Here is a 140,162-nt window from a genome sequence, read left to right as displayed (position 1 = left end):
CAACCCCATTCATATGTGAAGCCCTAATTCCCAGTATCTAAGAATGTTGACTCTTGGGGGTAAGATTTATACAAAGAGGTAATTGAATCAAAAATGCGGTCATTAAGATAGGCCCTAATCCAAGGTGAGTGGTGTCCTTGAAGGAGAGATCAGGACACAGACAACACATAGGGACCACCATGTGAGGACACAGTGAGAAGGCAGTCATCTGCAAGCCAAGGAGACAGGTCTCAGAAGAAACCAAATCTGCTGACGTCTTGTTCTCAGGTTTTTAGCCTCTTGATCTATGAAGAAATAAAGCTAGTTGTTTAAGTCACCCAGTCTGTTATTTTGTTATGGCTGCCATAGGAAGCTAATACAGACCCAGGGTCTCATTCCCCACTCAGACCAACAATACAAGATGGAATCCTCAGGATCTGTATTCTGTGAGATACAAGCAGAAGCAGCAATGACTCAGGGCTATGCGGGGATGGTACCTTTGCACAGAACATCTCATTTACTGAAGTTTGTTTTCAAAGGTTCGGCCTGAAGTTCTCAGAGAGTGAGTGAATTTCTACCATGTCTGAGCCATTGGTGGCTAGGCAGACCCTAAGCATATAGATTTCCACATCAGGGCCCTTCCTCCCCAGGATCACACTCCCTGAAGTGATACTACATCAAATTTAAAAGCGAGATATCCAAGATCTCCCTGTGGCCTTGAAATATGGGGTCAGCCAGGGCATCTTTCATGGCTAAGGCAGTTCAGGGGTCCCTAGCTTAGCAGGAATGTCTATATCCTGTCTTTACCCTTCTACCACTTTTCGACCCATCTCTTTTCCTCCTGCCACAACAGCAGAGTGCTCATTCACCAAAATCAAAGCTTACAGCGTGTGGAAGGAGACTGGTGAAAGAAAGCAAAGAGTCACTGGTTTCTTGCTGGTGGGACAGGGAGGCCCTCTCTGGTTGGTCTTTCCTGGTTTCCTGCCAAAGATGAGCCCCTTAAGGGCAGGGCCTTGTCTGCTTCACTGATCTGTCTCACTTGGCTGCTACACAACAGGGCTCAGGGACTCAACCATGGAAGGGCTCTCAACTCAGCCGACAGACCTCCCTGCCCTCAGATAGAGCCAAGAAACAACAGGCAGTACAAACAAGTGTGTGCACACTCACATTCGGAGAAAGTGGGGCTTATCTGACCCAATCCCTCTCACCCAGCTGAGGGGCAAGCCTTGGCAGGACACTGCTGCTTTACCAATCAGTATAGCCATTTTGGGGATTTGCCCCATGAAGTTACAACAGAATCTGATTCTCACCATGATCTTGCTCCAGGAGGAGTAAAGAATTCTCCAGTGCCTTCAGGGCTTCCACAACTGCCGCAGGCATTTTAGTGACAGCTTTGACACCTTTTGGGTAATAGGACAAAGTTGATATTTCTGCCACTATGTTGTGAAGACCAAACTTCCTAGGTCTAATAGGAAACTTTTGGAATGTCTTCATTGGTTTGAAAAACTAGGATAAAGTAGTTCCCAATTTTTTTTGTCAATATCGAATTTTAATTGTTTCAGGTGCTTAATTTCCTACTTTCAGATTAGTCCTAAGGAAAAGAAAATCAAGGAGTTCCCGTCGTGGTGCAGTGGTTAACAAATCCAACTAGGAACCATGAGGTTGCAGGTTCGATCCCTGGCCTTGCTCAGTGGGTTAAGGATCCAGCATTGCCGTGAACTGTGGTGTTGGGCGCAGATGTGGCTCAGATCCCACATTGCTGTGACTGGTGTAGGCCATGAACTGTGGTGTTGGGCGCAGATGTGGCTCGGATTCCACATTGCTGTGACTGGTGTAGGCCGGCAGCTACAGCTCTCATTCGATCCCTAGCCTGGGAACCTCCTCATTTAATCCCTAGCCTGGGAACCTCCATATGCCGCAGGTGTGGCTCAAGAAAAGGTGAAAAAAAAAAAAAAAAAAAAAAAGAAGAAGAAGAAAATCAAGCAACAAGCAATTCACATTCTCTTAAAAAGTTTCATCATGTCCAGACTGTTTCCAGGAAAAGTCAACCATGGAACTGGATTGTTCATTGGACTTTGGGTCCTTTAATCAGAACTGATGGTGGCCTCAGCTAAGGCAGTGGCTAGGAGTTCCACAGAGATAAATTAATGGATTTGAGGAAATTATAGAAAGTAAATTTGATAATATTTGGTGATTTAGGCATTTGGAGAATGCAAGAAAGGAAAGAGACTCTCCTTGGCTTGAGAAGCTAGGAGATGATGGTAGATTTCATGAAAGTGGAGAATTTAGGGAGAAGAAATTGCCTTTGAAACTAAGAAGCTGAATAAAGTCCCTTCCAACACTGAAGCTGAGATTCCTGTTATCCATCTAGGACAAATTCACAGGAATTAGGAATATTCATCTACTAAGCAAAGGGGCTCAACTGGAGCTACTTTGGGGGAGATCCTTGGCAGATAAATAAGGATAATAAAAGGCAGGAAATTAGATGAGATCGTCCCAGGGGTCAAGGAGAAGAGAAGAGGACTGAGGCAGGCACCCTGGGCGAGCAGGAACAGTGCTGGGGCTGGTAGATGAAGAGAACACCAAGAAACAGCAGGATTGCTGGAGAGAGAAGAGGACCACCAGGAGAGAGTGTCCCAAAGAGGCAAAGGTGGTCATCAACAGGGACATACTGTGCGCTGAAATTCGGAAAGAACCACCGCTTATGCTTAAGCTCAGTCATTTCTGACTATGCTTTATAGTTCATATCTCTTTTATTTTTTATTTATTTATTTATTTTTGTCTTTTCTAGGGCCACACCCGCGGAATATAGAGGTTCCCAGGCTAGGGGTCTAATTAGAGCTGTAGCCGCCAGCCTACACCACAGCCACAGCAACGTGGGATCTGAGCCACGTCTGGGACCTACACCACAGCTCACGGCAACGCCAGATCCTTAACCCACTGAGCAAGGCCAGGGATTGAACCCACAACCTCATTGTTCCTAGTCAGATTCGTTAACCACTGAGCCACGACGGGAACTCCTCATATCTCTTTTAATCACCATGACAACTCTGTGAGGAAAGTAGATGTTTTATCATCCTCATTTTACAGACTAGGAAGCTTTGGGTAGGTTGCCCATGTTCCCACAGCTAGTGAGTGCCAGGGCCAGAGATTCTGAACAAAGTGCTAGGGCTCCAAAGTTCATATTAAGCAGAAAACATCAAGTAAAGGGCACATACTGGAAGCTGGGAGGGGAAATAACAGGAGGTGCATGACTGAACACAGGGTTGAGGGCCTCACTGTTTCAATGGACTCTACCTACTTACACATTCACCACCTGTCTCCACATCATGTGAAAACCTTCATCCTATGCCGGAGTTAAGTTTGTCACTCCTGTGTTTTACAGTCTTTCCGTGCCCTCCACCCCATTACCTTCAGAATGAAACCCACACTCACTCATCAGTACAGAGAGGCAGAGGCTAAGCGCAAGGCCACAGACTTGAGTTTGAGCCTTGGCTCTGCATTTTTCTACCTCCATGACTTTGGAAGATGCTTAATCTCTCCAGATCCCAGTTCCTCATCTGTAAAATGGGACTGATGGTACCTGCTTGGTAGTGGTATTTAGGGACATTTAAAGAAACAATTCCCATAAATTGGCAAACAGTGTTTGACCCAAAATAAAAGAAAAAAATTGAAATTGTTATTAGGCATTTAGAAAAATTAAAACAAAATTATGAAAATAAACCTCCTTATACTTCCTAAATGTTATATCTTCCCTAGATTTTAATTAGATATTCACTAGTTATTTCTCTAGAGAAAATGAGCAGGACTCTAAGGGCCTTCCCAAGGACAGACCACTCCCTGCAAGTCCCTTGCCTCTTGTTTGTAAAAAAAGCTTTAGCCTCCTAGGCTTTCTCTGAGTTCTGAAGAGTAAATTTAATCAGAGAAATTAGAAAATGCAACAACAAAGGAGAACTGTCAAGCAAGACAAAATAATAGTAGTTTAGCCATAAAACAAGGTCAAGAACCTTTAGTTCCTCCTCAAGGGCCATAGAGAATATCATGAGCCATGTCCTTGAGTTGTTTTGCAGATACTAAAACTCCCACCAGATTGAAAAAGCTAACTCCGTGTTGATCATGAGCACATAGCCCCCAGACTGGCTAGAGCCTGAGGATTAATAATGCTGACTCCGGTGACTTCATGGGGTTATCTCACCACCCACCAATCAGAGAACTGACCATGAGCTGATCACACATCCATGACCCTCATCACTATTGTTGCCTTTCAAAACTCTTCCCTAAAAGCCAAAGAGGAGTTTGAGTCTTTTGAGCATGAGCTGCCTGTCCTCCTTGCTTGGCCCTGCTTTAAACACTGTACTTTCACCTCATCCTGGTAGATTAGCTTTGCTGTGCATCAGGCAAACAGATACATGTTTGGTTCTGTAACAGGAGTTGCACAAGTTTGTTCTGGCCCTGCCCCACGTCCCCAATTCCCAGCTACTCCCATGACTTAGCAAAACCCTTTCTTCCACCCAGATATGTTCCCCTCCTTTGTAGGCCTACTGTTTAGGTGGTCAACTTCAACCCTCTGAAGCTTTTCTCCTGTAGCCCAATGCCACCCCATCCCCAACCACTGCCACTAATTCTCAGGCTAAAAAGCAGCATTCTCCTTGGGTTCTAACAAGCATACAGACTCCTCTGTTATAGCAGCTCCTCCAGGATTATTTTATCATTCTAGTTTCCCAAAAGATTCTGAATTCCTTTAGGGTGAGCATTTTGTCCTTTTCATCTCTGTAAGTTAGCATCGTGACAGTGCCTACATGGTCAAGGAATACTTCATAAGGGACCTAAAAACCCTGGCCTCTGAATCCTCACTCAAGAGGACACAGTATCCAGGCCCCTTCCAGCTCTCTGGGAACTCTCAGGAATTTGCAGGCCAACAGCAGATCTAGCCTGGGCCCTGCAAGGAATCTCCTTCAGGGAAGGAAAGATGAAGAAGGTAGATGCCCTGGGCTGTAAGCCTGGCCCACAAGTGGCTAAAGCCTGCCATTATCTTGCTTCTGTTCTACCTTAGTAGAGGGCAGAGTTCAGCTACCAACTTTATGCAATCAGTGCTTGAGGGAGATGCTTTAGGGAGGGATCCAGATGTGTGGTAGACTGAATAATAGCTTTCCATTAGGATGCCTGCATCTTAATCCCTGGAATGGCTGAATGTATTACCTTATTTGGCAAAAGGAACTTTCTTAATGTGATTAAATTAAGGACCTTGAGGCAGGGAGATTATCTTGAATTATCTGGGTGGGCCCTAAATGTAATTACAACAGACTTTAGAGGGAGGCTAGAGGCTTAGTGGGGAGAAGGTGATGTAATGACAGAGGCAGAGAGGGAGTGATGAGGCCAGGAGCCAAGAAATGCCAGCAGCCGCTAGAAGCTAGAAGAGACAAGGAATGGATTCTCCTCACAGAGTCTCCAGAAGGAATCGGTCTTTCTAACACTTGATTTTAATCCCTTAAAACTCATTTTGGTGAGTTCCCGTTGTGGTTCAGTGAGTTAAGAACCCTACTAGTATTCATTCGTGGGTTCAATCCCTGGCCTTGCCTGATAGGTTAAGGATTCAGCGTTGCTGAGAGTTGCAGCAGGTCTCAGATGTAGCTTGGATCTGGCATTGCTGTGGCATAGGCCGGCAGCTGCAGCTCTGATTTAATTCCTATCCCAGGAAGTTCCATATGCCGCAAGTGCAACCCTAAAAAGAAAAATAAAGACTCATTTTGGGCTTCTGATCTCTAGAAGTATAAGAGAATAAATGTGTGTTGTTCAAATCACTAAATTTGTGGTAATTTGTTAAAGCAGGAATAGGAAACTAACATAACAGCCTGTCACTCATGAGAGACACCAGGTTCTTTTTTTTTTTTTTTTTTTTTTTGTAGGAGGGTAATTTGAGTGTGATTAGGAGCAGAATATGAAGTATACTTGGAGGAGTGGGGGGGGGGCGGGGAGTGGCAGAGGAGAAAAAAGGGGTCAGGAACGGGAGACTTGATGCTCCACAGTGAACAGACTGGCTCCTTCATGGGCCTGACCAGCCCCTTGACCTGTTTAACCCAGAGATGGGCTTCTCCATCTTCGAAAGTGGCGCTGAGTGTCCCTAGATAGTGGTTGACCTCTCCCAGCCCTGGATGACATCTGTAGGGCTTCCTGAGACTCTGCCAGGGCAGGAGGAGCCCAGACTCCACTGTGGCCTGCATCAATGACAAGCTCTTCTCATGCTTGAGGAGAGCTCACACCCAAACTGTTACCAGGATGCTGTATACCTTTCCTAGGGCTGCTAACAGCAAATTACCACAAACTTGGTAGCATAAAACAACAGAAATTTATTCCCTCATAGTTGTGGAGACCAGTAGTCCAAAATCAGCTAGGCCACAAGCTCCACAGAGCTTCTAGGGGAGAAGCCTTCCTTGTTTATTTCAGCTTCCAGTAGCTCCTGGCAAATGTAACTGAAGTCTCCAGTGAAGTTGACTAATCAAAAAAAGAACTTCGAAAAATACTTCCTTTAAAGTAAATGTTCATAATTTAAAATTATTTTTTTTCACAGGGTTGGGGCTAACGTTTAAGTTAGATCATTAAAGTTTTTTTTTGCACCTGTATGTGGAAGTTCCCAGGCTAGGGGTTGAATCGAAGCTACAGCTGCCAGCCTACACCACAGCCACAGCAATATCAGATCTGAGCCATGTCTACGACTTACAGCACAGCTCACGGTATCACCAGATCCTTAATCCACTGAGCAGGGCCAGGGATTGAACCTGCATCCTCATGAATACTATTCCAGTTTGTTACCACTGAGCTGCGATGGGAACTCCAGATTATTGAAGATTTTTAAAACTATTTTTCAGGGAGTTGCCGGCATGGCACAGCAGAAACGAATCCAACTAGGAACCATGAGGTTGTGGGTTCGATCCCTGGCCTCACTCAGTGGGTGTTGACATGAGGTGTGGCGTAGGTCACGGACATGACTTGGATCTGGCGTTGCTGCAGCTGTGGTGTAGTGCGGCGGCTACAGCTTCAATTTGACCCCTAGCCTGGGAGCCTCCATGTGCTGCGGGTGCAGCCCTAAAAAGAAAAAAAAAAAAAAACCAAAAAACCTGTTTTTCAGAATGAACTAAACTGAGTTAAGGGTCTACTATGTGCCAGGCATGATATTTTCACCAAGAATATTCTCATATTACTGGGGCTTTATTTTTTTCTTACTTTCCTTTATGGCCACACCCATAGCATATGGGAGGCCCTGGGCCAGGGACTGAATTCCAGCCAGAGCTGCAACCTTCACTGCAGCTGCAGCAATGCCAGATCCTTAACCCACTGGCCAGGCCTGGGAACCCCAGACCCTCCACAGAGACAAACCGGATCATTAACTTACGGCGCCACAGCGGGAACTCCACTAGGACTTTTAATGGCCAATAATCCCACATTTGCCCAAATAAAAATTCTGCTGACAATGTTTTTAAGTGTACATTGATCAAAATCTCAAATGAGGTAGTTCCCATGGTGGCGCAGCAGAAACGAATCCAACCAGAAACCAAGAGGTTGTAGGTTCGATCCCTGTCCCTGCTCAGTGGTTAAGGATCCGGCATTGCCGGGAGCTGTGGTGTAGGTTGCAGACACGGCTCAGATCTGGCGTGGCTGTGGCTGTGGCGTGAGCCGGCAGCTACAGCTCCAATTGGACCCCTAGCCTGGGAAACTCCATGTGCCGTGGGTGCAGCCCTAAGAAGACAAAAAAAAAAAAAAAAAAAAAAAAAACTCAAATGATATTGAAAAATACAAAGGAAATAGTAAAAGCCTTCTTCTGGCCTAACCAAATTCTTCTCCTAATGAGTAGTCACTACAATTAGTTTTATTATGTGAAATTCCAGAAAAAATGTTTTACTTATATACCAGTGCAGACACATCAATTCACACATATCCTTTTTTTTTTGCCTATACCAAAAGGGATCCTACCACTTTCTTATCATTTGCTATTAGATATTTAAGTAGTTTCTGCATGTTTACTTTTAAAAATAATAGTGTCTTCTCTTAATTCCAGGTAATAAATTAAGGAGGAGTGCTAGAATATAATTTTGCAGCCCCTAATGATTTAAAGGATCTAAGCATAAACGTCAATAGGTGTTGTTAGCACAAAAAGAGAAGCAATTAGCCATTATGTCTTCTGATGGGGGGAAAAAAGGAAAAAGCACTATCTATGAAATAGACTTGCCAGGGAGTGAAAAAGTGACTCTAAATCTAATCAAGTCCTGATCCAACCACTAATTTAGAGGAAATTCAAGGGACAGAGGTTCATGATAAAGTACAACACCAGGAAGCAATCAGCAAAAACTGGATTGGGAAACTCTACAAGAAAAACAACACAGTTTCTTCAACAAAGAAATTATGAGGGAAAAAAAAAGAAATAGGTGGGAAATTTATATTAGAATTAAAAGACATGTCAACCAACCACTTTATGTAAATTTATTTGGATTCAGGTTCAAATAAAGTACTTATAAAAGATACGACATGTAGATTAAAATTAAAAATGTGAACAATAACTTGATATTTGATGAATTAAGGAAATATGAATTATTTTAAATGTGATTCGGTATTACAGTCCTCTTTTTTTTTTTTTTTTTTTTTTTTTGCCTTTTAGGGCTGCACTCGCAGCATATGGAGGTTCCTAGGCTAGGGATCCAAACGGAGCTATAGCCACTGGCCTATGCCACAGCCACAGCAACTCCGGATCTGAGCCGCATCTGTGACCTACACTACTGCTCATGGCAACAACAGATCCTTGACCCACTGAGCAAGACCAGGGATTGAACCCGCAATCTCATGGGTCCTGGTCGGATTTATTTCCACTGAGCCATGATGAGAACTCCAACAGTCCTTATCTTTTAGAGACACATAATGAAATATTTATGGATTAAGTAACATAGTGTCTGGGATCTGCTTCAAGATGATGCAGGATGGATTGCCTTGAGTTGACAATTGGTTTGAGCTGATAATTTACATTGAATGGATAATTTGTTGAAGTTGGATAATGTTGGCTGTCTGTGTAGATGTTTTCATTTCTCAATTATCAAGAATTATAAATACATTTTTAGGCGTTCCCATTGTGGCTCCCATTGTTGTCTCTGTGGGGATGCAGACTGGATCCCTGGCCTCCCTCAGTGGGTTAAGGATACTGAGTTGCCACAGCTGAAGTTTGTGGATGCAGCTCAGATCCAGTGTTGCCATGGCTGTGGCATAGGCCTGCAGCTGCAGCTCTGATTTAACCCTCTAGCCCGGGAACTTCCATATTCCATGGGTGAGGCCATTAAAAATAAATAAATAAATGCATTTTTAGAATTCCATGGGTGAGGCCATTAAAAATAAATAAATAAATGCATTTTTAGAAGTTCTTGCTGTGGTGCAGTGGGTTAAGATCCAGCATTGTCAGTGCTGTGGCTCAGGTCACTGCCGTGGAGCAGATTCAGTCCCTGGGCCCTGAACTTCCACACCCAAAAAAATTAAAAATGCTGCACCCAAGACATATGGAAGTTCCTGGACCAGGGACTGCATCCAAGCTGCAGCTTTTGCAACACTGGCTCTTAACCCACCAGAGATTGAACCCATGCCTTCACAGCAACCCCAGCTGCTACAGTCTGATTCTTAACCCACCTTGCCACAGCAGGAACTTCAAAAACATATATATATATATTTTTTTGTCTTTTGTTGTTGTTGTTATTGTTGTTGTTGCTATTTCTTGGGCCGCTCCCGCGGCATATGGAGGTTCCCAGGCTAGGGGTTGAATCGGAGCTGTAGCCACCGGCCTACGCCAGAGCCACAGCAACGCGGGATCCGAGCCGCGTCTGCAACCTACACCACAGCTTACAGCATCGCCGGATCGTTAACCCACTGAGCAAGGGCAGGGACCGAACCCGCAACCTCATGGTTCCTAGTCGGATTCGTTAACCGCTGCGCCACGACGGGAACTCCATCAAAAACACATTTTTTAAAACTGCTATTTACCATCCCTGTACAAATTTCTTAACATGTTTTGCTAGGGTGTTTTGTTTTGTATTTGTACATGCAAAAAGAATTTTGACAGTTATTGTGAAATCACCCACTAAAAAGTTTGCATCAAATTCTTCTGTCACTATATTGCATAAGAATACCTCATTTCTCTGGCCCAACCAGCACTGGGTATTGGCAAACCTTTGCATGTGGCCAATAATGAATTTCACAGTCCCCGTCAGAACTACATGGCCCCCACAGAGCACTATGGTGGCTAGTGTCAGCATGGATGGTCTGTTGCAGCCATTTCCACCTTAAGGGAAGCTACTGAAATCAGTGGACACTTTTCCACAGGTCAGGGCCTCATCTGCAACAGAGGTTGCTTGAAGGGACACGGACCTGTTCCTCCAGACAACGTTAGCCCAGAAGCTAATCGGGTTCTTTAAACTCCATTTCCATTTGTCTGAGCTAATCCCGAAAAGTTCTGGCTCTGCCTACCAGTGTGGCTTCCTGTTTTTGCACCTTACCTCCTCATCCTCTAAATGCTAACTATACTAGACTTCTTGCAGTTCTTCCCATCTCCCTGAGCTTACTATATTTCACTCTCCTCCAAGCCTCTGCCATACCACTGCCTGGAACACTCCTCCTTCCCAGGCTTTTCAGGTCTTATCCTAAAAATCCTTTCTCAGAGAGGCCTTCCTTAGCTTCCCTCCATTACACTCTCTATATCTGTACTTCTCTCATCTTAACACTTGGCACACTTTATTATAGTCACTAGTATAATATCTATCTTCCCTTCTAGCCACTAAAAGTCCAGGAAGGCAGAAGCCACTCTATTCTGTTTAAGCTTATATCCTCCTTGCCCAGGAAGTTGCCTGGTATCTAATAGATAACAGATCATTGAATGAAAGAATGAATGAATTATATCATACCTAACAAAACTTAGGAGTCAGAGAAGAGTGGTCCTAGAGAGACTTTCTTACAGAAATTAATAATATTAATAGATACTTAATAGAATTCTTATTTCTGTTAGAATAAACAGAATACAATTAGTAAATACAGATTTTTAATTACCCAAATTAAATGAACGATTATACCTAGTTTCCCTAGTCACAGGGACAGACTTTCAGGTAAGAGGCAGTTTCTGAAACCTGAACAGAGCTGCCCCTCAGGCTTACTCCTGTGCCACAGTTACTGAATAGTCATATTATATTGTGAGCTATGTTAGCCTCCCTCTTAAAGGAGCAGGGCTCCCCAGACTATGAAACCAAATATGGTATAAGAATTGTTGATAAAATTTTATATTTTTTACTTTTGTTTTTTTCTTTTGAGGGTCAAACTGAGGCAGTAAGGCAGGTCCCTGGAGGTTTGTGAGCAGGTGGCTGATGAGCTCTGATCTGTGCTTTGGAAGACTACTCTGGCTACAGGACATAGAATGAATTAGAGAGGTTTTAAAGCCTAGGAGGACAGAGGCGAAACCCTAATACTTTCTCCCACTTGAAAAGAATAAATATTTGTATATATGCCTCATCCTCCATCTGCATTCTTTTCCAATTGAAGGCAGAAAGTTTACTGTGTTCATCTGTGGAACCATCATGATACAAAGCTGGATTGCATTCAAAAGTAGAGGAAAGGGAGTTCCCATTGTGGCTCAGAGGGTAATAAACCCAACCAGTATCCATGAGGATGTGGGTTCAATCCCTGGCCTCGCTCAGCAGGTTAAAGATCCACTGTTGTCTCTGTGGCAGTGTGGGTTCAATCCCTGGCCTAGCGCAGTGGGTTAAGAATCTGGCATTGCCACAGCTGTTATAACTGCAGCTTAGATTTGATGTCTGGCCTGGGAACTTCCATTTGCCCACAGGTGTGGCCATTATAAAAAGGGCGGGGGGGGGGGCAGGAAGTACTGCAAACTGCCCAACTATACATCCACAAGTGACAGAACTAACAATTTTAGCGATACAATGGAATACTATTCAGCAACACAAAAGAATGAACTACTCATACGTGCACCTAAATTTGAATCTCAAAATAATTATGCTGAGTGAAAGAACTCAGACACAGATAATACACAATATGTGATACAAACTATCTATAATGTCAAAAAGCAAACCAGCAGTTGTCTGAGGGCAGGGATGAGGGTAAAGAAGGACATTGGCAAAGGGGGCCGGAAGGAAGAATTATAAAGGGGCACTAGGACACTCTTGGGGTGGGTGGCGTGGATATATCTGTTATTTTGATTGTAGTGATGTTTTCTTAGGCATATATGTATGTCTAAACTTAGACAATTGTACTTTAAATATGTACAGTTTATAGTATGCCAATTATACCTCAGTAAAGTTTTGGGGTTTTGTTTTTGTTCTTTTTAAACAGAGGTGAGAATAGTAGAGAAATTAGGTGACAGGTGTCCTTTGAAGTGGAAGATTATGGTCTTGGCTTTAAAGAAAGCTCCGGCCAAGCCAGAAAGAACAGGCAGTCTCGTCTAGCCCTGAGAAAGAGCAAATGGGTTTAGAGGAAAGTGACTAGACTGTTTTAACTAGAGCAGAAAACCTGTATAGTAGTTGGAGTTAGAGCCATGAAAGAAGGCAGAGGCAGATTATGCAGGGCATGGAATATCAAGCTTTTCTTTTTTTGTCTTTTTAGGGCGGCACCCACGGCATATGGAGGTTCCCAGGCTACGGGTCCAATCCGAGCTATAGCCACCTGCTTACACCACAGCCACAGCAACACCAGATCCGAGCCACATCTGCGACCTACACCTCAGCTCACGGCAACGCCAGATCATTGACCCAATGAGCAAGGCCAGGGACTGAACATGAAACCTCATGATTACTAGTTGGATTCGTTTCCACTGCACCATGACGGGGAATATCAAGCTTTTTAAAAGTGTGCATTGGGTTGCAGTTCTACCACATACTTCCTAAACAACCCTGGATGAGTTATTTAACTTTTCTGAGATTCAGTTTCCTTTGCCTATAAAATAAGCACGGAACTTATCTTAAATAGTGGCTGTGAAGATTCAGTGAGGCAATGTGTATAAACCACATAGCAGAGGACAAGGTCAATAGTCAAGTGACTGATAAGTAGAAGCAATTATTATTATAACAATTATGTTTCTCTTTCTTTTTTTTAGGGCCGCACCCACGGGATAAGGGTTTCCAACCTAGAGATCAAATTGGAGCTGTAGCCACCAGTCTACGCCACAGCCACAGCAATGCCAGATCCGAGCTGAGTCTGCAATCTACACCACAGTTCACTCATGGCAACACTGGATCCTTAACCCACTGAGCAAGGCCAAGGATCGAACCTGCATCCTCAAGGATACTAGTCAGATTCGTTTCCACTGAGCCACTCTGGGAACTCCTATAACAATTATTGTTATTAACTCCAACTTAAGCAATGTACATAGATGTTAGAGAAGGAGAAAAAAGAGATCAAAGAGGTTCTTCGGGAAGATAAATCTCACCATCACTAATTACCTCCCCTTCACAGTTAAAATATCAAACTCTAAGACCTCTTCCCCTTCCTCACTCTATAACTTCCTTCCTAGTAAGCACTATGCTGACGAGGAGCCCACAACCGGTAACCAAAGTAAACTGAGATGAGCTATGGCCTCTGGAATGGAGAATGAGAGCTGCTTCCTCCTTCAACCAAGGATTTCAGCCACCACCACCACTACCATAAATTTATACCCAAGGTGCATCCCGAAAATAAAATAGGTGATATTTCTTTTAACTTTTTTTTTCTTTTTTTAATGGCCACACCCTCGGCACATGGAAGTTCCCAGGCCAGGGACTAAATCCCAGCCATAGCTGTGACCTTTAGCCCACTGCACTGGCCAGGGATGGAACCCATACCTCCGCAGCAACCCAAGTCACTGCAGACAGATTCTTAATCCACTGCACCACAGTAGGAACTCCCCTTTTAATCTTAAATTTTTTTCTTTTTAGGGCCCCACCTGTGGCATATGTAAGTTCCCAGGCTAGAAGTTGAATTGCCAATGCCACACAGTAATGCCAGATCCAAGCCACACCTGTGACCTGTGCTGCACCTGCAATCCATGCCACACCTTGCAGCAATACCCCATCCTTAACCCACTGAGCGAGGCCAGGGATTGAACCTGAATCCTCATGGATACTAGTTGGGTTTTTAACCCACTGAATCACAATGGGAACTCCCTTAATTTTACCGTCTTTTCTTTTTTTTCCCCAAACTCCCTTAATTTTAATTTTAAAGCACAGATATTCCTCCACAACCCCAAATCCAGTTTTTTAAAGAAGGAACTTACTTTCTCAAGTCCCTTAATCACCGAACTAAGAGTTTATTCTCTGTAGAGTTTCTGAGGAGAAGCCTCTCTGAGCCTCAGTTTCTTCACCTGTAAAATGGGAAATAATAACTAACTAATTCATGAGGTTCTTGTGAGGATTAAATGAGTCAATATGTATAAAGGGCCTAGAACATTGTCTGGCACATAGTAAGTACTCCACAGGTGTTAGCTTAACTTTACTAAGGACTTTATTTTTTTTGTCTTGTTCATAATGCTTCTTGTTTGCAGTCATGTTTATTTGCTGCTATTTGTTTTTGTGGTCATGCATTTTTCAATTACTAAGCGTTGACAGTATCCTCAGAACAGGCTCTTTCAGCTCCAGCGTTACCTCTGAAGTAGAAGTTTGGTTGATGGTTTATATTCATCTTCCAAGTCAGAGGCACGCAGCTTCTCCACAGACCCAGTAGTCATTGTATCTATTTATTTTGTTAGAAAATATATTGCAGGCAAAAGAATCCAGCCAAACCTTTAAATTAATTGGTAACTTTATTAATAACAACAGCATCTACACACATCTGAAAAGACACATCCAGGAAGCATAAGATCTGTTCAGTCTCTGATTATGTCTGGAGTCCGTTTGAATTCATGAAACCCCTGCAATCACCTCCAGGACCCCTTATTCAAAAGCAGAGCTGAATAACCGATCACATCATCAATGTCTTTATCAGCAAAATCAATGCGTGGACTGAGAGACTGAGCATTCTGTAATTACAGGAAATAAAACTAAAATGCAATTGTCCTCAAATCTGAGGATACAAAAGAGGAAAATGTTAGCTGCATGACCAGTGGTCCACTTTGCTTCTCTCAACCCCATTTTTAAAGGGATATTAACCTTGTCTATTTTATGGGGTCTCCTAAAAAGCAAATGAGACGGTGAGTGTAAATTAAAAGGCATCTCAGTGGGGAACAAAGGGTCAGGATGGAAGGAAAAGTGCCATAAAGAAAAAGGAAAAGGATCTTTCCAGTGGCCAATGCTCTGAATTTAAGAAAATTCAAGCAATTAGGCCAAACTGAGAAGCAAAATTGATTTAAAATTGCCACTCCCCGTTGCACACACACACACACACAAATTTTAATACAGGCCTCCTCCCAGCTGTTGCTCTGAGGTGACCACAGACAGACTTTGGGAAGGAGCTCCAAAAACATTTCCATCTTCATCATGTCTTCACAGACATCTAACCATACTCATCCACCTATGGAAGCAATTACGGAGGTGAGACAGAAAAAGTGATACAATATTAAGGTTTTAAGTGTCCACCAAGCACTGGATGGCATTGACCATATAGAGGAAAACCAGACCAGCAAAGTTTCTGTTAAGGGCTTGAGAAGACAGACCGTAAATAAAAAAAATAAAGACAATTTCTGACAGCTGCTAGGAGGAAGATAAAACAGAGTAAGGGACCAGCACAGGCAGGAACAAGAGACGCAAATTCCTGAGTGGATGACTTGGGAAGGTCTCCAAGGGGTGACTTTTGAGCCCAGACTAAAACGACCAGCGCATTGCAGTGACCCGAGGCCGGAGCGTTCCAAGAAAAGAGAACTGAATGCAAAAATGATCCACAAACCGAGAAATAGGGATTTCAAAGGGCCCAAGAGAGCGCCGGCGGGAGATTTTGAATATTCATGTCGTCCAATCAGGAAAAGGCTGAGACAAGGCAGCGCGGGCTCCGCACGAAGTACCCTAGCAGCGGGTATCCACAGGAGGCTACATCTCAGGGCATAACTGGCGACCGGGCACTCAAGCAGCTGCCAGTTTCTCTGGACAATTCTTCAGGGCTGTGACGCAGTGCTCGCAGGACCTGGGCTTAGTTATGTTCTGGGGTCCTTTCTTAAATGAGAATAGCCCGAAATCAGTTTTGGAACACCAACGAGACGTATCCAACAGAGCCATCAGGATACAACAGTCTAGGATCAGACGATTGGGAGGAGCAGTCTCAATATCCTAATTTAGAACTGACTCATAGTAAAGCTAAGCAGCCCAGTAAGGGAGTTAAGACGCGCCCTACATTCAAAAGCAAAGCCAATCACGCACCAGAAACCTCAAGTCGGAAGAGCTTAAAAAGGTACGAACGCCTTCTTCCAAGACCTTTTTATCCAACTAGAACTTACTTTGTGAGAAAGAACTAAAAGGGAAAACAAGTGAACAAAGCTCTTTTCTGGTGACTAGGTGGGTGGCTCTGAAAAGAGCCTTTTGGAGTCAAGCGGCACGGCGACTCGTGCGAGCGCCACGTCCCGGCAGGGACTCACTTGGAGCTGGTGTACTTGGTGACCGCCTTGGTGCCCTCGGACACGGCGTGCTTGGCCAGCTCGCCGGGCAGCAGCAGGCGCACGGCCGTCTGGATCTCCCGGGACGTGATGGTCGAGCGCTTGTTGTAGTGAGCCAGGCGGGACGCTTCGCCCGCGATGCGCTCGAAGATGTCGTTGACGAAGGAGTTCATGATGCCCATGGCCTTGGACGAGATGCCCGTGTCCGGGTGCACCTGCTTCAGCACCTTGTACACGTAGATGGAATAGCTCTCCTTGCGGCTGCGCTTGCGCTTCTTGCCGTCCTTCTTCTGGGCTTTGGTAACGGCTTTCTTCGAGCCCTTTTTGGGCGCGGGAGCAGATTTTGCTGGCTCAGGCATTGTGGAACACAACACCGTTTAGCAAAGAAAAGAAGTATGAGAATGGGCGGGCCTGATCCTTTTATAACCACCGTATGCAAATTAAGGCTCCAAAAGTCTTCGGTTTCCATTGGACCGTGTAGAGACCTTGCGTTATCAGTAATGTCTACGTAACAACACCGACGCTTGACTTTATTGGCCACTTCTGGAGCCAATTTAGGACCAATGAAAAACTCGTTCCTGACCCCACCCCTAGGAAAGCTTATAAAGGCTTTCCAGTTGCTGATCTTTCAATCCTGTTTATTGCGAGAATCTCGTTTTAGGCTTCCAAACCTTTTCAGTCATGTCTGGTCGTGGCAAGCAGGGAGGTAAGGCTCGCGCAAAAGCCAAGTCACGCTCGTCCCGCGCAGGCCTGCAGTTCCCGGTGGGGCGAGTACACCGCCTGCTGCGCAAAGGCAACTACGCCGAGCGGGTGGGGGCCGGCGCGCCCGTCTACATGGCGGCGGTGCTGGAGTACCTGACCGCAGAAATCCTGGAGCTGGCGGGCAACGCGGCGCGAGACAACAAGAAGACGCGTATCATCCCCCGTCACCTGCAGCTGGCCATCCGAAACGACGAAGAACTGAACAAGCTGTTGGGCAAAGTCACCATCGCCCAGGGCGGCGTCTTGCCCAACATCCAAGCTGTCCTATTACCAAAGAAAACCGAAAGCCACAAAGCCAAAAGCAAATAAATCCTGACACAGTAAACCAAAGACCAAAGGCTCTTTTTAGAGCCACCCAAGTTTTCAAAAAAAGAGCTAACGCGCTATTCCGTGATCAGCCCTTCATTTGACACTTTGGTGGCTCTTAAAAGAGCCTTTGGGGTGAAAGGGGATGGTGTCAGGCCTGATTACTTATTCTTGCCAGGCTTGTGACTCTCCGTTTTCTTGGGCAACAAGACTGCCTGGATATTGGGCAAGACGCCGCCCTGGGCAATAGTGACACCCCCCAGTAACTTGTTGAGCTCTTCGTCATTCCTCACGGCTAGTTGCAAATGGCGAGGGATGATACGCGTCTTCTTGTTGTCTCGCGCCGCGTTGCCCGCCAGCTCCAGGATTTCCGCGGTCAGGTACTCCAGCACCGCCGCCAGGTACACCGGCGCGCCGGCCCCCACCCGCTCGGCGTAGTTGCCTTTGCGCAGCAGGCGGTGTACTCGCCCCACCGGGAACTGCAGGCCTGCCCGGGAGGAGCGCGACTTGGCCTTGGCCCGAGCTTTGCCTCCCTGCTTTCCGCGTCCTGACATTACGGCTAAAAATGCAGTTACAGCTTCTTTTTCAAGGAGAAGGATGTGGAGAGGATAACCAATTTGATGTAATTTATAAGAGCTACCGGGAGGGGTGAAGGGAGGTGGTTTGATTGGCTAAAAGCGGAGTATGATCAAACAGCCAATAGGAAAGCGGAAAACAGACTCTTCGTTTGCATCTCTTACTGTGAGGAAATGACGGATCTTGTACGTACCTACCAATCGCTGTGAGCCACATTAAAGCCCCATATTTGCATGCCAGGATTTTTAAAGAGGAGGCTTTCAAGCAGGACACTGTTGCTGTTTTGTTTTTTTCAGTGGCAGTTTTTTGTTTTGTTTTGTTTTTTCCCCCCAGCGTACCGTGGTAGGATTTCTTTCCACTTTACGGCAAGGGAAATCAAAAGGACTGCAGAGAGCCTCCAGGAGATACGGTTTACTTCCATCCACGGGTACCGGACTCTGCAGCTGATTAGACCCTTCTGCCCTAAATTACCCTTCAAGTCCCTCCCCTTCGGTCTCGTCAAAGCCAAGTTCCCTTAAAGAATATAGTACCGCGAAGGCCGCCTCCTTTCTTTCAATTTAGTCGTTGGCTGCGGTGTGGCTTCGCGGGATCCCCACCTGCCTGGGCTCCAGCTGCACGAAGGGCTAAAATAGATTTTTGTCATCCTTTTGACCTCTAGGAGGCGTCCAATACCGCCTCGAAACTTGCTCCCTTGGCCTTCAAAATGTCGCCATCCTTCTTTCCTCATTTTGCTTCTACTCCTCTGCCCTCAATAAATCCCGGTGTCCAGCTGGGCTCTGCCTTCCTACTCGCCCCTCCCCCACACTCCCATTCTTACTCTCCCCGACGTCTTACTCCTTGCATGCTTTCAACCAACATCCACATTTGTTTCAGAAGCTCAGACTCATACCTAACTGCTTATTGGATACTTTAGCCTGTTTGTCCCAACAATTCTATCCAAAATCGAACTCATCCAAACAACTCCCACTCGTCTGTCTTTGCTCTCTTTCCCTGAATTTCACCAACAGTCCTCCAGGTACCTAGGCCAGAATCTACTGTTCCCTGAATATCCAGTGTCACTTCTTTAACTTCAGCCTTTTCCTCCATGATCCTCTTGTACGCTTCATCATTGCTCTCTTCAGTAGCAGCCCCTAGAAACTCCCGTGTATAATCCTGCACACTTTCCATAGCAATCCTTCCTGAAAGTTCTATTTCTTCCTCCACAGCTTCCCATCCCTGAGAGTTCTACATCCCCACACCATTGTCACACTTTCCTGAGTATCCCATAATGACCTAAGTATCCTATAATAATAGAAGGTAGAATGCTACAGAGAAAACAGACTTAAATTCTATTCCTTGAGCCTTTTTCTAGTGCTCCTCATTTATCCTCACCTCTGTCCAACTGACATTTGTGGAGTAATGCTACCTATCCGGCAATGGGTATACAGATAATTGAGACTATACAAAGTGGTCTGTAATAAGCTGCCTCTAGAAAATGGAGAAAATCTACTGAACTATGGAAGTTAAAATGGTTAATATCGGGAGTTGAGTGGAAACAAATCTGACTAGCATCCATGAGGGTGCAGGTTCTATCCCTGGTCTCACTTAGTGGGTTAAGGATCCGGTGTTGCCAGTGAGCTGTGGTGTAGGTCGCAGAGACAGCTTGGCTCTGACTTTGTTAAGGCTGTGGCTTAGGCCAGCAGCTACAGCTCAGATTTGACCCCTAGCCTGGGAACCTCAATATGCCGTGGGTGCGGTCCTAAAAAGATAAATAAAATAAAACAAAATAAAATAATAAAATAAAATGGTTAATATCAGCTACCTCTAGAGATTACCGCTAGCAAGAATGCTGGTATAGATTTGTGAAACACCCAAGTACAAAATAATAAGAGTGTTTCCTCAACAGTAGGATGTAACTGAAGATAATTCTAATCCAACTGATTATAGCATTTCAGAAGATGAACATGTTAATAGAAAGATATGGTCCACATACTGTCTAAATGGGGCAATTACAGTAGGAATGTGTTATGTTTAACACTAAGAGTGTTTGCTATACAGAAAGGTTTAGACTATTATAGAAGGTTCCTTGGTTGTAAAAGTATCAATTTGTTCTCATAGCCTGGGTGAAATATTTCTGAAGACTATCCGACTCTCTTAGCTCAGATTCTGTGCTCAATTAACAACTTTCAAATTCTATTTCAAGATAAAAGTATGAGACTGAGAAGGGGAGAACTGGTATGGGAAGATATAGCTATCACTAGAAGTTAATGAAATTTCATTTTGAACTATTCATCAACTTCTTCTGCTAGTGCGACTCTCCCAAAGAAGCGAATCAACTCTGGAAGTTCCAATAGTGTCAACTTTTCAGCCCTACAGGACATAGAACAAAATACAGATAGTGGTGACCCCATGACAACTCCGGTACCCTTCAAGGCCCTACTCATCTCTCAGTCTCTCTGATCTCTGATCTTTTTTTTACTTCTATCACAGTGACCCTGTGCTGTTAGGGAGGGTGAAGGGAAAAGAGAGTATATTGAGATAAGCCCTATGCTAGGTGAGCTCCCAAAGTAGATACACAGTTGTACCTCAGTACCAATGAGGACCCCCAGTGGATACTAAAATTGGAAGATGTTCAAGCCCTGTATATAAAATGGTATAGTGTTTGCATGTAACATAAGCAAACCCTCCCAGATAAATTACCTCTAATACCTAATACAATGTAAATGTTGTGTCAAGAGTTATAAATACAATGTAAATACTATGTAAATATTATGCCAGTGAAGGGCAAATTCAAGTTTTGCTTTTTGGAACTTCCTGGATTTTTTTTCCTAATATTTTCCGTCCGTGGTTGATTGACTCCTAAAATACAGAACCAGTGGATACAGAAGGCCAACTGTAATTGTTTGTATCACAGATAAGGAAACCGAGACTCAGAGGAGTTAAAGCACTTGCTGAAGGTCACAGAGCCACTTATAAGGACATGAGTAGAACCAAGGTTTTCCTGACTCAGTCTGTTCTTCATCACTCTCCCATTGCTTAGCTAACTAGCCTATGGACTTCATGAAGTCACTTAGCTTACCCAGCCAAGGTTTCTCCCTCTGTTACAGAGAGGGAGAGGGAGAGATCGTGAGAGAGGGACAGAATTAGATTTAATAGTTTAGACTCCATCCAGCTATAAAATCTTCTTAGATAAGTCCAGATAGGCCAATATCCTATACAGGTTATATCAGGCTCAATTACTATCTATTGCTCCCCAGAGCTCCTTTCCCAGCATTCTTACTAGAGCTATTAAAACATAAAACGGAGCCAGCCATTTGTAAAAGTAGTACACCATCACAGACAAACAGGCTGGATCTTAGCTCCTTTAACACCTCTGGGGTTTTTAACCAAAGGCAACTGAGTTCCTTCCTAGGTCCTTCCTGCCTAGTTAATCAAACATTTAGTTTGCATTCTAGTTCCATTCTATATTCCAACCATACTCCTCTCCCTTCCCCTTTTCTTCCCATCTCTCCTCAACTCCACCCCCAGTCCCCTCTGTACTGAGCTGCTCATCATTCATGAGATGAGCAAGGCCTTTCCAGAGCTCCCTGCCATTGCACATATAGCTAGAATGCTTCAGCCTCCTCTTGACCTGCAGAATCCTCTGCATCCTTCCAGCTTCCAGCCAGTTATTACTTCTTCTTTCATGAAGCTTCCCTATTCCCACACACAGCCTCAGTGCACCTACATCTCTTTGTTCATATCCTGGAGATAGCATTTAAGTACTCCGTCCTTTACTTTGACCTTGGTCTCATATCCTTTCTGTGAACACTTCAAAGGAGAGACCATGTCGTCTTTACCTTTATCCCTTCTACCTGGCTCCTGATAGGGTAATTAAGTGGTTTTTGCATAAATAAATAAAACTGTACCTTTTTTTCACCTGCAGCATATGGAAGTTACCAGGGTCGGGGTCGAATCAGAGCTGCAGCTACTGGCCTTTGCCACAGCCATAGCAATGCTGAGTCCAAGCCACATCTGCAATCTACTGAGTGAGGCCAGGGATCGAACCTGCAGCCTCACAGATGCTAAGTTGGGTTCTTAACCCACTGAGCCACAATGGGAACTCCAAAACTATATTTATAGAATTAGGATCTTTTTTCTAAAATATTTCTCTTTAGTCAACAAACCACTCTCCAAATGCCATCTATAAACAGTAGACTGTGGTCTTTTATATTATAAAAGCTATAATAGGCATTCCCACTGTAGCACAGAGGGTTGAGAATCTGACTGCAGTGGCTCTGGTTGCTGTGGAGGTTCTGGTTCCATCCCTGGCCTGGTGCAGTGGATTAAAGGATCCGGCACTGCCACAGCTGCGGCATAGGTCACAGCTGCCCCTCAAACTCAACCCCTGGCCTGGGAACTTCCACATGCCATGGTGCCCATTAAAAAAAAAAAATAGAAGTTTGACAATTAAATAAAAATACACGCTACCATAATAGAGTTGTGACAACAAATGAGAATAAATGTACAGAGCCTGGAACCTGAGAGGTCCAAATCCTGGATTAGGAGGCAGAATAGCTTAACGTTAAGAGTCCAAATTCTGCAGCCTGACTCTATGGGTTTTTTTGTTGTTGTTTGTTTGTTTGTTTGTTTTACCAGATCTGTGACCATGAGCAAACTGCCTAACCTCTAAGGGTCTCTGCTTCCTCAGTGATAAATCAAGAGTAATAACAATAGCTACTTCCTGGACTTGCTGCAAGAATTTTAAAAGTTTAGAAATGTAAACCCTTTAGAATAGTACCTGGCACCAACAAAGCAGGGATATCTCAAAAATTCTTCAAATGAATTTGCCATTTCAGAAGTAAACACTGTGTTTATCCTATGACCTAGCAATTCCACTCCTGGATAAACACCAGACAAAATCAATGTTTACATCCAAAAAGCATGTACAAGAATGTAGTATATTCCTATACTGCAATACCCCACAGCAATAAAAATTAACAAATTACTGCCACACACATGGATGAATCTCATAGACAATGCTGAGCAAAGACAAACACAAATGTATTCATACTATGTGATTCTATTTATAAGAAGTTCAAAAAACAGGTAACACTAATCTATGGTGCTAAAGGTTAGAATGATTACCTGTAGCAGGCTGGTAATGACTCCTCTGGGTGCTAGAAATTTTCTGTGTCTTGATATGGGTGTACTCGCATGTAAATGTAAGCTGTACATTTAAGAATTGTATATTTCTTGTGTGTAAAGTATACATCAATAAGCACAAATTAATTTTTTAATGAATAAATACTGAGGTAATCATCATAGGAAAAAGGATGAATACTTTTTTGGGCATCCTTTTTTTGTTTTTGTTTTTTTGACCATGCCCACAGCATACAGAAGTTCCCAGGCCAGAGGTCAAACCCACACCACAGCAGCGACCCCCAGCCACTTCGGTGACTGTGCCAGATCCTTAACCTGATGCACCACAAGAGGACACTTTGTTGGGTATCTTAATCCTCACATTACAGATTAGTGTTTATTGTTTTTTAATTACACCATAATCTCTAAGTGCTTAAAGCCTCTAAGAGTCTCAATCTGTCCATGAGAAACCTTCACTAAATAGTAGCTATTGTTATGACAATGTTTTTTTAGAAACAAAGACACTGAGTTTGCCCTATGGAACTTGCGGTTTACAAAGCTTTCATTTATTTTTGCAGCAGCAATAATAATAGTGGGAATAATAATGATGTTGGCCGTCTCTATTCATACTCTAGTTCACTTATCCATCCAATACTTTTTTTTTTTTAGGGACACACCCACGGCACATGGAGGTTCCCAGCTAGGGTTCCAATCGGAGCTGCAGTTTACAGCTGCTGGCCTACACCACAGCTGCAGCAACATCATATTGGAGCCGCGTCTGTGACCTACACCACAGCTCATGGCAACTCCAGATCCTTGACCCACTGAGTGAGGCCAGGGATCGAACCTGCAACCTCATGGTTCCTAGTCAGATTCATTTCTGCTGCGCCATGACGGGAACTCCATCCAATACATTTTTATTGAACACCCAAGTATGCCAACAATGGGCTTGGCATAACACATCTGGAATGTAGTAAACACATTTCCACTGGCCACATCTCTCTTTCCATATGGTTAGTTCTCGCTAGTCATTCATATCTCAGTTTAAATGTCGCCTCCACAGCAAGACCTTCTCTACTACAGCCTCCTACCATCACCACCACTGTCACTGGATTAGCAAATTACAAGGCCCTAACCAAAAACAAGTCCTATAGATTCCATCTCCTTAACAGCATGCTAATCCATTTACTTCTCTCTAGCCCATCTCCTGCCTTCACTCAGATTACCGGTCACCAGACTACTGCCAAAGGCTTTTCTACTCTTCTCCCTACTTCCACTCCCCCACTCCCCTGATATATTCTTCACACACTAGCCAGTGATTTTCTAATAGAAAATCTGATTCTTTTTTCACTATATACCTTTTCCCAGATGATTTCACTCCCCTCACCCACTTCCCCATATATCCCCTTCTCATTTCATCTTCAGCAACTCTTGCTTCAGATATACTTCTCAGATGCTAAAATTAGTAGACAAAAGCTTAAGGAGAAACAGAACATTACAAAGACTAAAAGTATCTCCTAAACCACAAATGGAAAAAGAATAATCTTACAATGGAGGAACCAGAGAGATACCATCTTAATCAATTTTTCAGAATTATCACTAACAATAGGATAAATCTAAGTATATGCCACTATATGGTTCAGTGAGAAGGACTCAATATCGCTTCTGCAGTATTCCTGCCAATGTATATCCTAAATCTGAATCAGAGGGAAACATTAAATAAACCCAAATTGAGGGATAGTCAACAAATTAAATGGTCTGTACTCCTCAAATATGTCAAAGTCATGAAAGACAAAGAGTAAGAAAGGATTTCAAATTAATGAAAACCAAAAATACATAACAATTGAATATAGCATATGAACCTAGATTTGATGCTGACCCAGAATTTTTTTTTTCATTTTATACAAAGGACATTTACTAGGACAATTCACAAGTTTTGAGTAAGATCTGTAGATTATAGTACTGTATTGGTGTTAATTCCCAGAATTTGACAATTATGTTGTGGTTATGTGACAGAATGTCCTTTTTTGTTTTGGGTTTTTTTTTATTATTCATATATGTTAGCAAATATATGTTTACTAAATATATGTTAGAGTTCTTCAGAGAAACAGAACAATAGGATATATATGGAGAGAGCAAGAAAGAGCAAACGAGAGAGAGGGAGAAAGAATAAGGAATTGGCTCACCGTGATAATGGAGGCTGACAGGTCCTGAGATCTGCAGATTGAGTCTGCAAGCTGGAGAGCTGATGGTCGTTTCAGTTCAAGTTTGAAGGCTTGAGAACCAAGAGAATGAATGCTGTAGTTCCAGCCAAAGGCTGGCAGGCTGGAGACCCAGGAAGAGCCAGTGTTTCAGTTCGATCCTGAAGGCAGGAAAAAAGCCAATGTCCCAGTTCAAGTCAGGCAAGAAAGAACTCCCTCTTTCAGGGAGGGTTAGCCTTTTTGTTCTATTCAGGTCTTAAATTGATTGGATGAGACCCTGCCACAATAGGGAAGGCAATCTGCTTTGTTCAGTTTATGTATTTATTTATTTATTTTTATGGCTGCACATGGGACATAGGACAGTTCCTCCATCAGGGAATTGAATCCAAGCCGCATCTGAGATCTACACTGCTGCCGCTGCAGGTCCTTTAACGCAGTGCACCAGGCAGAAGATCTAACCACAGCAACCCGAGCCACTGCAGTTGGATTCTTCACCCACTGTGCCATAGCACAAACTCCAGTCTATCCAAAAACACCATCACAGAATCACCCAGAATAATGTTTGACCAGATATCTGGGCACACTGTGGCCCAGTCACACTGACAAATAAAATTAACCATCATAGGTAGTTAGAGGTAAATGGGCTTTATCTCTGAAACTTAAACAGTTCAAGAAAAAATTACATAGATAGATATATAAAAAGAAATAAAGCCAACATGATAAAATGTTAATATTTGGATAATCTGGATGTCAAGGTGAGGGATACACAAGATTCATTTGTGCTATTTTTGTAATTTCTATAACTCTGAAAGCACTTAAGATAAAGTTAAACACTAAAAACACACACACATAGACTCATGTATCCAACATGCCGTCTCTTCTTGGATGTCAGAAAGACACTTCCAACTCAAGTCCAAAACAGAAGTGGGCACCTAATCTTCCCTTTCCCACCCTTCCAAACCTGATCTTCTTTCAAAATTCTATATCTTAGAGAAGAAATGCCATCTATCCAGCTGCACAAACCTGATAGTTATCGTTCACAGTTTCCCTCCCATATCTAACTTGTTACCATATCCTGTGGGTTTTACCCTCCTAATATATATTTGTAGCCACAATTTCTTTCCATCTCCACCACTGCCACCACCACCTGGGTCCAAGTCATCATCATCTCCCACCTAGACTGCTACACTAACCTCCCAATTGTCTCCCTGCTTGCACTCTTATCTCCTCTACAATTCTCCACACTGCAGCCAGAGATTGTTGCAAAGAACATATTTATTTTATTTTTGTCTTTTTAGGGCCACACCCGCAGCATATGGAAGTTCCCAAGCTAGGAGTTGAATCAGAGTTGTAGCTGCCAGCCTACACCACAGCCACAGCAACGCTGGATCCAAGCCACGTCTGCAACCCACACCACAGTTCATGGCAACGCTGGATCCTTAACCCACTGAGCAAGGTCATGGAGCGAACCTGTGTCCTCATGGATATTAGTCAGGTTCATTACTGCTGAGCCATAACAGGAACTCCCAAAATACATATTTAAAGATGACTAAGTGCAATGCATGATCCTTGATTGGCTTTTGAAAAAATAGTTACAAAATACACTAATGAGACAACTGGGGATATTTGTATATTAGATAATTAGATAATAGATAATACAATAATTAGATAATAATTAGATAAAACTGTATTATTAGATAATTGTATATTAGATAATAAAATTGTAAAAATAGTAAATGTCTTAGGTGTGGTAATGGTATTGTGGGTATGTAGGAAAATATCCTTGTCTTAGGCAATATATGCTAAAGTATATAGCAATGAAATGTAAAGAGTTTTGCAACTCTCAAATGGTTCAGCAAAAATGATAACAATTTTTATTTTTATTATATACACACAAAGAGAGATCGAAAAGCAAGTCTGGCAAAACATTGTCAGTAAATCTAAGCAAAGGATAAATGGGGTGCATATTGTACAACCTTGCAGTTGACATTATGTTAAAATTTTTAAGTGTGATAAGGGTATTGTGTTTATATTGATATACAGAAGAATATCCTTGTTCTTAGGAGATATGTATTGGAGTACCTGGAGGTGAAATGTCATGCCATCTGCAACTTATTTTCAAATAAAGTATATAAACACATTTTTAAGTATATAGATACACATAAATAACTTAGGAGTTCTCTTATGGTACAGCAGGTTAAGGATCTGGCATCATTGCAGCCACCATTCGAGTGGCTACTGTGGCATGGATTGGATAACTGGCCCAGGAACTTCCAGGTGCCAAGGGTGTAGCAAAAAACAAAAACAAAAACAAAACCCTTAAATATAAATGTATATATGTACAAGCATATAATATATACACATGTAAAAAATGGTGAAAGGTAGAGGATATTTCTTTATACTATTCAACTTTTCTGCAGGTTTGAAATTTTTCAAAATTAGAAGTTGGAGGAATTCCCTAGCGGCACAGTGGGTTAAGGATCCAGCATTGTCGCTACTGTGGCTCTAGTAGCTGCTGTGGGGCAGGTTCCATCTCTAGTCTGGGAATTTCTGATGCAGTCCAAAAAAAAAAAAAGTATGGAGAAATCTAAAATACAGACTGAATTGACAAATTACATGTCATCTGGGAAAAATCTTATCCTGTTAGTATCCCTGTTTTTATTGTATTTATTTATTTTTTGTCTTTTGTCTTTTTAGGGCTGCACCTGCGGCATATGGAGGTTCCCAGTCTAGGGATCTAATCGGAGCTGTAGCCGCCGGCCTACACCCCAGCCACAGCAACGCTAGATCTTTAACCCACTGAGTGAGGCTAAGGATCGAACCCGAAACCTCATGGTTCCTAGTCGGTTAGTTTCCGCTGCGCCACGTCAGGAGCTCCCCTGTTTAAAGCCTTCCCTGGCTTCCACAGCTCCTAGGATAAAGGCAAAACTACCTCAGGAAGCCTACAAGGCTCAGCATGATTTCCTGCCTCTTCCCCCCACAGGCCTACACACTCCCTCAGCTTCCCATCACCATCATCTTGGCCCCGTGGGGTCCAACCATACCTAACTACACCCAAAGGAACACCTCCACCCCCACCCCCACCCCCATCCCACCAAAGTTCTTTCTCCTCTAGGCCTTTGCGCGTGCAGCTACCACCCTATGAAGAATTGAGAAAGGGGTTTTGTGTCTCTTCTAAACTCTTCCTCTAAGTTTCCTCTGCTCCCCCAAGCCTCGACAATATGCCGCTCTAGCATCCTGTTCTTGGCCTTATTACAGCCCTTGGCACATGGCATTACAACTGTCCGCTAACTTGTCCATCTTCTCCAGTGTTTCATCAACTGCCCGAGGACAGACAGGGCCTGTCTTACCTCTCCACCCTCCGGGACTGGTCCGATGCAAAATAATTATGTATTCAATAAATGAAATAGACTTCCACAATATATGGAAAATAAAGATGTTGGGCTAGCTGTCTACAAGACCTATTGGAAATAAAATGAATCGAAAAATCTCAATCCCAATTGCTCAGGAATTTCCGTTTTCTTTGCAATTCCTCGGGTTCACAACCTTTGACGACCTCACAAATCCGGCGAAGTAGAGACTACAGTTCCCAGAAGCCCTCGGGGCATCGAAGAGCACCTGCCGGGTATCGCGTAGCGGAGACTGCATTTCCCAGCGTGCCTCAGGACGCGAGATTTGCTTTTGGCTCTGACCCTCAGCCGTTCCTTCCGGGAGTCGGAACTGCGGTAGTCAAGCCTGAGTGCAAGGTAGAAAGGGCCCAGCCTGGGGTTCAGAGGGGACACAGAGACACTGCTCAACCAAAAGCCCAGAGTTGCACATACCCTACTCTTGCAACCTCCATCTTATTCTTTGCGAATCACCTTAGTAAAGAACGTGCCTCACTTCTGGCCCTGTGTACTCTACAGTCGCCCATTCGCTGCCCAAGGCGGGAGGCCAGATTTCCCCCACGTCACACTGAGGAAAGGGGCGGTGGCTCCCGTTTCACTGTCCGGCGGGGCGGCGGGCTCCCGGCGGGATAGTTGAGAGACTGATCTCTCACCAAGCGAGAGGCCCTGATCCCTCATTGCTCCTGTCCTTGTCTCTGCTTTAGCCGATGCTGAGTGGGCAGCTGGTCGGACGCCTGTTCTCCATGGCCGGGCGCGTCTGTCTGTCCCGGAGCAGCACGGGAGCAGGGACCATCGGTCCCGTCGAGGCCGCCATTCGCATGAAGCTGGAACAGGCCCTGAACCCCGAGGTGCTGGAGCTGCGTAATGAGAGCGGTGGCCACGCAGTCCCACCAGGCAGTGAGACGCATTTCCGCGTGGCTGTGGTGAGCTCTCGCTTCGAGGGATTGAGCCCCCTACAACGGCATCGGCTGGTCCACACGGCGCTGTCCGAAGAGCTGGCTGGGCCGGTCCATGCCCTGGCCATACAGGCGCGGACCCCTGCCCAGTGGAGAGAGAACCCTCAACTGGACACGAGCCCCCCTTGCCTGGGCGGGAGCAAGAAAACTCGAGGAACTCCCTGAGTCTTGAGAGAGGGAGGACGAGGAGCCAAATGGGTTGGGTGAGAATAAACTATTGGGGCCTTCTTCCCTTCAATATCTGTAAGAGATGAGGACCCTGGGCCCCATTCAACTGGCATATACTTATTCTCTGGAGACAGCAATTCATTTCACATCAAGGCTAACCCAAGGAAAGAGTAGAATCTCTCGCTACAGCTCTTGGCCTGGACCATTCAGGAAAATGTTTTGTGCTAAATTGTGACTAAGGAACCACCAGACCTTATGAGTTGCAGATAATTCTGTACATTAAAAGAGAAATTATCATATGAAGTGAATTGCTGTGTTATTAATGGCCTTTTGAGTCAGTGCTACAGATGTTCTTGGGAGGAGAAAGATACTTGAGGCCTAGGGTAGTCAGGAAGGGATTCATTAAACCAGAAAGGAGAGGACAGTTGTTGCAGGTAGGGGGAAGAGCCCAAGCAAAAGCATAGAAGCTGGACTGGACAGAGAGTGACAAGACAGCAGCTATAGATACATTTGAACTTCAGACTTGGGGAATGTTTGGCTTTCTAACAACCTATTCTTTTCCAAAAGGATTACATTTCTTTGTGGAAAAAAATTTTTTTTTTTAAATATCACTAAAGCAGTGAAAAGATGATAACCTAGGAAATGAGTATAGAAGATGGAAAAAACTTTATGTGGCCTTTTTTCATATGAGCCTTCCAAATGTCTTATTTCTGAAGAGAACTCAAGTAATGTCTAGATATGCAACTTTGTAATGATCTCATGTGGAGATGAAAAGTACTAGAGAAAAAGCTTGATTAAGGTGTATGGACTGTTTCTGGCTGGAATTTAGGATGCATCTGGTTGGACAGTAGGGAGTCATTGCAGAGTTTTAAGGAAAGGCATGCTAAACAGCATTTGGGAGCAGATTGATCTGACAGTGATATATAAGTGAGTTGGCATAGGAGATTGGAGGCACAGAAATCAACCAGTGGTGAAGATGGAACCCTGACCTAGTGGTCAGCTGTGGAAGTGGAAAGGAAGGAGTTAATTTGAGAGTTCCCATTAACAAAAGAAAAGAAAAAAATGGAAAATGGATTTCCCACTGTGGCTCAGCACATTAAGGACCTGATGAAGTCTCTCAGGATGCGGGTTCAATCCCTGGCCTCACTCAGTGGGTTAAGGATCCAGCGTTGCAGCAAGCTGCAGCATAGGTCAAAGATGTAGCTTGGATTTGGCGTTGCTGTGGCTGTGGAGAAGGCCAGCAGCTGCAGCTCCAATTTGGCCCCTGGCCTGGGAACTTCCATATGCCACAGGAAAAGAAAAATAAGCAAAAGACTTGATTAGACTAGAAATGGACTAGAGCGAGAGGAGGGCCAGTTGTATCCCCCCAGGCAGTGGTTTTCAGTTGCCTCACAGATATGAATTCCCAAGGGAGCTTGTTTAAAATGTGGATTCTAGGTCATCTCTCTTCCAAAAAAGGATTCAGATTCCACCAAGTTGAGAATGGAATCTAGAATCTATATTTTTAAATGACACAAGATAATTTGAGGAAAGTTGGTTCTATTCTCAAAAATATTATTCTAAGTTTTTGTTCTCATATCTGGAGTTTTTAGATTTCTTAAAATTTATTTTTAAAAATATTTGGAGTTCCCATCGTGGCTCACTGGGTTAAGAACCTGACATAGTATCCAAGAGGATGAGGGTTTGATTCCTAGCCTGGCTCAGTTAAGGGTCTGGCGTTGCTGAAAGCTGTGGCGTAGGTCACAGGTCACAGATGCGGCTTGGATCTGGCATTGCTGTGGCATAGACCAGCAGCTGCAGCTCCAATTCAACCCCTAGCCCAGGAATATGCATATGCCTTGGGTGTGGACCTTATAAAAAAACCATTATTGTGGCAAAAACTCTTAATGTGAAATCCACCTTCCTAACAAAACTGTAAGTGTACAATGATATTATCATTGACTATAAGAACGAGGTCATATAGCAATCTCTAGAGCTTACTTATCTTGCTTAATTGAAATTTCCTGTCTTTGACTGGTAATTCTCTATTTTCTTCTCCCCCTACCCCTGTCAACCAACATTCTACTCTGATTGTATGAATTTGACTATTTTAGATAACTCATATGAGAGGAGTCATGCAGCAGTTATTTGTCTTTCTGTGACTGGCTTATTTCACTTTAGTGTAATATTGTCATGGCTTATCCATGTTGTCAGATATTGGAGAATTTCCTTCTTTTTCAAGGCTGACCAGTATTTCTTCGTATGTATATACTATATTTTCTTTATTCATTTGTCACTGGACATTTAGGGTATTTCCACATCCTGGCTACTGTGAATAATGCTGTAGTGAACACGACAGTGCTAATACCTCTCCAAGATCCTGATTTCAATTATTTTGGATAAATCCCCAGAAGTAGGATTGTTAAATCATGGTAGTTTTAGTTTTAGTTTGGGGGGTTTGTTTTTTTGGGAGGGGGGGTTGGCGGAGGTTTTTTTGGTTTTTTTTTTTTTTTTTTTTCCTGGCTGCACCTGAGGCACACAAAATTTCCTGGGCCAGGGATCAAACTCACGCCACAGCAGCAACCCAAGCTGCGGCAGTGACAATGCTAGATCCTTAACCTACTGTGCCACAAGGGAACTTCTCTAGTTTTAATTTTTTGAGGAACCTTTACATTCTTTACCAGGGTAGCTGCACCATTTTGCATTCCCAGCATCAATGTACAAGGGTTACAATTTCTCCGTATCTTTGCCAACACTTTTTTTTTTGCTATTTCTTTGGGCCGCTCCCACGGCATATGGAGGTTCCCAGGCTAGGGGTCGAATCGGAGCTGTAGCCACCGGCCTACGCCAGAGCCACAGCAACGCTGGATCCGAGCCGCGTCTGCAACCTACACCACAGCTCAGGGCAACGCCAGATCGTTAACCCACTGAGCAAGGGCAGGGACCGAACCCGCAACCTCATGGTTCCTAATCGGATTCGTTAACCACTGCGCCACGACGGGAACTCCCTGCCAACACTTTTTGTTCGTTTTTGTTTCTTTGATAATAGCTATCCTGACAGGCGTGAAGGGATATCTCACTGTGGTTTTCATTTGCACTTCCCTGATGATTAGTAACATTGAGCATTTTTTCAGAAGTACCTATCGGCCACTGTATGTCTTCTTTGGAAAAAAGTCTGTACAAGTCCTTAGCCCATCTTTTAATCAGGTTATTAGTTTTGGGTATTTTTTTTCTTTTTGCTTTTGAGTTATAGGTTACCACAAGTTTTCGATTCTGAGAGACTAAGGGGACACCCAATCTGTAGAAGCAGAAAGGTCAGAATAGAAAGGCCAACCTAGGAAGTAAATATGATGCATCATGTTATTCTGGCCTTCAGTTTGGAGGGAGAGGAGTTGTTTTTCCATCTCACCGTCTTCCCCTCCCAGGACCATCTCATGATGCAGAACAGAGTTGGATAGAGATGGAGGCAAAGAAGCAAACATAGATATTTTGGATTTTAAGGATTTGTTTCCTTTTTATTTTTCATCAATATCTTCATTTTGTTTTTCACATCAACAGAGTTGGGTGTAGGGTTCCCCAGGAGGGTAAGGGAGATGGGTGGGCCCCTCCAGGGGGGTGCAGGGGAGAGAGCTGCGTCCAGTAAGTGAAGGGTGAGGAAAGAGGGCACACACTCGTACACTGGGCACTGGAGGAGAAGGCAGTCCTTTGAGCACAGACACCAAACAGTTAAACAGTCACCACCTGGTTCAGTGTTACAAAATGGGAGTGACCACAGGGTGGGGACACCAGACGCAGCATGAGGAGGGGGAATTTGGATTTTCTTTTGTTGTTGTTGTTTTCACTTTTTTCCTTTTAACTTTTTTTTTTAAACATTTACAAATAGCTAAAAACTACAACACATCACAGCTACAGTGGGGGGAAAGGGGCACCAAAGAAAGCAGCCACATGGAGTAGGGTGGGGCAGGGGCAGCTTAACCTTCAGGGGCTTATCCTGTGGAAAGGGTGAAATGGAGAAACTGAGGCTTCTGGTCCCTGCATTAGGGGTCCCTGGCTTACTGCCTAACCTCTTCCCACTTTAGAGGAGTTGCTGGGAAGGCCCCCGGTTCCTGCCCCTGCCCCAGCTCCTTGTGCTTTTTGATCTGCTGGTTTGACCCTATGCCTGGTCCCTTTCCCTCCCCTGCTTCCCCACCTGTGAGGGACAGGTTGGGGGTGGGAGGGCTGCTATGCTGATCCTGCCTGTGCTATAGTGGGTAGAGCCTCTCACTCAAGAGGAGGCCTGTGCTTCTTGAGAGAAGGGGAAGAGGTGGACCTGGTCAGGTGACCTCCATCTCCCTAGACTGTGGGACTCTCATCCCAGCCCGGCCTAGGGCTCCTCCCATCCAGGCCCGGCACAGAAACAAGATTAGGGGAGGTACTATGGGAGGCAGGGTTGCGTGTGAGTCCACTGAAATGACTCGTGGCTTGTATTTTGGGACAGTATTTTAGGTTTGTATATAATGACACCCCTACCCCACGGCACATACACACACACACCTAAGTGTACACACATTCGCACACACACTCCTGCTGAGCTGCCTCAGAATATATAAATAAATAAGAATTAGAAAGCTAATATCATAGAATTCAGGCTTCTTACTTGTACCCTAGACTGAAGGGGAAGTGGAGGCCAGGGGGCTGAGGTTTATTGCTACTCCCCCAGCATCCAACAGGTGTGAGAGGGCACCGTAGGCCCTTCCAACCGTAAGAAGTTCTTTTGGTCCATGGTCTACACCAAGCCCCAGCTCCCAACATAACCACGTGCCTATAGTTTCACTAGGACCCAGGCAGAAGGAATGAGGGGGGAGGCAGGAAGCCTGTTCTAGAGCCCCAGAAGCCAGGAAGAGCCAGGGCCACTCACTAACACTGGAGGAGAAGGTGGGGCCAAGCCTTCTCTTGTGCAAAGTCGAGGGAAGTAGGAGGAGGGGAGTAGAGCTGGACCCCAAAACTAGAATGGAGGAGCCTTCCCTGGAGTCCCTGCCCATGGGGCACACATATGCATACACACACATACACACGCGCGTGTGCACGCGCACACACACACACACGCATGGCTGAGACACCAGACATGGGGGGTGGGGGCAGGGGGGGTGAGAGCTTTGGGGGCCAGAATGGCAGGGCAGGGAAGGGGAGGAAGGGGTTGTCGGTATCACAGTGTGCCTGCCACCCCTGAAGCCCCAGAGACTCCCTCACTGCAGCACCTGCCCCCGGGTCTCAGGCAGCTTCAAGGCCAGAGAACTACCAAGGGCAAGGGCAGCTGAGGCAAAGAGGATGGGGGCAGCCTTGGTGATTCCCACAAAGGATGTGAAGATGCTGATCCCCAGCACAGCTGCCAGCTTACACAGGGCATTCAGGAAGCCGAAGGCGGTGGTCCTGCTCAGGAGTTCCCCAGCACAGCACGCAGCACAGAGGGGCCCAGCCCAGGAGGGAGACAAAGAAGAGGCAGGGGAGGGTTTAAAGGGGAAGAGTGGGGAGGTGGGAAAGTGGAGAGACAGCAGGCAGTGTCCATGAGGGAGAGGAAGGACGGAAAGATCAGAGAGATGAGGGGTGCACATCAGGGAATGTGGACAAGTTGGGAGGCGAGGGGGAAGAGATACCAAAGCATTAGGTTCGCAGTTAAGACTTCAAGGGGTAAATACATAAGCTACCAGCTTCTAGAGGAGAAACTTAAGGGGAATGTGTACCCTCTTACCCCTGAAGATGCCGTTCCCAATCAGCCCCCTTCCTCCGCCTTTTTTTGCCCTGCCCCCACCACACGCCAACTACCTCTTGTCGGAGGGGTAGAGTTCAACAGTCAACACGTCCAGCGCGTTCCAGGATGCAATGCTGACCCCCCCAAAAAGGCAGAGCAGAGCAATCATGGCTGACTCGCTGTTTCCAAAAGACAGGAAGAAGCAGGAGACGCAGGACATCACACTGGAGCCAGCTGGAGCAAGGGAAGGAGAAAGCAGTGTGAACCTGGCCACGACAAAAACCACCAGCACTGAGGGGAGCCCAGGATGACTCTTTTGCCAAGGTACCCCAAAGGAAAGCTTTTCACTCATCCCCAACCTCCCTCATGATTGTCTTTTTATTAACATCAGTACCAACCACTTCTTCAGTAGCAGCCGTGGACCAAGCAACTTGATGGTTTAAACTCACTGCTAATCTGTCAGCCTCATGAGACAGGTGCTAGCATCACCCTCATGTTGCAGACAGCTGGGCTCAGAGAGGTACAGTAACTTGCCTAAGGTAGGTGGTAGAGCTGAGACTCCAAACCCATGACCTCAAAGCCTGTGCCCCTAACTTGCTATTCTGCCTCCTTCCGGCCCCCAGAGGAACTTCCCTGCCAGGCACCACCCCATCCTGCAGCCACCCCTAAGCTGAAGACATGAGAGACAGAACCTTCTCTGGCTAAAAGCTCTTCCACAGGCTACGGTGAGAAGCCAGTTGGCAGCCTTCCCCTCCCTGCCACCCCCAATCAGTTCTTACACATCACCCCCCAGCCTCTCCCTCTTACCAAGCATTCGGAGCCTGCCAATCTTGTCCATGAGCAGGGCAGACACGATGTTCCCAGGAAGCACAGCCAGCGTCCCCAGGAAGCTGACGAAATAGACCATGTAGGCGCCTTCACCTGTCCCAGTCACGTCCAGTGGGCAGCCCTCCTTGTTGTGCAGGAATGTGCTGTTCACCAGACGGCTGTTCACAAACTTGTACTCAAACAGGTCTGGGGGGAAGGCCAAGGTGACAGTCATGGCAGATGTGAGAGGGAGGCTGCCACTGCTTATGCTCAGGTCTCTGCCTTTGTGGGCTTTAGCAGGGACGGCTCAAAGCCATTCAGGGCACTCATGGCAAAGCATCAAATAACATCACAATAGGAACCAGGACTCTTTACAGCACAGAGTGACCATAGGGCTGTGGTCAAGTGAAACACTGTGACAGGCTGTTCCTAAGTTTTCTCGATAACAGTGTCTGCTTCTTTCTTGTTCATTCCTTTTGTCTGCTCTAGCTGCCTGCCTATAAGCAGTAACAGTGCCACGAGTTTAGGAAAAATTACTGAGCAAAATATTAAAAACCATTAAAGTCCTATCCATTATTTTTTCCTGAAGGGTGGGAAAGCTCACCCACTACTCCACTGAGAAGTGGGGAACCTCAGTCTAGCTCACAAAACCAGCATCTCATGTGCATATAGTTTGAGAATCACTGTTGAAAAAATGGATTAAGGCACTGGCTCCCTTTTTCTCCACAAAATATCCCTTTTGTTGTTTTTCTTTTTCCCAAGGGCTCTGTTTTGAATGATTTTTGCTCTCCTCAAAAGTGCATTAATATTACCACACTGCGTTGTTTCAATTCCAGCCAAAGGCAAAGAAACTTGATGTTTTTGTCAGATGTTTTGTCAGATGTCAGGTGGTAGCTAAGAGGGCCCATATCACCTCCAAGGCCCCAGAGAGCTCAGCTTGAGACCCTGAACTAGGGAATGAAGAAGGTTCCATCTCCCTTCAGACCAAGGCCCACCCAACCCTTTGGTCTGACAGCCACTGGCCGCTCCGGTGTTATAGAACGCTTACCAGTGTTATAAAACACGGTGTTGATGAAGGTGCAGTTGCGGAAGAAAGTGTTGCTGGATGTGACATCCTCAAAATAACACTCCTCAAACAGGGAGTCCTCAAAGGACACTGACTTCAGACGCAGCCCGATGAACCTGTGAGGCCAGGATGCTGTGAGCACTTCCCCTTCATCCCTATGCCCTCCTCCACACCCACTCCCTTAGGGAAGTAATGGGAAGCTGCAGCAGTATGGAGAACCACCAGACTTTGCCCCCAAACACCTTATCTCAGAACCCCCAGGCCCACAAAAGAGGCAAGGGCTAGAAGGGACAGAAAGAGTGAAGTGTAAAGGTCCTACTTGTCATTGAAGTACTGTCCCCCTCGGTGGATCTGGTTCTCCAGGGTGAAGTTAAAAGTCACATGCTCTACACGCTCCCCAGGGAACACTTTAGTGCGGGCTGCGTAGTCTACCGCTTGGAGATGGCGGATCATGTCGGGAAACCAGACAGTCAGGCCATAGTAGCTGACGAGTCAAGGGCAAGGGCATCAGACAGAGTTCAAGGATTAGAACCACACAAGCCAGAAGCAGAGGGGAATAGAGGAGTCAGCCCATGAACCAGGCTCGCCTCCCCAGCCTCATCTCTCATCTCATCTCATCTTTCACCAACTGCTATGGTTCTGGGGGACTTTAGCTGCTTCCAACCCTCTCACTACACTCTTTTTTTTTTTTTAATTTATTTTATTTTTTGTCTTTTTAGGGCCGCACCCGTGGCATTTGGAGGTTCCCAGGCTAGGGGTCTAATCGGAGCTGTTGCCGCCGGCCGGCGCCACAGCCACAGCAATGCCAGATCCGAGCCTTGTCTGCAACCTACACCACAGCTCAGGGCAATGCCAGATCCCTAACCCACTGAGCGAGGCCAGGGATTGAACCCACAACCTCGTGGTTCCTAGTCAGATTCGTTTCTGCTGCGCCACGACGGGAACTCCTCACCACACTCTTTATTGCCTGCCAGGCATTTGCTCTTCCCTCTGTTTAAAACAGTCTCCCCATCCCACCCGCAGCCTGTCTAATACCTGTTCATCCTTCAGCACTTAGATCTGGGCTGGGAAGCCCACTCATGGGCTCCTGGAGCACTTCCCCCACCCTGGCACTCATCACACAACTTTAGAGCTAGTTTTGTCTCTAGCTCTCTGACCAAAATGTAAACTCTGTGAAGCCTGGGACCACATCTGTTGCATCCCGGCCAAGTATCCAGCACAGAATAGAAACTTAATACTGTTCAGTCTGTAATATAAGTTTGTTGGATTGATCAGTGAAGCAGAGGAGCCAGGTGGAGGGTCAGGGATCTAGACAGCACCTTCCCTCATTATTCAATCCCTTCATTTCCACTTTCTTCATCTCTCTCTCAACCCACAAACCATCACATCCAGCACAGACCACCTGCCCCCCACACCTCCTCACCTGAACGACATGGTGAACCACACACCCATCATCATCAGAGTAATACGTCGATATTCTGGACCAAAACAGGAGAGAAAATTCCCCCAAACCTAGGTGGGGGAGAGCAAAGTCAGACAGTGGCTGCTAGAAGTAGTTTTAGCACCTACAGATCCCTGTTTTCTGCCCTATCACCTCCCTTCAGTTCATGCATCACACCCACACCCAGGCTCAAGCCCCACTTTCTTCTCCATCTCTCCCACTCCCTTCTCTCTCTCCACCATCCCCCATTACCTGCCCTCCCAGGCTCAAGGCCCGGACCCCCCATCGCTGATACCAGGTCCCTGTGTCTGATTGGATCTCAATCAACTCATCTTCTTGATGAATTGTCTTAATGTGGGTTACCTGGGATCAAGAGAAGGAATGAGCAGTCACACAGCCTGTATTTTCCACCCCTCTCAGGTACCTCAGTTTCTCCTACAGCAGCCAGATAGGAGGCAGGGGCACAGATGATACCCCAAGAGATCTCACTGAGGGAGAATGTGGCTGGAGTTGCCTAGGAAGGTGGAGGATTGGCCGGGGGGAGGAGTGTCCAGAGAGGGGCTACGTGGGGGCTTGGGCTGCAGGGGCTTGGAGGGTCAAGGGGGAGGACTGTGACTTACCGAGAAGACTCGCTCAGGATGCCCCTTGGCTCGCATGTTGGTATCATGAACCTGCTTCAGCACCATCCAGGCTTCATCATGCTTCCCATTCTAGAGCCACAGACAAAACCCCCACATCCAGGTTAGCCCCTCCCGACCCAAGGTTAGAGACCCCCTCCCTCCAAGGTGCCTTCTGGAATCACAGGACACAAAAAGGCTCCTACCACCAACCCCTGACCTATGGGCACATCCATCATCCACTCTGAAAGAGCCAGAGCAGGAGTATAGCAAGATATCATCAGATATGGGCAGGAATGTGGGGCGAGGAGGGGGTTTAGGGTCCTAACACAGGTCCTAGGGATCCCCTGGTACAATGGAAGAGAAAACAGAAAACAAGGGAAATGATGATGGAATGGGGGGAGTCAAGAGTGTAGTCACAGAAGGGGCAGCATCCTAACCCTGCTGGACCAAGATAGAGTTGGAAGCGGGAGGAGGAGGCAGCAGGATCTTCTCTTGAACTGTAAAGTCAGGACCAGGGCCAAGACCGCTGCCTACAAAACGGTAAGCCACCTGTGGTTGAGCAGGTCCCCTGGTTTCTCCACCCACGGAAATCCTCTGAAGAGACATTCCAAGACAAAGGAAGCAAGATAGAGTCCCCCAGAGCCTGGACCCTGAGAGTAAGGAAGGCAGCCACATGGGACCAAGCCAATCTCAGCGGGTGTCTGAACACAGGAGCCCCTGCTGCCCTACCCCCAGCCCAGTCGCAGCCCAACCCTAACCCCATTCACCTCCAGGAAGAAACGGGGGCTCTCAGGCTGTGTGGTCAGAGCCCCAATGGCAAAGACAGAAGGAAAGGCGCAGACGAGGACAAAGACCCTCCAGCTGTGGAACTGGTAAGCGGACCCCATCTGAAAGCTCCACCCTGGCAGGGACAGAGTCACAGAATCAGCAGAGAGGCCAGAGGCTGGAGGGTCCCACCACAGGGAGCACAGGAGAGGGGGGAGAGTGTGGGTTGCACTCCCTGGGGGCTGCTCACCATAGTGGGGGATGATGGCCCAGGCCATAGCAGCTGCGTACACGCCACCAATCATCCAAAACATGCAGAGCCAGCTCAAATGCTCCCCGCGTTTCTCCTGCGCCAGAAACTCCGAGAAATAGGAGAAGACGATAGGGATGGAGCCTCCAATCCTGGAGGGCAGTGCAAGAATTCGGCATCGGAAAATGGCCATATTCCCCATCCCCTGCCCCAGTGCTCTGGATCCCCACGTCCCTCTCATCTTTCGGACTTTTTAAGGAGACTCCCTCACCACCAGCCATCAAGCACCCATCCTTGGAATTCAGGGAAACAGGCAGGCAGCGCTTAGGGAATGGGAAGGAAAAAACACTGAACCTTGAAAATGACTACAGAGTTGGAAGGGAGGGAAGATAATTATGGAAAAGAGGGGAAATCCCCAAAAGAAAAAAGCAAAGAGGAGTCTGAGGGCACATATAAGGGAGCAGGCCTGAAAAGAGCTTGGAGTTAAGGCAGAGAGTGCATGCAAGCAGCTGAGGAAGTGGAGGAGTTGGGCGGGTCCAGGCTTTAGCGTTCTGGCATATGTGGGTATTAGCAAGGTCTGTTGTTGAATGCAGGAAATCTGTAAACTCTAGGAAGGGGGTAACTCAAGGGTCTACAGGTGCCCAGGGATGAGGCTGAGACCCACTAGGCCTCTTTCACGGAGCCAGGCTCAGAATGGAATTAGGGGATAGGGTAGAGTACTCAGGAGTGAACCAGACGGACTGGCATGCTGGACAGGCAGTAGACAGGAATTCATTCATTCAACTCACACATATGTGACGTGCATCTGATGTGTCTGGCACTATGCTGGGCCCTAGAGATATAACAGTGACCGAGGCACAATCCTGCCCTCCAGGGGCTTAGGAGGTGGACACTCACCCAACCCCAGAGAGGAGGCGGCAGAAGAGGAAAGTGCCATAACCCTGGACGAAAGATGAGAAAAAGGCGAAGACGCTGTTGACTGAGAGTGAGATGAGCAGACACTGTCTTCGACCCAGACGATCAGCCAGACCTCCCCAGAGGAAGGCTCCCACCATCATGCCCAGGTAGACAATGAGGCCTAGAAGGAGGGAAACAGAGGCAGAAGGGGTATTAGCAGACACTTCAGTTCTACTACTTGCTGAGCATTAAATGACCTGAAACTGCTGCAGAACGTCTGGAGGATCCAAAGGACTTTTGGAGATGAGAGCAAGTGAGAGAAGATGAATTGAGTGAGCAACGACAGAAGGCCATCTCTGCAGGCCAGGGGTTCAAAGGCAGGGCTGCAGGCATGGGAGAGCCATGGAATTCTCCCTTCTTTCCCTCCCATTCCTTCTTGCTCACTCTCACTTCTGTCTTACTCACAAAAACGACACCCCCATCTCTGGCTTGCTTGCAATGAGGAATGGATCTGCCTAGATTCCCAGATCCTTCCCTCCTCTATCCTCTCTGTCTTGATACCTTCAAAGCAGCAGGATGAGAAAGAGGCTCTATTCCTTCAATCTTCCCAGGAAATCCCACACACCAAATCCATCCTTTAGGCCTTCCAGCTCCAAACCTTCTGGTCCTAAAACTACCTTGTTTCTTAGTTCCTTCATAAAATCAGAGTTGAAATTGATCTTAAAAGTCATCTACTCCAAACCCTGTGTTTTACCCATGCCCAGACCAAGCCACAGGGAGAAGGGAACTGCCCAAGATCTCATGGCAACTTGGTGGCAGAGCAAGATCTGATCATTTCTGAGTGAATCCAATGGATTTCCTCCCTCTGGGTCCCCATCAGGAAGGACCATTAGAGACCACTCACTAGCCCCTGAATACTCCCAAGGTTAACCAAGAGCAAGTGTGACCAGTTTTTCTGGCTGAAGGCCCAGGATTCTTTCCCTCTCCCCACCACCCCACACTGACTCTCCTCATTTAAACTAAGGAGTTTGGATCCTGACTTCTTATTTCCCTCTAAAGGGAAAAGGATCAGGATAACAAGAGGGAAGCCTCTGAAAAAACATTAAATGGGGACCCATCCCACCATGGCCGCCACCTGCAGAACTAAGCAGACCACCACCCAACCACTTGCCCAAGCCCGTCTTGCACAAGCACCCTCATCATGACCAACCCCCAGAGGAGGGTGTGTTTGGGGAGACAGTGTATAGAGGAACCCTGAGCCCTCTGGGGGCATCTTGGGAGCAGGGTCCTCAGGATTCCAGTGGTGAGGACAGGAGCAATTCTTGGGAACAGGAACATCTCCAGAATTTGGGGCAGGATGGGGCTGGAGTGCCCCTCAATGTGTCTTACCCAGCATGCCTTTGTTGGAGTCAGACAGGCACATGTCCTTCTCAGCACTGGGCAGCACGAAACCCACCACAAAGACCTCGACACCATCAGCCATCAGCGCCAGACCAAGCACGAAATAGAGTGTCCACTGGAAGCGGCCATGGCCACACTCCCGTAGGATAGCTTCATACTGCTGAGCTAGTTCTTCCCGTTCTTTCCGCCGCTGTGCCTCTCCCCGCCCCCCAGGGGGGCCCTCTCCATCACCCAAGCCTCCCCTCACTCCAGCCAGGGGTGCCCCATCTGCCATCCGCTCGCCTTTGCCCCCAGACTCTGCTCGGGGGATGCCCTGATATTCCCCCTCATAGATCTCATCATCCTCATCATGGCCCTCAGTGGCATCACTAGAAGCGCCACCTTCCTCTTCATCCTGGGCCCCTTCCCCTCGGTAATAGCCATCAGCAGGGGCAGGGAAGTCATCATCATCCTCCTCCTCCTCAAAGCGGGAGTAGGATCTCCGGGAATATTCATCCTGGACTCTGTCCAGGCCCTTCACCACCTTCTTGGCTGCATGCTTCTTAACTTCCTTGGCAATGTCCTTGGCCCCACGGATGAAAGCTGCCCGGTCTCTGAAGCCCTCTTCCATGATGGGGCTTTGGGAATGTTTCACCGGATCTCCTCCACTCCTTATTCAGATTTTGCTCAGTGACTCGTGGAGTTGGAAAGACCCCTTCCCCAAGTTACTTAGATGAAGTGTGTTCAAGTATCTTTGTGCACAGAATAGGGGAAAATAGGACCTGGCCAGTGAGTGTTTAGGAGGGGAAGGGAGGCAGAGGATCTCTGGCCCACACCCAGTTCAGTTGGGTGCATTGGGAAGGGAGAGGGAGAGCAGGGGCACAGGAAGGGGAGGGGGAGCCAGGTGCAGGGGAGGGGGAGGCAAGCTGGGGATCCAGAATAACTCAGAAGAGGCTGCTACTTCTCTTCCAGGAGCCTCTGGAGATCTAGAAAAAATAAAGAAAAAAGGTTGTGAGGTCTAAGACATTGAAGAAGACCAATATAGAGCTCCTGCCAACCCAGAGCCCCACCTGGGCCATGTGGTGCAGAGGTGGTCTCCTGGCCTCAAGCCCCACTCAGGAAAAAGGGATTATTATCTGGGCCTACTGTGGTCCATTCAGTAAAAGCCCCCTGACTTTGACCTTGGAGACTAGACCCATGGGCTTCGTTCCAAAGTCACAGTCACCTACCCAGAGCCCTTCTCCTGATCCCTTGCCCCACCTCAAGATCAGATCAGATTTCCCACCAATCTGCCAAGTACAAAGAGGAAATGGAGAAACCAGAACTCCCTACTCTAGTCTTGTCTGGCTTTCTTACTGGGGGCAGAGCTTGGATAGAATGTGCAAAAGGAACACTGAGTCCTCCAACCTGTTGTGTTTAGCCCACTGATGGCATCTGAAGATGGGGCTTCCACAGCGCTGCCCTCAGCTTCCATGTTTATGGGCTTCACAAGGAGGGGCCTTCTCCTGACATAGCTCCGTGGGTGAAAGCCCAGCTTCCAGAGTCAGTCTTGGATTTGACTTCCTTCTTTAGCACTTCCTTGCTAAGTGGCCATGGGCATGTCTCTGAGCCTCCAAGCCTTAGCTTCTTCTTATTTAAGAAGGGGAAGGTAAGGATTAAATGATATAATTTGTATAAGCTTTTTACCATAGTATCTGGCACATAAAAATGGATGAATAAATATTAGTTATTACTCTTTGTGGTGATAATAATGTAGTGAGATGCCCTCTACTCCCTCACAAGACCCCAGAACAAAAGCCACCTGTGGATGCTCTTTAGGGTAAGCAGCAGCAAGGGACACTGGCAAGGAGAAAGCTGGTTTGATTCAGAACACATGATGGTTGGAGTTCCTGTCGTGACGCAGCAGAAACAAATCTGACTAGGAACCATGAGTTCGTGGGTTCGATCCCTGGCCTCATTCAATGGGTTAAGGATCAGGTGTTGCTGTGAACTGTGGCGTAGGCCGGCAGCTATAGCTCCGATTAGACCCCTAGCCTGGGAACCTCCATATGCCGTGGGTGCGGCCCTAAAAAAGACAAAAAACAAACAAACAAACAAACAAGACACCTGATGTTTATATGACCTAAATTGAAGTCCCAGCTCTGCCATTTATTTACTAACTGATCTTGGGCAGGTTACTTAAATTCTCTAAGCTTCAGGATCTTTATAGGTATTTATTTATTATTTTATTTCATTTTATTTTATTTTATTTTTTATTTTTTTGCTTTTAAGGGCCGCACCTGCAGCATATGGAGGTTCCCAGGCTAGGGGTCCAATCGGAGCTGCAGCCACTGGCCTATTCCACAGCCACAGCGATATGGGATCTAAGCCACGTCTGCAACATACACCAGAACTCACAGCAATACCATATACTTAACCCACTGAGCAAGGCCAGGGATTGAACCCGCATCATGGATCCTAGTCGGGTTCATTACTGCTGAGCCACAATGGGAATTCCAGAGTCCTCATATTTAAATTGAGGATAGTAATCTCTATTTCTCTGAGTTGATGTGAGAATTTTAATCTCACAATAGATATTCTATTAGTTGCCTTCCTTCCTATTAAATTGAAAAATGAAAGAAGTGGCAAGGGCAAAGCAAGGAGTTACACTTGGATGCTGTTTTACCCTCCCAAAACAGAGTCCCAAGACCCCTCTGTCTGTGTTCAAGCTGATTCTAGCAGCTGGACCCAGAGTGTCCTCCAAACAAATGGTGGAAGACTCATAAAAAGGGACACCCAGAACCCGAGGTCATGGAGAAAAGGGCAGATCAAAATCTAAGAAAGAGGTCAACTGGCTGTTGCCACCTTCCTTCAGGATGTCATACATGGTCTCCTTTTCACTGGTGGGGGTGGGAATGGAAATGACTGACCAAACATATACCTTTCCAACATGGGGGTCTAAGGTCTCTAGTTGCACCTCATTCCTCCATGGCCTCCCTTCCTAATCCCCCTTAATCCTCTCTGCTCCTCCTCCAGGAGTCAAAGAAAAGGGAGTCCATAAATACTGCATTGCGTAGGAGGCTGATGTAGAATGAAGGGGCCTTGGGCTTCCCCTCCACAAAAGACATCCTCCAGAGGGAGGCCAATGAGAACCCCCTCTTCCTTCATAGAAGCAGAGGAAGCAGGACTAGATTCTGATCAGAGATCGTTCCCCTAAAAATATCCTGCCTCCTTCTGCTCCCACCCATCCAGGGCCTTCATTAAAGGCCACACACACACACACACACACACACACACACACACACACACACACAGTATCCCTGGCAGAAGGGGGTAAGTAAATGCTATGTGGTTCAGAAAGAAGCACTGGCAAGCAGAGCCCTATCCCCTTAGGTCAGATGTGAGCAGTGGACCAGGATGACCAGAACCAGTGACCCTTACATCACCTTCTTTTCTTTGTGGTTCAGGGCCCAAACCATCCCCTGTGAAAGAGAGGGAACTGTGGAAGTCCCTTACTGCATGCAATTTGCTTTTCTCTCCTTTCTTTCCCAACTAAGATCTCCCCCCAAACCTCGAAGGAGGCAGATGGACCCACCAGGAGTCCTGCCCTGTGTCAGTTAACACTGTGCACCCCTGAGAGTCTGGGAAGGGTAGAGAAGGCCCCCAGAGCCACAGTAGGTTATGATGGCTCAACAGCCAGCTTCCCCAGGGCCAACAAGCCCAGGAGGTCAGGAGGGAGAGAAAGAAGACAAATTCTTTGGGCTGGTGAGGAAGTGGTGCTATTTTTAGCCCCAAAAGCAGCACAGGGTGGCTAAGCCTGTGGGAGGGAGTCAGGACTTGAAGAGGTAGAGGTTAAAGAAGACAAGATTCAGGGTTACAGGGCCCTTTAAGGTTGGCTGGCTTCACCTGACAGAGAAAACATGCCCAGGAGAGTTTCTGCAGAGGATGAGGGGAGGGGGGGAGACTCTGAGCAAATGCTTACCTTCAGGACAATTCACTCAGCCCTGGATAAGGGGGGATGGGGGGTAGTTCCCGAAGCCCCCCATCAAAGCCCCTGATTTTGAGGGCCACCCAGATTCCCCAACCCGCCCTAGCCTAGGTGACAAGGTCGTTAAGAAGCAGTCATTCATAAAAACATCCAGGAGGGGGAGGCGCTGGAGCACCCCTCCCCATTACAGCTGGGTGATTGAGCCTCAGACCTCGCCCCAGGCCAGCCAAGGCTGTACCTCCCCTCCCTATATGCTACCCTAGGTTAGGAAGATGGAGCATCCACAGTTTTGAGGAGAAAAGATCAAGGTGCCAGCTGAGAAGAGAGGCAGGGACGCAGGGAGAGACCTCCACACGCACAGGAACAGAGACCGCCCCTGTCAGCATTTGCGGCGACCCTCCCCATCCCGCCCCGCTCTGGTGTAAGAGACCCTAGAACTGACTGAACCGATTCTCTGCGCGCCTCTCCTCACCCTGGATTCTGCTGCTGGACAAGTGCCCACCATCACTCAACACCCCTTCCCCCCACCCCGGCGCAACTGCCAGCAGCACCCCCGCCATCCATGCCCCCGAGCCTGGTCGTTTACCACCTCTATCCACTTGGCATTTCCGTCCTTCATTCCCTTCCTTCCCTCCTTCACCTGCCCTTCCTCCACTGCCAGCTCCCCCACCCAACCCAGCCCAAGTCCAGGCGCACAGACCGAGGCAGCATCCTTTCTCTGGCCCCAACCAAGGTCATTTATCATTCATGGGGCGCGGGGCGGGGGGGGGGGGGGCTGGTGTTGTTTGAGTTGGGGACTGGAGTTTGAGGAAACCCTATCCCACCTTGCAACCCCCCCACCCCGTTAACATCTGAGGAGGGTAGGAGGGACTTGGTTAAGGTAGAGAAAAACACCCCTCCTCCATATATAGGTGTATATATATGTATATACATATATATGCACATAAACATTTAATGTTTACACAATGCACACATAAACATAATAAACATATATAATGTTTATGAGGGAATATATATATATATATATATATACATATATATATATTTTTTTTTCCCCCTGATCAGCACAGCAAATGAAAGAAATGTTCATTCAAACCACCACCAATCCCCTCACCCCTAAAGAGGGGACGGTCACCCTCCCCACAAGCAAAGCATCGGAGCATAAAATGGCTGCAGGGCAAGGCAAGGATGCTTCTGCCTGGGGTGGGGTGGAGCTGAGAGCCAGAGAGAGGGGGGTCTCACCTGGGCTGGGTCCCCGGGGCAGGGGAGTCCCGAACGAGGGCGGGGGTCCCCGGCCGTGAGGTTGGCGGCAGCGGCGACTGCTCCGGGTACCAGAACAAGCGGCAATGCAGACCTGCCCCCCCCTCCACGCTCGGGCCCCGCCTCCGCCCTCCCCCCACCCCCCCATCACCACTGAGCAACGGGAGAGACCATTGTTGGGGGGGGGGGTCGGCAGAAGAAAAGAGGATGGGGAGGGACTCAGGGCTGCAGGGAGAAGTGGTGAAGAGACTAGGAGGTTGTCACAGTGACAGCTGGAGATGACACACAGCCCCTTCCCAGCCCCTTCTAGTTAAAGATGAAAGGATCTAAGGAAGAAATATTGATGTCAAGAAAGCAAGTGGGAAGACAAAAAGGGGGTGGTGAATGAAGCAGCCCCTTCCTCAGCACCCCAGTCCCAGAATGGCAGGACAGATGAATTACAAATCACCTCCCTTCCCCTTCCTCACTGTTCCCAGGCAAACTCCTTTGCACAACCCTCTCCCACATCAGGGATGCTCACACTCCAACTTTACCTGGTTATTGTAAAGGAAGCGAAAATAACAAGGTGTGGTTTCTATCCTGAACTGACAGAGGCAGAAACTCCTGGGTCCCTGCCATCTCTTTCCAGAAACAGTCCAGATTATTTATTTCCATGGCAGACCTCCTCATCCTCCATTACGTTTGCCACAGCAGAGGTTGGAGAAGCTGAGGGATTTAATAGGCCTGACCAAGTGGATGTTATCTCCTTCCACTCATTTGCTCCAGTGACTCAAAAAAAGGACTCCCTTAGTACTCTTCCCCACTGTCTCTTACCACACACACACACACTTCTGCTTCCGGAAGGAATGAATTGGTTTCAGTTCTTCACTTTATCTTCTCTTTGCCCCTATGTCAATAACCTGGGTTTAGAGGTCCAAGACATAACATTTGGTGAAAACATTTCTGCTTCAGAGATGAGGGGAGCAAGATGCTTTGGGGATGTTCATACTGTGTCTACCTATTCTGGGTAAGGCCTTAGGATATCTGGATAGAGCACTGACCAGGGGCTCTGACTTGGGTTCTCACTTCCAACAAGCTGTAAGCTCTTGGACAAGTTCTCTGCATCTCTGAACCTCAGTTTTCTCATCTGGAAAATGGGGGCTTGGACTAGATGCTGTATTGGATCCCTTTTAGATCTAATGGTGTGATTCTGTTCTCCTAAACATGGAGGTTTCAAAATGCTGGAGTATGTTACATGGGGAGGGCTGGCGGGCTGTGTCCCAAGCAATCTCACAGGTAGCATTTGCGGAGTTGAATTTACTACTGACATGGATGTGGGCCTGAGTTTCACAGACTCCAAAGCTACATCTTGGAAATACTCTTGTGCCAACAAAGTTTGCAGTTTACTGAAATATAAAGCCATAGCATGTAAGCATTAATTTATAGTGAGAAATTTAATTGTCACTCAGATTGAAGGAAAACTCAAGTCTGCATGTCCAGCACATTCTCTCCCTTAAACCAAAGCAGAATAATCATGTCAACATGTAAATGCACAATGACGTAACTGAACAGGAGGAGTAGTTGTATCTTTAATGGCATCTGGCCATCCCCAGTAAGGAGTCGTGCCAGTAGGTTCAGAAAACTCTTCTTGGCCACAATTCTCCACCCCCATCTCCACACTATGGGCAGCCTTGCCAATGCTCCTGGACTACTCCAACTCTGATGGTTAGAGCACTCTTTCCAGGATGGCTCTTGGAAAGGCTGCACCCATGTGGGCCTCAGAGACTCTCCCTTTACTAGGCTTTCTTTGCTGACCTCTCTTCAAGTTGGCATATTCTTTATTTAAATATGTTAATATTTTCAGTTAGGTTATAGCCAAGTCCTGCTGGTAGGGAGCCATTTCTTCTGTTTAAGGTGAATTTGCATACTCTCTACATATCCATTACGTGCTAAAATAGAAGTTTTGTACTCTTGGAGAGAAAAGTTGTATATATTTTTCACCTTCTGAGGAAAGACTTCATCATTTTTCCCAGGAACCAAGGACCCATGCACCTCACCAGCCACTTCTTCACAGGCCCCTTTTCTGGGTCCATTAACGTTAGAGTTCCTAGGGGCTCAGTCCTGGGCCCTTTCCTGCTTCCACCTACTCTCTTCCCCTTGGTCACCTCAGGTAATCCCATGACCTTAATGCTGTCCATATGCTATTGATTTCAACAATTACATCTCCAGTCCAGAACTTTCCACCAAGCCCCAAATCAAAACCACCATCTGTCAATTCATCATCTCATAAGTATCTCAAACTGAACAGATCTGTAAACAAACTTCTGAACTACTTCTTCCTCATCTCTTCACCCAGGTGTTCAGGCCAAAAAACTCACAATTATCCTTGTTTCCTTTCTTTCTTTTATTCCTATATCAGCAAGTCTTGTCAGCCCTACCTTCAAAATTCTGAATCTAGCACCTCTCCCTCACTGCCCCCTGGTCTGAGCTACCATCATCTCTTTCCTTGGCTACTGCAAAGCCCTCCTAATTGGTTTCTCTACTTCTAATCTTGAGTCCTTAAAACCCATTGTTGTCAGCAGTAAGGGTGATCCTTTAAAAACAAAACAAATATGATCAGATACTCTCCCAAGAGAAATGAATGCATATGTCCCACAAAAAAAAAAAAAAAAAAGAGAATTACACTGCAGTTCCCTGGTGGCTCAGGGGATTAAGGAACCTGAGTTGTCACTGCTGTGGCTGGGGTTTGATCCCTGGCCCCCAGAACTTCCACATGCCATGGGCGTGGCCCCAAAAAGGCAAATACAAGTATTTTCATTGCAGCTCTATTCATAATAGTCAAAAACTTCAAATATCTATCAGCCAAAGAATGGTTAAACTTGGATAAACAAATTTCAGTGTATTCATATAGAGAATAGTATGCAATAAAACTTGAAAAGAATGAACTACTATAAAACAACTACATGAAATGATCTCACAAAATATTGAACAAAAGAAGCCAGACCAAAAAAAAGAGTACATATAGGATTATAATATAAAGTTATACATAAAGTTCAAGAAGAAGCAAATTAAGACTTCCTGTCGTGGTGGAGCAGAAATGAATCCGACTAGGAACCATGAGGGTGAGAGTTGGATCCCTGGCCTCGCTCAGTGGGTTAAGAATCCAGCATTGCCATGAACTGTGGTGTAGGCTGCAGATGTGGCTCAGATCCCACATTGCCGTGGCTGTTTCGTAGGCCAGCAGCCATAGCTCTGATTAGACCCCTAGCAAGAAAAACTCCATGCGTGGTGGGTGCAGCCCTAAAAAGCAAAAAAAAAAATCTGCAGTGAGAGAAAATAGTGATTACCTGATGAGAATATGCTACATTTTTATCTAAATGGTAACTAAAACTGTACATACATATATAAAAATACACTTAAGATCTGTGTGTTTTTCTGAATGTATTTTATACCACAATTAAATAAAAAGGTTGTTTTTTTTGTCTTTTTTATTTATTTATTTTTTAGGGCCACACCTGTGGCATATGGAGGTTCCAAGGCTAGAGGCCCAATTGGAGCCTAATAGCTGCCACAGCAACGCCGACCCACACCACAGCTCACAGCAATGCCAGAACCTCAACCCACTGAGCAAGGCCAGGGATCCAGCCTGCAACCTCATGGTTCCTAGTTGGAGTCGTTTTCTCTGCGCCAGGACGGAAACTCCTTTTTTATTTTTCAATTGAAGTATATTTGATTTACAATATTGTATTCATTTCTGGTGTATAGCAAAGTGATTCAGTTATGTGTATATTCTTTTTCATATTCTTCTCCATTATAGTTTATCATAGAATATTGAATATAGTTTCCTGTGCTATACAGTAGGACTTTGTTGTTTATCTACATATATTTATAATAATTTGTATCTGCTAATCCCATACTTCTAATTTATCCACCCACCCCCACTTTGGTAACCATAAGTTTGTTTTTGAAGTCTGTGAAGCTTATAAATAAGGCTGTTTGTATATTTTAGATTCTAAATAAGGCTATTTGTATATTTTAGATTCTACATACAAGTGATATCACATGATACTTGCATTTCTCTTTCTGACTTACTTCACTTAGTATGATAATCTGTAGGTCCATCCATGTTGCTGCAAATGGCATTATTTCATTATTTTTATGGCTGAGTAACATTCCATTGTATATGTACTACATCTTCTTTATCCATTCGTCTGTTGATGGACATTTAGGTTGTTTTCATGTATTGGCTATTGTAATGCTGCTATGAATATTGGGGTGCACATATCTTTTTGAATTAGAGTTTTCTCCAGATATTTGCCCAGGTGAGACTGCTAGATCATATGGTAACTCTATTTTTAGTTTTTTAAAGGAACTTCTGTACTGTTTTCCATAGATACTGCACCAATTTACAGTCCCACCAACAGTGTAGGAGGGTTCCCTTTTCTCCACGTAGGATCCACTGTTTTTATCGTATTCTCAAGGGACTGCCTATGGCCTACAAAACATTAAGGACTCATGATCTGGAGCATGCATTCTCAATGGGAGTGGTATTGCGACCCCACCCGCCCCACCCCTAGAGGTCAGAAATTGGTTTGGGGTTGGGAATCTTAGATATTACAATGTTTATGCCTTTCCAAAGGGCCACAGTACATATACAGATACACAACGTTTTGGTGATATTGAATTTTCATGCATGATGAGAGGGCAATGAGGAAAAACTATCAAGGGGTGAGCAAAAACTTTAAAAGTTGAGAAGCCCTAGCTTAGTGAATAACAAACAGCTATGTGAACTGAAGTACAAGTATGAACTTTCACCTAAGTAGTACTAGTAATGCTAGCTCTGTTCAGAGAATTGCTGAGGACCAGAGTCTGAAAAAACTAGAGGGTGGAGAGAGAAAGGAAAGTTTAAGAGAGTCAAACTTAATAACTAGAGGAGGCACTCAAAAGTTGTTGACTGAGGAGTTCCCATCGTGGCTCAGGGGAAACAAACCCTACTTGTATCCATGAGGACAAGGGGGAGTTCCTGTCGTGGCTCAGTGGTTAGCGAATCTGACTAGGGACCGTGAGGTTGAAGGTTCGATCCCTGGCCTTGCTCAGTGGGTTAAGGATCCAGTGTTTCCGTGAGCTGTGATGTAGGTTGCAGTCGCAGCTCAGATCCCGCGTTGCAGTGGCTCTGGCATAGGCCAGTGGCTACAGCTCCAATTAGACCCCTAGCCTGGGAACCTCCATATGCCATGGGCGCAGCCCAAGAAATGGCAAAAAAAGAAAAAGACAAGAGGACAAGGGTTCGATCCCTGCCCTTGATCAGTGAGTAAAAGATGCGGCATTGCCATGAGCTCTGGTGTAGCTCACAGATGCAGCTTGGATCCCACATTGCTATGGTTGTTGGCATAGGCGGCAGCTACAGCTCCAATTCGACCCCGAGCCCAGGAACTTCCACATGCCACAGGTGCAGCCCTAAAAAGAGATTCCCCCCCGCCAAAAAAAAAAAAAAAATTTGATTGAATAAAAGCTCAGAGATTCTGAGAATAATGCCTAAGAATATAGTGGTTCTAAAGAGAGAAGTAGGGAATTCAGCAAATGCATCATTTTACTCTATGATATCAGAAAACAGCCAAAAATACCACACAGGAGCTCATGTGAAAAAACAAGCTAGAAATTTGAGAATCATCAGCATAAGGGTAAGAATCATTGACGTCCTCATCAAGGCTCAGTTAGAAGAATCAATTCATTTGATAGACGACCTAGAGGCAGAAAGGATAGAGACTGGGACAAAGCTTCCCATTGCGTGGGATTGCTCCAGTGCTGGCCCTCAGGGCCAGGATCCAGCTGCTATCTGTGTCAGGTTCCAAGTGCTCCTGGGACCTCAGCTTATGATCACATCAAAGCAAATTTATAGCAGAACTCTGTTTGAAATCAAGAAGTTAGTTCATCCCATTATGACTTAAAAGCCTGACGTCCCTAGCCATTCATGATGTGAACCATCATGTCTGATCTCCCCTCAAGCGTTTGGCATATATAACCAGACATCCACTCGATGACCCAACCTGCACATCTCACAACTCACCGTAAAGTCAACATATCCAAAACTAGCCATCATTTTTATCCTACCCCCCAATTCTTCCTGCTGCATACTCTCATCCTTGATTCCACCTTTCCCTTCATTCACTGTATCCAATCTAATACCAAGTCCTAATTTGCTTTTTAAATATCTCCCCACTGCACCTCTCCACCTTCTTCCTTGCTTCCATCACAGCCCTCATTTAGAACTTCTATCACCTGAACTGTTGCCAGAAGCATAGCTTGTTACCTTGCCCCTCATCTTCATCTCCCTTAGATCTCCTCTCTATAGTGCAACCATGGTTCTAAAACACCAATTTGTCACTCCCTTGCTTAAATCCTTACTGTGGCTTCCCATTATGGATAGCAGCTTCCCAACTAATATGCCTTTGACAATGGCCCTTGGCACTTTGTACTACTAGGCAGAGCCTGGGACAGGTAGAATTCTTAAGCCAATAGCCTCGAGCTTAATTCAGCCTCCTCTCTTTACCTCAGTGTGCTGTTTCAAATGGTTCTGTGCCATGATGTGAAAAGGCGCTGAGAAGCACCTATCTGTGTGAGCTCCCTAACTGGCTCTGACCTCATCCTGCCTCCAACACTGAACAGTTTTAGCTTTAGCAATTATATAATCATGATATTTATCAATCTATGCTTCTGCTCAGAAACATCCCATCCACCTGGAATGAGCTTCTCTTCTTTGTCTGAGAAGCTTCTAACCTTCAAGATTATATTCAAGTATCACTTTTTTCCAAGAAGTTTTCTTGAACTTTTATGCCAGGTTAGATACACTTCCTCGTGTTCTCAAAATATTTTTTCATAATAATCTCTTATCTGTCAGTCTACCACCTTGGTAATGATCAGACAGCAGAACTACCTTCTCCTCTTTCTGTCTTCAGCTGCTGCCTGCACAGAGCCCCTGTACATACCATATTACATGAATGAGAATAATGCAAGAGGAGGGACGTTCCCATCATGGGTCAGTAGTAACAAACCCAACTAGTATCTATGAGGACAGGGTTCAAGCCCTGGCCTCGCTCAGTGGGTTAAGGATCTGACATTGCTGTGAGCTTTGGTGTAGGCAGGCAGCCGTGGCTCCATTTTGCCCCCTAGCCTGGGAACTTCATATGCCATGGATGCAGCCCTAAAAAAAGACCAAAAAAAAAAAAGAAAGAAAAGGAGGGCTAGGCTCTCTTTTTCTTGCCTAGAGTTTAGGAAAGTTTGTGGCTACATAAGCTTTAAAAGAGCTTTAGAAAAGGGGGTGATATAACAGAATTAAATGTGGCAAAAAAAAAAAAAAAGAGAGAGACAGAGAGAATAGGCCATTGGATTTGGTCTAGTTAGTGCTCTAGTTACTGAAAGTCTTGAGCACAGATTTAAATATGATGGAAATTAGATTTGGAAGGACTGAGAACGAGAAGAAAAAAGAAAAAAAGAAAAAATGAAACAATAAGGTACAAATCCCTTACCTAAGATATCTGTTGGTAAAGAATGAAAGAAAATAGGTGCAATTCTCTGAGCTCGCCTGTGTACTCTTCCACACATACGCACATACTTTGTTTCTAATAAACGCTTTTAATAAATACACACAAATGAAAGAAAATGTTAACTGAGTTCCTGTCCCAATTTTAACTCCTTTGCAATCATTTATATGGTTCCAAAGAAAACCACATTAACACAGCATGCTCAGTGAAGTCCAGGTTCCCTCTATATCTCTTTCCTCCCCTCACCATTAGTTTTTGGCCTATCCTTCCATTTTAAAAATACAGACAAAAGAGTTCCTGTTGTGGCTCAACGGTAACGAATCCGACTACCATCCATGGGGATGCGGGTTCCATTCCTGGCCATGCTCAGTGGGTTAAGCATCCAGGGTTGTCATGGGCTGCGGCATAGGTCGCAGATTTGGCTCGGATCCTGCATTGTGGCTGTGGCGTAGGCTGGCAGCTACAGCTCCAATTCGACCCCTAGACTGGGAGCTTTCACATGGGGCAGGTTCAGCCCTAAAATGTAAAGAAAATAGAATAAAAATATAGACAAGCGTGTATATTACATGCCAACCCTTAGATAAGGAAGCACACTATACATTCTGTTCTGCATGTTACTTTCTTCATTTACTATATCCTGGAGATCTCTCCAAAACAGCTAGGTAGAATTTCCCTCATTTCTATTAACTGCTTCTCAGTACTCCATTATATAGATTTACCGATTTATTCAACCAGATCCTTACTGATGGATAAGTGGGTTGTTTTCAAGCTACTATTACAAAGAGTGCTGCAATGAATAGCTTTGTGCATGTTACTTCGTATTTTTGCCAGCATTACCTCAGGAACTTTAATTCTGTTCTCACTTAATAGTCACAATAATCACAATAATCCTTTATCACAGATATTGGGTCTTCATCTTATGTGTAAGTTTAATGTAAAGAAATAACTGCTGTAGTGCACAGCAGTGCAGCAACCACCACAGCACATTACAGAATAAGCCTGTATTTATTTACTTATTTATTTAATTTTATTTTTACAGCTATACCTGCGGCATGCGGAAGTTCCCAGGCCAGGGGTCGAATTAGAGCTGCAGCTGGGGTTTACGTCATAGCCATGACATCACCAGATCTGAGCCACCTCTGCGACCTTCGCCACAGCTTAGTAATGCTGGATCCTTAACCCACTGAGTGAGGCCAGGGATAGACCCCACATCCTCACAGAGACAATGTCAGATCCTTAACCTGCTGAGCCACAATGGGAACTCCCAGAATAAGCCTTTAAACCATGGAATAAACACCCTTATTCTGACCTTACCATTCTTTTCCTATTATACTGACACCTCTTATTAGAGAAAAAGAAGTTGTTTTGCCAAGGAAAACACCACAAAGAATAAACAAGGAGTTAAGTTTTATTTTCTCTGTGCATTTGCAAAGCACTTTGGACCAACATAGAGGGGGGAAAAAAACCTCCTGTGGAAAAAAAATTACACTTACAAAAAAGGCCTGAGAGGGCCTAGCCCCTGCGAGCTACAGCAACTCTGATTGGTCCAAGGAAGTGAAAAGATATTGGGAGGATATAACAGGAGCAAAGACAGTGAGAAATCACTGAGGAAGAGGGCCTCGAAGTGGGCCTCGAGGCGGAACTGGAGGCCGGGGAGTGGGTCTGGGTGGAGGGAGGGGTCCTCGCTGGTAGCCATATGGTGGAGGTCGTGGAGGGCCAGTGTATCCATGAGGGGGCATCAGTGGGGGAGGTCCGCGCATACCATGTGGTGGCATAGGACCAGGGTGACCTGCAGGAAGAGAACGAACTTAGTAAAAACAATTAGGAGATAATTGGGACAAATAGGACAAAACATTGGGACAGTGAAGGAAGAGGAGAGACAAGCAAACAGTGAAAAGAAATACAAGAATGAAAAGAAAGAACACACAGGGGATAAGAGGTGTGACTAAAGAAGCTGCAAGAATATGACACATGAGGACAAGAGAGGTGGCCAGAACCTACTCACCCATGGGCGATCCAAATGGAGGCCCTCGAGGGGGCATGCCCATTGGAGGAGGTCCAGGATGAGGCATTCCAGGTGGTGGTCGAGGTGGTGGCTGCCCTCCAGAGCCAGGGGGCCCAGCATGGGGGTGTCCTAAGCCATGAGGGCCGTGGTGGGCCAGCTGCATCTGAGACATCCCTATGAGAACAAAATAGACACAAACACAAAGGAGACAAAAGAAAATCAGACAAGAGGGCAAAGAAAATGAGGAAGAAAAGAGTAAGGAAAATGAGGCTGGTAAAAAGTGCCCTTATCCTTGACTCCAAACAAGAGAACCAACCAACCTATGATCCAATCAATTCCCAACCACCCAGCTTGCTCCTTCCATGATTTAGGCACTGTACAAGTACTGCAGAAGTATGTAACAAATGGAACGATTATGCTATTGAATAGGATTTGAGAAGGTAACAGAGATACTGCCTGAACCAAGATCCAATTCTGAAAGATAAAGAGGAATTTTTCAGGGGGACAACAAGTGGGAACAGAACATTCTAGGCAAAATGATTAGCACGTGCAAAGCACAAGTACGTCCAAAAGCACAGTATGTTATAGGAAAACCAGTAAGTCGGTAATCAGGAGAATGCAGTTGTGGGAACAATGAGGAGCCAGATCATGAAAAACCTAGAACTGCTATGCTAACAAGTTTGGCCTTTACTCGATAGGTAAAAGGGAGCAAAAGAAGAATTTTGAGCAAGGGTGTGTGAACATCTATATTTTAGAAAAATTACTCACTGAAAGTCGATCGAAGGTAGAGATAATTAGAGTCAAAGTGTCAGAAAATTACTACAATAAATTAGGTGTGGAATAATGAGGATATGAGAGCCTGACAGTGAGGGCTGATGGCAGAGGTATTAATAAGACTTGGTATTAAGAGTGGGGTGTAGTTCCTGTCATGGTGCATAAGGTTGTGCATTTGATCCTTGGCCTTGCTCAGTGGGTTAAGGATCCGGTGGTGCCATGAGCTGTGGTGTAGGTCACAGATGCGGCTCAGATCTGGTGTTGCTGCAGCTGTGGCGTACGTAGGCTGGCAGCTACAACTCCAATTAGACCCCTAGCCTGGGAACTTCCATATGCCGCAGGTGCGGCCCTAAAAAGACAGAAGACAAAAAAAAAAGAGTGGGGTAACAGGGAAGAGTCAAACATAGCTCCCAGATTTCTGAATCAAGCACCTGAAAACTAAGACTACTAGAGAAAGAATAAGGTTGAAGGGCAGGGGTATAAAAGTAGTCATCCATTAAACAGTAAGATTAAGGGTATGGAATGTTAATACCCATGGAACAGCCACCCATCTAGGTGGCATCAGTGTACAAACAATGGGACTGTGCAAAAAAGAGAGCCAGACACAAAAACCTCAGCTGAGAAAAAGAGCCTATTAAGGTGGCTGAGATTGAGGATTCAGAGAGAAAGAGAATCCATAAAAACCAAAAAAGACAAGATTTTCAAACAGGAGGACATGGCCAGTTTCAAGAATAGCAAAGATCAAACAAGATAAGGAGCAGCCTAGACTTGGCATGTAGGTGACTGCTTTGGGGTGGAAGTCAGAGGAAAGAATGGAAGTAAAGGTTAAGAAAACAAAACCCAGCAAGTATAGTTATACTCTTCAGTAAAACTTTAAGAAATGAAAACAGGCTGATAGTTGTTAAAGTAAACAGGCTAAAGTATTTTGTGTTTGTTTCTATAAAAGAATGTCTAGAAGAAAGGAATGTCTAAAGAAAGGGACTCTCTATTATTGTTGAAGGACAGAGAGCAGCAGCATAACTGGTGAAAGAATCCCTTTCCTTCCCAGCAAAGAAAACCCACCTGGATGGGGCATCCCACCCGGTGGGAATGGGTGAGGATGTGAGTGTCCATGTGCAGGATGTCCAGCCCCTGGGGTTCCTGCTGATGGAGGGCCATGTCCTCCAGCCCCAGGAGGCATAGGTGGTGGGGGCATGGCTGGGGGTATCCCAGGTGGAAGGGCTCCAGGAGGCGGTACTGGGGGTGGGAAAGAGCCAGGAGGAGGCATGCCTGTAGAGAAAATAGAAAAAGAGTTATTGATAGTGAGAAGAGAGTACCTTTAGGGGGGCTGTTCCAATCTGGCCTCTAGGCAAGATGAGTTCTTTTCCCCTCCTTCCAGCTCTCTAAAGTCAGAAGCAACTTAGACAACTTCAAAATTCTAGAACAGGAGTTCCTGTCATGGTGCAGTGGTTAACAAATCTGACTAGGAACCATGAGCTTTCGGGTTCGGTCCCTGCCCTTGCTCAGTGGGTTAACGATCCGGCGTTGCCGTGAGCTGTGGTGTAGGTCGAAGACGTGGCTCAGATCCCACGTTGCTGTGGCTCTGGTGTAGGCCGGTGGCTACAGCTCCGATTAGACCCCTAGCCTGGGAACCACCACATGCCATGGGAGTGGCTCTAGAAAAGGCAAAAAGACAAAAACAAAAAAAAATTCTGGAACAATTCAACAATGTTCTTCTCACTGCATCCATTACCTCTCAACCCCTTTCTCATCACCTACTGACTCAATGTCCCCTCCTTTCCAGGTTCTTTTTCCTTCTTCCTGCCCCCCCCCCCCCATTTAAGACAAACATATTCTGAATAGAAAGCTTTACCTGGTGGAGGAAGCCCAGAACCCAGTGATGATACCACAGGATTTGGAGCAGACGGTGGAGGGGGGGCATCTGCAAAGAGCTGATGAGGGCGGTCAGCCTGGGAGAGTGGGTTCTGTGCAGCCAGAAGTCGTTCAGCTGCTGAGCCATGGCGCTCACCCTTGGAGTCCTTCTTGAAGGCATAGGACACAGTGATTGGGCGGTTACAAAGGTACTGCCCATTCATGGCCTCAATTGCTGCATCCGAAGCATCAAATGAAGCAAAATTAATAAAGGCATAACCTTTGGAGTTGCCTGTGTCAGGGTCCCGCATTATCTTGGGGGTTTGTAAGATGACCCCAAAGGCGCTAAAAGTATCATAAAGCAACTTCTCATCAATTTCTGGGTCCAGGTTTCCAATGAAAATGTTGGCTCCCACATCCAGGTTTTTGTTGTGAGCTGATGCCTTGTTCACCCGTATCGGCTTCCCATAGAGTTTGATCATGTTCATGATCTTAATGGCATAGTCAGCATCTTCCTCACTTAAGAACTCCACGAAACCATAGCCTAGGGAAATGGAAAAGAAGAGTTAACTTAAGTGAAGCGATTCAAAATGAGGTACAACTCACCTTCTAAAGTACAAAGAACAAGAAAAAACAATCCTACTTCAACTGAGAATGGTTCCAGAAACAAACTGAGTGCTAAACTTAAGAGAAAGAAAACTTTAGCTTGCTTATTCCAAACAGTTGTGAATACTGCCGGGACCTTCCAGGAGCAGTTTGTTTCCTCAAAACATAACTGCACTTCTTGTGAGTTCCTGTCGTGGCTCAGTGGTTAGCGAATCCGACTAGGAACCATGAGGTTGGAGTTTGATCCCTGCCCTTGCTCAGTGGGTTAAGGATCCGGCGTTGCCAGTGAGCTGTGGTGTAGGTTGCAGACGCCGCTCGGATCCCGCCTTGCTGTGGCTCTGGTGTAGGCCGGTGGCTACAGCTCCGATTCCACCCCTAACCTGGGAACCTCCATATGCCACGGGAGCGGCCCTAGAAATGGCAAAAAGACCAAAAAATAAGTTAAATGAAAAATAACTGCACTTCTTGCCATGTACTCACCTTGATGCTGACCAGTGACTCTATCCTTTGGCATGTGGGTGTTGACTACTGGCCCTGCCTGGAGAAACAGTTCCCACAGCAGTGGTTCGCTAACCTTCTCATCGAGGCCCCCCACGTACACAGTGGCATCTGGAGGACAGGGTTAGGAGGTTAGGACAGAGATGAGAGAAAATAAGGAGGTGACGGGAACATGAAGTCGCAGGCGGTGGAGTTGGGGGTGGAGATGGGGTATTGGAGCAAAGAGAAAAAGAAAAGGAAAAAAAAAAAAGACGTTAGATTATACCTCTATACCGCCCTCCATTCCAGGTAATACAAAATCTTCTTAAATATAATTTAAAGTTCTGGCGCACATTCTCTTTGTAATTTTTTGTGTGCGTGAGTGGGAAGGCAGCAAGGGATGGGACATAGACAACATCACACCTACAGGCCTCAGCCTCTGGGCACCCGTCCATCGCGCCCCAGCAGGCATCAGGCCGGTCTAGCGCCTTTTGGGATGCTCCAATCTCCCGCCCTGGCGGAAACACTGCTGGCTGTAACCTGAGATCCCCCAAACTCCCCTGGGCCCATCCCGGACTTGTCCCCTCCACTCACCCTGGTTCCGTTCGGAGATCGGCCCAGCCGCCATGGCGAAAGACCTCCCGCCGTCTCCAGGCAGCGATACCGCCTCCTGACCGCAGTACTACTTCCACTTCCGGGGCGAAGGCGGACGTAGAGGCGGTGGGCGGGGCCGATGCAGGGGAGGAGCCGGAAGCGGCCGCGGCCATTTTAGGAGCCGCTGAGACTTGAGTGGTTGGTGTTACCGTGTTCCGCGGTCCTTGGTTTTGTGCTGAAGTGCCGCTCTGACAGGTTAGGGCGGGGAACGCGGATCGGAATCTCTCAAACGCCCTAAGGCAGTGCTTCAAGTTAAAGGATCACGCTGCTCCCAAAAATGTCAATTCAGGAGCTAAGAGAACAATATTTTTCGTATATTTTGTGGCCTCTTTTGATTCCCAGAGAAGGGTCTGCTGCCCAAGGCGTGGAGGCAGCTGTCCACCCCGGCCCGCAGCCTTTGGACAGATGGGGCCCCATAGTCCTGGCCTGGGCTTGAGGTATTTCATTTTTCCTCAGGGAGGGGATTGCGGAATGTCTGAGCTGGAGTGACGTTGAGCTTGCCTAGTCGGTATTGCATTGGGGGTGACGGGAACCAGAGGCTCAGAGATGGGAGTGTGTGTGACCAGCGCTGAAGGGTGGTTAACACTGAAGCCCAGAGGCTTTGGTCTCAACCCCCAGAGCACACCGCAGCCCCAACAACAACGTCTGGGTCTGTGTTTGCCACATCAGCACCACAGGGAGAACCCAAACTATGAATTCTGCAGAGCTTCACCTGAACCATCCCCTTATTTCCTTAGCAGTAATTCGGTCTGTATCTTCCTCTCTTGAGTCACACCATCACTATCTTACCTAGGTTCCTTTATTCAGACACAAGAAACAATGCCAGCAGTGTGTATAAATACTGTGATTTAATGAACTCCTTAAATAGAAATGCCATTACAAAAATATACAATTGGAAAAGACTGGGTGTCTCCCATAGCCACACCACACCGAGAGAAAACTTTAAGGGAAGAAATAGAAATTGGAATCAAAGGAGCAGCAGGGGGAGGTGAGAAAGAGGTCTGTAGGCCATCTTGTTGGCACTGACAAATGGTTTCTCTGACCTCACAATTTACCAGCTCAGTATCCAAAATTTCCATCCAAAAGGGTTGGAATGCATGAAAAAAGGGCAATCATATTCCGGATTGGTTTTGTTGGTTTTATTTCTTTAATTCTTCAGGTCACAAGAAACTATTTAAACCAAGAAGGATAGGGTAAGAGTTGGATAAGGTTAGCCACCTATCAGCTATGGAAACTCAAGTCAGTGAGCTTGTTTAAAGGCTGGCATATGAAAGCTGAGGGAGTAAAACCAGATAAGATTTGAAGGATTAGACAATTCTCCCTCACCCCAGACCACTCTCTGCTCCGCCCATGAGAGAGCCAGCAATTTCACTGGGATTGGGAGAGAATGGTATTTGGATCTCTTTTCTTGGAGTGATCCTCAGGAGATATTCTTGGTGTCCATTTCCTTAATAACTCCTGAAGATGGGATAGCTCATCCTGGAGGCCAGCGATTGTGGGAGCTGAGAGGCCCATCTGGGGAGGGGGTGAAGAGAGGCAGAGAGGACTATTACTGCAGCTCTAGCTCTGCTTCTAAGTTCTGTCTGCTACTTCTGGCATCCTTAATTCTTTCCTACTCCAACTATGCCTTAGGTTCCACTTGATATAAGCCACAAGCATTTTCCCTACACTCCCATACCTCTCCACTTTGATCCCAACAGGAATGGTACCTCACTTCCCAATCCCCAGCCCACTGCCTTTCCAACTTCTGGAAACATCTGGTTTCTTCTAGGACATTTGGGTCAGCAGTCAAGCCCCTTCTCCCACTCCCAGTCACTGTCTTGCCTTCTTACCTGGACCTCAGGCCTTCCCCTCAGGTAGCAGCGTCTCCAGAGCCTGATCTGGGGTCCCAGATATCCAGGCAGCAGTAGTCCTGAGGGTAAAGGGCAAGCTCCCCAATGTGAGGGGAGTCCCCACTCCTGATCAGCCAGGCTTTCAGAGGAGCTAGCCGGTCGAGGGAGCCAGCGGGAAGAGACTGCCAGTAGAGAGGGACTGTCCCGCCAAGGACACAGCTGATTCAGGGGGGTCAAAGCCCCTCTAGAGAAGAGCCACACAGAAGTAGGGGGTCCAGGAACCATGAAGCTTGGCTAAGGAGGAAAGGAAAATCAACTGGCAACCTAGAAACTTGATGACCCCAGTTTCCCCAAACTGGGTCAGGAAGGAATGTCCATCTGCCATCCACTCAACACTGCATGAGTGAGCAAACCATAAGCCTCCCCCGAGAACTCTTTATCCAGTCTCATTAGGCTACAAACTCGGCCTCAGGATTGATGAAAGCTGATTTAGGGAGACATAAAAATGTGTGCGTGAGATAGGAAGAGTAATAAAGATGAGAAGGATAGAAAAGATGCCTTTCGTGAAGGATTTCTGTCTTCCTAAGGACAGTCAGGGACTGTATGTGACAGTTACAGAAAAATAGTGAGGAACTCACTGTCTTTCCATTTCTCCCCGTTAGTAGGATGAGCCTGTGAGAAAGTCGAAGGAATTTAGGAACTTTAGACACTTTACCTGCTGTCTAGGGAGCCAAGAATCTGGGCAGTGTTCCGGGTCATAGCCAGGATTATGGAATTGTAGTATCTGTTCATTGCTATAGCGTAAATCCCAGTCCCAGACAGACAGCTGCGGGTTTATAGAGTTCCCAGCGGGGGGCTGGGAGTAGCCTGCAGTATAGACTTGTGTATAGGTGTTGATCTAGATAGAAGAAACAAGAAAAAGGATGGTTAAACAAAATATACCATTTTTCTCCCAGGTGTAGAGAGAAACCATGAAACTCTCATCTCTTCTCTAAGAATCAGGGTGAAAGTCTAGGCCTGGAAATGAGCAACAGCCTCCCCACTTTCCCCACCACAGACCGCACTTTGCATAATAAACACTAAACTTCAGAGAGTATGTGTTAATGGGGAAAAAGAAACAGGTCAAAAAAGGATGTCACTGACCTGTCCGCTTTGCTTTCCACGTTCCCAGGGACTGTCTCTCAAGAATGTTAGGGTGTCAGGAACCCTGACACTGTCATGAAGAGCAAGCAGGAAGAACTCAGAGAATTCAAACTCAGCTGGAAATTGCTGGAGGAGCTGCCAGATGCAATCAAGGAAGAGGAGAAACACTGGGGCCTGAGAAGAGGGAAATTAAGAGGTTGGAAGGGATTATGGAGACCTAAAGGGGGAAGATGGCAAAATGACAGGGCAACAAGGGGACACTAAGGAGGTCGGAGAATGAAAATCTCAGTTCAGGTAAGGGGGTTGTGGTCCCTCACTCATCTGGGTCTCTCTTCAAGCTCAGCCCAGCCTTAGAACCCTTTGGACCTAATTCACCTCCAATGAGCTACACTATAGAATTTTCTCATCTCCTTACTTCTTTTTTTTTTTTTCCCCCATCTCCTTACTTCTTTAGTATACTCTCCCCAAATGTTCTCACCTCTTCACTGGCCCCAGTTCCCCCAAGTCGGGTCAGGAAGGGATGTCCAGCCGCCACCCACTCTCGCTGCACTAGTGATTGGAAGCCAAGCAGTGTTCGGGCTTCAGGGGATGAAAGCAGCTGGACGAGTGAAGAGAGGAGGCCATTGAAATCACGATCACCGCGCTCTGGGTGATAGAGGGAGAGGGACAAAGAAGGAAGGGCCAAGAAACTAGGGCAGAAGAGAGTGAGAAAAGGAAACATGGCAAGAAGAAGTGAGAGGCACAGAGGGGAAAAGTTTGGTGTAGGTAGGATTGAGAGGGCACACAGAAGTGAAGAGAAAACAAAGACCTTGAATGATTCACTTCATACACTCTGCCTGGATAGAAATACCCAGCTCCACAACTAGGAAGCAGAACCATAAATGTCAAACCAGCTTCCACAATATCCTTCCCACCCCAACCTCAAGCCCCATCCACTGGTGGAAGGATGGGAACAGAGGGCTGAGAACCCTCCTGTTAGGGACGACAAGCTTAGTGGGGAGGCAGAGGTAGCACTGAAGGATGAGCTAGAGTGGATGGGTAGTTCAAAAGGAGGTGGATGCTAGCATTGGAAGGGGACAAGGAAGCTTTACAAGTCTCCCTGAGCAGAATCCAGTCAGGTGGGAAAAGAAAACAGCAAGGAAAGGAGTGGGCTGGCCCAAGAAACTCACCTTGAAGTACTACAGAGCGAACCCTGGATGTCACTAAGACTGAGATATCACTGGCTTTTCGAAGACAAGACCTGGGGGCCAGGTGAGGAGGGAAAAACAATAAGCCTGGGGGAATGATGGGTCATGGGATGCAATAGAAGCAGACTCCCAAATCCTGCCCCTTCTCCGTATAAGAGCAACAAAGAACAGTCTGAGAAACCAAGGAAAAAAGTTAATGGAAGAACATTTAGGCATCCAAGTTAACAGAAGAAGATTGGGGAGGGCTAAATTATAAATCATGGCTAGAAAAAAAGGAGTACCTGACATAGTCCAACCATCGTGTTCCTTCCAGAGCTGAAAGCCATTTATCCTCAGCTACAGATGAATCTGAGAGAGAGAGTAAAGGAGTCAGAAGGGCAAAGAGATCAGGAGAACTGGGGATTCAGGATCAGGGATTAAGGAGGGTCAATAGTAAGTTGGGCGGTGTTTGCTTAAGTCTGGGGATAGGAATGAGAACCTAAATGGCTAAATACAATAAAATGTATTGACTCAAACCCTTAAGATGGGTGAAGGGCAAATTTTATGGTATGTAAATTATATTTCAGTAAAGCTGTTAAAGAATTCATTGGGGTCAGGAATACAGGAAATCAGTGAGTCTGTGGGAGATGGGAGTTGAGTATAAAACTAAGAATCATTGGGCTGAAGGGGTATTCATCTATAATAGGCAAAAGGGTAAACCAGGTTAGAGTCAGCAGACCTAGGGGTGAGAACAAGAGGTCAAAGTTTATCTCACCAGGCAGACAGAGGGCTCTCAGCCTCAGATGGGCAAGTTGGACATCTGCAAGACTAGGCAGCTCATCCAGAGTGTCTACTAGGACAACGTCTGAATGCCCGGCCTGGAGCATCGTTTCCACTGCCCTGGAAGTGGGGTGTCAGAAAGTAAGGGGAGGTGTCTGCCCTGAACATCTGACCCTCGATTCTTCTCATCAGACCTTCCCTCACCTGATATCCTCCTTGTTAGGGTCACTGGCTGTATAGAAGCCACCGCAGCGGAGAAGATCACTGCCTCCAGGGTGATGCCAGGTCAGGCGCTTCACATGGATGAGAGAAGGATCACTGAGGGAGAAACACCTAGCTCCACCCTACACTGACCTCGCAGACATCCCCTCCCTCCACAATGACCTCTGACCCCCCATGACCCTCTAATCCCCAACCATTACCCTGACCCTCACACTGACCGGTCCACGGCCCTGATGGAAGTGGCCAAATGCTCTCCTGACCTCACTGTCCAGAGTTCGGTTAGGGACCCAGAAGTAACGGGGGAGGCTGTGAAGTTGAGAGTTATGTCACTGAGCCAAGCAATTATAATGCAAAGCTATTACAAGGAAGCTGCTTAGGAGGAGATCATTCCAAGGGATCTCAACCTTTGAGATCTAGGAGGTAAGGGAGAGATGGCTTTGTGGATGTGCTAGAAGGCTGGGGTTAGTGTAAACTCCAATAATAAAGGTAAGTCCTAGCTTTCGAGGATCAGAGAACTGTGGGGAAATGGGGAGGGCAGCAGGGGTTGGGGGGAGTGGGAATCACCTGGTGGCTATGTCGAACCTCTCATTGACAGTGCTGACCCTCCAGCCTCTGGCCCTCTGCTTTCTCCTCTCAGTCTCCCAGTCTTCTGATATCTCCAAGAGGGGAATAGGTGGTTTTCTGGAGCCAGCACTCTGGCCTAGGGCAGGAGGGAAGCACAGCGGCGGAAGAAGAGGAACCAGAGACAGCTTCTTAGCTCTTTTGTCTTTAGTCACCTTCTGCGTTGTCAGACCCTACCCTTTCCCTACCCTAAAACACCCTCACTCACCAGCCTTGCTCAGGGTTAGCCCTGCATACTTTTGGCCTTGACTGCTCTGAGCTCTGGCTTGGACAATGGCCATGGTCACCTGCAGAAAAAAGGACATCCCATCCTTTGGCTCAGACTGAAGAAGTGAAAGGAAGGAAATAGGGCCCATGTGTTGCTCCACTGTCTCTGCCATCAATAGAGAAGAACACCGAAGACAGTCCCTAATGAGGGAAGTTTCCAAAGGTCGTGGGGACTAGGGTCAGGAGGACACATCTCGAACCACAGAATCACAAAATGATAATTCTGGGAATCCTAGGAATAATCTTATCCAAAATACCCTGTTTTTCAAAGGAAGACACTTGCCCGCATTTAAGCTGCTGATAATTGGTTGGCAGAGCTGGACTAGAGTTCAGGCCTTTACTCTCATTAATACTCTCTCTGGCCATTCCCTCAGCATGCAGACGTTCCCTGGGCAGGGATCAAACCCATGCCTCAGCTGTAACCAGAGCCATAGAAGTGACAATGCCAGATCCTTAATCCACTAGGCTGCCAGGGAACTTGTCATTATACTAACATTTTAGCCTCTCCTTGAGGGAGAAGCAGAGAGAATGGTGAGAGGGGCTATTGGGAATTGCCAAGGAAGGATCTCAAGGCTCTAAGGGGAAGTGGGGTCCTTGGGTTGGAGGCCTCTTACCTGAAAGGCCTGAGGCTCTAGTCCTCCAGCCTCGAAACCAATTCTGAGGAGCCGGAAGTCTCGGCCATGAATCAGAATCTCCTCAGGGACAAATTTAAGCAGGGACCCTGGACGGAGGAGCTGGACTCGGGACAGGCCATTCACTGAAGTCAAGAGTTAGAGAGTGGAGTAGCTCTGGATCAGAGTCCCTCTAGGAGGAACTTCCAGTGCATCCCACTCCATCCACTCAGGCTGTCCTCTGAGAACAGAGGAAGGATGAGGAGGGGTCCCAATACCCCAGTGAGCCCCTTCACCAAACCCCCACACTTACCAGCCTCTAATCGTCCAATGTTGGCCAGGGAAAAATCATACTCACTGCTCAGGGGAGTCTCCTAGAGGAAGCACATGACTGATGCTGAAGTGGTCTGGAGTCTCGTTCATATCCTACCTTGGCAGCTCTAGCCTCCCTGGAGAGCGTCCCCATGGACTATCCCTGATACTCTCAGAAGACAGCCCTTAAGCATAACTTATTATCACACTTCCTGTAATGTTTGTCGAAATCTTCTAGACTTCCTTACCCACTTCCTGCAAGTTGTCCTTTCTACTGCCCTAACCATCTCACCTGACTCCGCTGCCATCCATAGGGCTGGAAGGTGACCCTCAAGTTGCTGCAAATCAGGGTTCCTGGCAATTCAGGTTCCAGCCCCTTCCTCACCCCTGGGGCCCATGCTAGGATCTGCTCCCCTGCAGGGCAAGAATGGAAGCGAGGTTATGACTGTTCCCTGCGTTGTCCACACTTGCATACACCCACTCCTCTCAGACAGGAGAATCTAAAGAGGGAAGATTAAGATCCTCCCCTCACCCCATGAGAATGAAAGTTTAGGAGGAGAGAATTTACATTCATTTACTCTAGAGTCTAGACAGCGCCTCACACATAGTAGTCACTCCAATATTTATGGAATAAGTAAATGAGAAAAGGAGTAACAGGGTCAAGAAAACAAGACGAGCCATCAAGGTCCAAGCTCGTAGCCGGCCCTGGACAGAGAGGAGAGCAAGCCTCAGGCAGAAGCACTTTGAGCCAGGAGAGGAATACAGAGGTATCTTGGTGGTGAGATTTGAAACAAGGTTTGAGGAGGACGAAATATGGAGGAGTCTTTGGAGATCAGAAGTATTGGAAGGGCATTATTACCTGGGAGGCATCCAGAGGCCAGGCAACTGCCAAGCTGACGACTTCTGGGCTCTGGCATTGCACGCCCCTGGACAGACTTTGGTCCCGAGAGCTGGGAAGAGTGTAGGGTTAATCCCCAGGCCTCTCCAATCCTGGGGTCTAGGGTTACTTCAGCAGCCACCTTTGGCGGCCTAACTCAGTCTCAGGGGAAACTGAGCTCAGGACTGGGGTTGGTAGATAGTGAAGGGAGGGGCTGGTTAATGGATAATGAGACAATGAACTTGAGACTGAAAAATACCAAGCTCCATCAACCGAGGTTGATGTGAGACACACCCTCCTCCTCCTCAAGATCCTTTTCCTCCCTCTTTCTCCACATCACCCCTATTTACACCCTCTTGCCAATGCCCCCCTTCCCCAAGTCCAAGTTTCCACTCCTTACCCCCATCTCTGGCTCCTCCTTCTGGGGGGCGATGTTGAAACTCTGGCCCCGGCCCCCCCACCACATTTCTCTGGCTCCATCCGGGGATGGAGCACTCGAGGGGCGAGGATGCTCAAGCCCTTTGGGGAGAGGCTGAATCTGATAGTTGAGAGAAGGAAAGCTGAGAGGGGCAGGGGGAGGATTCAAGGGAAAGGAGCATCTGTGGTGCACGGAGCACGATTTGGGGTCTTTGAAAGGTGTGTCCAGTGCAGCCAGAGAAGGCTCCTCGGAAACTTCGGTGTCGACTCTAAAGAGGGCGGGAGAGATGCCCAGCCCCTTAAAGGGGAATACACACAATTTTGGAAGGGTGGAGAGGAAGTGGAGGAGCCTAAGAAAGGTGCGGAAAAAATGAGGAACTGAGAAAAATACCCAGATTCCCTTCTTTACCCTAATCCCAGATCCTATTAGCTTCCTGTTAATGAGCTTGGAGACTGAGGGGAGCAGTAATTCCAGTATTAAACTGAAATCATGTGGGCCACTTCCTGGGACTCACAGTGATGGCTTCCCTGGGAAACTGGTTTTCTCATGCTTTCCTAAAAAGGGGGAGGGGGAGGGGTGGGAGGGAAATAAAAGTAAAGTTCTCCTTACTGCCTCCCCTGACAGACCTAACAAAAGCTGTTGAGAAGAAATAAATGGAAATTGGCCTTCAGGAGATTGTTGCCTAGGGAGGCCCAAGAATTGGGGAGGAAAGTGAGTTAAAGTGTTTTTGTATATCCTCCAGAGAGCATGAAGCATACTTCCTAAGGGTACAATGGAAAAGTAGGGAGAGAAATTGAAATATCTGCAGGATGCAGACATAAGTACAGGTATGTTTACTTGCAAGTTTTGGGGGTGGGGATGGGCGGCCCAAGGAAAAGATCTTACCACTTAATCCATCAAACACACACACACCAAGGAAAAGATCTTACCACTTAATCCATCACACACACACACACCCCCCCCCCCCCACACACACACACCCCTATTGGAAACTAGAGCCGCTTCTGGTACAAGAGCCCTCCTTCCAGCCCAGACACCAGATCTCCAAATTAAAGATTCATGTAAGGACTTTGAAAGCTGAGGGCTGGAAACTGTTCAGTGCAACAATCCCATCCCTGCAACTCAAGAAGCAAAGATGGGTGGGGAGGGCACTGGGAGGAAAGTAAAGGAACTGTAGCTGACAGTGACTGGGAGTAGGACTGCAAAAATCTACATCTAGATTTGAAAAAGGAAATAAAATACAAAGTAAGAGTTAATGAGCTGCTGTTTTATTGATTTAGAGACCGTACAGAGGCAGCAATTCTTAGGTGGGGGCCCAAGATTTCCAAAGTTTCTGAACTCTCTCCTCCTCCCAGCACACACACCCTTCCGGCTTTAAAAGTTCCCTGTCTTGGCTGGAGCTGTGGAAATAGTGAATCTACTGTGTGAAAGGAGTTGATCTGAAACAGAGAGGCCTACACCTGCTAGAAAGGTGACCCAGAAGCCTGATTCTAGAAGTCCTAAATGCTACCAAGCACCTCCTCCCCCACCTGCATTCCATGGGCCTTTCTTGGAAGAAGAAAATACTTCTCAAGGTCTGTGGCAATAGGAAGAGGTATGTACCACAAATTAAAAATCCATTATTCACTTTCCTTCTCCTACAACCCTTCATTCAAGAGCCTTGTTCTATTCTTCAATACTTGGGGTATAGGAACAGCAGAGTAATACAGAAAAAAACCATCAAGGGAGGGAGTTCTCTTGTGATGCAGTGGGTTAAGGATCTGGTGGTGTCACTGCAGTAACTCGGGTCACTGCTGTGTGCAGGTTCAATCCCTGGCCTGGGAACTTCCACATGCTGCAGGTGTGGCAAAAAATAAAATAAAATCAGGGCAATGAGGGAAAAGTCAGAGGCAGAAAAGAAGATGGGTGACTCAGGAGTTCCCGTCGTGGCACAGTGGTTAGCAAATCCGACTAGGAACCATGAGGTTGCGTGTTCGATCCCTGGCCTTGCTCAGTGGGTTAAGGATCCGGCGTTGCCGTGAGCTGTGGTGCAGGTTGCAGATGCGGCTCGGATCCTGCATTGCTGTGGCTCTGGCGTAGGCCAGCGGCTACAGCTTCAATTTGACCCCTAGCCTGGGAACCTCCATATGTTATGAAAGCAGCCCTAGAAAAGGCAAAAAGACCAAAAAAAAAAAAAGAAAGAAATGGGTGACTTGGATCTGTACCTCATCAGGGATGCAAGGGCGGCAACGGCTGAGGGTTAAGTAACAGGAGGACCACTTCTTATCACCCCACTCACACCCAGTGGAAGTTTAGGGGATGAAAGGAAGGGTGGAGAGGCAAGGGGCTGTATCAAAGTTTTCCATTTTCAGAATCCTGGTATGGTTACAGTTTTCTGCCGGGAGTTAAGGCTGCTGGGAGGGGCAGCCAGAGGAAGGAGGTGGAGCTGACTGACTCACAGGATGAGTCACAGATCCAGTTTTAAGCACAGAAAGAGGCCAAGGTCCTCCCCACCCCCGCACCTCTCTGCACAACCATCAGCCAGCTTCCCTGCCTCTTTTCCATGGCCCCTTACCCATGTGGCCAGTGAAGGGAGGTGACATGAAGAATGTCTCTGGGGGAAGTCATAATAAATATTTTGTTAATCAACTTAGATGCGGGGGACATAACACCCTTTGATTTGCAGACCAAGTATCTAAAGTGAAAGAACAGACTGCTTGTATGAGTCACTGAATCTGTAGTTGAAGAGCCTGGAGGGAAAAGGAATTTAGAAAAATCTGGGGTGCAGGTGATTCCCACCAGGGAAGGGGCTTCTTATTCTGTCTTCTCACCTTTGGTTGTTGTGTCTGGGGCACTGACTCCTTGGAAAAAGAAAAGGACACAGAGTCCAGAGGTGTCTGAGTAACTCAGGGACAATCATCTTTGAATGTCTTTATTGGGAAAGACAAAATGTGACTGGAACCTTGGACGTGTGGCTGTTTAGAAAGTAGTAAAAATAGCAAAAGCTAGGTTCTCAAAAGTCATTCAGAACCAGCTCCATTCTTTCCAGCTCAGTACCACTCCCAAGTATACAGTGTGAAGTCAGTGCTAATTTTTGTTTTATTGATCTGTGAGCTTTAGTTTCACTCGAGAAAGAACTGAGCCAATGGGAGAGGGAGGGGTATCTTCCAGGCCCTGTACAGCTCTGACTTTAACACCATGAAGAGATTAAATCTTTTTTAAAAAGCCTTTTAATATAATTTTATTTTGTTGATAGAATCCAGTATGAGGGAAAAACGTTTGGTTAAATCTGATAGCTCTCAGTAAAACCAATTATAGATCAAGGGAGGAACTTGGAGGCCTATTCTATAGTATACTTGCCCCATCAGGGCTGGGGTGGAGAATGTAGGGTGGGGGGGGTAGCACTGTCTTAAATCAAAAAGGGAAAAATAAGAGCCCTGAAAAATCTCCCCTCTCCAATGAAAAGTAGGTACCCTGATACTCTGGATTAAAGGAACTAAGTGCACTTATTAAAGCCTGAGAGATGATACCATCCCTCAACTAGGGTTACGGGGTCTGCTTACCCCCGTCACCCACATTCTCTTTAATTTAGCCTTGCCTCATTTTGAGTGCATGTCACATACCCATCTCCTCCCTTCTCCCCAACAAGGAATTGCTTGAGCTTACCTCTTCCACCCCCTCATCCTCCCCAAATACCACAAACTAACCCGAGTCTTTTAATTTTCCAGGCATTATTTTTTTCACCACCCTCCCATCCTACAACCCTCTCAAAGAATAAAGTAAAACAAACTTTATTCATCCCTTTGGAAAAACATCCGTTGATTCAGGGTCCCTTGTCTTTAGAATGAAGAGGTTTTTTAAATGCTTCAATAAGGTTACCTTTCCAAATTAAAAAATTTCTTAATAAAAAAGCTATAGGGCCTAAATAAAGTCCTATTTTCCCACAGTCACTCCTAGGCCATCCCCCGGAATTCCCACCTTTATTTGAAAAGGCAGAAGGAATTGAGATTGGTTAATTTATAAGTCATGACAAAAACAAAAACAAACACGACACAGGTTTCTGTTTTTTGTTCATTTGTCCTCAGTTTTTAAAAACAAAAGTATTAACTAGAATCTAGTAACAGATCAAATCCAAACACAGCAGTCCAGTGGAGAATCAAAACTTTCCTGGTTTTATTCCCTGGGAGTACCCCTGGTCAATTTCCATTCCTATTGGTTCAGGCCAAAATCCTATGGTATAGATGGATGCCTATAGGAAAGCTAGGTGAGCTGTGCAAATTCTAGGTGTGAGTTTGAGCCACCTGTTGTTTGGGTGCATATTAGGGGACAGAAGTTCATAAGATGGTGGTCCCACCAGTGTTGTTCTAACCCTAGAAACAGGATGAGGAGGGCAAGGCACTCACTTTGGGCACAAAATTTAAGGGATGCCCCCAAACCCAGTAAGCAAGATGCTATTTTAATGCAGTATTTTTTGAAAATCAAAACTAATCCACAATGAACAAAGCATCAAAATTTTAAATAAAGACAGGATTCAATCCTGTACTTATTCAATTCAGATTTTCTCTCCTCACCCTAATCCCAGTCCTGTTGGAGCCTATCTTTTTAAGATTGTGATATTTTGCTTGTCATGGATTTTTTGCATTAATTTTAAAAAATACTACGTTAAAACAGTATCTTTTTTTTTTTTTTTTTGAGGGCCGCACCCAAGTCATATGGAAGTTCCCAGGCTAGGGGTTGAATCTGAGCTATAGCTGCCAGCCTATCCCATAGCCACAGCAACTCAGGATCCGAACTGCATCTGTGACCTACACCACAGCTCGGGGCAGGGCCAGATCCTTAACCCACTGAGCGAGGCCAGGGATCAAACCTGCATCCTCATGGATACTAGTTGGGTTCATTACCACTGAGCCACGATGGGAACTCCAAAACAGTACTTATCTTGATTACTGTTTTTCGTCATTTCCTTAAATTTTGAACCTGAGAGGAGTGCTCAACTCATACTAGCCCTGGCCCTGCCCAGAAATATATACATACATACGCTCCTTTGGAACCTGTCTCCTTTGACCTCATTGCTTCCTTAACACCAGTCTATTTTCAAATAAAAGTCTAAGAATTAATAGCCATAGGAAATTATTAAATCATCAGATAATCGGATTTAGAAAATAAGTGACTTTCAAGTTTGTTGAGGACAAAGCAAATTTTCTAAACTGTGGGCAGTTCCAATGAAGAGGACAATCTTGGCTGGCTTTGTTACCAAGGGGGTGATGGGATGACAACGTTCCTGATTAGGCAGAAGCAACATATGGCAAACATGAGTTCCCCCAACACACACATTCAGCCCATGTCTGCCCTGGATCAAATGTGGGGATTATATTCCACAGGATGGTTTATGAGTACATACCTCAAAAGAGAAATCCAAATACAGAAACATAGCCCCAGTTAACACTCTGGACACTTAAGTACACTTATTCCCCTTCTTCATATGCACCCAGTAGTGTATACAATTGCATAGTTGATTTTCCCCCCCCCAGGGAAAAAAAAAAAAAAAACTGAAAGAAAAGGGAAAACTGGCCCAGGATAGGTCCTCCAGTTTAAAGCTCTTAGAAATGGTGCTGGCCAGAGTACAGACTGTCCAGACTTGTGCTTTGTGCAAAATGCAAAGGAGCTTCCCTGTACTGTGTCCACAGGCCCACTCCCACCCCCTGGGGAAAAAGGATGGGTCAGGGAAAAGGGGAAATCCAAAGACAGATCAGCTCATTGGAGTAATCTGTGATCTGTGGTTATAGTTCACTAAAATATATTTCTCTAACTACCTTTTTATAAATTGCCCCAACCCCTACCCCAAGTTTCAACATCAGTCCTATTATCAAAAATATCTCTTCTTACAAAGTATTTTTTATTATTTTAATAAACTATCCACAGATTAAGGTCAGCTATGGCTTAACAAAAGAAGCCAGGATGTTAAGTTCATTCTCCAAAAGTAGGAAGGAGAAAGAATCACTTAAACAGGAGGGAAAAAATCATTTTTTAAAATGTTTTTTGCTTATTACTGGAGTCTTTTTGTTTCATTTCTTTAAAAAAAAAATCTAAAAAATAAGTGGCTTTCTACAGAAACACAGCAGCAGAAGATGGTAGTGCTCTATTTAGGTTTTTGGTTTTGTTTGAAACAGTCTGGCCAAAAGTCTGTCCTCCTTCCACCCATCCCAAGGTGCACTCAAACCCCAATGTGTGGTTATTGCTAAGCAGTTAAAAAAAGATCACCTCTGCACCAGTTCACGTGGAGAAAATTCAATACACACAGCTGCTCTTCTCATCACTCTCTTCCCTTCCCCAGAGGGAACTTTTTTTTTTTTTTTTTTTAATAAAATTAGTCTTAAAAAAAAAAAAAAATCACAACCTTCTTAACTTAGCTGAGCTCAGCCCTCAAAAAGGATGGGAAAAGATAGGGGCAATCAGCAATCTCCTCTCAAACTAGAAGGATGACAGATGGCTATTTAGAAGGAAATAAAACTCAAGAGGAAAAAAGATTCCCCTTTTAAGTTCTTCCCTTTTCCATCTCACTAAACTGATTTAAGCAATCCCCCTCCTTCCTAATAAACACCCATGAGCACACATTATTGCCTTGTCTTTCCAGATCCTTCGGGAGGAAGAATTTATCCAACCCTAAATTTTTACCTCAGTTCATGTCAACAGCAAATCTAATTTCCCAGTTTCCCTCCACACTCCCAACTCTACCATCATGTGCTTTTTCCAACCTAAAAAAACTTTGGTCTGTTTTTTTCATTTATTGACCGAGAACCTCCTTTGCCTGTTCCTCCCCCAGACTTCTGCCCATCTCCCCACCCTACACACCAAATCTTCCCTTACTACTTCCCCTCAGGTCCCGGGCTGGACCCAAGGGGTCATGACACAGAATTACCATCTTTCCCCCTTGTACCCTTTCAGTCCCGTCAGGTCAAGATCGGCAAAGGACCAGTACAGCCCTCAAGGCACCATCCAGCCCTGACCTGCTCTTGCCAGCCTGGCAGCTCTCCAGAGCACACACACATTTAAAAGTTTTTAGCCGGGCTCCCACAAACATTACTGCATTTGCCCCATCAACGTGGGGGCTGGGTCTTAAAAGCCAATTAGTTGAGCTTAACTTTGTTTAGCCCCCTTGCCACTGAGGTTTCCCCATTCAGAACCTGTGCACCAGCAGCTCCCCACCCGGTTCACGTTCCCTTCTCCTTAGTTCTTCCCTGTAACAGCAGGAGCAGAAGTTGTTTGTCTCAGGGTGTCCATAGAAGCTGCAGTTTGGCTGTTTGCATTTGGTCTGGGTTGAAGGAAGGCCCCGGGGACCTCCAGCCCATCCATCTGGCTCAGGGGGCTCTCTGTAGCCGTTGCTATAGGAATCAGCCACGCGGAAGTGAGGGGGTAGCAATGCAGCCCTGTGAACTCCATCCTTGGAGTGACTGCCTGGCTCCAGAGAAGGGATGTTGTCCTGATGGGAGTAGGGTCGCCCAGGCGGGCATTGTCTGGGGAAGGTGGCATACGGTGGTAGGCCCCCCACACACGGCCCCCCTGCCAACTGCCTCCGGGGTTCCTGGCAGTGGACTCCACCCACAGAAGGCCGAGGGATGGTAAAGCCACCAGGGTAGCCAGTAGAGAATGCCATTGCCTTGGATTCTGCTGGAGGGGCAGTCAGCAGCTCCTCCCCGCCATCTGGCTCTGGCTTCTTGGCTGGAGGAGGCCCACTCCCTACCCCTCCATTCATGATCTTCCTCTCTGCCTCCTTCTGCTTCTGCTCTGCCAGGAATCTCTCCTCGGCATCAGAAAGGTAGCGCTGGATCATCTCCTCCTGATATTGGTGACGGTGACCCATCTTCAGAGTTCCAACAAAAATAAACTTCCCCTCCCCTTGCATTGCAATCCGCATAATGCTCAGGCTGTGCATCACCTCCTGGCTATACTTGCTCCCTCCATTACCAGCGGACTCAGATGTGGGCTTCTCAGATACAGGCCCGTCCCCAGCTGCCTCCTCCTTGCCACCCTTCCAGCTCTTCAATGAGTTTTTCTTCTTCTTCTCCAGTGTCTCAGTGCCGCTGCTTCCCCCTGACCCCGTTCCTGTCCCTCCAGGCTTAGAGCCCTTGCTGTGCATCAGGCCTCCCATGTTCTTCTTGAGTTTGCTACCCAAGGTTTTGCCAAAACTGCCCAGTTTATTAGCCACAGAATCTGCTCTCTTCTTGTCCTTGTCCCGATCTCGCTTTGACTTCTCTTTCCGCTTGCTGCCCTCATTGCTGGCAGAACTGCTGCCAACTGACTCTTTGTCTGATTCCCCAGACTCGGGGGTAGACCGGGGCTCATCTCCAGCTGAGGCTGTGGGGGACTCAGGCTGGGCCAGGGGAGCCTGGAAGAGACAAGAACATGGTGGACAGTAATCCCATTGGTCTGGTTGAGGGAAACCCCCAGGAACCTCTGGCCCATCCATCCGGCTCACGGGGCTCTCTGCAGCTGATGCTATAGGAATTACCATGTGGGAGAGGGGTGGTAACATCTCTATGAACTCCTTCCTCGGAGTAACTGCCTAGTTCCAGAGAAGGGCTGCCGTCATGATGAGGGAAGGGTCACCCAGGAGGGCAGTGTCCTTCCCCAGCTCGTCAGCCCTCCCATGAACTGGGGGAAGATGCATCTAATATCTAACTTTTATCTCCCCCACACTCTGCAGTTTGACTCCCTTCTGTAATAAGGAAACATCAAAATGAAGCCTGATTGCTCTTTTAGAACAATGAGCAGCTGTACAAATACATGGCCTTTGGATGAGAAGAGAGAATATTCTATAGATGCTATAAATATCCTTTATAAGTTTTTCTATGCTAAATTCTGCCCAAAATTAAACTCAAGGAAGTCTTGAATAACCATCCCAAGTCTAACCATTCTATATCCCCTCGACTTTTAGACATTCAGCCCTGGAGTCCATCAATTTTCCTTTGCTTCTTTGTTCTATTCTATGGAAAATAATGGTATCCTCAGAACCTACTGGATCAGGAGCTATTCTATCTCCCCTAGTGCCCAACACAAAGCTCTATGTATGGAGGGCTTGGAACAAATAACAATCTCAAGTTCACCAAAAAGTCAAGAAAACATCTTTTCTTGTGGCTTAGTATCAGAAAGCAGAGGTTGGTGGGTGAGAAGCTGTAGAAGACAAAGCGCACTAACAGGTAGAAAGGCAGGAAAATGTCTTTTGGAATTTATCTGATATTTTCCAGTTATTCCGAACCTTCAATCTAAGCCACCACTTAAGAGACTCAGAAGGAGGCCCCCACCAGATGCCCTTGTTGTCCCTGACACCGAAAATGAGGACATGTAAGGGTGGGGTGGGAAGCCCTCACCTGCGCATCAGAGGACACTGGGATCCACTTCACATTCATGTAGCCATGCAGCAGATGCAATTTGACCTCCAGGGACAGGATTACACTGTGAAAAGGAGGAAAAAAAATTAAAACCATACTGTGACCTTTAAAAGGCAAAGCAATGTGATCCAGTTGGGTGGGAGGTAGGCTGGAAGAGGGCTACACATGGCTGGGAACTCAGACAGAGCTGGGTCTGAATTATAGCTCCACCAATTACTAAGCTTTATGGCCTTGGGCAAGTCACTTCAACCTTCCCGAAACTCAGTTGGGGTTGATAATGGGTAGAGATTATAACATCTATCCCTTAGGGTTGTTATGAAGATTTAAATAGCATTTGGGAAGGGCCCAGCACAGTATCTGGAAAATAGGAAATACTAACTAAAAGGTAGCCATTATATTATTACTGGTGCAAATTATTACTTAGAAGGCGCTTTTGACAATTAGGCGAGAACTTATTTAAAAAGCCACAAACTCTGGTTTTTAAAGCAGACCCTTTTAGTTGGGTCCAGTTTCAGGAGCGCAAAGAAGAAGCACTGGGTAACAGGTAAGGGAGGAGCTTTAACATGCACAAGCTCTTCCTAGGAAGCTGTGGAGACAGGAAGAGGAAACCAACTTCTGGGGTGGGGGTGGAGAGAACGTATTTTTCTTGCTGTTTTGATTCCAGAAAAGCAAAAGTCCACAGCAAACTATTTTGGTCAACTATTTAAAAACCCTCTCATTTGGGCTGGGAGAAGTGTAATTTCATTATCTTGATCTTCTGATCGCTGTTTTGTGGATTCTGCAAGAACATTCCTCAGACTGTAAGGAAACCTAAGGATTTCCTTCTCTTTCACAGGGAAAGAGAGCAGCTGCACGCTGCAAAGAGTCCTGGTGCCTGATATGTCTCCCACCTTTCCATCTTCTCAAAGACACCAGAACTAGGATGTAACTGTCTTTGCCTCTGAGCTGAGGAAAAGTCCCTGGGAGATGGATGCTGTAGGTGGAAGAGATCACAGCCTCACTGCAGGCAGAAAGGCTAGGCCTGCCTCACCTGGCCAGTCGGACATTGTCATTGTCATCTTTGCCCCACTCCCAGCCCTTTCCAGGGTCCACGGCAAAGTGCAAGGGCAGCAGCTTATGCTCTGAATCTGTAAGTGGGATCACAGCTGGGGAGGCAAAAGACATATGATCAAGGAGTCTCCATGAGGAGAGAGGAAGGCAAATGAACACAGACTGACTTCAGTAAAAAGGCTGAATCATACCAAAAGTCCCTCCCTAACTGGAGTCACTTCTCAGTTTACATGTGAATTACCTTAGCATTAAAAACTAACAGGCAGATTTTCCCTAACTATCCAGCATACAATTTAGGCCATTAATTGCCACAGCTTCCCACCAGCTGGTCAGCTAGCACCCATGATGTTCTTGCTAGTTAACATAGATTCAGGGAATTCAAAGTCACTATTAAGGCAAATAGAGTAAAGCATCATTTGGAAGCTTCCATGACCTTAATATATCAGAGCAGGGAATATAGGCTGTGTTTTTCCCCAAACCTTTTTTTTTTTCCTTTAAATTTTAAAACCCCAGTATATCTCATAGCTTAGTAAAAAATTATCAGTGTGCTCTGTCTGGACTCTTTCCTCATACATTCTCTCTCATTTCAGTTTTTTCAAGTGAAAAGCAGACCAAAAGACACCGGAGACACAGACATTGCATTCCACACCTTGTTCCTTGCCATTCTCCTTCTGCTCCATGGACACGAGTGCAGAAAAGTGGGCCTGATCATAGGCGAGCACCAGAGGGGAGCGGTGACACTGGCTGGCTGGAACCTCCAAGGGCAGATAGATTCCCCCAAAGGGAATAGGGGCGAACGCTGCAGAATACCATGAAGATTATTATGAAGGCTATATTCCTGCCTAGTGGGAAATGCCTCCCCACCACTCTGCCAATTGAGCCCCTCTTTCATTCCAACTCATGTTTAATAATTCTTTCCTAAGAAGCCTCAGCAATTTACTCTGAATCTCCTGAGAATCCTGCATTGTTCTAATTTATACCTTGTTTTTCCCAAAGGGTCTACATAGCCCTTTTCCTGTCCTCCTCGCAGTGCTCAGCCTGAGGCTCTGCAAATAGGGCTGCTCAGGGTAGAGTGAGGATCCACTGACTCACCTTCCCCACCAGAGTCCCTCAGCATGGTGTCCGCCACCACGACTATGGGCCTCCTAAGCACGTGGGCAAGGACGAAGACGTGGAATTCTTCCAGGCTCTCATACACAGGCTCTTCTGAACTCTCCACCCTAGAGTCGCAGGAGGGGAGACAGTGGAAGGGGTGCAGTGGAAGGGAGAGGGAAGAAAACAAAACAAGAGACCCCTGAAGACCAGTTCTGCAAAGAGGAAAAGGAGAAAGGCTCCTTTCCTGGTTTTCCACTCTTAAGGATACCATAGACATAGTTGATTGCTTCATGCTACCTACCATGGCTGTTTCTACTTTTGTTTCACATATGGGGGAATGCAAGAAAAGAAATGTGGAGGTTCAAGGGTTAAAGCAGTGTTAGAAATCAGAAGGCAGGCCCTCTCTTAATACTCATCTTATTCAACGACCTACCCCAATTCTCTATATCCAGTAGCTCAATACACAACTGTGTAGCCTCACCCTGCTTATATTACCCACCACAACAACCCACACATCACACTCACCATGTCCTACCAAAACAAAAACCCAAACAAAAATCCCTCCTTCCATGTTCCCATACTTGAAGAACAGCCTCACCCATGTTCTTAGTAGCCAATCAGAAATCTATGAAATATTGACTGTTCTTTGTATCTAATTTTTAATTAATCACCTGGCTTGACTGGTTCCTTACCTTATGTGTCTCTTGGATCTGTCTCCTGTGGCCTACTGCAACCCACCACCCTTGCTCACACTCACGGCCCCCTCTTTCCTGGATTACTACTACTCTTCTCCACTTTATCATCTGTTCTGCTGTCAGTGTGTTCAAATTCATGAGTTTGCTCCCATCACTTGCATACTCACAATTCAGCAGTTTCTTGCCCCCCAAAGCAATGTTATTTAACAAGGGGTGGTTACTACATATGCAGATTTCTGGGCCTTACCTCAGTCCAACTTGATTGGACTTCCCTTGGGTGGAAGTCCAAAAATCTGCATTTTAAACAATCTTTCCAGATTATTATTATTCTCATATATAATAAAGTTTGGGGAGGTTATAATTTTTAACTTTTTACTACAGAACATTTTAAAATTTTAAACATATTCAAAACTAGAAAGAATATCATAACAAATTCTCGTGTATCCATCAGCCAGCCTCAACAATTATAAACTCATGGTCAGTTTTGTTTTACCTAGACCTTGATATATTTCTGTAAGAATTGGCCCCTACCTCCAACCTACCCAACAGATTATTCTGAAGCAAATCCTAGACATCATATCATTTCATCCAAGCATATTTCAGTTTCTATCTCTAAAAAATGATTTCTTTTAATAATGACAATATTATCAATATGACAGTTTAAAAACTACCACAATACCATCAATATTACACCTTAAAAACTCAATAATGTACACATTATTCACATTTCCCTAACTGTCTTATAACATCTATACATTCCAACTTGTTGATGTGCCTCTTAAGTATCTTTAAATTTGGGTTCCTTCTCCCTTTTATTTCTTTGCCTTTATTTTTTGAGGAAAGCAGGCCATTTGTCCCGCAGTTTCCCAAAGTCTGGATAGAATAGACAAAAATCTAGACTGCCTGGAGTTCCCGTCGTGGCACAGTGGTTAACGAATCCGACTAGCAACCATGAGGTTGCGGGTTCGGTCCCTGCCCTTGCTCAGTGGGTTAACGATCCGGCATTGCCGTGAGCTGTGGTGTAGGTTGCAGACGCGGCTCGGATCCTGCGTTGCTGTGGCTCTGGCGTAGGCCGGTGGCTACAGCTCCGATTAGACCCCTAGCCTGGGAACCTCCATATGCCGCGGGAGCGGCCCAAAGAAATAGCAAAAAGACCAAAAAAAAAAAAAAAAAATCTAGACTGCCTAGCTTCATCTATCATTCCGCACTATGTACTCTATATGCTGGTAACAGTGAACCACCCATAGGTCCTAGAAGGTACCATGCCGTTACACCCTCTGTGCCCTTGCCATGGCTTCTCCCCTCTCTTTCTAACATCCTCTTAGCACAGAGCTCTTTGGACACTGAGAACTCAGCAGAGATTACTTCCTGCTCCCCTACTTAGACATACTTACCCACCACAGTTGGCTCCATTGGTACCTAGATGCATGCGGGGTTCACTTGAGGCAAGCTTGATCAGCTCATTCCATTCCTTTTGCCATTCATCCTCTGTGTACACCAGTCCTGACTATGAAAGACAGGCAGGGATATCAAGCAATGAGAAGTCAGGTTCAAGAGGCAGCAGCCATTCCAACTCACTTGTGTTATTCTACTCCCTATTCTCTTAGCACTTGGCTTGTACAACAATAGTACAATAATTTGTACTACAAATACTCAAGACTCATGAAGGAATCGTGTGTGCCACTCTCAGACTTCTTCCATTCTTTTCTGACCCATTACAGTCTAGCTTCTGCTTCTGCCCTCTAGCCTATGCCCTTTACCCCCTACTTTACCTGACTCTAGCAAAAGACTATAGCCTTCTATTTTTTTGGCCACGCCCATGGCATGTGGAAGTTCCCAGGCCAGGGAATGAACCTATGCCACGGCAGTGGCAATGACAGATTAAGGTTCCTTAACACACTGAGCCACCAGGGAACTCTGACAATGACCACCTAATTGCCAAATTCAGTGGACTCTTCACTTCTCATCTTTCTTAGCCTTTGTGTGCCATCTGATCACCTCCTTAAACTTCCTTTTCCTTTAGCTCGCACGACACTACTTTCTCCCACCTCTCTGAACTATCTACCTCAGAAATACTGATGTTGTCTCAATGATTGAGTCCTTCTGGGTTGTCTCTTCTACTACTATAATCTCATCTACTGCTATCTATATGCTCGGGACTCTAAAAATCTTCCTCTCTAGCCCAGACCTGCCATGACCCCCTCAAACTCTATTCAGTTAAAACTGAACTTCTACATTTTCTAAAACCCACTTTTCCTATATACCTACCTTTGTGAACAACACTATCACTCAAATACCCAACTAGAAGCCAAGGAGTTATTTAAGACTCCTCTCCTTTCACCCACCCTTCACTTGGATCACTTAGTCAACAATTATTAAGCATGAACTACTGCAATGGATCCTTTACTGGTTTTACTGCTTCCAGTCCTACATTCTTAAGATCCATTTTCTACAATGCTACCAGAAAGATTTTTCTAGGAAACAACCCAAATGTCCATTGACAGATGATTGAATTAGGAAGGTGTGGTATATATACACAATGGAATACTACTTGGCCATAAAAAAGAATGAAATAATGCCATTTGCAGCAACATGGATGGAACTAAGTGAAGTAAGTCAGAAAGAGAGAGACAAATACCACATGGTATCACTTATATCTTGAATCTAATATACGGCACAAATGAACCTTTCCACAGAAAAGAATATCATGGACTTAGAGAACAGACTTGTGGTTGCCAAGGGGGAGGGGGGAAGGAGTGGGATGGATTGGGAACTTGGGGTTAATAGATGCAAACTATTGCCTTTGGAATGGATTAGCAATGAGATCCTGCTGTGTAGCACTGGGAACTATGTCTAGCACTTATGATGGAGCATGATAATGTGAGAAAAAAGAATGTATACATGTATGTGTAACTGGGTCACCATGCTGTACATTAGAAAAAAAATTGTATTGGGGAAATAAATCAAATAAATAAAAGAAAGATTTTTCTAAAATTAAATTTTCTTTTTCTTTTTTTTGTCTTTTTGCTATTTCTTTGGGCTGCTCCCTCGGCATATGGAGGTTCCCAGGCTAGGGGTCGAATCGGAGCCGTAGCCACCGGCCTATGCCAGAGCCACAGCAACACGGGATCCGAGCCGCGTCTGCAACCTACACCACAGCTCACGGCAGCGCCGGATCGTTAACCCACTGAGCAAGGCCAGGGACCGAACCCGCAACCTCATGGTTCCTAGTCGGATTCGTTAACCACTGCGCTACGACGGGAACTCCAAAACTAAAATTTGATACTGTTTTCTTCCTGTAACAAATCCTTTTAAGAATTGGCATTACCTATTAGATACAGTTCAGACTCCTTAAGCATAGCCTACATTGTCCACTTCCTGGCTCCCCAAACCCACCTCTCTAATATTTATCATTTAATTAGCTGCAGCTCCTTGAATGCATGTTGTTTTATATTTCTGAGCTTTTGTCTAGGTTTTTCCTCCTGCCTGGACTAGCAAACTACATATCCACCTGGTGAATAATTTCTCAACTGTCAGGAAAAAAACTAAAGCGTCACTCCTCTATGAAGCCTTTCCTCAGTCTCTGCAGTATATCAACCACTCTGTCCTTGCTTTGTGCCCTCCCTCCTCAACCAGCTGTACAGACTCCTATCATAGGAGTCATAACCTGTGACTTTGTTGCACTTATGTATTTACATGTCCATCTCCTGCTACTATTCTTAAAAGAGCCAGGACCATGTTTTATACAATATGCCTAGTGCCTACTATGTAATTATAGTTTAAACACAAACGGACAGAGTAGAAAGAATCACACTGGAAACATGAGAGGTATTAGGAACAAATTTAACAGGAACTAGGCTATTGTGAGCACATTTTACTTTAAAAATTTAAACAATGACAAAGTTATTTTCTTTCTTTTTTTTTTTTTTTTGCTTTTTAAGGCCGCACCCACAGTAGATGGAGGTTCCCAGGCTCAGGGTCCAATCTCAGCTACAGCTGCTGGCCTACACCACAGCCATAGCAACACAGGATCTGAGCCACCTCTGCAACCTACACCACAGCTCATGGCAACGCCAGATCCTTAACCCACTGAGCGAGGCTGGGGATCAAACCCACAACCTCATAGTTCCTAATTGGATTCATTTCCACTGTACCACAACAGGAACTCTGATGAAGATAGTTTCAGATTGTAAAATGCTTCCACAAAGTTTTTCAACTAAATATAAAAAGAACACACAGGTTATATATCGGGCGCTCTGGTCACTCAGATAAATGATCACTGATACATTTGTGAGGATCTGTCTCACTCTTTCACGCTCCTGATCTTTCTTCCTGTTTTTATACACACGGCCACTAGGTGGTGCACTGTTCTAGGCTGAAAATGTTCTTACTGCGTTTTACCACCATTTCCAACAACAAAACAAGGAGGCAGAGGTTGTTTGGTGTTCTGTGCTGGCTAAAAAAGTAGCTCCCCAGCCCACCACCCCCACAGGGATATATGCTATGCATGTTCTGAGCTAAAACAATTATCTAGTTTCCACACATAACTTTCATTGTGCTGAGCAAAAGAAGTAAAAAGATTGCTCCTCCATTAGCTGCTATTCTTTATGCATGTATTTCCATTTGGGGACTTTGAGAGTTCTGGGTCTCCTGGCTAAATATCATCATAATCTAACCCAACCTTTAAAATAATAACTATAATAGCTTAATAGCTGGAGTTGAGCCCACCTATTCTCTGACTATTGCTGTCACATTTACTTAATAGCTGGCATGATCTGGTTTGGCCTTTTCCTGTGTCTGAAGTGGTCAAATCTAAGGATCAGCTATAGTGTGAATTCAGCAGTTGAAGAGGGAAAGCTCTAGACTGGCTCAAGCTCAGTCAAAAAAAGCTCTCTACACAGTCCAGCTCAGCTCACCAAGAAGCCAGGGGGTTGGTGTCAATAAAGAATGCTATTTACTTGGCCTTGCTGCTGTGCATTTATTTCCCTCAGGAATCTTCTGGGGCAGACTGGCTGATCAAAGACAGGATTCTGATTTAATATCATCCTATTTTAACAACTGAGCTCTTTGTTTCTGAGAAAGAAACAACACATTTTATTTCCATATTTTAAATCTTCAGAACATAAAATTCTAATAACTAAAACAAACAAAAAACTCTTACTTCTATATTATGGCCTGTTATGATGGGGGGGGGGGAATAAAAGGGAAAGTTTCTTAAGAGATATTCCCATACTAATGCCAGAAACACCCAGCTATATACATGGCAAACAAACAAACAAACAAACAAAAAGATATACACAAAGAGCAGGCAACAAACACAAAAGACAGAGAACCAGGGCAAAAGGAAATAGGGAGACTCATTATCTTTATGTAACTGTATAATGTCATTACTAAAGGGAAAGGAATCAGCAAACTTTATTCTATAAAAGGCTAGACAGTAACTCTTTTAGGCTTTGCAGGCCACATACAACTTCTCTATTCTGCTGCTGTAGCAGTAGGAGGAAAGCACTTACATAAATATACACATATAAATGAACGGGGGAAGGAGAGGCTATTCCAATACATTTTTTTTTTTTTTACAAAAAATATTTGGTTGCAAAGTTCCCACTGTGGTGCAATGTTAAGAATCTGACTGCTGCAGCTTGGGTTGCTGCAGAGGTGTGTGTTTGATCCCCAGGCCGGCACAGTGAGTTAAAGATCTGGCGTTGTCACAGCTGCAGCTCAGTTCGCAGCTGTGGCTGGGATTTAATCCCTGGCCCGGGAACTTCCATTTGCCTTGGGTGCAGCCATTAAAAAAAAAAGGGGGTTGGTGGGATTTGACCCATAGGCCATATTTTGCCCAGGCCCTGTTATAGGGATAGAAAGTAAAAACAGTCCATTGTCACTTTCTTTTACAAAAGCAGCCTCAACATTTGCTAAACCCCCATTTAAACTCATGCTCTCAAAATTTTTTAACAAACTGAACATATGGAAAAAAAATGGTATATATGGCCAAAACCTGTTTTACACATTTACATTTCTATAGGATTTCTATTGCAATCCTAATAAGTCTTTAAAAATTGGTCTAGTCTAATTACAAGCACAAAAACCAAAACAATACAAAAATCCCATGAGCTTGTCTTGTTTCATTTTGCAAAAGATTGCCACTAAAGGCTTCCTGGTGGAGAAGCACGATGTTAGGTAGCTCCTCCACACATCTCAGCTTCCCCACACCAGTTCTCATAACTGCATCAGAAAGCATGTCCCCCATGGTGTTATCTGTATTTTCAACAATTTCCAGGATTACAAGAGGAATAATACTGACCTAAGTACCTGAGAAGATGTTTCCTACTAGCAGGCACTGGGCATTTCCCTGAGGTGACTTTGGGGAAACAAGATGCTCCTACCCAAGCCCCCTCACCTCTTTATTCTGCTGAGTTTGCTGCCACCTCCAGCGTCGTTTTAATGCTTCCTTCTCAGCTCCCTTCTCCATCAGTGCATACAAAGCTTTCCTCAGCATCAAGTCCCTATCATGGAAACCCCACATCCCTGTGGCAAGAAAACATAATGGTAAGACACCTTACCTTGACTCAACTCTACTTATTAATTATGACACACAGACCCTGGCATGAAAGAAATCAGGCTGAAGCTCAAGTTCAAAGAAACCCCTACTGTGACTTGGGGGAAAGGTAATCAAGCAAGAAAAGATGTTCCTGCTCTGGAGGTTCAGAAACTTTGAGAGCTTGAAAGTGAGGGATATATATACACACACATCCCACAAACTCCTGACAGGAAGCCCTTACTCCTGATGCCAAGTCTAACGAACTAAAATACAGAGTCACAGCAAATAAGATGGGTCTGGCACATAGCAATCAGCATCAAAAGTTGAAGGATGGGGAGTTCAATTGTGGCTCAGCGGTAACAAACCCAACTAGTGTCCATGAGGACATGGGTTCAATCCCTGGCCTTGCTCAGTGGGTTAAGGACCCAGCATTGCTGTGAGCCGTGGTATAGGCCACAGACGTGGCTTGGATCCCACATTGCTGTGGCTGTGGTGTAGGTCAGCAACTGCAGCTCCGATTCGACCCCTAGCCTGGGAACTTCCATATGCCATGGGTACAGCCCTAAAAAGCAAAAAAAAAAAAAACAAAAAAAAACCTTGAAGGATGGTTGGAGAGGGGGGGGCTTTTCTTAATCCAAGGCAAATAATATACTGAATTGTAAATAGGCGTAACAACTTAAAGTAAACAAGTCCATAATTATGTAATTTCTTTGTAGAGTGACAGAGGGTAACTGGACTTTTCACGGTGACCATTTTGAAATTCAGAAAAATACTGAATCACCATGGTGTGTACCAGGAACTAAAACATAGTGTCGTAGGTCATTTATACTTCAACAACAAACTCATAGAAAAAGAGATGAGATTTGTGGTTACCAGAGACGGGGAGTGGGAGCAGGGGAACTCCATGAAGGTAGTTAAAAGGCTCAAAGCTCCAGTTATAAGATAATTGAGTACCAGAGATGTAATGTACAACATGAAAAATATAATTAACACTGCTGCACATTATATATGAAAGTTAAGAGAGTAAATCCTGAGTTCTTACCACAAGGAAAACAATTTTTTTCTGTTTTTCTAATTTTGTATCTATATGAGATGATGGATGGATGTTCACTAAATTTACTGTAATCATCTCATAATATATGCAAGTCAAATCATTTTGCTGTACACCTTCAACTTATATAGTGTTGAAAGTCAATATAGCTCAATAAAACTGGAAGAAAAAAAAGAAGAAAAATACATCATTCCAGATTAAACATACATTAAAAAAATAAGTAAGTCTCAAAAAGGAACTGACAAAATTACAGCTTTTTTATATATCACAAGAATAAATACTAGGTAGAATTATATACATATACATCCAAATGTATGCTACTTGTGTACTGCTGCTCATCACTTCTGGGAGGGTCAATTCTCAGAATGGGACCTGTGCCAAATCCTGTGTTTTCCAGGTGATTTCTAAACAAGACTGAAAAACCAGAGCAGGGCTCTTTCCCATCTCCTGTGCGTGTACATATACCCATATGCACGCATCTTGCTCTGAACTATCACTTCTGCCTAAGATGAAGGTTGGTTGGATCAAGTCCTGCACATGAGATTTAACTACTGCTTCCCTCCTACGAGGGATGAAGGGCCACTTTCAAGACTCACCAAGAGAGGCTGCGTGCAGGAGGCAATTTCCATCTCCAGTAGTTGCCAAAGGAAGGAGCCTCTGACAGGTGGGGTCTACACTCACCCACCAGTTCAAACGCCCTACAGAAACAGGAGGAAAAGGAGAGGAGTGGATTATCCATAGAGCTTTTCCCACGTCCCTATTTTTTATTTATTTATTTATTTATTGGGGTCTTTTTGCTATTTCTTGGGCTGCTCCCGCGGCATATGGAGATTCCCAGGCTAGGGGTCGAATCAGAGCTGCAGCCGCCAGCCTACGCCAGAGCCACAGCAACGCGGGATCCGAGCCGCGTCTGCAACCTACACCACAGCTCACGGCAACGCCAGATCGTTAACCCACTGAGCAAGGCCAGGGACCGAACCCGCAACCTCATGGTTCCTAGTCGGATTCGTCAACCACTCCATCACGACGGGAACTCCATCCCTATTTTTTAAACAGATTCCAAGTTTGCTTCCTCTAGGAAGCCTACCCAGAATAAAACCATCACTCTATTACTCTGTGTACCCTCTTCACTTATATCTGCTTCATCAGAATATGGTGAGCACAGTTGGTTAGACAGTGGTTCTTAAGTGGGGACAATTTTGTCCACAAAGGGACATTTGGCAATGTCTGGAAATACGTTAGGTTGTCACTGGTGGGGGGATGCTACTGGCATCTGGTGGGTGGAGGCCAGGCAGGCCGCTGAACACAATAAAGAATGATCTGGTCTTAGGTGTCAATAACGCTAAGATTGAACACCTGGGTTGAATGATGAGGCCAAGTTCATAGGTTGAAATCTGTGTTGGCTCCTTGGTCTGTTTCTGATTCCTTCACTTGGTCAGGAGATCAGCAAATATTGTAGCAACAAAGATCAGCACAAATCCATCATGAGTAAAAGAATAACAACCCAAGAGTTCCTGTCATGGCTCAGCAGATATGAATCTGACTAGTATCCATGAGGATGCAGGTTCGATCTTTTCTCTGGCCTCGCTCAGTGGGTCAGGGATCTGGCGTTGCCGTGAGCTGTGATGTAACATGGCAAACACAGCTCAGATTCTGCATTGCTGTGGTTGTGGGTCTAGGCCAGCAGCTACAGCTCCAATTCGACCCCCAGTCTGGGAACTTCCACATGTCTCGGGTGTGGCCCTAAAAAGACAAAAACAAAACAAAACAAAAACAAAAACAAAGCATACATTCAAACTGTCATGTATCCGCATATATGACATGTCAGCATGTATGTTATATAACTTTAAAGACATAAGCAATGAGACAAAGTACTTAAAACACCCTAGAAAGTGAGTCTCAATTCTACAGTCATCCCACAATTGTTAACCTATTATTTATATAGGGAAAATATTTTATGAATGATGCTTAAAGTTTTTCTGAATTACTGAAAAGTCCATAGAAAGAAAAACTGGCCTATAATCATACCAGCCAGATAAACTGCTAAATACTTAAAGCATTATAAATAGATGCATACGGTTAATATAAAAGGGTACAAAATGAAATACAAAAGCTTCCTTTCCGCACCCCAACCTCCCACCCCCGAGTTCTTCCATGGGAATCTTTAAATATCTAACTAGCCTTCCCAGAAATCCCAGCTGCCTCACTCCATCATACTTACTAACTTTCACAATAATTTAAGACAAACATAATTGTAAAAGTAAATAAAATCTTTTGGGAAAGATTCATATACATAAATATGACTTAGATTAATCACCACTGTGCATCATCTATAGCATCGGTTCTTTCTGTTCATAAGGGTGGCCCAGAGCCAATTACAATTCAATTGTATTTTTTTCTCATGTATTGATTCCTAGGCCTTTCACATGTATGTTTGGTTTCTCTTCCATCAAACAGGAAATTTCCAGAAAGTGTCTTATTTGCGTCCTTCAACTTGAAGACGTGCCTAGCTTGGTACGTGTCTATCTGACTCACGGATGAGTTCGACTGCAATCAGATCACATGCTTAGACTGGAAGCCTCCGGTCGAGCCCAGCCCCTCCACACGGCTGCCCAGCGATGGAGAACAGAGACCAGGGAGAAGAACATGGGCAAGAAAGCACTCACTGACCTGCCTGTTCCAAGGCAACCAGCATGGACTGCTCAATGAGGTCTCTCTCTATGAAGCTGCGAAAGTCTTCATTGTACACAGTGAGATCTGGAAGCTGGAAGGCACAGATGGGCATTTCCAGGGGGTGCTCACTGCTCCCCCCACCCCCACCATTGGAGGAGACATGGGACCGGGCCAGGGAAACAATGCTGGAGCTGGCGTGGGAGATGCCCCTAGACAGGCGCTTTTCTGCAATGAGAAATGGAGTCACCTTAGAACATACACAACCCACTCAGAGAACTTTCCACTCATGTGGTGATGGTTACCTCCTGACAAGGTTTCTAGCCAGGGAAAAGCTGTGAGTTCTAACTGGCTACCAAATTTCATGACTCTTTCTCAAGCCAAATACAACTGGAGAAAAACAGAGAGTGGTATTTTCACAGGCACTCACATCAGCACCAAATATATATTCTTCTTTCTAGCCTCTCTGGAATTTGCCTGAACTTCTCTCCATGACATTGTTTTCCTCCACTTCCATTTCCCAACAAAACAGGAATGATTACCCATTCATTTGGCAATCTGGTCATGGTTTGGTGGAGGGAAGAAGGAATAAGGGAAATGGGATTTCATTTGTCTAGACTGAGTCAAATAATTTCTCTGATAATTATCAGGGTCTAAAGCAATTCCATTATAGAAAATTAATGACAAATCTTACACATTTCAGGAACCTTCTTACTTATCATCAATAACATTTATTTACATTATTTACCACAACTTTTCCTGATACTCCTATTTATCAAAAAGTTATAGGTACAGTCAATTCTTACTTAACATACTACAAAGGAAGACTAACATAGATGGTGTTCCAAATTATTTCGTTTGTTTTGAATACACAGCACTTAAAATTGTGTAGCACGGAGTTCCTGTTGAGGCTCAGCAGTCATGAACCCAACTAGTATCCATGAGGATGTGGGTTCGATCCCTGGCCCCAATCAGTGAGTTAAGGGTCCGGTGTTGCCATAAGCTGTAGTGTAGGTCACAGATATGGCTCGGATCTGGCACTGCTGTGGCTGTGGTGTAGCCTGGCAGGTGTAGCCCCAATTCAACCCCTAGCCTATGAATGTCCATATGCTGCAGATGTGGCCCTAAAAAATAAAACAAAACAAAAATTCTGCAGCAGATATTCCACTTTGATCATAATTTGCTCAGTACAGTATTACAATTCATTTGCATGGCATGAGTTACATAAAGACTACCAAAAGAGCTAAAAATCATATTGGGTAGCATGTCTTAATCCAATATTTGCCAGAGATGATGCACAAAGTATGCAAAGAGTTTGTCTAAAGTTATTTTATAGTTACATTGTTTTTGAAACTCTTTTTAAAAGTATTTTAAACATACCACATGCCCATGATAAAAAAATCAAAATACTATCAAAAAGTTTAAAGTATTACAAAGACATTTCCCTCTCATTCAAACTTCCTTCCCCAGAGATAAGCCTTTATATTCTTCTAGAATTTTTTATGCACATAGAAGCACATATAGCTTTTATAATAATTTTTTAAAGCATAAACAGGAACATACTATATAAACTGCATTGCATCTTACCTTTCTCAATAGATTTTAGTGGTTTTTCCAAAACAGAGTATCAAGTTCTACTTAATTCTAAGGGCTGCAAAGTATTCCCCCATATGAATGATTACAATTTATTTAACCAACTCCTCTACTACTGGACATTAAAAGTTGTTTTTAAGCTTTAACTTTCAAGCTTTATACTACATATATGTACGTGTCTGTTTATGAATGTATGTATATATGTATTTAAAAGGATAGATATACACACACGTGTAGATAACACATGAAACAAAATTGCAGAGACAGAGTCTATATGCATTTTAAAAATTTTGATAGATACTGATAAATAAATATTAAAGTGCCCTCTGAAGGGGTAGATGGAGTGATCCTTTGGATTCTCTCTTGATGTGTACCTTATCTCAACAGTTAGCTTGCTATCCTCCTTCCTCTATCTCTTTCACAGCATCTGAAGAAGGCCACTATACAGGATAGCGTTCAGAATGCAGACAGTGAGGGCTTCCAACACCTGGACAGACTGAGGTCATCTCTGATCAGTTTGGCTGGGAAGGCGGGAGAGGAAAGGAATCACCTCCAAAGAATCACTCAACTCCCTCCCTCCTTTCCTCTCCAGAGAAACAGCCCTCAGTACCCCAGTACCTTGAACGATGTCATCCTGCCGCTGTAGGGTGGGGCGGGGAGGACGAGCAGACTCTCTATCAGAAAGCCCTTTGTCAGGGGTCCTGGAGCCACCACTCCCTTCACCAAAGGGTGGGGCTAGGTTCCCAGCATGGACCTGACGTAGCTGTTCAAAATCACTGAGGGCGGCGCTCACATCCCAATTCTTTCCTGTCAGGAGACAAAGCAAAAAGTGAATTGGGTGCTCAGAGTATGGGAAAACTGGGGGAAGATACGGAACCATCACTCTAAGCATCCCATCAAAACCAGCAAGCATGTACTCATGCGCACTTCAGTCATCCTCCTTTCCCTCCCCTACTTAAAGTGTTCCTTCATAACACTTCAATCTGGAACACCACAATTTCTTTGTTTACTTATTGGCTATTTCCTAAGTAAGCCCCATGGGCATAAAAATTCTGTCCCTTTTAAGTGAAAAGGCCCTTGGAGACCTAATAACCTCATTTTACAGATAAAGGAAATTAAGTCTACAGAAGTAGAGTTATTTGCCCAAAGTCACAGCTAGTTCGCATCAAGTCCTCAGCTGCACTTAAGCCTGGGTCTCCTGATCCTGAGATCGGAGAATTCTTAGCCTAGTTGTACTCTAGTGTTCTAAACCACCCGAAATTGTATACAAAGTTAGAGGTATGTGTATTTTTCTAAAGAAAGAGCTGATAGCTGCCATTTAGGTTATCAAAGGGAAATGCTAATTACCCTCAAATTTAAGAATCAATGCTCTGCTGAAGAAAAGACCCAAATGATAGATTTGTCACAAGGGATTTTTCAGTTGCTTTCTCCAGTTAAATTAGCCAATAAATAACATACTGCATAATTGTTCACACTTCTTTCTGTTCTATTCCATTTGTCACCACTTTAACTCAATTCCTGTATCACCAAGTATCCCACCTCCAATCCATTCTAAAGGATCCCCTGAGATTAATCTTTCTAAAGCACAATCCTGATCATTTCAGTTCTGTAATGAAATTTTTTAGTGGCTTATACTGCCTATAGAATAAAGCTTAGGCTCCTCTGTCTGACATTCAAGGCTTTTTCTATGACCTGGCCTACTTTTCTAACCTTTCATTTGTGCTTCAATTTCCCTGGCTAGGAAACTGGAGATGATACCACATAGGGTCATTATGAATATTAAATGAATTGAAAGCACTTAAAACAGTGCTTGGTATATAGAAAGCATTACGTATATATTTAATGCCACTGCTGTCATGCTTCTTGTTACAATTCTCCAGTTAAGCTGTATCAATCATCCATACCAGAGGAATTTATTCCTGAATCATGACAGTCACCATTTGTTTGGACTCCCTCTGCTCACTCTGCAGCAGTCATACTCTTTGCTGTTCCTAGAAACATGCTAAGACTGCTCCCACGTACAGCCCTTCCACCAACTATTCCCACTGCCTACAACAAACAACTCATCTGCTTCAGGTGCTCAAATGTCACATTCTTAATAAGGACTCCCCTACCTACTCATTATTCCCTTAACATTTTCCATAGCACCTAACACCCTATTATGTAGTACTTTATGATTTACTTCATTATCAGGTTTATTGTTTACTATCTCTCATGCTAGAATGTAAGGGCACTGTTTTGTTTTGTTCAAGCATCTAGAACCTGGTACACAGTAGGTACTGAGTAAGTATTTGCTGAGAATGGAGGACTTTTGTCCTGAACTAATGAATGAATGGCATCTGTCTTGAACACTGGATCGGTATTTCCAATTGTCTGCTAAACTCCTTAAAATAGGTCCTCCTAACAGTTGACATGTCCAAAACTGAATGTCCATCACCTTCCATCCAAAGCTTGATTTTCTCCTTCTTCCATACTCCCTAAATCAGTAATGGCATCACAACTCTGCCAGGCCAGAAACTACCATCGTCTCAGCTCTTCACCACTCCTCAGACCCCCATTTCTCTTCTTCCCTCATATCTAGTCAATTCTCAGGGTTGTTTACACTCCTGACATATCTCTCAAATCCAATCTTTTTTTTTTTCTTTTTCTTTTTTGTCTTTTTAGGGCCACACCTGCAGCATATGGAAGTTCCCAGGCTAGGGGTTGAATTGGAGCTGCAGCTGCTATCCTACGCCACACCATAGCAATGCAGGACCCAACCTACACCATAGCTCATGGCAATGCCAGATCCTTAACCCACTGAGCGAGGCCAGGGATTGAACCCGAGCCCTCACGGATACTAGACGGGTTCGTAAACCGCTGAGCCATGCACGACAGGAACTCCATGGGCTGGCAATCTAAATGATTATCTATGTATGCTAAGAACTTGCCCCTTCCCCTACAGGCTTACCTATTTGGGTCATGATATATTTTCACCAAGAGCATCTGCTACTTCGAAAACATACTTATCAAAGGGGACAGGTGGGGAGAAGGGATGGATTGGGGGTTTGGGACTGGCATAGGCACACTACTGTATGTGGACTGGATGATCAACAAGGACCTGCTATATAGCACAGGGAACTCTACTCAACATGCTGTGATAACCTACAGAGGAAAAGAATCTGAAAAAGAATGGATATATGTATATATATAACTGAATCACTATGCTGTACAGCAGAAATTAAAACAACATTGTAAATCAACCACACGGCAATAAAATTTTTTTAAATGAAAAAAAATAAAAAATTTAAAAAAAAACCCAAAAAGCATCTCTCAACCATGACTCTATGCAAAGAATCCTACTGACATGATGCCAAGCCTAAAGGACATGAAAATCTAGAACATTCGGAGTTCTGTCGTGGCGCAGCGGAAACAAATCCAACTAGGAACCATGAGGTTATGGGTTTAATCCCTGGCCTTGCTCAGTGGGTTAAGGATCTGGTGTTGCCATGAGCTGTGGTGTCAGTTGCAGACTCGGCTCAGATCCTGCATTGCTGATGCTGTGGTGTAAGCCAGCAGCTGTAGCTCCAATTTGACCCCTAGGCAGGTGCGGCCCTAAAAAGCAAAAAAAAAAAAAACATCTGGAACATTGACACTTATGTGTATATACAGACATGAGTAAACAAAGGTGGCAAAATGAAAACCTTGAATTGATTCACTCTACATAGAATGACCAATATAAGTTAGGGAAGTAAAGAAAAAAAAAAAAAAAACCCCATGGATGATCCAAAATATGAAAACCCATATATACAGAAAAAGCCTCATAGATCTAAACTTATGCTTTTAGTGGACTACTATAAATCTGAACTGCATGGAGTTCCTGCCGTGGCTCAGTGATTAACGAATCCCACTAGGAACCATGAGGTTGCGGGTTCAATCCCTGGCCTTCTTCAGTGGATTAAGGATCCGGTGTTGCCATGAGCTGTGGTGTGGGTTGCAGACTCGGTTCGGATCCCACGTTGCTGTGGCTCTGGCATAGGCTTGGCAGTTACAGCTCCGATTTGACCCCTAGCCTGGGAACCTCGACATGCCTTGGGAGCGGCCCTAGAAATGGCAAAAAAAAAAAAAAAATCTGAACTGCATTACCTTAGCATAAATTGACAGTGGAGAAAGCTGCCAGAAATTCAAGGTGAAAAGGAAATTTTGCATTTTAAAATTATGATAGGTCATACACAAAGTGCATTATTAGAAATAACTTAAATGTAAGGCCTACCATACACAAAGCATCTTTCTGATCATCTTAAATGTTCCAAGTCATCCTAAAAATAAATATCACATTTTACTTTCTCTCTTCCTATTCTCCCCCAAAGACTCTTACCTTCCAGGAGATCTCGGGCCAACCCTGGCTCTGCTCCTGTGGAACGGACAAAATCCGATAGGACAGCATCCATGTCCAGGGTCATGTGATCATTAAGTACTTTCAGGCAGCTAATGTAGGGAGGACACAGATCAAAATTCAGGCCTCCACCTGTGGAGGAAATAAACACATAAGGCCCAAATTACACTGGAACAGGATGATCATAGCCTAACTTTGGAAGCTTCCTAACCAAATCAGGAACTACCCTAGCTCATTCATTGCAGTTGAATTTATTATAAAGTGTAACATTTTGTTTGCTAATTCCTCATTAACATTTTCCCCTTTTATGATATAAGTTTCAGGTGTCTAACATTATTGTCCAGCGTCGATATGCACTACAGTGATCACCACAAGTCTAGTTACCATAGTTCACCCATTTACCTATATTAATTTCTTAATACGTTAGCCACAAAACCATAATACCACTCTGAGTAATGCTTTTTCTCTACCCGTTTAGAGTATTACATTTTTACCCATCAGTTTGCTTATCCAAACTAATGGAAAGAACCAGCAGACGACCACCCTGAATAATTCCCAACCTGCATTATCCTCTAACATTGTTTATTTCCTTCCTGGCACTTGATATATCCTGAAATTATTTTAATAAGTTGCTATCTAGCCTCCTCTTCCAAATGCAAGTTTCTTGAAAGTAAAGAGCTTGTGTGTCCTGTTCACTGATATATCCCCAGCATGGATCCCTTGGCACTTGGCACAGTGCTTGGCACACAGCCCTAGGTAAATATTTGCTCTCAGTAAACATTTGTTGAGTGAATGAATGAATGAATACTATACACTGAGTAACTATAGAGTTGGCTAGTATTCTGATGCTAGCTGAGGAAATAGGAAGAACAAAGCTACTCAAAACAATCTACGATTATGCAAAGCAGAGTAGAGATCCCAAAGGTTCATAACAAAGGTTAGTCTTTGTCCATTAACTTCATGAACCCAGGAAACATGCCTTTTTCCACTCAGGACAAATGACTGCCAAAAAGGTTAACCTGAAAAAGATCGCCTCTTTCAGACTTGACTTTGGCAGGAGCTACATCCCTGACCTGTCAGCCTGGCACCAACCCACATTCCTCTGAAGTTAGCAGTCTCAGCTGAGGAAGCAATAACCAAGTGAAGAACAACTTCTCACCGAAATCTGCCACTTCAGACACATTTCCAGTTCTCTGCAGACGAGGACTTATTCATAAAGTCACCAGGCACATACCTGCCCCACCACACCCACAATCCCCCGCTTTCAGGGAATGCCAAAGGCAGAGTTCTCAAAGCTAACAGGCTGCCTTAGGTGACTGTCTCTTTAGAAACATCTCCTAAACAACTTAAATTCTAAGGGTGACACTCTGGTACTTCTCTATCACACTTACCCTGACCTCAACACATAGCTTGTTTAGTGGTGCGATCAGATCCTGATTTTCTACATTCCTTAGAAATAGTAAGGCAAATAAACTGCAGTGACTTGTGGGTTATAAAACCAGTAGGTCACTAACAACTTCACATAGAATTGTTTTGAGAGAGGGAGATGGCAAAAGAAAGTATTCTTTCTTGTACTGTTCCAGGAGTACAAGAGGTCCAGGAGCACAGGGACATGTTTTATTCATATTTGTAGCCCCAAGATCCAGCAGAGCATCTACAATATTGTAGACAGTCAATAAATGCCTGATGAATAAATGATTAAATGACTAACTGAACCTCCACATGAGCCACCACCAAACCAATCAATTTAAGGCTTAACTCAGCAGATCAGAAAATTGAGAATACTTCCTATTTCACATCACCCCTCTATTTCTAATGGTCAGTCCCAGTCCCAATCCCCATCTCTTACAGTTTTAGAAATTCTCTTTTCTAAAGAGACATCAATCATACTGTCATTACTTCCACCACCTTCATATCATGTGATGTTTACCTACACCTGTATAAATTAGCTGGGGGACTATGGTCAAATTACTTACAGGATCTCAGTTGCCTCTTGTACATCCTAGACTTGGATCCAAAGATTTCTAAGATCCTTCTCAGGTTTAAAAAAATGAACTTCTTCAGTTCACTATGGCTTCTTAAACTATGATCCTAACATTTTCTTTTGGTCTGCATATTAGCAATGTCCAATTTACTTCCATTTCAATATCACAATTTCAGAAAAGACTACCGATACATAAAGAATTTTTGGCCCAAGATACCTCAAATTCAAAATATTATTAAATAAATTAGTTCCTTAGATAAAATACTTAAAAATTAAATTCCCCCCCAAAAGAATTAAATCCCTTCAAAATTCAGCGATGAATGGTTTCTCCCTCCTCTAATACAGGGTTCCTTCTTCAAGCCCAGTTTAGACATCATCTTAAGTCACAGGGGATGGTAGCAGCCCAAGTAACTTAAACACACGAATAATCCAAAACTAAGAGCACAGCTGCAAAATGAATTCCAACCTTCTCACTTAAAAAAAAAAAAAAAAAAAAAAAGGCAAAGGAGCCTCATACAGCCACTTTAATAACTTTCTGATAGGATGTGGGAAATATATAATAAGCACACAAATAACATCCAACAAAAAAAGGGCTCAGCAGAAGAGAGAAGAGTTGAGTAAGCTACAGGCATACAGGCAATCTCCCAGCCAGACAGAGGCTTTTTTCTTTCCCCAGACAGAGGCTTTTGAGTGAGAAGCCAATGAAAACCATCAACATCATGGCATCACAGACTTCACAGACCAACATAGTAGATCACTCTTTTCAAAAAATATTTTTAAAAAATAATTTCAAGGTCCAACATTATCTAGAATGACTTGCTCAGAAATTCAAAGCACTAAACCAAACTTCTTGGCAGCACAGTCTTATATTTGATATCTGCAGGTGCAGGCCATGGACTCCATCCTAACCCCACCCAACAGGTGAGGGCAGCAGCTCCTGTTACCTCACTTCGAACCCCTGGCTTGAGCTTCTTAAATTCCAAATCTGAATATCCATAGCAATGACTAAGACTCACAGTCCTTGGCTCTCAGCAAACAGGAAGGAAAAAAGAAAACACTAGATTTCAAGCTTTCAAATGAAAGAAAAGAGGCACTCAAATATATGTTGACTGAATGGTATTTAGACAAATTCTCCAGTCTTCCAAGTGGAGGGACTTTGCGATTATTTAATCCTATATCTGCCCCCATGCAAGAATCCTTCTATCACATCTCTGACAGATAAATCATCCAGTCTCCACATGAATACAAGCTCTGATGGAGACTCATTTCTTTGCTACAATGTCCATTTTATTGTTGGACAGCTCTAATTGTTCAAAAATGCTTTTCCACACACAAACACTATAAATTAAATATACTCTAATTAAAAAAAAAAGACTTAAAGGTAAACAGATGAAAAAAAAAAAATGCTCTTCTAAACTAAATCACCAGCCGCCCCCCCCCCCCATAACATTCACATAATGGTCCTTGATCTCTTCTCCAGGACAATAAAATCTACTCCCAGGAATGATGGAATTTTCATGGAAAACGATTAGATAAAGCATTTCTTTACATAAAAAAAAAATTTATTGCAGGACAACACTGCAATGTTATCAGAAGGCAGCCAGTGGCTTTTTTTTTTTTTTAAACAAAATTCTTCCTTATATCATTGGTACTTGCTTTTACATGTATTTACTCGTATTTATGCTGACCCTACATATTAATCAACAAGTAGAATACATGAAAGTCATGTATCTTGTTCAAAATCCACTTCTTTCTTTGCCTCTCAACCCTACTTCCACTTCCATGCCCTCTTGAAGTAATAACAGCAATCAAGAATAAAAACTAACAAATTAATACTAATTAAGCACTTTCAAAAACACTCTCTTATTCATTAATGACAAAACCCCTGCAGCAGGCTTTTATTCCCAGTTTACAGATAAAGAAAGGAATAAGCCTTGAAAAGGCAGACGGGTCATCCAAAGTCTTAACCCAGCTATTCTGAACACATGCTCTTTCTATTGTACCATGTACTGCTGCTTCCCTAGGGACTAAGTCATTACTCTTCCCAAAACTGCACCGATTCTTATCCATTGAATTCCTTCACTATAGGAAAGGGCTGTGCCTCTCTATCATATTTATTAAAGACTTAGACCTTTGCCTTATATTTTCCCTCACTTCAAATCCTACCACCTTCGTGAGCAATTTCAATTCCCACCTGCACAATCTGTCCAACATTTCTGCATTAGAGTTTCATAATCTCATCAAACACAAAGACCTCCATCTCCACTCTGACACCTCAGTCCTGCAATCCCCCAAAGCCATTCCACCTCTAAATCTCTAGCTCCCAACATCTTACTCTGGCTACGACCTCATCTCCCTCGAGCTTTTTCCTTTTTACTACTAAACCTGCTCTCTCAGGACATCCTCATCTCAGACTAAGATATCCAATTCCTTAACCACCTTAATCATTAATTCAACAAAAATTGATGGAGCGCTTATATCTGTTAGGCACTATGGTCAGGATTAGGAACACAACCATGAATTAGACACAATCTCTATCCTCACAAAGTTTCCGATATGGAGGAAAAAACACAAAGTTTCACAATTATAATAAAGAAAAATAGGAGTTCCCGTCGTGGCGCAGAGGTTAACGAATCCAACTAGGAACCATGAGGCTGCGGGTTCGATCCCCGCCTTGCTCAGTGGGTTAAGGATCCAGTGTTGCCATGAGCTGTGGTGTGGGTTGCAGACACGGCTCGGATCCCTAGTTGCTGTGGCTCTGCTGTAGGCCGGCGGCTACAGCTCCAATTGGACCCCTAGCCTGGCAATCTCCATATGCCGTAGAAGCCGCCCTAGAAATGGCAAAAAGACAAAAAAAATTTAAAAATAAAAAATAAAGAAAAACATGGGGGGGGGTGTTATATCCTATAGAGAGTCAGGAAAAACTTTCCCAAGGGAGTGATATTACATCTAAGAACCAAAGAATGAGTAGGAACTGAGACAACCAGGGAAAGGCAGAATGCTCTAAGTAGAGGAAACATATATCAATGTTCTGTGGCAGGGAGCAAAACAGAGGTGAAAATGGTGCAAAATGAGGATGAAGAGAGGGCCTAGTGGACCCTACTGAAGACTGAAATTTTATCCTAAAAGTAATGAGAAGCCACTGAAGGGTTACAGGCAAGGATAGGACACGATCATATTTAAATCATTAAAAGTTCACTCTGGGTGCAGTGAGAAGAATGGTTTGTAGGGAGCACAAGCAGATTTAGGGAGAACTGTTTAGAAAACCACTGCAGGGAGTTCCAGTCGTGGCGCAGTGGTTAACGAATCCGACTAGGAACCATGAAGTTGTGGGTTCGATCCCTGCCCTTGCTCAGTGGGTTAAGGATCCGGAGTTGCCGTGAGCTGTGGTGTAGGTCGCAGACTCGGCTCAGATCCCGTGCTGCTGTGGCTCTGGCATAGGCTGGTGGCTACAGCTCCGATTAGACCCCTAGCCTGGGAACTTCCCATATGCCCAAGGAATGGGAGCAGCCCAAGAAATGGCAAAAAGACCAAAAAAAAAAAAAAAAGAAAGAAAGAAAGAAAGAAAGAAAACCACTGCAAAAGAGATAAAGGTGAGCTGGACTAGGATAAAAGCAGAGAAGACAGAGAAAAAGGACAAGTTCCACTTTGTCCCTTTTTGCCTACCTGAAGAGATATGCAGCATGTGATCACTTTTTTTCCCTATAAAAACCAAGTTCCCTTAGCCACTCATTTGATCTGCCCTACCTGGATGGATCCCACATTCAACTTCTTTGCTACTAAATGGCGCTACTGAGCAAGACAAGATCACAGATACTGCAGAGCAATACGACTATAGATATACAGTACTCTATCTCATTCCTTTCAATGAAACACTCCTGTCTTTTGCTTGACTTTGGTACCCGTTTTCTCAGCTACTATCCCACACTTTCATCATTCTCCTTGAGCCTCCTACCAAATCTTTATCATTGCTCTTACTCCTGTAGATGACCTTGCCTCCGACTTCACAGAAAAAATTATGAAACAAAGCAAAAGAAGTTCCTTCAAGTTTCCTCCCCTGCCCTACCTGCTGGCTACTATTCTCTTCTGCCCTGCAAAACTCTTTAAAATAGACTGCATTCACTGATGCTACTTTCTCACCTTATGTTCAGTCCTCGACCTACTAAAACGGGCTTCTACTGAAAGACAATAGCACCAACTTATAGATAAGATCACCATCCTCCTTACTGTTGATCTAATGTATCTTTCTGTAGTATTTGAAACATCTGACCACTCTTCCTGCCTCTCTGGCTCTGTGTCCTGGTCACCTTGTGGACTCCTTTTTCTGGGCCTGCACCAAAGGTTAGTTCAGCCACAGTTCTAACCTCAGGCCTTCCGTTGTCTCAGTTTATATGGTCCCCATGAGGAATTTCATTCATGCCCCTGAGCACCCAAATGCTGCTGACTCCAAATGCATCTGCAGCTCCTAACTGCTTCCAACTTACCCAGGAATCCCACAGGCAGTTCAAATACAGCGCATAAAAATATGAGCCCATTCTGCATCTCTGTCCTCCCACCCTTTCAAGCTATTCTTCTTCCAGTATTGCCTATGCTAGCAAGTTGTACCATCACCCCACCCCCCAACCCTACCCATCACTTAAGTCATAAGCCTAGAGCCACCTGGGACTTCTCTCTTGCCTTATCCTCATTCACAAATAGTCCTTTACTAACATTTACTAATTTTACCTTTAAAAATTCCCAAATCCATCCAACACCTTCCACAGGCTACATCTTTTTTATCCTCTCTCAGGTGTTCATAACCTGGACCCTAGGAAACGGCTTCCTAATTTCTCCCTCTTCCTCTCTCCAGCTATTTTTCACAGTGGTTACTTGTAGAGGCTGACCAATCTAAATACAAAGAGGAGTTCCTGTCATGGCTCAGCAGAAACAAATATATATGACTAGCATCCATGAGGATGCAGGTTTGCTCCCTGGCCTCACTCAGTGGGCAGAGCATCCGACGTCGCGGAGACCTGTGGTGTAGGTTGCAGACTTGGCTCAGATTCTGAGTTGCTGTGGCTGCAGTGTAGGCCGGCAGCTACAGCTCTGATTCAACCCCTAGCCTGGGAACCTCCATATGCCGCAGGTGCAGCCCTCCCCCCCCAAAAAATCTAAATACAAAGATAATAATATTATATCCCACTGCTCTAAATTCTTCAATGGATCCTTAATATTCAAATTCCTATACATGACAAACAAGACCCTTCGTCATCTAGCTCTACCTAACCTTTTGGCCTTCATACCTCCCAACATTCTCCTCCTGGCACTGGGAGTTTCCCAAGTACACTACAACCCAGAAATAATAAGATGGGTCTAAAACGAAGAAAAGAAGGGAAAGGAAGTAGTATGTGTTAAAGTTTTAGACACTACTTCATTTAAACTTTCAAATTCCAAGAGGTTTGTTTGATGAAGACATTAAATCTCATAAAGGTTAGATAATCTATTCAAAATTACACAGGTAAAAAGTGGTAGAACCGGGATTTTGATGAGTCCAGCCTGACTCCCAAGACCAGACACTTGCACTATACCACACTTAGTCCTGGCAGGACGGCGGAAACCCAGGCAATCCACTCATGTGGAAGCCCACACTTATTGTTTCAACTCCTTTTCATCTTCACCTGGAGAGAGAAAAGAGGCTCACTTCAAATTTCAGTTCCTTTGTGCATGTTGTTCCCTTTTCCTGGAATGGGTCCTGGTCTAGCAGGTAAATTCCTATTTCTTTTTTAAGACTAATTTAAGAACTACCTCATGTGCAAAATCTTCTCTGGCTTCCCAAGTTAAGCTGTCCATTTTCTGCTTCACCTTTACTCCATCTGTCATATCATTTAGTACACTACACAGTATTTGTCTTTATTTACGTGCTTGTCTCTTCACTAACCATTAGCCATTTGAGGCTGGAATCTTATCTTGTTCATCCTGTACTCCTAGCATCCAAGCACCTGGTAGGCACTCATTTTCTGTTCAGATGAACTGAATTATATTTGTACAGTATCCTATTAGACACACACACACACACACACACACACACACACCAGTACTGCTGATAGTCAGAGAATCAGTGTAGTAAATAGGCAAGTCATCTCAGAGTTTACAGTGTTGTAAAGCAGTAGTCGTCTCGAATACATTTGCTTAAGATTATTATATGATCTTATTTGTAACAGATTTCTCTTTCTAAATGTAGTTTAGCTCAGACCAATATTAAAATCAGTCTGCATGATTTGAGTGCCCAACTATGTAGTAAGAGAAAAGTGACTCAAAGCTAAATACCGCTAATAGATAATGCAGCTATGTTAAAATGCATGAGAAACTACTGCCCCTACATTTTCTCATCTACGACATCCCCCAAAGCGTCCACATTCTCACACTATACCCTCTCCTGGTCCCACTGATGCATTACAGCTGTGTCTGAGTACTCTCCAACTCCTCCCAAAACCCACTGGAAAACCACAACATGCAAGACTGTCAAGAATTTTCAAAGGTCAGGGACTCCTCCACGTCTATGATGTCAGTCCCAAGGAATCCAGACAGGGAGAATGAGAAGGGACAGAAACCCTTAGAATTTCACACAATTCTTGATTAGGTGGGCAGGAAAGATCAAAGACTGTCTTGGCAGATTGTTCTTAGTTAACATGCATCCTTCCAAGTGAAGGAAACAAAATATAACCTTCTTAGAAAAAAGAGAATTGACCAAACTCCATCCTAAAGAGACTTAAGTTATCAGTAAACGTTACAACCCAGAAATAATAAGATGGGTCTAAAATGAAGAAAAGAAGGGAAAGGAAGTAGTATGTGTTAAAGTTTTAGACACTACTTCATTTAAACTTTCAAATTCCAAGAGGTTTGTTTGATGAAGACATTAAATCTCACAAAGGTTAGATAATCTATTCAAAATTACACAGGTAAAAAGTGGTAGAACTGGGATTTTGATGAGTCCAGCCTGACTCCCAAGACCAGACACTTGCACTATACCACACTTAGTCCTGGCAGGACGGCGGAAACCCAGGCAATCCACTCATGTGGAAGCCCACACTTATTGTTTCAACTCCTTTTCATCTTCACCTGGAGAGAGAAAAGAGGCTCTGGATTCAGACAGATCTAGGTTCAAATCCCTGATTTACTAATGCAGTCATGAGTAATTTAACTATTTTGTGCCTTTGTTCCTTTATGCGCAAAATGGGGGAAATATCCACATTTTGGATCTCTCTCTTTTTTTTAAGGCCCCACCTATGGCATATAGAAGTTCCCAGGTCGAATCAGAGCTGCAGCTGCAGCCTACAGCACAGCCATGGCAACACCAGATCTGAGCTGCATCCATGACCGATGCCACAGCTTGCTGACGCCAGATCCTTAACCCACTGAGAAAGGCCAAGGATCAAACCTGCATCCTCATGGATACTAGGTGGGTTCTTAACTCACTGAGCCACAACGGGAACTCCTCAGACCTCTTGTTAGAATTAAACAACTTAAGATATGAAAAGCCTTTAGGGCAGTGTCTAGCACACAATAAGTCCTCAAAAAATGTCAGGTGTGTTCTTTGTGCCTTATTCCCTCTCACATGCTCTGCCTCTTTCACAGGTGCCCAACATGGCCTCTGAATCTCTCCTTCAAAAGTTCCCCCTACCCCTCCCAAACCAACCCTCCAGTCCTCAACTACGTCCATAGCACAGTCTCAACACATATCCTCAGTACCTGCTCTGTCGTTCCCATTCCAGTGTCTTTCAAACTCTCAGCCCTCAAGAAAACACCGTAAAGGGACTCTCTCAGTTGTATCTGCTACTAGATGGTTCCTCAAAAACAAGAGCAACGGAAAAATGTCTGCCCTTTCCTAAATGTAGCTCATTCATCCCCAAATCTCCAGGAACAGCAATTTCACACAAATCTATCAAAATTCTAATGCCTTAATCTACCACCCTACTTTCCCATCCTTACTTCTACTACTACTCTACTCATTCCAGATTCAAAGATTTTATAATATTCACTTAATCTTGTGCATAATGTCTATTCTTTGGATTTTTGGAAGGAAACTTTCATATCTCTCCTACTCACCACACACAATTCTGAGAGGGTTTTTTTTAACCTCCATTACAATGTATACTCAAGGAATGTCTATTTTCTCCCCTGAAAACAAAACTGAGGAAAAAAAAAAAAAAACAACTCAACAATCATGTAATTTACCACTCCCAAAGTAATTTATTAGTATGCCATATGCTATTATGGGTCTACACCAGAAAGAACTCAATAATTGGCCCCTTGACCCCATCACTATCACTGGTATATGCATGTGTCAGAATAATATTTAACTATTTTTTCAAGAGTTTCTAGTTTTTGTTGTTTGTTTTTGGCTGCACCCACAGCATGCAGAAGTTCTCAGGCCAGGGACTGAACCAATATCACAGCAGTGACCTTCATCACAGCAGTAACACCAGCAGATCCTTAACCCTCTGATCCACCAGGGAACTAGTTTTTTATCAGGCCTATAAGAAGCAAAGCAAATTTCTAAGAGACAAATCCCATTAATAGCCAAATGCTAATATACAAATGAGAGAGAAGTTCACAGAGAACTCCTTATGAACTGGCATTTATCTTTTCAGTGCTACTGATAAAAGACTTCCTGGATTACAGTTATTTGGGAAATTTAATAATTTGGAAGGCTTGTACAATGGAAGTGACCTTTGGAAAAATAAGGGCAGAGAAAGTCTATTATTATAATATTGGCACAACAAGAATAACTTCAATAGAAACAGGAATCATGTTAATGTTTATTTTTTTTAGATCCAGACCAGTATGTCTATTTGCCACACAATGAATTTTTTTCTCCTTCCTTCAGCTAAGGTCAAAGATAGCCCAAGGTTTGATTCTCAGTAAATTCAACTTTTAAAAGAACAGCCCCTGTAAAAACAAAAGTTCTACTTGAGCCCTTAAAAATATTTTGATTACTAAACTTTTGACACGAGGGGAAAATAAATATTACAAACCAATAGAGGATAGTCTAACAGCAAAATACACTGTTTCTCTAGAATCAACCCTCAAACATTCAGTAGCTGACAACCTTCTCTCCACTTGTTGATTCCTAACTGTTGGTCATTTCACTATCAATGACAGAACTTCCAGAGAAGAAATAGCAAAAAGGAAGAAAATCCCTATTACACTATCTGCAATTAGCTATCCACAGGAAATTCACTTGGTCAATTTCTTCAGCATACATATACTAATTTTTATAAAAGCTTCAAATGACTAGAAGAATTTGCCTGTTATAAAATGATATAATTCAGTTCAAAGAAAGACACTTTTTATTACTACTATCATTATTTTTTAATTCTCCACCCGTAAGTTTCACTGTTTCATCTTTCCTGGCTACATCTAAACCTCATTTGAACTCCCTCAGGACGTGAAATACTTGCTGGCACTCGCTGCTATTATATATTGCCTTGTCATATTAGTTGGCCTTCCTGATACTTACCTAGCCAATTTGACTATCAGTCATTCACTCAAAATTTACCAAGCTGGGTCAAGCACCTCCAAGGCACTCCAATCAGATGTGAGAAATCTAAACAAGTTTTTAGTGCCAGTGGCATAGGAAGAGGTATGAGCACTCAGTTTACATGAATGGGTTAGGGAAGTTTCTCAAACTGAGTCTTTAAGATTTGTAAGATCTCATCAGGCTTGAGGACAAAATACATTCTAGACAGAATTACGGTCCTTGAGATTGGCACCTTTCTTTTGTACTTTTAAAAATTCTAAACAAGCCTAAAAAACTGCTTGGCACATAGGAGATGCCTAACAAATATTTATGGTTCTAAATTACTCATGGTAGCCCATGCCTGTGGATAACTGAGAGTTAATCTGTACCTAAAATAGGCTTGTGAATTATTTAGGGGTTTCCAGTGTCTCCATTCACCCCATAGATATGTATAATCAAGATTTTTATGAACAAATATACATGTACAGCTGACTGTTCACTAGTAGCTTCTCTTTTGTTGTCATTTTTTTGTTTTTAAAGCACTTTCACAAATATGGCCTCATTTAATAAAAATTTTTAAAATTAAACACTCTGAGATTTCTAGTCCCCTCTTTTTTCAGTGGAAAACATATACAGAGAGAAATTTACAAAACTGCTAAGTGATACCCAGATAGCAAGGAACAGGAACCTATATATTCTGAATCCAAGTACAAGGTTCATATCGGTTCTTCAGGATTTATAGCAAAATCAAATCCATCTAGCTATGCAAAGTGCTCAGGCTGGAGAACTCTTTAATACTTTGTTTTTAAAAAACACTACCCACACGCACAGTTTGCTAGCCACCACCACCCTCCCCAATCCCCACCAACCCTACTAACACACACATAATTCTATTTCCAGGTTAGCATTAAGAAGGAGAAACTCCAACCCAGGGTATCCTGAGCATTATCTGGGTCTCTTTCATTTGTACAGGTTGTGCCTTTTGTGGTAATAATTTCTCTTTTAAAAGTAACCAAGCCTTTTATATTTATGCACATAAAACTAGTTACGAACATATACTACAATCTGACAAGTCTAGTCTACCTAGGAATATAGGCTATACAATTCCATTATTTACATAAATAGAAGGTCTTATGTGGAACAAGGCTGGTGATAAGGAACAGAAAGTCGGTCTGTTTTCCTTGTTTGGCACTTCAGAATTAATTGTGGACTTTAGAACTAGGACATCAGAGATCATTTTATTCCATACCCTCAAGTTACAGATGAGAACACTGAGAACCAGGTGAATGAGATTAACTGACTTGCTCAAAGCCACACAGCTGACTAGTGAGAAAAATTGTGTGTATAACATGAATCTGTTAACTTCCATTCCAGTAATCTTTACTTGACTTCACATATATGATAACTTTCAATTATACATGTAATCCCCTTTGTGGATTTACCTATGAAAACCTCCTTTCCTCCTGCCACCCAGCTAAATCTTTTATGTCTACAGATGTGTATCAAAGAAAAATAGGTGTACTTAGGAAATTTAATCTCTTAAGCAACCATATTAAAGAAGGGAAATCATCTATAAAGAAAATCATGAAGACATGCTCAAACCAAATCATCATTTTTGTTTTGCCTATGACCACTAACAACAGGAATTGGATTAGAAAATACTGTATTCTAAAGTTTGTAAAATTTAAGTTTTATAAAATTATGTGTGACATAGAGGTTTTTCTTTTTCTTTCCTATTGACAGTCTGAAGTTATACTTCTCATGTTATTAAGAAATCATAGCAGTAACTAAATTTTGAACAGAATAAAATACAAATAAAAATCAAGAGAAATAAAGCACCAACTTTTAATATATTACTTCTCCTTGTCCAAAAGTGTAAAATGCCTGGAAAGCATCAAAGCAATCACTTTCCTCATACCCACATTTATTCATGTTTATTTGTGGGGAAGCTACATTTATTTCTTCTTCCTCTTAGGAAGGGCTATCACCAGCACAGCTGCACTGAGGTCAAACAATTCTCCCCTAACGAAAACCTTAACTTTCTGACTTAATCATTCAAAAAGTACTTATTAAATAAGGACCCACTCAGTGCCAGACAGTCTCCTAAGTGAAGGAGAAACATCATGAGTCGACTAATAAGGCATCATTCCTGCTTTCTCTAAGTTCATCTATTGGGTTGATTCCAGAGAAAACTCCAGATGGGTATTAACGAACTTCCTTTATTCAACAACAATTTACTGAGTGCCAGTCACTAGAGACACAAAAAGATGGCAAGGGAATTTTTTTTTTTTTTTTTGGTCTTTTTCCCATTTCTTGGGCTGCTCCTGCAGCAGATGGAGGTTCCCAGGCTAGGGGTCTAATTGGAGCTGTAGCCACCAGCCTAGCCAGAGCCACAGCAACATGGGATCCGAGCTGCGTCTGCAACCTACACCACAGCTCATGGCAACTCCGGATCCTTAACCCACTGAGCAAGGCCAGGGACCAAACACAAAATCTCGTGGTTCCTAGTCGGATTCGTTAACCACTGCGCCAAGACGGGAACTCCGGGAATTTTTTAAAGTAAGAAGTCTTTTCAAAATTTACTAAACAGGGGAGTTCCCTTCGTGGCGCAGTGGTTAACGAATCCGACTAGGAACCATGAGGTTGAAGGTTCGGTCCCTGCCCTTGCTCAGTGGGTTGACGATCCGGCGTTGCCGTGAGCTGTGGTGTACGTTGCAGACATGGCTCGGATCCCATGTTGCTGTGGCTCTGGCGTAGGCCGGTGGCTACAGCTCCGATTGGACCCCTAGCCTGGGAACCTCCATATGCCACGGGAGCGGCCCAAGAAATAGCAAAAAAAAAAGGAAGAAAAAGACAAAAAAAAATTTACTAAACAACTTGCTCTTTTAGATTATTAAAGCCACACGTTCTTCCCCAAGAACACCAATCATCAGAAGCTGAATTTAAAGGCTTTTGATGATAACACTTAACCAAATATTTTGTTCAAAGGCATTGTTTTCTCAATCTTCTTACTTCGGGAGGCCAGACAGATACTATCCTCAACCAATTTTTGTTATTTATTATAAGATCCACAATACAGGAATGTGCTTGATCTTACCAACAAATTGGAATGAGTTGTTTCCTATGCAGACAGACGCTTCCAGTAAAAGGTACTACAAGCCTCTAAGGTCAAACAGATGACAAATCTTGTTAAACTTTCTTGCCACTACAGAGTACATCAAAGTAGCACAGGCAACCCTTCACAGTGACATAGCACCAGGCCAGGATTTCAGGGTGACGGGTCTCTGCTTTTCCTTCTCCCTTCCACAAAAAGTACAAAAGGTATCAATCGGTACACAAGTCATCTGACAAATATCCCACTATCCTCTGGGATTTTCTCCTTGAAATTAATCCAGGAAACTAACCCTTGTAAGAAGGCAACCTATCCGATTAATATTTTTAATGGTATTATTGATGGTGGTGGTAGTGGTGATAACAACTGCTAGCTTTGCAGTTCACGAAACACTTCCAAATATATCATCTTATATGTTATATAAGATATATTATTAAATATACTATTTACTGAAAAAAAATGGAGAGACGATAAAAGGAAATACCATAAGCAACTATCTCAAAAATCAAAAGTCAAACCAAGTTTAACTGGAAATGAAAAGCAAGCATGTTTAATTCTACCAAAGGGTCAAAAAGTTATTTCTATCACAAAAGCATAGGAATGACTCTAGCAAAACAACATGACACATTTCTCCTTAAATTCTAGGCTTAATTGATTCAATTTATAAATGCTAAGACCATAGTCTCAGCAAGAATATGATATTATAAATTTCTGTTACCCCAATCCTGCTTCCAAATGCTTTACCCATAGTTAAAGGCTCAACAAATATTCTTGTAAAGAAGGAATGCTAATGATGAGGAAGCTCCCCTAGAAAAAACAAACTGACACCACTCAGCCTTCAGGAATCTTTTTAAGATTTAACTAACATTTACGTCCACCAATCGAGTACCAGGCTAGCCACATTCACATAACCTCATGGGCCATGCCCAGATCCTCCTGGAATCCAAATACTAAACTGACTGGATCCCTAATACGAAAGAGTTCTAACACTTTCAACCTTGATCCCACCTGATTAATCCCTAGAATTTAATTCCTACTGGAATTTGGCTCCTCACTCTCACAGACTTAAGCATCTTTTAATGCTTTCTACTAAATAATGCTCATGAAAAAAAAAAATCCTTGTGTCTGTTTTTAAGCTTGTAACTCCAAAACACCACTCATTCCAGATAGGGCACATTGTGATAATGGCCATAACCTAAAATAAGTACTCTCTTGAATCACGCTTGCTAAAAAATAAACCTAGAATGCTAACAAAACTGAATTTCAGCTGCGCAGAAGATATTGAATTTGAATAGTCTTCCCAACCTCGAGAATATTTAGTCCTCCAAATATAGAAAGTATTCTCTATTTGAATGAACTGTGGAAAGCAAGTATGACCCAAGAGTCATATAACTCATCAGAAAGAACCAGGGGAAAAAGACAAAAATTGTTCCAACTGGCATGACCACATTACAATGTTAACAACACATTACTCATCATTGTGCTACAAGAAAGAACTTGCAAGTGGGCAAGGAAGCCAAGGAAACAAACAAAACTCTCCCAGTCCTCAAAGCACAAACACCTTCAAATGCCAAAGCAGGTCACACTGTCCAGTTGATACACAGATATGAATGGGAACAGAGGGAATGGGAAGGGGAGAGAGGAAAAGAGGAAAAGCACTACTGTGCAAATGTGTTTGCCAGCACTAAGGCAGATTTTTTTCTTGAATTCATCAAGAACCTTTTTAAGGAGTTCCCATAGTGGCTCAGTGGAAACCAATGACTAGGAACCGTGAGGTTCCGGGTTCGATCCCTGGCCTTGCTCAGTGGGTTAAGGATCTGGAGTTGCCGTGAGCTGTGGTATAGGTCGCAGATGTGACTCAGATCTGGCGTTGCTGTGGCTCTGGCGTAGGCCGGCGGCTACAGCTCCAATTAGACCCCTAGCCTGGGAACCTCCATATGCCACAGGTGCGGCTCTCAAAAAGCCAAAAAAAAAAAAAAAAAAAACCCAACCTTTTTAAAAAGAGGAGTTTCCGTCATGGCTCAGTGGTTAGCGAATCCGACTAGGAACCATGAGGTTTGAGGTTCGATCCCTAGCCTTGCTCAGTGGGTTAAGGATCTGGTGTTGCCATGAGCTGTGGTGTAGGTTGCAGACGTGGCTCGGATTTGACGTTGCTGTGGTTCTGGCATAGGCTGGCGGCTACAGCTCCGATTAGATCCCTAGCCTGGGAACCTCCATATGCCGCAGATGCAGCCCTAGAAAGAAAAAAGAAAAGAAAAGCAATACTAAGGGAACCCACTTATTTATATAACTTGATTTACTTAATTACAGATAACATATAATATATGTGAAGAGCAACACAGTATAATAATGGTTGAAGACATTCCTTTGGAATCCATCAGATCTCCATCTAAATCGTAGCTCTGTCACTTTCTTGCTATGTGACCTTGGGCAAGTTGTTTAACTTCTCTATGCCTTAGCAGGGACCTCATCTGATATTTATTATGATATCCCTCAGCATCTTAAACATACCTAAATATTCTGACAAATTAATAGTTTAATAACATAGTGATAAGTATTTTAGATAAATTATCTCCAAGCAGGTATAAGAGAATCTAACTTGGGAACTGTTATCATTAAATGCAGTGCTATATAAAGCACTTAGTACAATTCAAGGTAGAGTCTCACTATTAAATAGTAAGGTTTTCTTCCCTTTATTCTCTAGCCAGGTCAGAAGAGTCACGGCAAGGATTAAGATTAGATAAAAATTGTAGAAGCCAAGCATTGGAATGTGTTTACTACTAGAGACCTAGTATAAAATCTAAGAATATTTTATTTTGGCTTATGAAATTATTTAAACAGTGCCAGACTCATATAGTAGATATATAATAAGTGCTGGTTGATCCAGAAAATGCTACTTTGAGTCTGCAGGTATCTGTTACCAGATAGATAAAAGCCAGGTAAAAAGGAAAAAAGGGGGTATGAGTCACATCTTAAATATACCTGACTACATATTTAAAAACCAAATATAAACAATTTTTAGAAAGCTAGACAATTCTCTAAAAAACATACCATTAGCAAAAATACTCCATTGATTCACAATATTTACTGCCCTTCTTAGGTAATAAGATCTATATAAATAAACTGTTCTTAACTGCTGACAGGGTAAATAGGCTGGAAAGATTTGGGTCCAAAATTCTCCTCCTCCCTTTACTCCAAAAACACTAATGGGGCCTTTGAGGCTGCTTCACCTACAGTGTGTAGCCAAAGCAACCTATCTACATGCAGGGAGAAGGACTATTTTATCTTCAAAATTGGGGTCAGAGAGTATATGCAATTAAGTCCAAAAATCTGCAGGAATCTTCTTCCTCGACTATAAAGAACTGAAACTCAGAAGATGACAGTTCTAAGAAACCCAAGTCACTGTTATACTATGAGCCTGATAGAAGTATACACATTTAGTGCCTAAATATAAGAAAAACCTATGCAGAACTGAAACAGCTTGTGGTTAAACCTCATCATAATGTGGTCATCAACTTCCCATTTCACTTCCAGGCATTTGCTCTGTGTTTTTAACCACTAGACCCACCTCCTCTTAAGCACTATGATATAGAAGAAGGAGCACCGAACAACACTCAAAAGAATGGGCTCGGGGAGTTCCCGTCGTGGCGCAGTGGTTAACGAATCCGACTGGGAACCATGAGGTTGCGGGTTCGGTCCCTGCCCTTGCTCAGTGGGTTAAAGATCCGGTGTTGCTGTGAGCTGTGGTGTAGGCTGCAGACGCAGCTCGGATCCCGCGTTGCTGTTGCTGTGGCTCTGGCGTAGGCCGGTGGCTACAGCTCCGATTCAACCCCTAGCCTGGGAACCTCCATATGCCACGGGAGCGGCCCAAGAAATAGCAACAACAACAACAACAACAAAAAAAAAGAATAGGCTCAACACCAAGTTCCACTACCTACAAGGGAGGCAAATAAGGCATTTAAACTCTCTGTATTCAGTATTACCTGAATGTTGGATTAGACTCAGTGCTCATTTCCACCAGGGCATCCCTTTGGAGTACATGAATCGGAAACCAATCGAACCCAGCTCCCTACTGCTATAACCCAGATTGAAAACATGTGCATTGTTCTTATCTATCCCTTTCCCAAAAAAGCAGTTACCAAATTCTGTTTCATTTTCTTCAAATCACTTGAATTTCTCCCCTTTCTCCATTACCAGCATCCTTGTAGAGATTTTTCTGAGACTATTATAATGGTCCCCTAACTGCTCTCTCTGCCTCCATGTCACATCACACAGCCGAATCAATTTTCCTAAAATACTAATTTATATACACAATTCCCCTGTTCAGGGATTTTTTACTGGAGGATAAACCAAACTCCTCTGCCTGAGATTTAAGGCCCTCTTCAATTTAAATAACTCTCCAACTTTACTAATCTCATTGCTCTCCTAGGTGAAACACTATGAGAGAATCTACATGTGCTGCCTCCTCAAACAAGATGGGCTCAGCTCACTGATCTCATGCCTTGAATGTTTCCCCTCTATACGTATCAAATCTTCTCTCTTTTCTAAGGCCTAGATTATTCGAAGGGTAAAAAACTTTCCCTACGTACGCCCTCTAAATTTCTGTATAACTCCATATAACTGTACCCCTCACTTGACACTTAATACCCATGACTTTGTATTAGTATTTATCTTTTTATGCAAACATTCAGTCTTCATAACTAATTACTATGTTCTTGATAATGTTAACTCTCTATACCTGAGGCCTAACTTTTCAGAGGGCAGATATCCAATAAAATGCTGTTGCCAATGGTAACCACTGCTGTGAACAAGTCATTTAAATATTCTGGGACTCATTTTCCTTGCCCCAAAAATGACAATATGTAAATTCCCTTTCCATTCTAAAATGCTATGTGACAGTATACACAATACTACCTACCCTGTATTGTTTCTTGTATTTCTTTTTTTATAAATATGTGTATATATATATGTATATAAAACCATGTCCTATTTTTACCCAGAATATAAATTCCCAAGGGGTCCATTCTCCTACTATTTGTTTAGTTTATTCACTGGGTAACACTTTCTTGGCATCTCCTTAGAGCATCTTGTCCAAATTCCAATACACAGCAGGTGTTCAGTAGAAAGGAATTTATAGTCTCAGCCAAGCAGCAAACATCAAGGGAAATTTCTGTAGATGAATTTTTTTGATCTTAATTTCCATAATGAACTAGCATATTAAAAAAATTTACAAAGATGATGTGAGAGAGAAGGAACTTAATGTTAAAATGAGAGGTCACCTTGTGCCAAATAGCTAGGCATTTATTTTAGGCAACCAAAGAAGTTAGGATGCATGCAGCAAATCTTAAGTCTAATTTTCAAATTCTGCTTTCAGAATTCTGAAGAGTATGGGACGTCTCTATCCCTGGTCGGTAAACAGGGACCAGTGTTCTTCATATCATATAATCTTGTCCTTATTACTGATGGAAAATTTCAGAAAACAGAGTCTAAACACTCAGCCAGGTAGGCTCCCAGTTCAAAGACAAAAGCAAATACTAACAAGGGAACTTATCATAAGAGCAGGAAAGTTTGTCAAACAGATTAAGCACTTGTTGTCTAAAATATTTTTGTTAGTAACATTATATTTTCTCATTGTCTTGCCTCCGTTCCATACATGGGACTATCTTCATGTAAATATCAAGACTTACTTATTCTAAAGCCTCAGAATTCTTTTCTTTTCCTTTGAAGTCAGTTATTAGTGATTCTAAAAGCACAGTAGAACTCATTTAAAATGACTCTGACGTTTCAAAGAGTTTGATTTTAGAACACAAAGCTAACACTTTCAAAGCTGGCATCTATATATAATGTCCTCCAGGTAGGTATGTGGCCTGGATACAACTTTGATCTAGTTAAGGTACAAGGTTTATAAAGAATTTTAAGCCAGGTTTTGAACGATGAGAGGAAACAGACTCTTTAAATTTTTATACCTATTCCTTTTTTTTCCACTCCTGCTCCTTAATCCTACTCTGTAACATCTGCTAACTCCTGCTAGCTATTCTGTTTCTTTGCTCTTTCCCCTGACTTCTGCATTCCTCTTCCCTCTTACCCTAAGAACCCTTTGGGGAGCCATAAGGTAAGAATCTGGTGCCAGGACCTAGAGCTCTTACCCTCTTTCCTGTTAGGTCTCCAAATAAAATCAAGGGCCACAAGGAATTTTCTCTTTCATGGTTTTTCCTACCACCAGACCTCCTTTATCAAGAGAAGGAGACATGAGGCTGGCAGGAAAAGATAGTGCAGGAGTCATTTATTCAAAGGAACTATAAGCTCATTAAAGCCAACTTTGATCAATTATATGCAGCTAGTGACAGCAAAAGTTTTAATCTCAGGCTTATCTCCCAGTACTCTGGCCTTCAACCCCCCCACATTTCCCCCATTACCTTACCAAATATATCAATGTGTGCTGAGAAATAGGAACATTTTATCAAAAATTTGAGCTAAAAGATAATCACAAAAGAAAACTGACTGCAGGAGTTCCCGTCGTGGCGCAGTGGTTAACGAATCCGACTAGGAACCATGAGGTTGCGGGTTCGGTCCCTGCCCTTGCTCAGTGGGTTAACGATCCGGCGTTGCCGTGAGCTGTGGTGTAGGTTGCAGACGCGGCTCGGATCCAGCGTTGCTGTGGCTCTGGCGTAGGCCGGTGGCTACAGCTCCGATTCGACCCCTAGCCTGGGAACCTCCATATGCCGCGGGAGCGGCCCAAAGAAATAGCAAAAAGACAAAAAAAAAGAAAACTGACTACAAATTAAAGTTCAGAAATGCTTTTCAGAATTATAAATAAATTTGGGATACTCCACTGCAAAAAGGTCTGTGATAATGTTCCTCAGAATCCCAGTAGGAAATCAAAATCTGACATATTAAGTTTAACCATGGTTTAAGTTTAAGCAATAACCATTAAACATAAGTTTAAGCAAGAACCACTGAACATAATAACATTAAACATAATAACTGTTTAACATAAACATAGGTTTAAGCAATAACATTACTGATATCTAACTTATTTTACTTATAAAACTGCAGTTTCATTATAGTTCAACTTAATGTTTAATTTCTTCCTGGTGGGGGAGGGAAGAGCTTCTGAGTGTCCCAAACAATGTTATATTGGTACTACACACTGCAGAATTAAAAGCTTGAAATATTCTGCTGAGATACAATTTGGTCTCATCAATAAAAAGGAAGATGCTGTCAATATGTACCTATATGTGAACAAATGTGTACATTAATTAGGCTTTTTTTTAAGAGGCCAAAGAATTCCTGGTTCTCATCAGCACTTATTAAGTAAACAGACAGGCTGCTTTTTCTCAACCCCAATATAAATCTCCAGTGGCGGTGTCAAGACCTTGATGACAATAGCAGAATTTGATAGCTAGTGAAATGAGTCTGGCCACTGGAGCACACTGCCTCAAATGCCATCAGAATCAATTCCCAGGAGTTTCCTCATTGGGATGATATCACCGATCAATTTCCATTTCATTTGTCAGGGAATGTTTGCTCTCCTCTCCTACAGGAAGTTCATCCCGACTGCTCTCAGCATTTATGTGCATTTTTATATAATTTTCAGTGCTGAATGTTTGTTCCTTTATAAGCTTTATTATTCATAAGGGCCACTATATTGCTTACAATTAAACTAACAATTCACCAACTCAAAGAACTGTCTTTATTTTCTTATTCATTAATTAACCATTTAGTCATTAGTAGTTACTAAATGCTTACTATGTTTAAGTTACTGTGGCATGCCCATGAAGAATACAAAGATAAAAGAATCCACTTATCTGCTTTCAAGGAGCTCACGGTATAGCAGAAAAGGCATGCCAAAGACATAAATAAACTAAAATACAAGAATATACAACCACCACCAGACCAGTACCAATAAAATGATAGGTGGATTCGGAAGTGGGAAAGATCATACCCTGTTAGAGAAAAAAAAAAAAAACTCAGTAAAGTTTTTGTGGAAGAGAGGGTTTAAACTGGGACTTTGATGGGTAGGATTATTTCACAAGGCAATAAGGGAGGAAAGCAGAGGAAACAGGCTTAAAGATTAGGTGATTAAATGAACTAGATCTACAGGAGACAAATCTGAAAAACAATGTTGAGAAAATGCTGCAAAAAAACACAGGCAGTATGACTCTACTTATGATTTCAAAACAAAATTATACATTTTTGTGTATGTATTACATACTTTTTAAAAAGTATAAAACATGAAATGGAATGATACATACCAATTCAAGCCAGTAGTCATTTCCCAAGAATGAGGAAGGGGATAAAGATGCAGAGTAAGACTTTGGCTATATCTAATAACCTAACAGTTTATACCTTAAAGAGATATATCTTTAAAAAAAAGTGACAAAATGTTAATATCCATTAAATCTGTGTTGTGGTCCCAAAACTGTGTTAAGAGTTTTTCCCCTGAACTTTTCTCAATATTTAAAATATCTTATTATTTAAAATTTTTAAATTAAGAAAGGGCCAGCTGACTGGAAAAATAGGGGAGTCATTCACACAAAAATAATCAGGAGTTTAGGTTCCCCTACACTTTAAGGGAAAACTTGATTAGCTCAGTCTTAGATTGAAGAGGATCCCTCATATCCCTCACACAGTGTGCACAAATCCACTTAGAACAGAGTGGGGTAGGGGCTGACAAATATGGACAAGAAAGAAGTTTTTATTGTCACCCCAAATCAGATACCTGAGGGGATTGAGAACCACCTTCCCACATAACATACACGCCAGTGCAACCAAGTCATCTCCCCCAAAACAATGCCAAGGAAACTTCTAGCTACATAGGAATTCAGATAAAGACTCACTGTGATAGCTAGTCTGTGCCTCTTCTCGCCCCACCCTTCCTCCAAACACTCACAAACAAAAACAAAATGTACCCTTGCCCACTTGAGAAAGAATTAAGAATTGGCAGCTCTGCTAAAGTGGACAGTTTCCAATCCAAGGCCCTTTTCTGGAGAAGATGTTGATACAGCCCAGAGAAAGGAGTAAAGAAATCACAGTTCAGTTCAGTTTTGATGAAGGCTTATCAACAGAAGGTATCCACCCTTCTACATCTTCTATCCACCCCTCCTGTCCCAACTTCCCCAGGGGAATCTAAGGACCTCTAAGATGCCTGCTATCCTGTTTGCTCTTCTCCAGCAAAAAAGACTTAGGACACAAATTCCAAACTCTTACTTCACACTTTAAACCCAAACAATTTACTTTCACAAAAATCCAATGAAATTAAAAACATGGGGGAGATGGGAGTTTGGGGTTAGCAGATATAGGATGGATAAACAACAAGGTCCTACTGTATAACAGGGAACTATGTTCAATACCCTGTGATAAATCTTAATGGAAAAGAATATGAGAAATATACATATGCATAACTGAATCACTTTACTGTACAGCGGAAATTAACATGACACTGTAAATCAACCATAGTTCAAAGAAATTTTTTTTAAAAAACACGGGGGATAAAGATTTAGAATCCAAGTATAATAACAAATCTTGCTTTTTTAGATATACTTTTTGCAGGTGCCCAATTTATCCTAGCCTATTTCTTTGACCAAAGCTTCACTGGTACAATTTAAAACTAAGATTAAAAGCAAACAACTTGAAGGGAACTTAGCAAAAGCAATACACACATCTGCACACACAATAATACAAGTACCTTGACATTCTTCTAGAGCTGAATCATTATTGCTGAAGAATCCTAACATCCTATTCATTCCAGTCCAGGGCATCCACTGCCCCAGGTCAAAGTCTCTATTCCCTATGGTACTCTCAGGGCAGATCTTCCTCAATCAGACCTGAGAAAATACCACTACTCACTCTGGACTAGTAAAAAAGACAATGGAATGTAATGACAGAAGTCCCCATCTTCCAGCATGATACAGTGTGGCAGAATGAAACAAACACTGCGATAGGACCTGTGAGGGAATTCGAGAGGTAAGTTAACATTTATTAATCACCTATGACATTACAGCCACTGAAGACTGAAATCTAGAGCAAGCTTTACTTCTGTGATCCTGAGTAAATCTCACGTATTCCACTCGGAAATCAATGAGGGAGACTAACAAAGCATAACAGTCCTTCAAGTTCTCTGATTCCATGATTCTACAAACATGATCACTCAGCAACAACAAAGGGGTCACCGCTAAGCATAATAAAGTTATTTTAAAAGTCTTCTGCTTTGTCCCTCTCCAATCCACCCTCTATACACCATTGACAAAATAATCTTTCTAAAACACGAACCTTACTTTACCACCCAATGCTCAGAAACCCTTAAATGGCTCATCACTCAGTGCAACCCAAGATAAAGCTGTCCATGGTTGGCCTTACCTACTTCTCCAGCTTCATCTCTGCCTCCAACCCTCTCCTCCAGCCATAATAACTACTTAAAAGTTACCTGAAAAAGTCTGGCTGTTTTGTTCCTTTAAGCCTTTGTTCATGCTCTTTTCTCAGCCTGGAGTGTACTTCTCCTTCACATCTGTAGGGTATATCTTTAACTCATCTTTCAAGACTCAGCAAAAATGTCATCTCCTCTGGGAGGCACTTTCCAATCTCTGAATTCATGCCCAAGTCAGAACTGAGCTTTAGGCCCCCACTTTGCCCCCTACATACCCCTATCACAACATCTATCACACTTCATCTATCTGCCCACACAACTGCCCCCTCCCACTAGACCCATAAGCCCCTTATAGGCTGAGACCCTTTCTGACTCCTCTGCTTCCTCAGTGCCTCGGATGGTGCTTAGAAGGCAAGAGACACTCAATGGCTATTTGATGGAGCAGGGAGTAGAGGAATGAAAAACAGAAAAGGAGAAGGAAGAACTCAAGATGGCCTGAAGAGGGGAGAACAGTTAGTTTTTATCAGTACCACTAGCTCTGGCCTTCTGCTCTTTCCCTAAACTCTAGCCTTCAGAGAGCTTATTCATTCTCTTGGCTACAGCTCCACATCCATGCTGATGAAGTGCAAAACCACACTTTCAAGCATCATTAACCCCTACCTCTCCACCAGCTGGAGGCTCATCTCTAATAAATGGATCAGCTTTCACCTGGATATTCCACTGCCATTTTAAATCCAAAACATCTCAAACTGAATTCATCATATTTCCCTAGGAAATGAGGAAACCTCCCTAACTTCTTTTTTCTTCTCTCTCTCTCTTTTTTTTGGGGGGGAGGGGGCACACGCATGGTATACAAAAGTTCCCAGGCCAGGGATTGGACCCATGCCAGAGCAGTAACCCAAGCCATTGTAGTGACAATGCCAGATCCTAAACTGACTACACCACAGGAGAACTCCCCTCCCTAACTTCTTTATCTCTCTCAGTGTCCCAGGAATTTAGGCTTAAAATGCCATAGTTACTTACGTCTGATTAATCACTTTCCTTCATCTTCCACATCCAGTCCTCAGTGATCTCAATTTTTCCTTCACAATCTCTTTTTCACTCTTTCCTCTACTTATCCCACCCTCTACAACTCTAGCTCATGCCTCATCACCTCACACACCCCAGGTGCCAATCTCCCTTCCCTCCAAGCCAACCTATTTCCTACTATCATCATATTACAATCCTAATAAAAATTTCTCGGTGGTTCACTATTTTCCATCATTTAAAATCTAAACTCATAAGCCTGGCTTTTAAGACCCCCCTATAAACACAGCTCCTACCCAACCTAACCACCTTTGTTTTATCTATTCACTGCTTCTCAGGTCAGTCTCCTCACTGCCCCGAGAACAGCCCTAGTACACTGCTGTTTCCACAGTCTTGCTGGATCCCTCTCAGCTCCAAAATAAAATGATTTTGTTGTTGTTGTTGTTATTTGCTTCATCTTCATTTCTTGTACCTAATACAATTTTTTTTTTTTTCCTAAAGATCTGGAGTAAGTTACAATTCCTCTGTGACATCATTCAAAACTACCTGGGTACTCTCCTCCCAAAATAACTATGGTATGAGGTCTACACTCTGCAACTGATATACTTTCGCATTTAAAAATTTTCTCTGGCATAAAAGAGGCTCAACAGATATTCATTCCTTCCTGCGCCCCCTTACTCCCAACTGGACTGTAAATTCTTCCAGGGCACAAAACTGTCATTTTTCCTAATCCTACACACTATCTAGCATACAACTAAAATCATGGCAGGTCACTAGAAAGAAGTTTAGTAGACTCTCCTATCCCAAACTGTTTCTTATAGTATAAGGTATGAGATACAATACAAAAAAAAAAAAAAAAAGTCTAAAATAATCCAGAACTAAACTGTATACTAGATTCCTAATTTTTCCCACCTCAAATTTTAGCTCAGGAATACCACAGTCTCCTGACTTAGGTGGTAAATAATGATCCTGTGCCCATGACATCACAAGCACATAGTTTGGTAATGATTATGAGAAGGTGGGGGGTAGACAAGGATGAAGGAAAGCAAGTCAACTGAAAGAATAAGGCTGGGAGAACAGCTGTGTGTTTTTTGTTTGTTTACTTCTGAAATATGGACTCTTCTCCCCATTCCTTTTTAATTTTTTTTCCCCTTAAATTGGCCATATTTTCAAACAAGTTTACTTCAGGAGGAAAAATCTAATTGATTTTCAAAGGAGATAACATCTGAAGAGGCTTGACAAAACCCAAGTCCTTTGAAAACACCAGCTTAATCTTCAACAATGAAGTATCACGCACTAGGATTCTTCCAGATACTGTGAGTGAAGACTTATTCAAGCTGCAACATAGGCATCTTCTACCAACTGCTCTTAGGAATAGGGCAGACAGCCTGAAAGGCCACACTGGACCACACGGATTTTGAAAAGAAACTGGTCTTCATTAACACACTCAGCACAGCCCAGTCTTAATTACCTCGCATATGGAGTGTTCATCTTATGGATTTCTAAGGTAAAATCTTTAATTCAAGACTGACCGTTCTTTACCAACAGTGTATTTTCCTCACTATCAGGTAATTCAGGCTTAGAAATGGAAAGTCATCAGTATGACCCCCAAAACACTAAAACCAGTCTGGTTTTAAAAATAATGCATTTTTGGAGTTCCCATCGTGGCTCAGTGGTTAACGAATCCAACTAGGAACCATGAGGTTGCGGGTTCGGTCCCTGCCCTTGCTCAGCGGGTTAAGGATCTGGCGTTGCCATGAGCTGTGGTGTAGGTCACAGACGCAGCTTGGGTCGGACATTGCTGTGGCTGTGATGTAGGCCAGCAGCTACAGCTCTGATTCAACCCCTAGCCTGGGAGCCTCCATATGCCGCGGGAAGCGGCCCTAGAAAAGGCAAAAAGACAAAAAAAAATAAAAATAATGCATTTTCAAACCAAGAAATTTCTTAAGTCCTGAATCACCTAAACTAGTGCTCCCTACAATAGCAGAGATAACTGAAAGTTAAGTGCACTTGAAACATGACACTGTCCTTACCAAAAGCTCTTAAAGAGAATCCTGCCATCTTGTGACATCCCCACAGGTAGGTACAATGTGAGACAGGCACAAGCAGAGCTCAGCATAGTCAGTGAGGTGTGTGAATACAAAAACTTCTACAGGGAATCATATGTCTCCTGGCTGATCCCTTTAGGCCAGGATGGCCTAGAAGAAAAACAGGACAGTCACAATGTACTGGTGCCTGCATGACTCCTTGTCCCTGAGTTCCTGGACCAGAGGGCTCAATACTTCTTATTAAATCTATTCTTTGTTTAAGGACCTACAATGACTCTATTGACCCGTTCATCAACACCCAACAGAGTCTGGCCTCTGATTTCCCTCCACCCTTTTGCCTGCTCTACCCATGACTTGATCAACCCACATTCTCTCCAGTCATTCTCATTTATTCTCCCCACAAACACAACTTAGTCATTCATACCATCATTTCACACTGTACATTCTATATTCCCAGAAGATCTTTTATTTCCTTTTACTCCTAACACAGAATAACTATTTCATTTACTTGAATGTTCACACATATTATATAGATAAAGATGGAGAAGTAAATTGTCCAAGGTCACTTTAGTAAAAAACAGAACCACAACTTGAACTAAGGTCCATCTAACTCCATAGCCCATGTCTCATGACTCTAATCCACAGCCTCCTAAATCCATTTCATATCTGACTGACTCAGAAATCTTACCTAATTTACCTCATTCTTACTTTGTTACTTCGAGGTTTCTAGTCTTTATACTTCATCTGTAGCAGGTTAAACTTGGTTTTGTTTATGTTTTTCCCTAAATGTTAAAGCTTATAATAATAGCCTGCCTTCCCAGTTACATACTGCCTTCCCCAGCACCATCTTTGCCCCAAGGGCAAGAACACCTGTTTTTAGATCATTTATATCTCCCCAAAGCCTGTTACCGGAGCTTGGAGACTGCCTTATCCAGAGGAGTGTTCAATCATTATTTGGTAAGGATTTATTAATATTAATAGATGATTTATCATATTAAAAAAAACCCAATTCAGGCATTCATAATAAAATTGTCCTGCATCTACATTCCAGTTATATAGATTTTAATTATCTGCTTTATTAGGGGCTGTTAAGAAGATTCCACAGTCTGCCATTCCACAACTCCTAAGTATGCATAGGAAAGATACTGCTGAAGTCACACTTCAAAGCATTGTTTCACGATTTTTCCCTTGATGGGATCAATGTCTGGGGTAAGGAGAAGGGGTGCTCCCTTATAATGTCCTCTGTCAGCATACTTAGCATGCTTGAGACATTCAGCTCTAAAACTTTAACAAGTGGCACTTAGTGTCCCCATAATAACCAGAAAACTTATTTTTAATACAGAGTTCTTCCATCATAATTCACTTGGTTACATATGTTGAATCTCAAAATCCCAAACTAAGCTTTCTGAGAACTGGAACTAGTGGTGGGTTATTGGGCTGCCCTACACTTATTCTTAGATTTTATTCACTCCTTCAATTTCCATACCCACCCCCAACCCCTGGAATAACATACGTAGTTCAACTAGGGAAAGTTGCTAAATACAAATATAAACAGAATTTGCTAGACATCATCATTAATATTGGCACCAACCAACTCACAAATTAAAATAATTATCGACAGTCAACAGACTCTGGGATCCCAAAAGAAAAAGATTAAGGAAATAAAGCTTCAGGAGAATTTCCAAGCTGCTGGCAACATAACTACACCAAAGTCCAACTAACAGTTAACATTCATTACTGGTCAGCCTGCCTTATACAAGTCAGTAGACAGTCCTTTCTTTGGCAAAGGTTTACTTTTTTTTTCCCCACAAGGGAGTCTTTGGCATTAAATGAAAGGGTAAGTCAAAGCAAGCATCAACAACAACAAAAATAGTAGGAGTTTGGAAACTATCTTCCTTCCATCTTTCCTTCCTGCTTGAATACGTAATGTCCAAAGTGTGTATCTGTTCAGTTCTAAATTATTCATGTTAACGGATGATTATCGGTAGAAAGGTGCTGATAATCCAAACGGAAAAAAAAATCAAAAAATAGTCTATTTCAGTTTTGGAATATCTTTTCAACATATTTATCTTCTCAATTATTCCTAGTATGAGCCAATATTTGTATTCATTTGTAATCTCTAAGTACATAGTAACTGGCCACTAACTCAGGGAGGTGCTCCAAAGCATGCTGGGTAGCTAGTGGATATTAGAACAGACTGGCATTCGGCTTCCAGATGAGCAACACCATTTCATTTATTTTACAGTACTGTTCAGCTTTCAAAATATCAACAGACTAGCACAGCAGGTTGATTACTAAACTTGAAAAGAAAGGCTCAAAGAACAAAGAGGACAAAGAGTATAATTGTTTGCCTATAATGTATTCATTTGTAAATTATGCAAAGCAAATGTTTAATTACTAGTCTCATTCTCCCTAACCACCCAGCGTACATCCCGTTGTCTTCTCCATCCCATCAGGAATACAATCCCATTTACTGGGAAGGAAATTTTCTGGTTTTTAGATTAGCTACCTTTTTGGACTAGCCTTACCACTACCTCTTCTCTCTACTTTGTCCTTTCTCACTTTAGAAATAGGGTGAGAGACAAAGGGCGCCAGCGTCCTCCAAGATCTAAATACAAAGTATGAGAAGCCAAAGACTGAACAATTACCAGCTTCTATATTTTCTAAAAAGTATTTTATGCATATATGTACTAAAACGAAAAGTCCTGCTAATTTTTGTTTTTGCATTCATGAAAACTCCCTGAAGAGCTCGGGAGAATCTCAACATAAAATTTCACCAGTTTCTTTTAACTTAATTTTTATATCTGTACTGTGCCCAGAGAAGCAACCGAAGTTCTAGAGACAGACTACCAAGGCAGAGACGGAAAGAGGGGGTTAGAAAAAAAGAGAGAGGGAAAGAAAGAGGGAAATAGAGAGACTCAGAGCGCTGTTCCTTGTGAGCCGACAAGCTAAAAATACGCCGGCCCAGTAAACAAATCCCATTCCATCCCGACCAGAGCCACACCGTTAACCTAGTAATTATGAGAAGAGGAGTGAGATCACGCAGCCCCCGGCTTACTCATCATCAGCTTCTAAAGTTTCCATCGGGCTCACAGCAACTTTTCTTTTTTCTAAAGTTCATAAGCCTGCCGTAGAATCAGTCATTCTCCCTCCCTCCCTCTCACACTCACACACTCACACACACACACTTCTTTTTCGCTCCCTTCCTCCATTACTGGACGCACTTCAGTTTGGCTATCCTTAAGGGAGAACAAGCTTGTTTTCATTCTACTTTTATATTGAGACTTTAAAATGAACTTTATCCTACTATGGGAGTAGTAGCCTGCACTCCTAACCACCTTAAAAGTCCACCATCCCTCTCCGAAAGTCTAGCTGATAAGGGACGACCGTCCGAACTGCCCAGCAGTTGAGGAAGGGAGGCCAAGAATGGGGAAGGAGGGCTGGAACGCGGGACGCAGGTGAAAGGGAGGAGTAACGAGGGAAAGGTTGGGACGAAGCAAGGCACAGTAAGGGCGAGGAGGGGGTGCCGAGAGGAGAAGGCTCTGGGTGAAATATAATCAGAAAGAAGAGGGACCGTGGCGATCAGAGGGTCAGAGTTTGGGAGTCTGAAGAGGCGGGAGGGGCGGGGGCAGACGGGGGAAGGTGACAGGGAGGGGGGCTCCGTTACCCTCGCGACTCCCGGGGCAAGGCCCTAGGCCGGGGCGGAGCGCGGGGCCCGGCTGCCTCTCCTCATTCCACGGCTGTGACCCCGGGGTCCGGCCGGCCCCTCCCCCGACGACGATGGAGTCGGAGGCGGCGGCGGAGAATGCGACCGCGGTTGTTGCTCCGCACAGGATCAGGAGCTGGAGCCAGACGGGACTGATCCGGACTGGCCTCCCCCAGTGGCTTTTTGCCTGCTCCACACTCGGTCGCCACTCTGACTCCGGCGGCTGGTTCAGGATCGGTGGTTTTCGGCCGTCCGGCCGGAAACAAACGCCGGTTTCCGGCCGGAGCGGGTTGGTGGTGACACCCAAGCGGCCCCGGGCCTCCTGCGCCCCGCCTCGCCCCGCCCGGCCCCGCCCCTTGGGAGCCCCGCCCTTAGCGCCGCTCCCTCGGCCTAGGCCAGTTTGGCGCTTGCCCGGAGCGTGACCCTGTGTTTTCCTGGCGCGTGTTCCCAAAGCCCCTGGTCTGCAGAGTTCTTGAACCAGAGCTGGAGAGGTACAGGGTATACCCTCGAGACTTTGAGGTGGAGTCGTTTGGACACAGCCCTTTGGGAAGCAGAGAGAGGAGGGGTAGTTCTAGGAAGGTGAGAGGGATGAGAATACTTTAGAAGGAGAAGACTGAAATTCTAGTTACTCTACGCAATCACTCTGGACTGACCAGAGGGAAATGAACAACGCTTCTTCCAGACCCATCTCCACCCAGTTATGCACGCTTCATCTACTCATGAACTGAACATACCTTTCCCTATAAACACTCAATATTTATTTACTCGCCTAACGAGGATACCCTATTGACATTTCTGCCTTAGACTCTTAGCCCAATCAAAACGTTATGTAGTGCTTTTTTTGGTAATGCCTTTTAACAGCCTTGCAGCATAGTTCAATTCTCAAATACTAATTGAGTCCCTACTGTGTGCAAGGCACTGTGCTCATTGATACTGGGAACACAAAAATGATTAAGACAAAATCCCAGGCATCAAGGATCTTAACACTTTAGTAAAACGCATCAAACTATTACATAAGGCGGAACTCATATCAGTGCTGTGTGGGTTATAAAGACCTATGACTGTGAGAACATAACCTTTGTCTGACACACAGCAGACCTCCCATATTTGTTGAATGAATAAAGATTTGAAGAATGTGGACAGTTTCAAGTAAGAAGAGCCATTTCGTTAATACCTCTTTATAACAAACACAAAATGGGACCAGTCCCTGCTATAATCTGACCAAATAAATCCAAAATTTTAACTAATATTCCTCACATTGTGACAACTGGCTTGCATGTTCAAAATGTTTATTATCTAAATTGTGCCCCTTAGGCCTATTTAAAAGCAAATATTATAGTCAACTTTTCTGTCCCCTCATTAGATTCTGAAGTCCTCAGTTTCTAAAGGGAAGCCGTTTAGAATTACCCAGCTCAAGATAGAAAATTGACATCTGAAACAGGAAACTTCCTAGACAGCTATGTCTCTTGGGAATATCCTGAGTTTAGAGGTGAGGATTTAGGGCTGGGCCTAGGGTCATACCAAGGCCCAGCAGGTCAGAGTGCCTTGCATGAAGCATGCCCAGGATCAACAACATGGGTTGGCAGGCAGAGCCATTTGGTCTGGGCTTCAAGTATATGGGAACTACAAATTTTAGGTATTGTTCAGTGGCAAATTTGAGGAGGAGTAGAATGAGACTTGACCACCTAAATTAATTGTCACCAAACTCTGTTGATCACTTACACCCCTTGCCAGCTAAGTCTGAGGTGAGAGGAAAGGCCCACAGATAAGGAGCCTCAAAAATCCAAAGCTGGAGTTCCTGCTGTGGCGCAGTGGATTAAGAACCTGACTGCAATGGTTCAGGTCGGCGTAGAAGTATGGGTTTGATCCCTGGCCCTGTGCAGTGCGTTAAAGGATCCAGCTCAAATTCAGTCCCTGGCCCGGGAATTCCCATATGCCACAGGTGTGGACATTGAAAAAAAAAAAAAGAAATCTAAAACTGTCTTGTTTCATCAAGGCCGTCCCAGGACCAGGTTATGCCCATCCATTAACTATGTCTTTTTAGTTTTAACTCCACTACTGCAGGCTGATTAGAACCAGGTATGGAGTTCAAAGGCACTCTCCATCCTCAGTACAAGGCAGACTTTTACTTTTGGCAGTAACTACAAAAAGATTCCAAATTTGAAAGCTGGGCCAAGTTGCCGGTCAAGCCCATTTAAGTGACCACACTTTACAGGCTTGCCTGGAAATTTAGGGGCCAGGAAGTGATGGGGTTGCAGTTGCTTTGTGCCTGTTTCTTGCTCTGCCCATCCATCACTCATTGTTGTTTGTGCAGTTGCTCAATGGGCTGCTTGTTTTGGGTCAGCGCAGGCTGTGTGGGTAGCAGTGTGGTCAGCTGGGCTGGGAGCCAGGCCACCTGGGTTCTGGTCCCAGCTCAGCCAGCTCCTAATCCATTAAGTGACTCCCTATTCCTATGTGTCAGTTTCTCTGCCTAGAAACCGGGGACCTCTTCTGTAGTGATGTGCAGCCAGTCAGGCTGTCACTATTCCAAATGCTCAGAAGCAGCTGTCCAGTGTCATTGTCAGAAGGCAGAACACAGCTGATTATTTTTTGCCCACAGGTAGAAGAATAGTAAGGAAGGAAAGTAAAAGTAGCAGAGAAAACCCTACCGGTGTACCCAGGGCCACACACCCTCATCTGTCATTCAGTACAAAGTTCTTCTCCACCCTAAAGGCCTGTTTCTGTTTACTCATTTTTAACAATTCTAAGGGCTGCTCCAAGGAGCTCCCAGAGCTTTCACTTTGCTTTGGGCAAGATCAGGAAAAAAAAAAAAAAGAGCTTTGCCTTTCGGCAGAGAAACTAGAAGAAGAGATCATTTCAACACTGGGACTAATGGATAGAGTAGGGGGAAATGTTCAGAGAAAGCTATTTTGCAGCTAACCAGGAAAAAAAAACAAAAAACACCAGCAAATTGTTTGCATTTATATGCTTTTGTGGTAGAAAAGAAAACCAAACCAAAATAACTTCCGTTCCACTATCACCACTATAATTTAGACCAGTGGTTCTGTGGAGTTTTAAAAACTATATGCTGTATGTGCCTAGAAACCTCAGACAACTAACTCAGAAGTCTTGGGACTGAGGACCATGAATCTATTCTTTAAAAATATTTTTTAGGAGTTCCCGTCGTGGCGCAGTACTTAACGAATCCGACTAGGAACCATGAGGTTGCAGGTTCAGTCCCCGCCCTTGCTCAGTGGATTAACGATCCAGCGTTGCCGTGAGCTGTGGTGTAGGTCACAGACGCGGCTGGGATCCTGTGTTGCTGTGGCTCTGGCATAGGCCGGTGGCTACAGCTCCGATTAGACCCCTAGCCTAGGAATCTCCATATGCCGTGAGAGCGGCCCAAGAAATAGCAAAAAAAATATATATATATATTTTTGAGACTCTCCAAGTTCTTATAAAGTGAAACACTTTCCTATCCTATGACCCACCAATTCTACTCCTAGGTATTTACTCAATAGAAAGAAAAATGGATGTCCACAAAAAGCTTTTATGAATGTTCCTAACAGGATTATTCATAATAGGCCCAAACTGGAAATATCTCAAATATCTGACAGAAAAATGACAAATACATTAATTAAACAAAGGAATGTAATTTTCTTTTGCTTTTGCTTTTTAGAGCCACACCTGCGACATATGGAAGTTCCCAGGCTAGGGGTGAAATCGGAGCTGCAGCTGCCAGCCTGCACCACAGCCACAGCAATGCAGGACCTGAGCCACATCTGCGACACACACCGCACGCAGCTCCCGGCAACGCCAGAGCCACAGCAACGCGGGATCCGAGCAAGTCTGCAACCTACACCACAGTTCACAGCAACGCCAGACCCTTAACCCGCTGAGCAAGGCCAGGGATTGAACCCGCAACCTCATGGTTCCTAGTCAGATTCATTAACCACTGTGCCACGACGGGAACTCCCGGCAACGCCAGATTCTTAACCCACTGAGCGAGGCCAAGAATCAAACCTATGTCCTCATGGATGCTAGTCAGATTCGTTAACCACTGAGATGGGAACTCCAGGAATGTATTTTTAAAAGCAAACTCCCAGAGTTCCCAGTGGTTTAGTGAGTTAAGAACCCAATGTAATCTCCACAAGGATGCGGGTTCAATCCCTGGCTTCACTCAGTGGATTAAGAATCTGGTGTTACCACAGCTTCAGTGTAGGCTGCAGCTGCAGCTCTGATTCGACCCCTAGCCTGGGAACTCTGCGAGTGTGGCTGTAAAAGAGAAATGAACTCCCTTTTAAGCACAACACCATGGAGAAAACTCAAAATCATTTATTCAGAAAAAGAACCATTTACATGAAATTTGAGAACAGGCAAAAGTAAACAATGATAGAAATTAGAACTATGGTTACATATTGAGGGGAGGTGGGGACTGAATAGAAAGTGGACACAAGGGAACTTTTCATTGTGAGGGAAAAGTATCTTCTTTTTTTTTTTTTTTGTCTTTTTGCTTTTTCTAGAGCCACTCACGCAGCATATAGAGGTTCCCAGGCTAGGGGTCCAATCGGAGTTGTAGCTGCCAGCCACAGCCACAGCCACAGCAATTCGGGATCCTCAACCCACTGAGCAAGGCCAGGGATTGAACCCGCAACCTTGTGGTTCCTAGTCGGATTGGTCAACCACTGAACCACGATGGGAACTCTAGAGGGAAAAGTATCTTGACAGGTGTAGCTGTTACACCTGTACATCAAATTGTCTACTTAAGGTCTGCACATTTCATCGAGTGAATTTACCTCAATCTAAAAAATAGAAAACAAACATCTTGGGTTCCTTCTAGTAAGTGAATAAATGAATGAGTGAATTGGCAGTTGAGAACCATTGCTTTGGTATCACATATCAGACTCTTTTTTTTTTTTTTGAGGGAGGGCACCTGCAACACGCAGAAGTTCCCAGGCCAGGGATCAAATCTGCACCACAGCAGTGGCAATACAGGACCCTTAAACCACTGAGCCACCAGAGAACTCCCAGACTCTATTTTATAGTAGAGTCGTATCTAGACTTACTGTAACAAGGTCTGTTTCCAGACCTTCTATATGCTTGCTTACCATTGCTAGATTATGCTTCCTAAAAGGTTTCATTGATATTTTCTCTCTTTTCAAAAGCTGTAGCAGTATGTTTGCTGCTTCACCAGTATCCATCCCCATTCCCCTCCTTGCTTATAGAATCCTGATCACGTTTGAGCAGCCATCCTTCTCTTGTGGCCATGGGCTTCAAGGGAGATTGGCTTCAGTGGAGAGAATGGGGGCTGAGTGGGAGAGAGATGGGTGAAACACTAATAGATCTAAACCAATCACATGGTTCCATTCTGCTTGCCAATACTTGGTTTAGGAATATGATAAAGTTCTGTCCAATGTGAGATTTGAGGATTTCCCTGCTCTTACAAAGAGACAAAGAGAAATGAGAAATGACCTCTTCTGCTTCTGGATGTTGCTAGATTTGGAACCGCTGTTCTGTTTGGAGGACAAGGTGAAATACTAAAGATGGCAGAGCAAAAAGCTGAAAAGAATCTGGGTCTTGGGTGAACTGCTGAATTAGCCAACCTGAATAGTCCTCCTTGAAATCCTTATTATATAAGATAATACACCTTCCTTATTTTTAAGCCATTTGGATTTAGTTTTTCTATTGCTTGTAACCAAAAGCTTCTTTGTGGTAATGTAAAGCCATCAACAATTTCTTGAAATCTATAGAATAAAGCCAAAATTCTTCAGTCTGCCGTGTAAGATCCCTAGTCTAGTCCTAACTCCATCTCTCCAATTGTGTTCTATTTTCTTTACCAACAGTGGTGTGCTGGTAAATATTAGCAACCAGCTCTCCAGATGGAAAATGCCCTGATTTAGAGCATTTACCAATTTCCATGGTGTAAATATTTCTACTCATGTTAATTTCATGCTATTAATGTGATGTCGTTCAACACAGAATGGGGAAGAGATGTGCAATCGGCACTAACAAACCAGTAAGAACACTCTACCATGCTGCCACCTAACTTTCTCTCCTCTATCAATTTTCTCCCTAGAGTTCAAGGCCCAACTTGAACTCCTTTTAAGGAGTTTCCTCTCCTTAAAAGACTTCCTATGAGGCCTGAAACTATAAAGGTCTTTACCAATCAACCGGAATCTAACAATGGCCTTGAACTGTTAGTCTTCACAAGTATTTGCTCATCGGTCAACTATTTATCTATTTATTTATTTATTGTCTTTTTGCCTTTCTAGGGCCGCTTCCCATGGCATATGGAGGTTCCCAGGCTAGGGGTCTAATCAGAGCTGTAGCCACTGGCCTACCCCAGAGCCACAGCAACACTGGATCCGAGCCACGTCTGCGATCTACACCACAGCTCATGGCAACGCCAGATCGTTAACCCACTGAGCAAGGCCAGGGATTGAACCCGCAACCTCATGGTTCCTAGTCGGATTCATTAACCACTGTGCCACGACAGAACTCCTCAGTCAACTATTTAATCAATTAATTTATGAACCTAGGAATAATAAAGGAGCAAGAAAGAAGAGTTCAGTGACACCATTTACACTCCTGCATCTCCTAAAGGGTTCTTAAGATTAGGCATTGGGGAACTTCTGAAGGGAATACCCTGCCTCCAGGCCCTAGGAGCAGTAAAGTCCTCTGAAGCTACTTTGTTCTGAGTAGAACTTATCAGCTCTCAATGATTGCAAATGCTGGTCCCCAAGAGAGCTATGTTAGGACATTAACTAAAGGGCTGTTGGCAAGATTTGGGCTTGTTCCTATTCTGGTCCTGACAAATCCCCTGAGGATATAAGAATGGGCTTCTAAGGCCATCAAAGGCCTAGCAGCAGGTAGGTAAAGAAGAAAAGCCAGTTCCTAGGGCTTTGAAGAGACAAGTGCTACCTTACCTGATTGGAATGCCAGCCAGGTGGGTCAGCTTCATCACCACCTCACAGGCGACACACCCTCAGGGTTGAAGGAAAAGCAAATAATTAGACTGCCAACACACTGGCTGAGGCCATGAGGAGAGGGCGGGGAATGGAGTGACTAAGTCACTCTGTCCCCTGACTAGGTCAGCACTGGGAGGCAGGCCAAATTCAAGCTACGGGAAACTGACAGAGCATTCAGGGGATAGGAGATGTGAGACCACACCAAACTCTCCTTTTTGAATGTGACAAACGGCCCACACTGAGCTCTGTGAGTAATGCACACTCAGAATGTTTTCTAAATTAGAAATATGTGTTTCTTTCCTGCCTTGGAGAGCTATCATCCAATTATAAGTGGTATAATTGAGTGACTATACTTCACTGGTATCTACTAGAATCTCTCTTGTGATGTGCCCTTTGACTGTTGCTTTCCAGGTTATTGAACCAATCAGGATTAGCGTTGTTCCCATGTTGCTTATGGCCCGTAGACAAGCCAGCAGATCATAGCAACTCCTCACAGAGAAGTACACAGATGATTGTTTGTTTGTTTGTTTTTCCCCCAAGCTGGAAAAAAAATCTGGAATTGAAAAGCATCAAAAGCTTACCTTACATTACACTCATGCCCTCGCATGTTAGGTAAACTTCCTAGTTAAAAAAGAGATGAAATCCTGAGGTCAGAAGAAATAAGACCAAGAAGTAAGGAGATGCAGGGATAAGTACTCTATCTTCAGGTGTAAGACCTGAAGTTCCCTGGTGGCTCAGCGTGCTGGGATCCAGCATTGTCACTGCTGTGGCAGTGATTGCTGCTGAGGCGTGTGTTCAGTCCCTGGCCTGGGAACTTCTGCATGCCACAGGCACAGCCACAAAAAGAAGTGGAAGACCCGAGGGACATTGACTATGAGAAAGCATTGACTTTGGGGAAAGGAAGGAAAACTGAGGGGCTAAAAATTGAGACCTGAAATAAGAAAGTCCCCATTGCTAATCAGGGGTGCTGCCCCCCTGCAATTGTTTTGAAGTGGGCCAGTTCCTCCAAGAGATGCCCTTTTGCTCCTCCCCTGAGCCAGAGACCACACGCAAGTGGCACCTCTGCTCTGACTTGCCAGTAAATATGTACTGGCAATACTGAATATAGGGCCAGAATGCTTGCCTCCCTGTTTAGATCCTCTACGGGAGCAACAAAATTAATACAATTTCGGCGAATTCTGTTGATATTTTTAGGCACGCAGCATGTGTAAGGCATGCAAAGATACAATCACAGCCCTTAAGGAGATTTCGTGAGCAAGACTAGGCATTAGAAGTCCAAATCCTTCTTTGTTTGACACATGTCCTTCACCTTCTCCAGATATAAAATAAAAGGGGGGAGAAGGTGATGTAGGCTATAAAAGGACAGTGTAGTCTTTGACTACAACCTTCATCCTTAAAAGAAGCTGAAAGAGGAGTTCCTGTCATGGCTCAGTGGTTAACGAATCCGACTAGGAACCATGAGGTTTCAGATTCGATCCCTGGCCTTGCTCACTGAGTTAAGGATGTGGCATTGCCCTGGGCTGTGGTGTGGTTTGCAGACGTGGCTCGGATCCCGGGTTGCTGTGGCTCTGGTGTAGGCCGGCGGCTACAGCTCTGGTTAAACCCCTAGCCTGGGAACCTCCATATGCCGCGGAAGCGGCCCTAGGAAAGGCAAAAAATATTCTTTCTGCCCATACACTACATTCTGTCGTTGATTTCCTGCTTCCTAAGACTTTCCTTTTGATCTTTAGATTCCACCTCCCCTCCTCTAGATGAATAGTATTTACAGACCCTTATGCAGCAAACACCTTCTAACACTCAGAGAGCATGATGGTTACTTCTCAACGCTGAAGCACAGCCCAGGACTTGGTGTGGCTCTGGCCCGTTCTGTGGGATACCCCTCGCACTGGACATACATCTACCGTTAGGATCTACCGACTTGGTCTGTTATTAGTACTCCCGCTCAAACCCAGGTTATTATTCTTTTTTTAAATGTCTGAATCTATTGTCAATACCTCTACATTGAATCATTACCTGTATTCCCTCTTCCCAATTCTCACTGCCATAATCCTAGCTCATTACCTCTGACCTAAAACTACTCCACAACGGGTCTCTTGCCTTTAATCACTCTCTTCTTCTACTATCCTTCACATCCTGCCTAAAACTAAGGCCTGGTCCCATCATCCCCCTGTTCAAAAACCTTCACTTGCCCTTAAAGAGAAATGTATCTACTGCCAATAAGAATAATGACGATGATAATAATTATAGGTATAGTATAAAAGTAAAATATTGTAATTGTATTACATATATTATTAAAATAATAAGTATTTTTTCTGTCAGTGTGATTGGCACTATACATCCCTGAAGAAGTAAAAGAATTGAGAGAAGTAGAGCTCCTTGGTGGCTGAGCAAATTAAGGATATGGTGTTGTCACTGCAGAGGCTGGGGTCACTGCTGTGGCTCAGGTTCCATCCCTGGCCCGGAAACTTTTGAATGTCATGGGCACAGCCAAAAAAAAAGAGTTCGGAGAGTTCATAGGTTGATTTGGGATCATTGTAAACTAAGAGAGAAAATATTCATGTCATTTAAAACCAAAATTGAGGAGTTTTGGTTTGGCTCAGCGGTAATGAACCCAAGCAGTATCCATGAGGACGCGGGTCAGATCCTTGGCCTTGCTCGGTGGGTTAAGTATCTGATGTTGCTGTGGCTGTGGTGTAGGCCAGCAGCTATAACTCCAATTGG

At 44.2% G+C, this 140,162-nt stretch overlaps 8 protein-coding genes and 1 long non-coding RNA gene across 12 annotated transcripts; 3 read left to right on the top strand and 6 right to left on the bottom strand.

Moving 5' to 3' along the window:
* Nucleotides 1-14,766: 14,766 nt before the first annotated feature.
* LOC125129724 (histone H2B type 2-E) lies at nt 14,767-16,967 on the bottom strand. The gene has a single exon (XM_047784786.1). The coding sequence runs from the start codon at nt 16,921-16,923 to the stop codon at nt 16,543-16,545; it is 381 nt and encodes a 126-aa protein (XP_047640742.1). The 5' UTR covers nt 16,924-16,967; the 3' UTR covers nt 14,767-16,542.
* A 221-nt stretch (nt 16,968-17,188) lies between these two features.
* LOC125129723 (histone H2A type 2-C) lies at nt 17,189-17,682 on the top strand. The gene has a single exon (XM_047784785.1). It carries the CDS (start codon nt 17,246-17,248, stop codon nt 17,633-17,635), a length of 390 nt encoding a protein of 129 aa, XP_047640741.1. The 5' UTR covers nt 17,189-17,245; the 3' UTR covers nt 17,636-17,682.
* A 57-nt stretch (nt 17,683-17,739) lies between these two features.
* Nucleotides 17,740-18,281, bottom strand: LOC125129722 (histone H2A type 2-B). The gene has a single exon (XM_047784784.1). The coding sequence runs from the start codon at nt 18,184-18,186 to the stop codon at nt 17,794-17,796; it is 393 nt and encodes a 130-aa protein (XP_047640740.1). The 5' UTR covers nt 18,187-18,281; the 3' UTR covers nt 17,740-17,793.
* A 10,870-nt stretch (nt 18,282-29,151) lies between these two features.
* BOLA1 (bolA family member 1) lies at nt 29,152-30,318 on the top strand. Its single transcript, XM_047784783.1, has 2 exons — nt 29,152-29,255; nt 29,600-30,318. The coding sequence occupies exon 2, from the start codon at nt 29,603-29,605 to the stop codon at nt 30,014-30,016; it is 414 nt and encodes a 137-aa protein (XP_047640739.1). The 5' UTR covers nt 29,152-29,255; nt 29,600-29,602; the 3' UTR covers nt 30,017-30,318.
* Nucleotides 30,319-33,492: 3,174 nt separating this feature from the next.
* On the bottom strand, nt 33,493-43,938 carry SV2A (synaptic vesicle glycoprotein 2A). The gene is made up of 12 exons (XM_047784782.1): nt 42,962-43,938; nt 41,573-41,753; nt 40,676-40,827; nt 40,428-40,561; nt 39,661-39,750; nt 39,293-39,403; nt 39,023-39,111; nt 37,919-38,083; nt 37,582-37,715; nt 36,534-36,740; nt 35,801-35,960; nt 33,493-35,407 (listed from the first exon to the last, which is right to left on the bottom strand). Exons 1-12 carry the CDS (start codon nt 43,581-43,583, stop codon nt 35,224-35,226), a joined length of 2,229 nt encoding a protein of 742 aa, XP_047640738.1. The 5' UTR covers nt 43,584-43,938; the 3' UTR covers nt 33,493-35,223.
* A 13,151-nt stretch (nt 43,939-57,089) lies between these two features.
* Nucleotides 57,090-62,110, bottom strand: SF3B4 (splicing factor 3b subunit 4). Its single transcript, XM_047784780.1, has 6 exons — nt 62,007-62,110; nt 61,416-61,544; nt 60,331-60,873; nt 59,541-59,747; nt 57,705-57,878; nt 57,090-57,488 (listed from the first exon to the last, which is right to left on the bottom strand). The coding sequence occupies exons 1-6, from the start codon at nt 62,038-62,040 to the stop codon at nt 57,301-57,303; spliced, it is 1,275 nt and encodes a 424-aa protein (XP_047640736.1). The 5' UTR covers nt 62,041-62,110; the 3' UTR covers nt 57,090-57,300.
* Nucleotides 62,111-62,171: 61 nt separating this feature from the next.
* LOC125129719 (uncharacterized) lies at nt 62,172-81,384 on the top strand. 3 transcript variants are annotated; one of them, XR_007135522.1, is made up of 4 exons: nt 62,172-62,261; nt 65,070-65,335; nt 71,671-71,909; nt 81,324-81,384. It is a non-coding gene; the product is annotated as an uncharacterized LOC125129719 (long non-coding RNA). The 3 variants fall into 3 exon arrangements; XR_007135521.1 differs by lacking the exon at nt 81,324-81,384 and adding an exon at nt 80,519-81,309; XR_007135523.1 differs by lacking the exons at nt 62,172-62,261; nt 81,324-81,384 and adding exons at nt 62,268-62,503; nt 80,519-81,309.
* On the bottom strand, nt 62,896-70,645 carry MTMR11 (myotubularin related protein 11). Its single transcript, XM_047784779.1, is given in 18 exon segments — nt 62,896-63,448; nt 63,450-63,581; nt 63,899-64,192; nt 64,614-64,796; nt 65,042-65,215; nt 65,520-65,686; nt 66,211-66,281; nt 66,510-66,576; nt 66,983-67,107; nt 67,192-67,280; nt 67,428-67,515; nt 67,774-67,909; nt 68,039-68,117; nt 68,712-68,854; nt 69,022-69,082; nt 69,313-69,434; nt 69,880-69,970; nt 70,298-70,645. Coding segments are annotated over 18 exon segments (2,148 nt in total). The 5' UTR covers nt 70,364-70,645; the 3' UTR covers nt 62,896-63,388.
* On the bottom strand, nt 76,419-130,787 carry OTUD7B (OTU deubiquitinase 7B). Of its 2 annotated transcripts, XM_047784777.1 has the most exons (12): nt 130,456-130,787; nt 98,736-98,885; nt 94,997-95,185; nt 92,786-93,013; nt 90,712-90,813; nt 88,924-89,051; nt 83,918-84,030; nt 81,826-81,953; nt 81,383-81,532; nt 80,714-80,828; nt 79,663-79,747; nt 76,419-78,680 (listed from the first exon to the last, which is right to left on the bottom strand). In XM_047784777.1, exons 2-12 carry the CDS (start codon nt 98,818-98,820, stop codon nt 77,472-77,474), a joined length of 2,532 nt encoding a protein of 843 aa, XP_047640733.1. In that variant the 5' UTR covers nt 98,821-98,885; nt 130,456-130,787; the 3' UTR covers nt 76,419-77,471. The 2 variants fall into 2 exon arrangements, with proteins under 2 accessions (XP_047640733.1, XP_047640734.1); XM_047784778.1 differs by lacking the exons at nt 98,736-98,885; nt 130,456-130,787 and having other exon boundaries at nt 92,786-92,879; nt 94,997-95,152.
* Nucleotides 130,788-140,162: the final 9,375 nt, after the last annotated feature.

The sequence above is a fragment of the Phacochoerus africanus genome, chromosome 6 (genome assembly GCF_016906955.1).
Source record: "Phacochoerus africanus isolate WHEZ1 chromosome 6, ROS_Pafr_v1, whole genome shotgun sequence".
In the NCBI taxonomy this organism is placed as follows: Eukaryota; Metazoa; Chordata; class Mammalia; order Artiodactyla; family Suidae; genus Phacochoerus; species Phacochoerus africanus.
The sequence above is the reverse complement of the archived record's forward strand: the minus strand, read 5'-3'. Positions and strand labels throughout refer to the sequence as shown.

Bases quoted from the DNA above. Each gene is read 5' to 3' on its own strand.
- BOLA1 (XM_047784783.1), top strand. From the start codon at position 29,603: ATGCTGAGTGGGCAGCTGGTCGGACGCCTGTTCTCCATGGCCGGGCGC.
- LOC125129724 (XM_047784786.1), bottom strand. From the start codon at position 16,923: ATGCCTGAGCCAGCAAAATCTGCTCCCGCGCCCAAAAAGGGCTCGAAG.
- LOC125129722 (XM_047784784.1), bottom strand. From the start codon at position 18,186: ATGTCAGGACGCGGAAAGCAGGGAGGCAAAGCTCGGGCCAAGGCCAAG.
- SF3B4 (XM_047784780.1), bottom strand. From the start codon at position 62,040: ATGGCGGCTGGGCCGATCTCCGAACGGAACCAGG. The intron at 60,874-61,415 runs GTGAGTACATGG...CCATTTCCCTAG, and splicing joins AGTCACTGGTCAGCATCAAG to GCTATGGTTTCGTGGAGTTC. The intron at 57,879-59,540 runs GTGGGTTTTCTT...TTGTTCTCATAG, and splicing joins GGGTGGGATGCCCCATCCAG to GGATGTCTCAGATGCAGCTG.
- OTUD7B (XM_047784777.1), bottom strand. From the start codon at position 98,820: ATGACCCTGGACATGGATGCTGTCCTATCGGATTTTGTCCGTTCCACA. The intron at 80,829-81,382 runs GTGTGGAATGCA...TTGCCTCCCCAG, and splicing joins GGAGAATGGCAAGGAACAAG to CTGTGATCCCACTTACAGAT. The intron at 78,681-79,662 runs GTGAGGGCTTCC...TGTCTCTTCCAG, and splicing joins CAGTGTCCTCTGATGCGCAG to GCTCCCCTGGCCCAGCCTGA.
- SV2A (XM_047784782.1), bottom strand. From the start codon at position 43,583: ATGGAAGAGGGCTTCAGAGACCGGGCAGCTTTCATCCGTGGGGCCAAG. The intron at 39,751-40,427 runs GTGAATGGGGTT...CTGTGGCTCTAG, and splicing joins GCCCCCGTTTCTTCCTGGAG to AATGGGAAGCATGATGAAGC. The intron at 39,404-39,660 runs GTAAGTCACAGT...TCTTGATCCCAG, and splicing joins ATCCTGAGCGAGTCTTCTCG to GTAACCCACATTAAGACAAT.
- LOC125129723 (XM_047784785.1), top strand. From the start codon at position 17,246: ATGTCTGGTCGTGGCAAGCAGGGAGGTAAGGCTCGCGCAAAAGCCAAG.